The sequence below is a fragment of the Balaenoptera musculus genome, chromosome 19 (assembly GCF_009873245.2).
Source record: "Balaenoptera musculus isolate JJ_BM4_2016_0621 chromosome 19, mBalMus1.pri.v3, whole genome shotgun sequence".
NCBI lineage: Eukaryota > Metazoa > Chordata > Mammalia > Artiodactyla > Balaenopteridae > Balaenoptera > Balaenoptera musculus.
The window spans coordinates 28,690,233-28,834,411 of record NC_045803.1 but is presented as its reverse complement, the minus strand read 5'-3'; the positions used below and the strand labels follow the sequence as shown (position 1 = coordinate 28,834,411).

Below are 144,179 nucleotides of genomic sequence, written 5' to 3'. Positions count from 1 at the left end.
CTCTCTTGTTGTGGAGCACAGGCTCCAGACGCGCAGGCTCAGTAGTTGTGGCTCACGGGCCCAGTCGCTCCGCGGCATGTGGGATCCTCCCAGACCAGGGCTCGAACCCATGTCCCCTGCACTAGCAGGCAGACTCTCAACCACTGCGCCACCAGGGAAGCCCCCCCCCACCCTTTTTAATGGAGGAAACAGGGGCAGGGAAAGGAGAGATCCAAAAGTACCAAACACCAATCTTGCTCACTTTGCAAATTTGGAAACATCACTTTTGGATTCTGTCTCCTTTTCTCCCTTCCTTTCCTTCCTTTCTTTTTACTATGTGAACAAAAGAGTGATCTAATAGTATTTTAGATTTTCAAAATGCTACATGGACTTCTCAGTTATCCTTGTCAAAATCCATAAAAGGCAGAGTGGGATGATGAGATCTATTTCCCGAGCAGGATATTGAGTCAGCAATGGGATGAACAAGTCCAGGTTCACTCAGCAGCTTAGAGACGAGGCTGAGTGTAAACCCTGGGTCACTTGGGACTTTAGAGTGAGCCAAGCTAAGTCTCTCAGAAGAATTATTGCTTCGGTTTTGGGAGCATCTACAATGTGCCAGGTATGTGCTGGGTACTTTATAGACAAGAATCTCATAAATCCACAGGATGTTCCTAGGACAGCCTATGGCCATCTGCATTTCACCATTAAGGAAGCCGAGGAGGGCCAAAATGCCCAGAATGCTGCCCAAGGTCATCCCACAGTCCTGGGTCTGAGAGCTCACATTCCCTCCACGACATTGCTTTTTGCAATAGAAAAAAAAATTGTCCACAATTCTCTCCCCTCCACCAACAATCCTATGTCAGGGTCTTCCCTTAATCCCTGCATCCCCAGTGACCCATCCTGGGTGTTTGGGGGTGTCCTCCAGGTCCTCTGGGATTGCCTGAAGGTTAAGTAATGTTTGGGTCATTTTGCTACTAAAGAAGCTTCAACAATGTAAAAGGAAAAACAAAATCCTACATCATAGCTAATCGTGCACGGGTTCTCCATTCAGCTTAGGGTTGTCACTTTTAATGTCTCTTTGGAAAGGAGTAGGGCTCGTTTAAACTGAGTAACAAACATTTATTCAGGAAGCAGAAAGCCCATGCCACACCCTTGACGTGGTACTAGGAAAGAGGGACTAAACATTAACCAGAAAGCAAATACGGAAACATCAGAGGGTTGGTGCACGGAGCAAAAAGCAAGGGGCACTGGATAACAATAGAGAAGCTTGTGGCCTTGGAAATCAGCCAAAGCCTGGGTTCAAATCCCTCCTTTGATACTCACTAGCTGCATGATTCTGGGCAAATGACTGAACCCTTTTTAGCCTTCACTTTTTCGGTAAATCTGGGGTGATAATAATGTATTCCTCTGTGACTTGTGATATAGATTAAATGATATGATGTATAGAACATGTTTGGGAGACTACCCTGGCATTCTTATGGGCTCCATCAATGAGAGCTCTTGTTATAGACAATTAAACTGCAATTAACCTATTTTCAGGCTCTTTCCTCTCAAGTTTTTCGCTACGCTCATATTTCAAGAAAAGGTCACACACAGCGGGGTTTTTTATTATATTGTTCTTTTAAATTTTCTAGAGCATGTTTTGTGGCCCCGACAGATTCAGGCTAAATCGCCATTGTAGGATATCTATCAGCCCTCGCAATAAGAACGGCTCTCTTATGATGAGTAGGTAAGGTTATGCAAGCAGCAAAGAAAGAGAATGATGTGTCCACTACACTCTACTTATGGAGGAAAGATGGTAAACAGGAGAGCAACAGGTTTTTCGAAACCTATGCAGAACAGTCTTTGGAGAGATAATGCCAAGTGTTGATTAACCCAGGTCCCGGTCCTGGGTAAGGGCATCCGGGTCAACTGATGTCATGCAGAAATGGAAACTGGCAGAGATTGGAAAACAACAGTCACAAGACTTAGAGAAAATAAGCTCCTGGTTCGTAAGAGGCAGGACGAAAGCTGACACCAGCCATTCCTGAAAAGAGAAAATGAGGGTATTCGTTGGAACAGTGATGAATGCGGCGATTCTGGCTGTGTACAAAAGTCTACTGTGCCATTTTGGATACCTCCTGATGAAAAGGATATTGTGCCATTAGTGAGGCCCAGTGCAATACAGCTGAAGTGATCGGGGCCCACACAGAGCCGTGGATAGTTTAAAAGGGAAGTGAAATCAGGCTGGCATTCTCCAGGAAAAGGCAGATTGAGAGGAGGGCATCACGGAATGACACAGCATTCTGAAATGAGAACAGAGAATAAAAGCTACAAAGGCTATTGGAGTTCGTGGGCCTTTCTCCCTGCCTCCCTTCCACTTCCCCCTAATCTAAACAAGGCAGGGCAGTCTAAAAGAATTGTATATTAGCAAGGACATTTAATATACAGGCATTTAAAAAATACTAAACATTTACCTGGGAACCAAGCAGAGAAAAGAGAAAAAGGGAATGACGCATTATAGAATTAAGGCAAAGATTGCTTACAGCAACCACACGGAGGATTTTGCAATAGCATCAAATAACTGAAGAAAAGGAAAAAGGAAACCAAGAAATATTGAGCAATTGATATGTTCCAGAATGGGCTTTCAAGTCAAATACCTGGGTTCAACCCTCACCCATGAGCTGTGTGACTTTGGGTAAGTTCCTTAACTTCTCTGAGCCTCAGGAACAATGCAATCCCCTACCTCATCGCCCTTTTGTGAAGATTAAAAATAATAGTGTATGTAAATACCTAGAATAGGGCCAGCTGTGGAATGGGCCCTCATAGTGATAGTTATTATCATTGCAGTTTTCACCAGCATTGGTCCACATAGCATCCCTGGGAGAAGGTTCATGTTTTACATGTGAGGAAACTAAGGCTCAGAGAGGTTAAATATTTTGCCCAAGGTCACATAGGCAGTAAATGTTGGAGCTTGTATTTGATCCCAGGTTTGTCTGACACATTCACTTCCCATCCTGCCTCATGGCAGGTGATAGGCAGACAAAATCTTACATACTAGCTATGCTTAATCCATGCTTCCTTCATAGATATACATTTTTCTAGGAATCTAAATCATTAGCACATATTTATATGCTTTCTATACCTATGAGGGCTCTGTAGCCCTCAGTGAGAACCTGACATATTTGGAGATCCTAGGGAAATGAACATCCTCAGAAGTCAAAATAAGTGGGACACGCGACTGCATGCATTACAATAGGATAAAAATAGCATTCAAGACACAATGGGTTGGAGGGAGAGGGTTCAGTTACGTAGCAAGGGACTATGGAGCATCTCTGAAGATTCATAAAGCTTCTGTGTGCACGTACGTTCCTGCCCTCAGCAAGCTTACTGTCCCATGGGGCATCTGTGGATACAAGCTGCTCTTCTTATTTGCCATTCTCCCCTCTTTGTAGCTTTCAGTTCAGTCTGGATTTTGTTCAGGACTGTCTGGGCTGGGCTGGGGGTTCGGTGGTTGTTCAATGCCATTGCTAAGGGCTTGGTGCCTGACACTGAGCTAGTGGCTATAGACAGTGCAAGAGAAGTTTAAGACCCAGCCTGTACCACTGAAATTCTTCCAAAGCAATTGGGAAGATAAGGAATACTCGTGTGAAATCCTCAGGGACACAAAAAAGCCATATATATGTAATTAAACTTCCCTGGAGATGGCTTGGGGAGTAATAGCCTCAGGATGTCAGAGTCTGGAGAGAAGCATGTGGGGTAGAACAGAATCATGGAATTGTAGGATGTTAGAGGTGGAAAGCTACCAGCTGGTTCAGTGTCTCACTTCCTAAATGATACTGGAATTCCATTTATGATGTTCTCGGAAAATGGACCACTGGAATCTAACTTCATCTGGGACAAGGATTTTGCTAGATTACGTCTATCATTGGACAGTTTCAATGATCATTCAGTTTTTTATTACATTATACCAGAATCAATGTTCTTTAGCCCACTTAACTTAGTTTTGTCCTACTAGTCTGGGGTGGGATAAGTTGAATTACTGGTTTTACTACTTTGTAATACTAATACATCCAGTTCCCTTCCCATGGCCTCATTGTAATTTCTTGACCCTTGACTTTGGGCTGGCTTGATGTGGGCAATGGCAATATTGGTGGATGTGATTGCCCAGAGAGGCTTTGATTTTTGTCTGCCTTTTTGTGCTTCTTCCATCACTATGAGAAAAATATTCCCCAGGGCACCTACTGAGTCTCAAAGACAAAGAAACATGGAGAATAAAACTGAACCCAAACCATGAGCTGAAGCAGAGCCCAGCCAAGCCTACATCAGATCAGACAAACTCCAGCTCACCTGCAGATACCTATGAGGCAAATAGATGTGGTAATAAGCCACAGCATTAATGTGGCAATAGTGCACTAAAACATACAGCAACAAAGATTAGGTTTACTCCCTTTTACACCTGAATGCTCTTCAAATAGATGGAGGTCATTATTATTCCCCGAAAATATTATCGTTTTGTTCTCATTTGTCCTCAGTGCTGATAACCATTTCTGTGTGACGTGCATTCCAAATCCCTGCTGTATATAATCGCTCACTCTTTCACCCAGAACTGAGCAAATGATACTCCAGATGTAATATGCCCCTCACAGATTCCATTAGGATCATCATTGCCCTTCAACTGAAAATAATACTTTATTACTGCTTAAAATTGCATTAAATAAAAAAAGCAGTTCCGTTGTTGGAGCATATTGAGCTTTGGGTTAATTAAAACCCTCCAATTTTTTCTGAGTCAATTGCTGTCAATCCAGCTCTCTGACCCTGTATTTACATAGTTGACTTTTTTTGATGTTAAAGACAGATTCTATTACACTTAAATTGTGTATTGCTGATTTTGACCTAGCAACCTGAACTGTCAGTACAATTTAAATCCTTATTCTGCCATCAAACATACCAACTATTCCTCCCCTGTTTATGCCATCCATAAATTGGGTGAGTATGCCTGCTATGTCTTTATCCAAATTACCTAAGAAAGAATATTGAACATTAACAGATATAAAGACAATAACCTTATGGCATATCTCTAGAGACTTCTAGGTTGAATATAAGTATGATGGGTTGAAGTCAGCAACAAATCCCTTTTTATTTATTTATCTACTTATTATTTATTATTTTTTGGCCACAGTGCGTGGCTTGTGAGATCTTAGTTCCTGCGCTGGGGATTGAACCCGGGCCCTTGGCAGTGAAAGCATGCAGTCCTAACTATTGGACCGCCAGGGAATTCCCAACAAATCCCTTTTTAACTGTACAGTCATCCTGCCTGTGTTTCGGCATGTTATCCACAAGAGCATTATGAGTGACATGATCAAAAGCCTTGCTTAGATCCATGTTTATCAGTGGAGTAATTTTATCAAAAATGGAAATTGGTTGGTACAGTATGATCTGCTCTTGGAGAACCAATATTGGGTCTTAGTAATTACTTCTTTCTTTTCTATGTGCTTATCAACATTGTTTAATAACCTCTACCATATAACTGTCAGGAAGCAATGTTGAAATAATGTCTCTAGTCTTGAGAATCTACCTTTAAAATTTTTAAGGACATTTCTCATTCATGTAGTAGCATAATTTGGTACAATGCACTCCAAGACGATGCGTCTTAGGACACATCCTCTGCACTTGGTTCAGTCTCCCACATTGTCTCCTGGACCAGAGGCATTTGTGCGCCATCCCGAATCCATCCTGACCTCATGGGCAGTTAGGTGGCCCCAACATGGGAATGCATTGCTCCCATAGTTATGAAGCTGGATCGCACTACAGCTGGATCACCTGTTACAGGTGGAAGGGCTCACTGAGGTGCACTTCTCATGTCCTGCCCCAGGACTTGCCTACTGCCACTGAAGTGCAAAACACTATGACATCCACTAGGCACCTTCACGCCTACGACCCAGAAGTGCAGAGGAGCTGAAGTCCCTTGGACATCCTTCTTCCTTCCTCCTCACAGACAGATGGGTTGGAGATGAGGTGGTTTCCTATGGACTTCAAGAAGACATCCAGTAAAACTAAGCAATCAGCGTGTCATCAAGCAATGCACTTCCCTGTGTGGCTCTCTCTCCTTCCCTGCTTCCTAGGCACAAAAGCTCTTGCCACAAGCTTTGCCTCTGGGTAAGCCGATGCTCATGGTGCCCTGCCCCTATCCCCTTGGCACTCGCGTCCTCTGCTCGTGGATGACTTCCTACCACCAACACTTTCTCAGCCCGCACATGGGGTAGGCTGGACATGCTGGAGAATTGATGCCACCAGGAGCAGAAGATAAATACCTCATATTCCTTCTTCTTTGGGTGGGACAACTCAACAAGTTCTACCCTGTCTCTTGGAGGTCCCCAGGGGGACTGAGTCCCAGCTGCCCACAGCGCCAACCATTGACACACTCCTTATTGACCCTCTTGCCTTTCTTATTTCTCTTTCCCACTCCTGTTTTGGTGCTTCTTGGGATCACCTCCCAAATAAATTACTTGCACTAAAATCCTTGACTCTGGACCTGCTTCTTGGAAAACTGAACCGAAAGCACTAGAGAACTTGAGACCTCTCCCGTGATAAGAACTCCCCCCTCAATAGCATCTCCCATTCTGATGGAAAGAATGACAAGGGGATTTGTTGACCAGATAGATTTTTAATAATTTCCTCTATTTTTGTATACTATTTCTGAGCAAAATTTAGTCAAAGCCCTCAGTCATCAAGGTTAGTATCATAGCGTGTTACCGTAGTGTTGAAGCTTGTCATCTGCAACATTATGTTAGTAGAGCTCACTTTTTTGTTTGTTTTTGTCAAGATGTTATTTCTATAATTTGAATGGGTAATAAATGGAAACATGGTAAAAATATGTGCACAATGATGGATAATGAAAGTAAGCACCCCCGCCCCATCCTAAGTCTACCATCCTGTTACTAGTGCCTTTCCAGAAATAATCTATGCATTAATAGTCACACACACACACACATAAACACACAGCACACACATCTGCACACACAGGCCCACAGGCCTATGTCTCTGTAGTACTGGTAGAATCTTGCACTACACTCTCCAGACTCTTCTGAATTTTGCCTTCTCATATGAGAGTAAATCTTGGTGACCACTTCACACCAGTAAACCTAGACTTGCCTTCTCCTTTTAAAAGTTGTGAAGTTCTCCATTATAAGGATCAGTTTTGCGTTGATGGCTATTTAGGCAATCTCGCTTCTTTAACATAATCTAAGCTGTAACAATCTAAAACCTTAAAACACCAGCTGTTTTATTTGCTCACAGTTCTGCAATCTGAACGGGGCTTGGTTGGACAATTCTGCTGGTCTTGCCTGCGGTCATTCCTAGAGGTGCATTCAGCTGGCAGGTGGATTGGGGGCTGGCACACTGGGATGGCTGGGTCACTTGCTGTCACTCCGTTAAGTCTCAGGGCCACTATCTTTCCCCATGAGCCCTCCATTGCCTCTCTATGTGGTCTCCCCAGCAGAGTACCTGGACTGGTTATGCAGTGGCTCAGAGTTCTGGAAGCTTCCAAGCCTTCTTAGAGTTAGGCCAGAAACTGGCCTAACTTTACCTCTGCTGTCTTCTATTTGTTGAACCAGGTCATGGGCTCAGCCCAGATTCAAAGGGAAGGGACTTCACAGGGGTGTGGATCTAGGGAGATGGGGTTCATTGGAGGTCACCAATCTGATAGATCATTACAGGGGACTTCAGGGGAAACTAACTAGTTAGGGGATCAGGGCTCCCAACAGATGTATATCCCCTTTTATCGGATTTGTGATATTTTATTTGAAAAGATAATTATGCTTTTTAATAATGGCTGAAAATCACTAATTTACAGCATGGAGTTATAAGAGGATTTAGAGAGATCATCCAACCCTTCCCCTTCATTTGACCGATGAGAGATCTGAAAATCTCAGAGGATGATTAATGGTCAAAAGAATGACAACATTCCCCTGACTCATGGTCAGCACCCCAATTCTTTATCCCCCTTCTTATGCTTTCCTGTTTCCCACTGATTTTCCATTTATGGGCTTCAACCCATTCAGTTGGTGGTTTAACAAACATTTGTTGAGCACCTGTTATGTTCCAGGCGCTGTTCCAGAAGGTCAGTATTTCAGTAATTCTAGCCTCACATGCAGGAGTGGTGTGCTTGGGCCATTTTGGGAGCCCTGATGGTGCTCATGTTCAGATTCACATTGAGTGACATCATGTCGGTGGCTTGAAATTGGCCATGGTGGGAATATTCACAGCATTGAAAACTGGCAAATGTTACAAATCAGGACTCTTTTATTTCCCCCAAAGAGTTGGTTGTTAAACATTTACCAGCACACCCTGGACTTAGTCTTAAATCACATTCTCTTTCAGGCTGAGAGAGGTTCCTTTACCACAGGCCCTGCTGACCCATAGGTCTCTGTATTTTCATTCATTTATTCACTCATTCAGTAAACGTTTATTGATCAACTACCATGTGATAGGCCCTGTCTGAAGGAAACAGCCTCTACTCTTTTCCAGACAATTATTTTCAGGCAGGAATGTGTGCCTAGTTTTTGCTAGATCTGATTTTTTTTGCTAGATTTTTGTGTAGAATGACCCAATTTTTCAAGGCGAGCAACAAATTTTTAAAAGGTTTAAACTACTGCCTGGGCCAAACTAAACACATCTTTAAGTTATATTTGTCATGGAGGTCACCAGTTTGTAACCTTTGCTTTAACCCTAACAAAAGTGTATGACATCAAGGCCCTGGCCTCTCCAATCTTCCATTCCCACCAGTCTTGCTATGGTTAAATCACCTGGAAAGCCAGGCCCAGCTTCTACACTATGTCTCTCATGATAAGTTTGAGATGTATGTTCAAAATAATGTCCTTTGCTTAAAGACCCTTGGGGGCTCCCCAGTAATGCCCACTTCTCCAGCCTGACATTCCACTCGTCACTAAACTGCACTGGCCCTCTTTTGGTTTCTTGACCAGCCCATGCTTTCTGCCACAGGGCCTTTACAATTGCTATTCCTTCTCCCTGGCACACTGAACTTTCAACCTCATTTACTCAACACAAAGGTAATTTGCTCAGGGAATCTCCATCCTCCTAGACCAGATCAAGTTTCACTAATTTATCCTATGTTATTGCCATATTCTGCTCCTTTGTAGCTTTATGGTAGCCACGAAAATGCACTTCTTAGATCTCTCACTGAGCGGAGTGTAATTGACATCCCAAACTGCTGACTGTGAATCCACCACCACCACCTCTCTGCTGAGGCCACACTTCCCATGGGCCGCTCCCAGCCCGTGACTGAGCACAACAGGAATACAAAGGCAGGTTCATTCTTAAGACCTTAAGACTCTTTTGATGGGTAACTTTGGCCTTGCCAGGTCTTCCTTAGAACTACACTGCAGCCCAAGACTACCTATCTCTCTCCTTCCCAGAACTGCTTCACTGCCTGATGGCTCGCCCAGGCTTCTCCATCCCCCTCCCTAGTCTCACTCACAAATAAATCTCTTTCATGTTCATTCCTGTTTTAGCATCTGCTTCTCGGAGTCCATGAAATAACACAAGCATCTATTACAATGGTAAATTTATATTTATATATGCCATTATCTGATGAATGCTTACCTCCCAGACTAGACCATGAGGGCAGGATCAGTTCAGGGATATGTTTATCTTTGGCTTACATTAAATCCCAGCCTCTCCTACAGGGCCTGACGCACAGTGGGTACTCAGTAAACACCTGCTGATTTAACATATGAAGGAAACAATGGATAATACGTGGCGTTATGAAAATGAAGGTGTAGTTAAATGTAATGTAAGCTTGTCCTGGCTATAGGCTGTGCTAATTTCAACATGGGAAACTGAAATTGAGGAGCATCCCGTGGAGAAAAGGTACGTAAAGATAAGACAAATTCAGCCAGTCCAAGTAGCCCATGTGGTAATTTAGGCTTAGAATTGGATTACATTTCAGTGTACTTGGAGGTACCTCTGGTTTCTCCCCAAGTCACGATAGCTTAGTAACAGAGAACGCACTGAGCTAACAGGAAGAGTCTATTCAAATACCATCCGAGATAACCTCAGAAGGAGTAGGTAACGAAAGCACAGTTGACAAAGGAGTAGTGAGACTGGACTAGCTTGAAACCTGCAATGACCCAGCTCAGCATCTTGGGCAAGTCCTTTTTCCGCCTCAGATTTTGATGTTCTCGTCTGTACCACGAGAGGGATGGCCTGGGGACTAAGAGGCACTTCTAGCTTGGACAACCCTGGATTCTAAGTGTAGTGGACAGAGGTCAGGGGAGGAATGTGCTCTTTCTTGCTCCGTACTATATCCCAAGAATCTACCATGGTGCCTGGTACTTAGGAGGTGCTTCATAAATCTTGCTTGAATGAATTAACAAAAATATGAATGGAGGATACCTCTTCTTTCCCCTGGGTACACAATGTTCCGGGGCCCCAATCTGTGCTAGCAGGGAAGGCAGGAAGCAGCTATTTACCTTTGAGGGAGCGGCTGGGTGATGTGCTTGTGTAAACAGCCATTTACCCAGGTATCAAGAGGAGCCGCTGAGAGAGAACACACATTTATTCCTTTCCTCACGGTAATGACCCAGAAATCCCGGCTTGCCTCTCTGCATTTTTCCAGGCACTACTGGAGTGGAGACCTGGTGTGTTTTTCTGACCCAGCCTGAGCAAGACTCCCACCCTCACTCCCCAACTTTTACTCCAAGTCTCTCCTCTCTAGTGACCCTTCAGGGCAAATATCAACATCGGAAGTTATCTTATTATTGAACGTTTTTGTCCGCTGGCTCTCTGTATCCTTCCACTAGAATGGAAACGCCTTGAGATCCATCTGCCTTGTTCATTGCCCTATTCCCACACCTGGAGGAGTGTCTTATACTGGGTGGGGCTGCTCAATCAATAGGTACTGACCGACTGATAGATGAGTAAGATTTGCTTCAAGCCTGGTCTAGTGCAATCACTAGCCCGAAGTGGTGCTTGAAATTCCCACCACTAAACTCACCTCTTTGGGGTAAGTCAGCATTCTTCACTCAATCATGATACAGCACTTTCACAGTTTTGGTCATATCTCTTCCTCTAATTTACTTAATATATTTCTCTAATTCATCTCTCCTCTTTTAATAAATTTCAAACACACACTGCATGTCATGACTGTAAATGGAAACCAGTATCACTTTCCATACATAGAAAGTAACCATAAAAATAAATACAGTGATCCAAACCTTAGTGCCAAAGGGATGGTGGATAGAACTCTACTTCAGTATATTTTTTTCTTTGTGATACTAGGCATTTGGCTGTGGGCATTTACAAACGTTATTTTGATATGGTCCATAGGCTTCACCAGATTTCCAAAGGAGCCATGACATCTTTCCTAAGAACCCCAGAGAAGAGATACCTGGATATAGTCTGCGAGTGGTCCAAGCTTGAGGACTGTCCTTGCTTTGTTAAAAAGGAAAATCAAATAGTGTTAGGATAGTGTGTAAGACATGTTAGCATCAACCTGGAATATATTTTTTGGTGCACATATGTATTTGTTTATGTTGGGCATATATCTTTGAGTGGAATTCCTGGACCACAGGTTATGTGCATGTTCAATTTTACATATACTGCCAAAGAGTTTCTAAAGTGGTTTTTACCAGTTTATAATCCCCACCAGAAGTATGAGAATCCCGCTTACTCTACATCCTTACCTCATTTACTATTAACAGTCTTTTTCATTTCAGCTGTTCTAGTGGGTATGCAGTGGTAAATCCTTGTAGCTTTACTTTACATTTTCCCTGTGACTAATAAGGTTAAATACCTTTCCATGTGCTTATTGGCCATTTGCATACCCCTTTGAAAGATGACTGTTTAAATCTTTTGTCTACTATTTTTCTACATTTTTCTTATCTATTTGTAGGAATTTTTATATATTCTGGATATGTCTCTTTTAGTTTCAGTATGCCAATTTTTTTCTCACTCTATAATTGGCTTTTCTCACTCTATAATTCCACTCTCTTAATAATGCCTTTTACTGAAGAGAAATTCTTAATTTTAATGAAGCCCAAATTACTGATCTTTTCCTTTGTAGTGTTTATTATATTCTGTTAAGAAATCTTAGCTTATCCCAAGATCCTGAAGATATTCTTCTATATTGTTTTCTGGAAACTATATTGTTTCACCTTTCATATGTACAACTATAATCCACTTTGGGTATATGGGGTGAAGTATGAATGACGACTCTTGTTTTTTTTTTCATTTCATATGGATTTTTAAGAATTCAGAACCCATTTCTGAAAAGACCATCTTTTCTCACTGCTCTGCAGTGTCACCTTTTTCATAAAAAGAGTGTCCATATGTGTGTGGGTCTCCTTCTGGACCCTCAATTATCTTCTTTGGTCAATTTGTCTATCCTCACACCAATACCACACTGTCCTAATTACTATGGCTTTATAATAAATATTGTGATCTGGTAGTGTAACTCCTTCAACCTTTTCTTTTTCAAGATGGTCTTGTTATTCTTGGACATTTTTAAGTCAACTTATCAGTTTCCAAGAAGTATCTACTGAGATTTTGATTGGTACTGCATTTATTCTGCATAAATATTTGGGAAGAGCTGATATCTTTACATACTGTGCTTTTGTTTTTGAAGCTTTCTTTTTAAAATGTTAGGTTGGCAGTTATTTTCTTTCTGCACTTTGAATATATTATTCCACTGTCTTATGACATTTCATTTTGAAGTCACCTGTAAGTCTAATTGTTACTCCTTTAAAGGAAATACGTTTCTTTCTTTTAAGATTTTTCTGTTTGTCCTGGTTTTTAGTACTTTTATTATAATGTGCTAAGTATTCATTTCTTTATATTTATCTTATTTGAGGTCCAAAGTCCTTTAATCTGTAGATTGGCATCTTTTATTTGTTTTGAAAAAAATTTAGTCATTGTTTCTTCATGTGTTATTTCCGCTCCATTTGCTCTTCTCTCATCTTTTGAGACTATACTTAAATATCTTTTTAGAAAAACCACGTCCATGTGTCTGCTAGCTTCTCAACTGCATTCATCTTTTTTCTTTCCTTTCTCGGCTTTAGTTCAGCTATTTTAGTCTCACATAGCATCCAGTTCACTAATCTTCCCTTTCTCTGTGCCTAAACTACTGTTGAATCTATCTGATTTATTAATTTCAGTTATTTTATTTTTAAATTATAGTTTTTATTTCCTTTTTTATAATTTCCAGTTTTCTGCTGAAATTCTGATTCTTTAAATTATAATTCTTGAAAGTCTAATTTCATTTAGGTATTAATCATGATTATTTTAAGATTCATGTCTAATAACCCTAGTATCTGTACACTCTATCACCTGTTTATTCAGCCATGTGGCTTTGCCTCCTGAAATGACTGGTAGATTCAAATTAGATACCAGATGTTGTATTTTTTAATTTATTTTATTTTATTTAGTTATCTTTTTTTTGATGTGGACCATTTTAAAGTCTTTGTTGAGTTTGTTACAATATTTCTTCTGTTTTATGTTTTGGTTTTTTGGCCCCCAGGCATGTGGGATCTTAGCTCCCCGACCCCCTTCATTGGAAGGCAAAGTCTTAACCACTGGACTGCCAGGGAAGTCCCCAGGTGTTGTTTATTTTTTTAAAATTAAGATAATTTGAGACTCTGGGTAACTTTATTTTCTTACAAAGAAGATTTGCTTTTATTTCTAGCAAACTGAGTAGAAGCAAATCACCTAATCCAATCAGGAATTGAGTTTATTAAAACTGGAGTTCACTCTTTGTGAGGGCTGGTTTATTTCTGGTTCACCCCTAATTCTATGATATAGCCTTTTGTTGATGCCAACTGAAAACATGGGATGCTTTTCCTTATTTGGAAAAACTCCCATTTTCCTCCTCAGTATTGTAAGACTGCCAGAGGTATTGCTCAGCTTCTCTGCCCCAGCCACTGCTCGTGAATCAGATAAAGGCCTTGAGAGGGAAAGCAGACTGAATATTGTACTCACATCTTTGCTCTTGCCTTTTCTCAAGGATCTTAGCACCTCAAATCCTTGCAGGCTTGGTAGCTCTTTGACGCCTTCAACCCAAATCAATCAAATATTTTGTCTGGCTTTTCTAATTGTCCTTGGGTGATGGATTAGTGTACAGCAAACAAGACTACCATTACAGGCTTCAAGATATATTGTTACATGGGGAAAGGAAGTTATGAAAGAACATGTGTAGTATGAGCCTATACTCAATAAAATAAAAATATTAATAATTTGTTAGAATATTCACAGAAATATAATCTGGAAAAGGAGTCACCTAACCATTTACATTGGTTACCCATTATGCACTATTTCTCTTCTTCTTTTTTTCTTTCTTTCTTTTTTTTTTTTTGGTGGCTGTGTTGCACAGCATGCAGGATCTTAGTTCCCCAACTAGGAATCAAACCCGTGTCCCCTGCAGTGGAAGCACGGAGTCTTAACCACTGGACCGCCAGGGAAGTCCCTATTTCATTTTTTATGCTAGATATTTTTGTAATGTTTGGGCTTCGCTTTTCAATGAGGGTATATTCATATATAAGGGGAAATTATAAGGTCGTTTAAAAAATTAAAGAAACAAAAATGGCATAAAAGACAAAGCAGCTGGGAAGTGGGCTTGTCTTTATTTCTGTTTCTTAATTTAAGAAAGCCAAGATTACAGAATATCAAGTTGTATGTGGAGAGAGTGTATTACGGTTAGACTCATGCTGTATTACAGTAGCTTCTCCTTGCTAAGCTACATTAAGGAGGCACCTCTTAGTTCAGTGATTTTCTATGTTGGTGTGTTACCTGTGGGGACACAAACGTTCTTACTGCTTCTTGTTACCTACTTGGTAACAGGGGAAACCAAAATTTTAGGACTCTTCCAATTCTAGGAAAACATTGACTTTTCCAAACTAACTTTAGCGTGCAACTAAATGAAAAAGAACTTCCTTCTTAGAGAGAGACAGATACAGACCCATATAGGGTGCTACAATTTATATAAAGGCTCAATCTGAAAACTCCATTCCATTGCTTTTCAAGTGAATACTGAAATCCATATTTGGAAGTGAATACTCATCTGAGATAATTTTCATCTTATTCATTCTACCCAGGTTTCTAGTCCTTTATGATTATTTTGAGTCTGAATTTTGCCTCCAACTATATTAACTAACGTTTCCATCATTTTGTCAACTGAAAATTCAGTAGCCATGTGTTCTATGTCCTAATCTAAGTTATTTATGAAAATGTTGGAAAAAAATTTTTTTAAATCAGAATCAGGGACAGAATAAAGTGAGGCTTTACTAACAGGTTCTTCAGGTTGTCAATAATAAATCAACACCCTTTGTGTATGATCATTTGATCTACTTAAAATCCACCTGACTACAGTATAAACCTATCCACATTTCCTTTGTTCCACTAGAGCTACCAAATATTTTATTCCCATTCAAATCTTCTCCTTGGTGAACTAACTTAGTCACAGACCATAACACCCAACCCTCAAGTACCTGGCCACATTAGATTGGACTAAGGATGAACAAACTGGGCCAATCAGATTTTCTATCTCAAGAGTTTGGTAAAGAATTGATAAGACAGTAGATCTTAAAAGTTCTCATCAAAAGAAAAAAATTGTAACTACGTAAGGTGAAGGATGTTAAGTAAATATATTGTGGTAATTATTTCACAATGTATTTTCAGCTGACCCCTGAACAGCTTGGGTTTGAACTGCACAGGTCCACTTATACGCAGATTTTTTTCAACAAATATAGTACCTGTAATTCCATTTTACAGATTTTTAAGTTAACTAAGTGTGGGGAAAAGTTTGAGTTTGATTAGAGATCACAATATGTGGCTTCAAAAGAACTAGGGTTTGAGTCCTGATTCTATCCAAACTGTTTCAGCTTCCTGCCTTTCAGTGGGTGAGTCATTTATCAATTCCTTTGCTTTTGAGGCAGAGATAGCAGTGTGCAGATTTTTGACTGGGGGAGGGGTGCAGGAGAGTAGAGCCCTAGCACACACACTGTTCAAGAGTCAACTATATATATACATATATATGTACATATACACACACAGAGACACACACACACATATAGTCATTATGTTGTATACCTTAAACTTATACAATGCTATATGTCAATTGTATCTCGATAAAACTAAAAAAATTTCAAAAGAGTCATGGAGCCTGAGTCTGTTAGCTCTAAGGAGCCAAACAGGAGGGTCAAGTGACTTGGGGCCTGAGGCCACTCCTGTGGACCATCTATGATGGGCCAAGCAGAAGAGTGGGGGGCTGATGTTTAGGGAGAAAAAAAAAGAACCAAAGCATGCATGCTGAGAGAAATAGAAGTTTGAGAACAGAAAGCAGGAAAAAGATGAAAAGAATAACTGTCTGTTGGCTTCTCAGTTCCCATGAGGTCTAACTTTATAACCTGCACTTTGATTCTGTGAATTTTTCTATAGTTTGAAAATAAACTCCTGTTTGGCTTGAGCAAATCTTATAACTGTGCTTCCCCCCAAAGTTCATATGTTGAAACCCCAACTCTCAGTACCTCAGAATGTGATTGTATTTGGAGATAGGGCCTTTAAAGAGGTGACTAAGGTCAAATGAGGCCTTTAGGGTGGTCTGTAACACATCTGACTTTTGCCCTTGTAAGAAGAGATTAGGACATACAGGGAGATAGCAGAGATGCACTAGCACAGAGCGATGACCATGAGAAGAGGCAGCGTGAGGCTGGCCATCCGCAAGCCAAGGACAGAGGTCTCAGGAGAAACCAAACCTGCCAACACCTTGATCTGGTGCTTCCAGCCTCCAGAACTGTGAGAAAATACATTTCTGTTGTTTAAGCCACCCAGTTTTTGGTATTTTATATGGCAATCCTGACAAACTAATACAGCAAGTTAGGTGGGTGTCCCTGCTTTCAGTAACAGAAGACTTAGACTTAATTGGCTCAAAGGATAGAATATATATTATTTCACATGACTAGAAAGCAGGAGGAAAAAGAGCTCCAGGGTTGGTTAATTCAGTGACTCATGACATTGTCAAGAATCTATGTTCTTTGCATGTTTCTGCTTCACCATTCTTATCTCAGTATGTCAACTCTGACCTTAGGCTAGATCCCTTCACGTTGACAAGATGGTTGCAACATTTCCAGACATGACACAGTCCAGAAGAAGAAATTATTTTATCTTTTTGAGTGTTTCCTTTTAAAAGCAAAGAAACGCTTCTTAGAAGCCCTCCTGCACTCTTTTGCACATCTCATCAAACAGAAATGCGTACTAGCCAATGCCTAAACTAATCACTAGCAGTGAAAAATGGGGACATCGTGATAGGATCAACCTGAATGAATTTGGCTCCATGGAGGAGGAAAGGGCCTACATAAAATGGAGGCAGGGTTAAGCAAAAAGAAGGGGAAATGAATTTGGAGTAGGTAACTGACTGTCTTTCTGGTTCCTTTTACCAGTGTTCCCTAGATCACAACCGTATGTACAAGATTATTATAGAAAAATTTGACAGATATGTTGCTGAAATAGAAAAACTTCTTTAATATCTCTCCTCTAATCTATTAATCTTGTTAATGTGTAAAACAAAAACAAATAAAAATAAGTTTGGATGTTCGTATTTTCATAGTCTTGCATAATTTAACAATTTTGTATGCATTCTCTCATCTGCTACATTTTACAAGAATAAGAAACTGAGGCTCAGAGACTTCAAATAATTTGCTCAAGAACGTATTTACTCCTGGAACAATGGAAAAATGACTAGTGGGCACATGTCAGTGAGCAATGATAGACTAGATTAGAGATATAAAATCAGAGATGTAAAATCATAGAAATCTAGGTCACATTATGAGGACCTTGCATGTTGGGGAGAGGAGTTTAAAACTGATTAACTACATAGTAAGATCTTAATCTGAGGAGTGACAACATGCAATGGTATTTCAGGAAGACTGATCAACAGCTCGTTTCCAAAAGCAGTTCACAGGTGGCTTAAATAAATAGCATATAGGGACCATACTCAATTTTGGATTCATTCATTATCCTTCACCAGGGTTTATTGAGCACATACCATGTAGCAGGCAGGCCCTGTATTCAGCAGTAGGGATCAGGGAATAATCGAGACAGATACGGTGCCTTTCCTTTTGTCACTTAAAAGTCAGGGGGATCTGTATTGATCAGGATAGGCTAGGCTATGCTGCAGTAACAAACACTGATTTGGCTCAAAACCATAAAGATGTGTTTTTGTTCATGTAAGCTCTGAGGCGTGAATGGCCCTCCTCTAGCTTCCACCTACAACATTTGAAACACCTGGTCTCCAATGACAACACAGCAGGGCAAGAGAAATAGGGAGGATGCATGTCAGTTCTTAATTGTCTCAGCCTGGAAGTGACACATGTCTCCTCACAGTCCATTGGCCAGAACTGATCACATGACCCCTTGTTTCATGACAAAAAGGGTTGGGAAATATTTGGTTGGGGGAGGGGGCAGCACATGAACACTCTGAAAACGGTAACTGTCTCTGCCATAGAATTTTATAATAAACAAACTCAAGTAAAGATTTGTTTCTTCTTTAGTCACTTATAAAGTTGTCCTATGCAAGGAGTGGTTATATAAACAGCATTTTAATGACAGCTTCTGCTTGAGGAGAAAAAGTATCATGTTAACCTTGCTTTCAGACTGTGGGTATAAGGAGAAGATAAAGAATAACAAGTCAATACTAAAGAAAGGTGGCATTTTTATTTCTTTGCCCTGCAGTGATGCAGTAGAAAGAAAAGACCTCAATTTGCATCACGGCTCTCCTACATGCTCCTTCTGTGTCCTTAAGCAAGTCATTTAACCTCTGGGAGCTTACTTCTTCAACTTAAAAAAAAAAAAAAAAAGGAATAATACTATCTACTTCAGAGAGATGTCATGAGGATTAAAATTTTAAATATACATATGCAAGTGTCTACATCGCACCACAACTCGCACACAGGATAAACTCATTAAATGTTAAATGAGCCTGCTCTATATGAGTCAAAGCAAATTTTAGATCAGAGCACCCAGCCGTGTTTTCATGTCATTCTCCACGTAGACTCTGGCATGAAATCTAACTCAGCTGCCTGGGCTTCAAAACTCCATTACCTTCTCATCCTGCCCCTTCCCCCCTACAACTTCCCAGCGTCTTATCTCACCAAGTTCTTCAGTATTCACTCACTGCTCTGGCTAAACAATTTTACTTGCTGCCTGAGACATTTGATAAGTCTCTTTAAAACTCTTCCCTTGTCACTGATTGCATTTTTTCAAAATATTGGGGGCCCCTCCGTATCAGACCATTACCTATGGGAGTACCATACGTTCTGTCCCGTTGACATCAGGCTTGGCCGTCTGACTATCTGACTTGCTTTGACCAGTAAAAAGTGAGTGGAAGTGATGTGAGAAGAAGCTTCGAGAGGCATAGCATGCTTCCGCTACCTCTTTTTTCTCTTCCACAAGACCAGATACAAGCTTCTGTGTCAGCTTTGGCCCTGAAGTGAAAATGTGGCTGCTGGTAGACAAAAATGTGAGTGAGAAACAGTCCTTTGTAGTGGTTATCCACTAAGATATTAGGGGTTATTTGTTACTGGAGCATAATCTATCCAAGAGATGGCTGACACAACCCCATGTCCCCACCACACATATGAGCTCTTCTTTTTTTTTTTTTAAACATCTTTATTGAAGTATAATTGCTTTACAATGGTGTGTTAGTTTCTGCTTTATAACAAAGTGAATCAGTTATACATATACATATGTTCCCATATCTCTTCCCTCTTGCATCTCCCTCCCTCCCTCCCTCCCCATCCCACCCCTCTAGGTGGTCACAAAGCACCGAGCTGATCTCCCTGTGCTATGCGGCTGCTTCCCACTAGTTATCTATTTTACATTTGGTAGTGTATATATGTCCATGACACTCTCTCACCCTGTCACATCTCACCCCTCCCCCTCCCCATATCCTCAAGTCCATTCTCTAGTAGGTCTGTGTCTTTATTCCCGTCTTGCCACTAGGTTCTTCATGGCCTTTTTTTTTTTTTTCCTTAGATTCCATATATATGTGTTAGCATACTGTATTTGTTTTTCTCTTTCTGACTTACTTCACTCTGTATGACAGACTCTAACTCCATCCACCTCATTACAAATACCTCCATTTCATTTCTTTTTATGGCTGAGTAATATTCCATAGTATATATGTGCCACATCTTCTTTATCCATTCATCCGATGATGGACACTTAGGTTGCTTCCATGTCCTGGCTATTGTAAATAGATGAGCTCTTCTTTTTAATGACTGTGTGTTCAAAAGCTCCCTCCCCTAGGACACTTTTTCCTCCCTCTTGCCTCCCCCAAATGCTTCCTGCTTTCAAGTGTTTTCTCCATGAAGCTTCCCCTGATGATCCTGATCTCAAACAATCTCTCCCTTCTCTAAGCAACACCCCAACATGTTATCTGCAATCATATCTGTGAATAAATGTTTGTTGGCTACATTAGGGAGGGAATGCTTCTCCTATGACCCTGATGACAATATTTGATCACTGGGACTTCCCTGGCAGTCCAGTGGTTAAGACTCCATGCTTCCAATGCAAGGGGCACAGATTTGATCCCTGGTCGGGGAATTGAGATCCCACATGCCACTGCACAGCACGGCCAAAAAAAAGTAAGAAAAAAAATTTTTCATCATTATAATACTTTCCGTGTGTCTTATAATCTTCACTGTGTGAACAGGGATCACACTTGTTTCCATTTCTGGAAATTTAGCACCAGGTATGTAGAAAGGCATAGTAAAAATTTGAACAATAAATGATGTGAGTTTCAGTTCTGAGTAAGATGGAGTAATAACATTCTCCCCTATGTCTCCCACTAAGCACAGCTACTTGGTACTTCAAGCACACAGTGGGAACTCATTTGGTGGTGTTCCTAGATTAAGAGAGTCTTTCAGTAAAACAAGAGCTGACATGTGGCTCTGGACAGTGGAATGGGTTTCTTTAGACCAGTTAAATGCAAGAACTTCCTGAAGCTCCTTTCCCTGGAACTGAGCATTGGCTAGTCCCACAAATGTTAGCCAGAAAGTTGGACCATTTATGGCTATAATTTTGTTGTTGCTTTGTGGGTATGTGAGAGAACAAAAAGGGTTTGTAGGGCTCTCTCTGGATTTATGAAGGCAGCATCCCCAGTGAAAGGTGATTAACCACCCCTTGGGGTCAAAAAAGAAAAATGGGTAAGGAGGGATGGCCTATAATACTTGGGGTAGTGTCTGCATGGTGATCTGTGTAGCTTGTGAAACTGGCTTCATTTTTTTTTTTTTTTTTTTTCATCGGTTACATTTTATTGGTCATTTTCCAGGTAAGTTGATAACTCCAAAATTCAGATGTTGACTTTGAAAGGAAGTGAAGGAACATCTCGGAGTGTCTTGTCTCATGAAACCCGGGGTTATTTGGCACTTCTTAATATTTAGTATGGGTCTGTCTGGAAACTGGCTTCATTTTATAGTGAAAAAGATATTTGAGGAACAGTAGAGAATCCTTAAAAAAAACCAGCTATTTACTCCTGGGGAAAAATAAAACAGTTAAAGGCATAGTAGCAGTGGACAGATAGAGCAAAAAATAAGCAATATGAGGGGAAAAATTAAATTTGGATTTTGTGATTTAAGATCTAGAAGAATCCAAGACACTCATGGGATGTGTTGTAGGTGAACGAGGGAAGGAACCAAAAGCAGGAAGGAAGGCAGTAGGTGGTGGCAGAGGCCAGCCTTAGGACCAGCTACACGAGGTAGGAAGGTGTCGTTTATACTAGAGATTCTACTTCAAGATGTTTCAAGCAGGCGTCAGTTCTGAAGAGCCTTCATTTCCTGCCTGCCCTGGGTTTCTGGGGTGTGGGTTGAGGTAAGTGGAAGAAGGGAAAGGTGGTGCTATTTCACTGAACAACTCTAGGGGACACCATCCACACTGCATTTATGTAACAGAAGGAAGTTGCATTCTCCTTTCCCACTGATAGTCGTAAAAGGAGGAAACATGATGTTTTCCCTGAACCACTTGCCAAGCCCATCTTTCTATTTGATTTCTATTATATATGTAACCGTTCTTCAATTCTCAGAGTCCTGGTTCGAAATTTTTAATATTTTCCTTTTCTTTAAACATGTTGTTGACACAGGACACACTGAGTAGATAAAACAAAATGATTTTACCTGCTCACCTTAAACAGAAAAGCTCTTTTGCTAACTAGCCTCGCTTCTTTAAACATGTTTTAAAAAAAAGAAGAAAAAAAAAAACGCAAATCCTGTAAGCTAACTTGTAAAACATTTAATATTTTGGATATAAGGCTTTCATGACCATCCAAAAGTCAGGCTGGCTGGACAATGGGAGCTGCCGGACTATTGTTCATTGGCCACAAAGCCATGAGGTGGCTCTTTCTCCCAGGTCAAGAGGTCAAGCTCCAGGGCATTAATTTTGCTGAGTTTCTTTGTTATAAATAACAAACAAGGTCATTTATTTTCATTTTCTTGTTTCTAACTCCATGCATCTACTCCCCAGGATGAACTCCATAAACAGGTGGCTGGAATGCTGGGGAGAAAGCTTGAAACAGTTCCAGAAAAGAGGGCATGTCCCACTCTGGTGAAACAGTTTGATGAGTTAGAGATTTCGTTACTGCAGGATATGCACCTGCACTATTACTCGAAAAGTAAACACTCGTCTGTTTGGCACGCACAGATCTATGTAAATTAGGGGAGATTATTTTGTTGCTAGTCCTTGGCTGTTCTGTGATCAAAATGCAATGGTTTCCCAATTTGTAAGAAACAGAATCTTTATTAGACTCAGTTCTTTTCTCGGTTTTTTTGTTTTGTTTTTTTTTTTACAATTTTATTGCTCTATGGTTATTAAAAATAACATACCCTATAAATTAAACCTAGAAACATGGGTGCTTATCAAAGAAAGGATGTCATCAGAGGCTCCAACTCTGGGAGATATTTATGTACAATGGTATATAGATCTGTCATGGAAGGAGTTAATTAATATCTGTCTAATGATTTTCTCTCCGTAAGGCCCCAATAGCTGTCCTTTGGTGAAGAATTAAAAAATGTACTGACCCCCACCCATCGCTAAGAGAGTTCTGGGTCCTCAGCTTTCATTGTTCAGCCAGTGGGCTTTGTGGGCGACACTGCAGGGCCCCTCTTGCTGGAAATCCTCTGAGCTTCCTGATTTCCACTCCTGCATAAGCCTCCTCCCCCATCACTACCTTTGTCTCTTTGGGGGAAAAAAAACCTTTTTCACTCGAGCAAAATAAAAACTACCCAGTATTTGTTTCTGGAGTGTAATTATAAACTTCATTGTACATTCTTCCTGGCTTTGATGCTTATCTTGAAGAGTTCAGTGAAAATAAATTGTTTTTATGAAAGCAGAGAAACCATTCGATAAACACGCTGTCTCTGAAAATTGTTCCTGCAAAAGAGGTCATTCTTTCACTTTAAAAAAAATAGAATACATTTCAGAAAACAGGCAGGACAACAGTTTAGGATTTCTGTGAACACAGGATATATTTTTTTAAGGCAGGGTGTAAACACGCTGAAAATTGCACACCTCCTGATTGTGGGGAGTGTATTGGTTTTTAAAATAGCTTTATTGAAGAGCTACTTAGGTCACAAGCAAATACTTGCTACATTTCATATTTCCGGGAATGAATTCTCAGCTCAGTACTTTTTTTGCTACTAAGGTTTTGGGGGTTACCATTCTATAATTACTATGTATCTGTCAGAACCTATGGGTGTATCTATTCTTAGCTAAAGTCATACTCAGCTGGGAAAATGATTTGTTTTCTAGAGCTCTTCTTGTGCCTGGTAGCACAGAAACCAATATGGCCAAAATTGGTTGTAATACGAGAAACCACCTCATATACATAACAATATATTTATTACCATGAATGAAAAGTTTGCTTATTTTTTTTCCCCATTTGCTCATGTGTCTGTATTTCTTGACCTAAGTAAAACTATCAAAATAATTCACATTTCCAGACCAGAAAAGTTTGGATTCACTGAAAACTGAAACTAACAATGACAGTGCTTGGGGATTTTTTTCACACTATAATTCCTGTGTGAAACTCTCTCCTGGTGATTAGTTTTCAAGCCTGCGCTGGAGACGTGTAATGAGGGCCCCAAGGTCAGAATGCTTCCTCTATACCATGTGTACATTCACTATTGTGAGAGCCTTGGTAGGTCCTGACTTGATTTTATCTGCATGTGATTTAGACTATGAACGTGAAGTGTTGATTCTCGGCATGAAACTCTCTTAAATTTCATGGAGATGAGTTATACAGACACTAAGAATCCATGCTAGATAGAAATGCTATGCTTTATGACATGAAGCCAAATTCAGATATAAAACCAAGTATAAGACATTTTACGAATATAATACATTAGCTGTTACTATGGGAAAAGAAAAGAAACTTGAGTAGCTCTGGCCCTGTTAATTTCCATTTGGAGCTGCTGTTAATTTGGCTGCATTACATATTGCAAACAAGGATTATAATATTTGGATAGAACTTTTCATGACCAAAACTCAAGAAAATTAAACTGTATGTAATGTTTAATACAATGCTCATCTCAACTGAGGAAGCAGAACACAGGTTAAATTACTGTTCATAGATCCCTAAAAGTGGGAGTCTCAGATCTTTAGTTATAAAACTCAGCAAGTTTAATGCAGTCCTCATGGGGACTTTCTTGCTTAATTTGGAGCCACATAAAGTAGAGAAATAAAGTTTTTGAGTTCTGTCAAGATGTAAAAATGGTGTTCCTATTATGTAAAGTTTGTGTATTTTTCCCCCCCATATTTTAGAGATTCTTGGATGACACCCACTATCCAGTTACAAACATCAAGCTAATAAGACTGATGTTTTTGACCCAAATCATATAAAAACCCTACAGGAATTTTCTTATGCCCAGAAGTTGTATTTTGGGTTCAAAACTGATTCTCGTACTGCCCTCTTCTAAATCAATGACCGTTAGCACCGTGCAGCTTAAATTCAAAGCATATTTAAGATATGTTCTTGGAGGTTTCTTCAAATTCAAGGCTAACATAGTACAAAGGAAGCCTTTGTCTGTGGCATTTCAGAAACAAAACGCTGACAGCCTGAAAAAGGTGACACCCTTACGATGACAAATAGCATGACAGTTACAATTGCATTAAATTTTTAAAAGCATCATTCTAAAATTTTTAATGGATGGGCTTCAAATCCAGTGGCACCCTTATAATTGGGGGGCATTCTGAATGCAATGGTTAATCAGAACAGCTCTAAATGAAACAACATATAATTCTAGTTTTAATGTGTACAAAAGATCTAAAACAGCAGGGTGCAAAAGCCTCTCTTCTCCCAACCCTCAGGTAGTTTTTGTTCTTCTCCAGATCAGAAGTGTTGGGTTCACTCTTTTCAAATCTTACCTTGACCGGGTTCCCTGGGAGGGATATTCCACTACAAAAACATGTCTTTCTTCCCTCCCTCTCTCTCCCTCCCCCCCACCCCCTTTCTTCCTTCTCACTTTCCTTCCTTAAATGAATATTTATTTATTGCAAACCACCTAAGTACCAAGCGTGGTCCAAGGTTCTTGGGATACAGCAGAGATCCTGCTTGGGCTCTTGAGCAGCGTGTCTGGCCCCCTCCCTGGAGCTTTCTTTTACAAATACCATGATGCAAATTTGCTTGTCAGATTGTTTCTCCCCATAGCAGCAGTAGCCATGTCATGACGGAATCTCCAGGTACCTGGATGGGACAGGGCATGTGTACATGCATGCAGGTGAATGTGTGTGTGTGTGTGTGTGTGTGTGTGTGTGTGTGTGTGTAGGAGTGTGATGGGTCCAATTCTCCTTTGAGGGCTTCCATGTGTGTCACTTTGGGCTCCTCTTTCTCATTCACAGGTGCCTAAAACAGTGTCCAGCACAGAGGAAGCATGCAAAAAGTAGCTGTTGAGTGCACGGAGACCGACTGTGGGCAAAATCACGCGGTCGGTACGCAGCCTTCCCAAATGACTGTTTCTGTTCTAGTGATTTTTTTCATTCAAAGTGCCTCAACATATGTATCTTCGGACTCATCAGTTTCTTTTTTCCTCTCTCCTTAATCAAGATCTACACTCAGAACTTTCGCTTACATTACTTCCTAAATCATCATCATCTTAAAATATTGACTGACCGAATATTGTTTCCTTCCCCAAGACATTTGCATTGTGACAGGGAGGGGGATTTTAAGAGCAAGCCTTTCCCACAACAATGGCCGGGAGGTGGTATCCCTAGCACCGGGCATTCCAGCCTCCTGGGAGCCTCCTGGGAGAAGGTTGTCCCCTCAGTTTCCAGTCTCCACAGCTCAACGTTCAATGCCACGCAGGCGCCCACATGCAATTCCCCGTCTCGCAGCTAGTGGGGTTTCCAGTGCGAATATCTGTATTCCTGATCCTCGAGGTCTGATTACAACTTCAGGTTCAGTCTCTATGTAACTTTGATTATACTTTGCTTCATCCTCTGTAATCAAGCTCAGATTGCTGCAGAGGCACGACAGAATGAGAAGAAGGCGAGGAATGTGAGTGTGCAAAGAAAAACTCCGCTTCCCAGCCTTTTGGGGGCTCCTTTTAACAACTATCTGGAAAAAATGTATAATTTCTGTTTTGGTACCTCAGATCGGCAGGCTGCTCCTCGCCTGTGGCCAGATGCCGCACTCTACGCCATTGTTAAATACTAATAGTGAACCTTAAAAGATGTACTCTTGCGAGACAACAGGTGGCCACTGCAACCTCCAGCTCTGATTGGTGGAAAGGCCACAGGCGCCCAGTGGCCCGGAGAAAGGGCCTCCACTTCTGCGTTTCAAGAACCTGCTCAATGGGGTGTTGTCCTGATAATATCTCAGCTCACTGCCAATTTGTGCAACCCGCTGGGCCATTAGGGAGCGCCGCTGGGTTGTCAACGTTAAATGGAGACTCGGGAGAGGAGACCAAAGCTTTTTCAGGAGGGGGGGGGGGGATTGGAGTCAACCCAGCGACAACGTAAGCAGTTGTTCCTTTCCTGAATACACACCGCTCTCTCACGCAGTCTCCAAACACCCGACTCTGCTAAGAGAAGAGCAAATACACAAACTTTCGCCTAATTGAAGTTTATTTTTCCTACTTGGTTCCAGAACGATAATATTGGGCAAAGGTACATACGCAAGGTGTCACCAAGCCAGGGTGCCTATTTTGGAGAACAGACGAAATGAAGAGAAAGTCCTGTGATGCTTGTCTGAAAAACTTCAGGCCGTGGGCCAGCAAAGTGTGATCAGGGACGAAAGTGTGAGTGAGTGTCAGCTAAAATATTTGTAAATTTCTCCCTTCCTGTTAAAGTAGTTACCAGACAACCATATTGGGGAGGGGGGCAAATCTCACAGCCTCTCCTTAACGTTCTCATCTGGTAGCAAATCCCTTCCCTTCGCCAAGGCTGAGGGCCAAACTGTCAGACGAACCCAAAGCAAGGGTGGGGGTGGGGGGAAAGATGTAGCTTAAAGAAAGAGAAAGAAATCAAGAAGGGGGTGGGTGAGTGCACTGTGAAGAAGTTAATCACCCAGAACCTTTTAGGAAAATAGGGACATTTTCTCTCAGAGAGCGGTGAGTGATCCGCCTAGATCCAGTTACGCAAATGCCTTTCGAATACAAACAAGAGCAACGAAAATACGAAGAGAAGCGACATGAGGCTTAACCCGGGGAGCTTCAAGTCTGCCTACCTGTGAAAGGTCAGGCCCCCATACCCCTCCTGGAAAACACCACAGGTGTACACGGGGCTCCCAGCTCCCGGCTCTTCGGAGGCAATCGTGCAGATTACCTGCTGGGTTAGGTGCCTCCAAGAAGGGGACACTCGTGGGGGAAGGCGGAGTGGGGTAGAGGGATCGGGGGACCCACGAGGAAGGAATGGGGACGAGGAGTGGAACCCGAGGGAAAGAGGAGTGGTGGGAAGGGAGCGGACGGCGCGTGGATGCTGCTGGCAGGGGCTGGGGGCCCAGGGCAGCGGGGGTCCGAAAGGGGGCGGGGGTCCACACCGGGCATGGGACTGGCCGAAGCGGCCGAGGGAAGGAGGGGAGCGAGGAGCGCTCCGAGGCAGCGGGGACAAAGAGGACCGGAGAGGGAAGGGGGGCGCGGTGGGAAGAAGAGGGGCCCCGGAGAGGGGGAGGCCGCGGCGCGGGCGACGGGGCGGTCGAGGGCTGCGCGAGGCGCGGGGTGAGCCGCGAGGGGCCGCGCGGGGCAGGGGCCGGCGGGGCGGGGTCCGCGCGCCCGGAGGCGGTCCGGGCCGAGAGCGCACCGGCGGGGCGGGCGGCGCGCCAGCTGCCCGCGGTGGGAGGGGCGGAGCGGCGGCGGCGCGGGGAGGGGACCGGCGGCGGAGGGAGGCAGGAGGGGGAGAAGGAGGGGAGGGGCCGGGCCCCTTGTCTCCGCGGCTCCTCTCCTCAGTCCGCCCGGGGAGGAGGAGGAGGAGCGGGGCCAGCCGCCGCCGCCGCCGTCGTCGTCCCAGCCTCGCCCCGCGCACCTGAACTCGCCGCGCCGCCCCGGGCCCCCGCGCCGCGCCCCGCGCCCCGGGCGCCCGGCCGGTGCGCAGCGCTGCCTTGGTGCCCCGGCGGGGCGCGTCCCCCGGGCCGCCTCCCGCTCTCCCGCGGCTCGCGTGGCCGCGCCTTTGTGTGCGGCGGCCGCGGCTCCCGGGCTCCTCTGGCTCCCGGTCGCGGCGCCCCTCCGGCCCAAGTCCCGCGCGCCGCCTCCCGGACAACCCCGGCCGGGCGCCCCCGACGGTGGATCTAGCGGCTTCGAGGAGGCGGGCACCGGTCCCGGCGAGCACCAGTCCCGGCCCCCGGCCCCGGGCCCGGCTCCGGCATGGATGTGAGATTCTACCCCGCGGCGGCCGGGGACCCCGCCGGCCTGGACTTCGCGCAGTGCCTGGGGTACTACGGCTACAGCAAGGTGACCGGGCCGGGCCGGGGCCGGGGGGCGGCGGGTCGGGGGCCACCTCCCCATCCCGGGCGCGCCCCGCGCTCCAGATCTCCGCCTGCTGCACTTTTCTCTCCCCTCTCCGCTCCTTTCCCTTTGCGCCTTCGTTTCTGTCCAACTCTCCCGCTCTACTCTTTCTGCCCCCTTCCCACCCCCCTTTTTGTCCCTCAGCCGGCGCTCCCCTCTCCCCTCCGCCTCTCCTCCCACTGTCTCTCTCCCCCCCCCCCCCGGCCGACTCTCTTTGGCTGCCCCACAGAAGGGAAGAGCAGCCCAACAACTGCAAGGGGGAACTCGCTTGTGATTCTTTGTTGTTGTTATTAGTAAACACGATCGCAGTCCCCCTGAGTTTGGGGGGGAAGGGGGCAACGCAGGAGTCCCCCATCTCGTGGTCTGATGACTTCGCCGCCCCCCTCCCAGCCCATCTCACCTCCCCCACGCCCCCGAGAGCTGAACCCAGGGCCGCTTAGCGAAGGAAAGGAACTAACTTTTGAGCGTGCCCTGGATGGGGGAAGAGGGGAGCCGCGAAGTGGTGGGACCCCCGCAGGTGGCCTTTGCTGCCCTCTCGCTAGGGCGCTCTGGACCATGCAGTGGAGGTGCCCGCCCCTCCCTGGTTAGCACAAGTGGCTTCTTATCTTTCATTTTTGGGGGAGGGGTAAGTTTGGCATTTCGGGGAGATCAGGGTTGGAGACCTCCACACCACGCCCTGGGTCACCCCACCTCCTTCACCTCCCCCTGTTCCAACTTCGAGGACCCAGCGTTTCAGGTGGCCAAAGGTGGATCTCAGAAGGGCAGCTGGCCGCAGCTCGGAGCGGCGAGTCGGTGCGAGAACCGCGGCCCTTGGGCCAGCGCAGCGCGGACTCCTGTTCTCTATCCTTTCCTGAAGCCCCCAAGGCCAAGCTTTAGAGGAAACAGCACCCCGAGGGCGATATTCAGAGCAAGAGCTGTGCTCTGGATGGCCTGTGCCTTTTGAATGTGGTTTTTCTTTCTCCTTCCCCCCTGCTCCTCCCTCCTCCCCTCCTTTTTCTTTCAAATCGCAGTTTATGATTGCTTGGATAACAGAGGAGGAAATAAGGAGCCTGCAGAAAGAAAGGTGCTATACAAAACTAATGAATACATAGCAGGAAGAGGAGGATTTGTATCTAAGCGTGAGGAACAGTTTGCTGTGCCCCGTGGCTGATGGAGGCTCGTGTTCCTTTCTGTTTGTTTATACTCCGTTCCCAACTCCAGTGCTGAAGTTTGTGAAACACCATTAGGGTCTCTCTTTCTCACCCCTCTCCCCTGTGTCATCATCACCCGGCTCTGCGCCTGGCACGGAGGGGCCTCCCAACAAGTATAGAAGGAAGGGATATCATTCAGTGTGTTTTAACCCTTTGGTGATGGTGGGCGTTCACGCTCTCAAAATTCCTAGAGTGATACATTTAGCATTGAAAGAGAAGCAAGAAAAGGCCTATCCCTGTAGCCAGAGTTAAGGTTTAGTTTCGGCCCTCTGATTTTGGATTTACTCAAGTTATTAAATGCTTTAAAAAGTCTCCCATGTATGCTCAGTTAGGGACTTAGGCAGCCTAATTATGTATGTAGTGTTTCTGAGAATCCACCTAATTGTTCCAGTGGGGTATTATTTATCTCCTTACAACTTAGCCTTGTGTATTCAAGCCTTGTATAGCTGGGCATGCTCTTATTTTTGGAAGCCATTACCTTGCCTAATGTAACTACTTCTTTCTCTGATTTAAGATCAGCAACACTCGAATGACACCAAAATAGAAACCTTTTGTACTAATCCAGTCACTGCAATGCGTGGCAAATCTCTCTGTTCACTAGGATCCCAAGGGTACTTCAAGGGACCAGAGGAAATTGTGGGTGTTTTGTGTGTGTCTCTTTTTATTTTTTGAGAAAGGCTATTTCGAGTCAATTTAAACTCAGAACATTTACTTCTGAGAGCGTCTAGATGGCTTAAAAACAGACAATATTTATTGAGATGCTTGTTCAATTTCAGGAGTGAGGAGGCAAGTTGGATTGCTGTCATATTTTCCTAATGCAGCGATTCGCCTGAAATAACTCGGTTTCTTAGTTATTCAGCAATCTGTCGTCTTAAGTGCTCTGTGTACCCAACTTATGAAAGTTAGTGCTTAATATTGGTAGAAATCAGATTGTACTTATTTTAAGGGATGTTCGCATTTCATTCCTTGCAGATAAAAATACAATAATCTTTCAACTGAGCCACGATACTGTATTTTCCTACTCTTAATCTCAGAAGTGAAAAACCCAACCTTACTCCCCGTAATTTTTCCTTATGGGGAGAATGCAGTAGAAGAAGTAGTATTAACTTCACGGGTATAAAACAGCAAGTGCTAGTTAAAGGTTTATAGCATTTCATTTCATAGCTAACTTGTGTGTCTGAAGTGACGTTATTCAATATAGATTTATATTGAAAATGTAAAAACCAGCGTACGAAGACATGCATGTGTCTTATTTGAAAACACCTGTAATCATTAATCTTTTAAGACTTAACTTTTGATCATGTGCGTTATCTTTCCGGATGGGAAGTGATGGCTTTCAAAGAAAGTCTGTTTCTGCCCTTTCTTGTTTTAACGACCATCTGGGAAACTTTAGAAGAAATACAGAACCCTCCGCTCCAGGCTTAACAAGGGAAAAGTTAGCGCTTATCGTTAAATTTATTTACAAACCGTGAATAATAGGGTTTCATTCATTTCTCTCTTTAACAAATGACCCGAGTCCTTTGTATAACTTATATGCATGTGTATTATCTTCACATTCTGTGAGTATATGGATCCTTTTTAAATGTCAGCGCTCATGAAAGTGTGTACTCTGTCTATGGAGAATGGATGAAAGAGTTTTGAGGGTTCAAAAGTCATTGCAAGTAGGAGAATAACTTCAAATAAAATATAGCCAGGATCATTAAAATCAGTTAATAATTCATGAACCAGCCACTGATGTATAAACTTAAAGTCATCTCTATTTCCTCAGGGCTAATTTCCATTTTAATTTCAAGTGGAAAATCTACTGTTTGAACATTTCTTTTTCTGATGCAGCTAACAAATTAAACTAACACCTGTATCTTTTTTTAAAAAAAAGCCTTATGTTATTCAAGTGAATTAGTGACCCATTGTCTATATATCTGGAACTTTTCTTTCCCTGGGTTCAATTTGTCTTCACCAGTAAGAAGATAATATGCAACATATCAATCGGCATGTAGTGGTCAGAAGTCTGCCCTCCTCACCCGCCCGCCAAATACACTGTTACATTTAATGTAGGTGTAGTAAGCAAGGTAAAATCACGCATTGGGTTAATAATGAGTTTGGACTAAACTCTAGTTACTAGCTTTTCTGCATACTCTTAGGGCTTCCCCACCCCCTTTCAAAATATGGCTGTTGACTTCTTACCCTATGTAGAATAGTCCTATGCTGTTGTAACTCCATCTGTCCCAAACATTGCTTTCTAATTATTATATGTGTTATTGATCACTCTGCTTAATTAAGATGTTCTGATGTGAGCACTTTCCCTCCACCTCATGGGCCTCTACCTTGGCTAGCTTGAAGAATAAGAGGACCTGAAGGGTGGTTTGTCATTGGTCTGTCTTATTGGAGACCACGGTTCAAGTTGAGAACATATTGAGAGGGGAGGGGGATTTGATTGAAACTCTCCTTTAGTTGATATCTTGCACTAGCATGAGAACTCATGATTTTTTCTAGGGTCCGGAGTATGGGGGTGTTGAATTTTGAGAGCAGATTGAGAGATTTCCATGTCAGGTGTTTAACCAAGATGTGGAAACCACATTGTGAAAGAAATAAAAGGTTTTTCTAGGGACCTTAGAGCAAGGGTCATAAACTCTGTCTGTGGGGACAGCCAGTTAACCTTCATGAAGCTAGAGGTTGTGGTCAAGTGGAGAACGTGCCCCATTTAAAGGGGGAGCCTTGCTCAGCATTAGTAGATTGTTGCCATGCAAACATTTGACCCAGTATCTCTACATTCTGCAATTCTTTTTTTTCAAGAAAATGATAATCTGGGTTTTTATGGGAAATATCCTGAATTTTAAGTATTGGCTGCAAATTAACAAATACTTGAAATCGTTATGTGGGACCCTCAAAGCATGCCTGTGTACTGCTCCTTTGCAACTTTTGTCTTAACAAACTCATGCAGATGAGGATTCAAAAATCATTTTTAAATAAATCATTTCTAGTTTACGTTCAACTATGTGGGCAGTTCTACTACAGTGTTCGACTATGTGGCTAATTCAGTTGAGTGAGTGGAGGAGGTATAATTTAACCACTTTCAGTGTAGTTCTAATCTAATAATTTGGATTCTATCATTCATTAGTTTTATGGTCTCAAGCCAATGGAATAGTCATTCTAGGTCAGGAGTTGGCAAACTGCAGCCCACAGGTCATGGTCTGCAAGTTAAGGTTGGTTTTTAAACTGTTGAAAGAATTCGAAAGAAGAATAATATTTCGTGACTGTGAAAACTACATGAAATTGACTTTTGTGTCCATAAATAAACATTTATTGGAACACAGCCCCACTCATTTGTTTACATCTTGTCTGGGGCTACTTTCATGCCACAGTGGTGGAATTGAGTCATTGTGACAGAGACTGCATGGCTTGCAAAGCCTAAAACATTTATTATTTATAGAAAAAGGTTGCCAACCCCTGTTCTAGATAATCAGTCCACTGATGGTACCGTGATCTTCCTTTGTTCCAGGCCAAGGCAGTAGAAAGAAAATCAAGATGGCCTAACTGGAAAGATGACTATCTCAGAGAATGTTTCTGGAAATGCTTCTAGAACAGTGAGGTCTCAGCCCTGGCTTCAGCCATGGTTGGGTAGGAGGAGGCTTGTAGAAGATACTCAAGCTCAGCCTTACCCCAGACTTGTTCAGTAAGAATCTCTGGGGATGGGATCCAGGCAGCAGTGTGTTTAAAAGCTCCCCAGGTGATTCCAACATGCAGCTATGGTTGGAAACTTTGTTTTAGGCTGAGGATCCTGAAGTGAGCAACGTCCAGGGGCAGTAAAACTGGGTACAAAGTTTGTGATTGCTATAAAGAAGACAAGACCTAGGACAGAATGGTTGGTTCCTGGTTGGCACTCAGGGCCTTTTGAGGCCCTTGGCAATTCCTAAGCCCTATTGATCTGGGCTCCCCTCCACATCCTGCATTTAATATAATATGACATGGTACCATATCTGAGTTGATGTTGATTAGGTGGCTTATGTTTGTATTTTGTAGGCATTTAATTGAGCATCTATTAGTTTTAATTTTGTAGCGTGTGTGTGTGCGTGCACGCACGCTTCTGTGCTGTGTGGCCAATTACTTTTTTCTACATTTTAAACATTTCTGTAGGCTCCTGAGAAGCTTATAGCTCTAGGTGTCCCGTCTATGGTGACTAATGGATAAAGCAGTCCTGCTGACACAAACTTGAGGTCCAGAAACTCGCCATTTTGCCACGTCAGCCAGTGGAATATTGATGAGAACCCTGTGCTCAGTGAAGCCTAATATACAGTTAGCCAAAGAATGTTAATTTTAGTCATTTCAGGTGAAGTCAGTGGTTGTACGTGGCCACAGCATTCAAAGTATGTGTGGTTATTTCAAGAACTATCTACTCTAGGTCACAAACTGTCAGGGGGACACTGAATCTACTTGAGGACTTGTTTTGTTTACTTTGCACCAGTATTTAAAAAAATAAATTTGTTGTCTGTTTCTAAAAATCTTTGCATATAAATCTGGATTTCCAGTTTTTCTTTCATCATAAATACTGGACCTGTACCCTTGTGTGGCATCATCTGCCAGTTGCCCTGATTCAGATGGCTATGTCCTCCACGGTTCACCGTGGTCCTCTCCACTCCCTCTTCCTCATACTTAGCCCTCTGTATACCTCTCAGGTCCCAGGAGGCTTCGAGTTTGAAAACTTTGATTAGAAAGAGATGAAATTAAGGAAACATCAAATGATGCTCAGACCTAGTGAAATGAGGTCACTGTCATCGGAGAAATACAGACCCAGTGTTCCTTGCGGTATGTAGGATAGTGGATGAAATGGAAAAGAATAATTTGTGATCATATTATAGAGCCGTGCTCCTCAAACTTTAGCATACACGAGTAATACCCAGAGTGCTTTTTGTAACACAGACCATTGGACTTTACCTCTAGAGTTTCTGAATCATAGGTCTGGGGTGGGGCTCTCAGGTGAGGATGTCACGCTGTGAGTAGCATGGCACAGAGGGCCTTCAGTGGTAAGGGAAGTAGTTTGTTCTTTGTAAGTTTATCAGCTAGAATGCTTTGGGCTGCAGGTAACAGAAGGAACAACAAACAGTGCATAAACCCTAAGGACATTTGTTTACTAGTCAGTCTTTAGGTAGGCCATTTCAGGCTGTTTTGGATGGTTCAATCATGTCTTCAAGGACCCCCTTTACTTTTCTCTTTATTCTGCCATCCTTGGAATTTCAACATTCTCCTCATGGTCACAGGTTGGCTGCTGTAGCTCTAGGCGTCACATCCTCACACGATAGCATGCGAAATGAGAAGCAGGGTAGTGGTGTGGGTGGCAGTGGTAGTAAAGGAGCACTTTCTCTTTCTACACATCTCTTATTAAGAAAGAATAGCTTTCTTGGAAACAGTTCCACTAGACTCTTTCGTCTTACTGTTCAGAAATGGATCACATGCCCACCCTAGGCCAGTCATTGGCAAAGAAGAAGGGGATTGCTGTGATCAGCGTAGACCAATCCCATGTCATCCCCTGGGGCTGGACACTTGTCACCTGAGCATAATTGATGTTACGCTCTGTTAGCAAGGAAGGAGGCTGTTGGAAGGACACCCGTGTCTGCTGCTGAGCACGTTTGAAGAATTTTGAGTGGGCTAACATGTGGTAGGGGTTGAATTTTGTGAAGATGAATCTGACTTTTTGACTAGATTAGCGTGGGGCCCGACAGGAGGTGGCGGACGGGGGGGACCAGGGAGGACGCCACTAGCCAGTCGAGATAAAGGTGCGAGAAGGATTTGAACTAAGGAGATGTGAATATGGATGTGAAGGAGAGGAGGGCACTGAACAGAGCATCTCTGTAGCTTAAGAAGGAGAAAGAGGAGGTGGAGACGACTCAGGGTGTTTGAACTGGGGACCTGAATGAATGTTAGGACTTCGAACAGAAGCAGAGAGGCCAGAGGAGAAGCTGGGGTTGAAGGAAAGATAACGCTGATATGGGATATTTGGGTGGAACATTCCCACAGAGATGTCAAGTAGGTGCCCTGGAACCTACCCGTGCCTTGGAACTCAGAGAGAGAGCTCAGAGTTGGAGAACCAAAGTCGGAGGCTTCCTGTAAGTGATAAAGCGCTGGAAACAGAAGTGACTTCTCTAAGAGTAAGGAGACGGGGTGGCAAGGACGCATCCTTGGTCTTGAGGGTTGGCTGGTGCGGTGTTTGGTAATCCAACTTCCCAGTTAGGGAGGCAGTATTTTAGGACGTAACACGTGAAACTCAGAAAATTTGGAAATCTTACTGTACCATGACAAGGATGGTATAAAAAAGGAGTGTGTGTGTGTGTGTGTGTGTGTATGTGTGTGTGTGTGAGATGATATATCTTTTCTATCTTAACAGTTATTTGGAAAGAAACATTATTAAATGGCTATCATCAAGTGGGAATAATGCAAAATTTGCAATACCATACTTTACAACCACGTCAGCCATTTATGAATTAAAACATTTCATGTGTTTCTCTTTGTGTAAGAGATGCAACTTCAAACTGGATTTTGTGACATGTTCATGATGTCATAAGTATCTTGGGGAATCTGTTTTGAGTGTGGTTAATAAGGAAGGACAGGATTTCTGCTAAGTATGCTTATAAATTCAGTGTATTTTAAAGGTGGATTCAGCACTCTTTAAAAAAACCCTATTAAAATAAAAGGAGTAGAGGCTTTTATTCAAGGTCTACATGAGCTTCTAACAGGTTTTATCTTCTCTCTTTGTAGTAGGTCATTTTATTTTCTTTGTTTCCTAGGTTTGTATCCTAATCCCTTCCTTTGGGAGGCCATGTTCTTTTAGATATGTTCCACTTGTTCCACTCTGGTGTAAAACACATTAGCCATTGGAAAATGGCCCTTCTTGTATGACTAAGATTCTATCTTTAATCTTAATTTAATTTTACTTTGTTTATAAAAGAATACTTGTCATGTCTTGATAATCCGTAAGTTAAAGAAATTGGCCAATATCAAGAAGTGTTTGGATTTCACTCTAAATACATATTTGAATGATATAGATTCGTTCTTTTGGAGGAGATAGATTTTAAGGTGGGCCCTTCTATTCCATATCTTGCGAGTTTAATGTGGCCTTTTCTACGTTGACTATAAATTGTTTATATAGAAGAATTATATTAAATATTGTAATGGAAGTGAGTTTTCAACATATTTTAAATTGATGTAGTGTAACTACTATATTGTGAGATTTTTCCAGCAATTTCTACAGCTAATTTGTAATGAGCAGGGGATTTTGGTGTGCTGCAGAATAACAAAATTTTTCCACTTTCTTTTAAAAATCTTCTAGGTATAGGAAGGAGAAGTCTCAAATGCTGACCTGGCTAGAACACTTTTATGAAATATGTATGTTTGGTTGGAAGTTGGTTTTTCTCGAAAAAAGGATGAGTTAAATTTAGAACTATTGAGTACTCATAAAGCGTACTAGTAGATCTGTTTTGCTACTCCTTTATGCCTGTCTCCAGGGAGAAACTCAACTCATTATTTGGCTTACTCAAAAAATTCTAACAGTGTTTAATGGAGAAGTGGTTAAACTGTTGTATAAGTAAAAATTCTTTGGACTCCAAGGGGGGAAAAGTCCTCAAACTGAGTTAAATAGAAAAGGGGTTGTAAGTTTTGCTTCAGGCATAGCTGGATCCAGGTGTTACAAAGGGATGCCGTCAAGACTCCTTTATATTAGTTCTGTTTTCATCTGTTTGGCTTCTTTCTCAGTCAGGTTATCCTTGGGTGGTGGGAAGATGTTCAGTAGCAGCTCCAAGTCACACCTGCACGGCTCAGCTTCCCCAAGAAGGGGAGATTCTCTTCCCTGCTTGTTTCTGTACCTCCTCTGCACTGAGTCTCATTGGACAGACTTGGGTCACGTGCCCAGGCCCAACATCACATACCCATCTCAGGATCAGGGGCGCATACTGGCAGCCCCACGGAAACCACATAGGCCAAGAGTCGGGAGCAATGGATCCTCAGAGGGAGAACAAAACGCTGATGTCACAGCAAAGGAGAGTGGGCATGAGGTAGTAAAAAAAAAAAAAAAAGTCCATTTAGACTGCTAAATGAAGTGAAGCTTGACGATTTTGACGATTTTTGAGGATTTGAGTTGTCCATATTTCTTATTCTTTGTGGAAACCAGAAATAGCCTGTGCTGATTTAATGCACATGTCATCATTGTTATTTACCAAGCATTTATTAGGAATGCACTTCCTGTGAGGGGCTGAGATTAGATGTGGTCTGCCTTCAGGAGACCTCTAGTTTGGTAGGAGAGCAGGTGTGCATATGTGAGTGTTCATGAAGTTCGTGTGCGTGTGTGTGTGTGTGAATGTATGTACATAGGGAGATGTTCTAGGCAGAAGCCAATGGTTGGTTTGGTGAAAGTGTTCCAGAAATGGTCCAGGAAGGGGAAACTTCAATGCAGGCAAAGAAAGGGCTGTTAGTTAGGGTTCACCTGCAAGTAACAGAAAAAAAACTTGAGGGAATTCCCTGGTGGTCCAGTGGTTAGAGCTCCGCACTCTCACTGCCGAGGGCCCGGGTTCCATCCCTGGTTGGGGAACTAAAATCCCACAAGCTGTGCAGTGAGGCCAAATAAAAGCAAAACAAACCAAAAAAAACCCAAACAAACAGAAACACCCCCCCAAACCACTTGAGCAGCAGTGGCTTAAATGAGATAGATTTTCTCTTGTCCCTAATGAAGACCAGAGGTAAGTAGTACTGGGCTGTTAGGCGGGCTTCATAGACATCTGGGACCCAAGCTGTCTGTAACTTTCATGTGGCCCTTGTCCTTATGGTCCAAGGTAGAGTGCCGGTCATCATCATGGTCCAACCGGCAGGAAGGAAATGTGGTCAAGAGAAGTCTCCAGAGGCTGCCACAGGACACTTGCTTATTTCTCACTGGCCAGAACTGAGACACACGGCCACACCTGTGACTGCCAGGTTGTGGCTGGCCACGTGCCCAGGGAACACTCAGTTACTGCAGAAGCAGGGGTGAGTGCCTATGAGTGAGTGATGGGTGAGGTCCAAGGAACCCTTTCGGGTACCTCAAAGTTGGAGATTCTGTGTACAAACTGTAATATTGTATTTTCCTAAACTTCATTCAATATTTTAGGTTTTATTTGCTCCTTGGAGGGTCCTCTTTTGGTGAAAGAGATACACTGTTCTATCTTTTCAATCCTTCCTTCAGCTTTGGGGTTTTATTTTGGGCATGCTTAAAATACCCAACGTTTGATCTGCGTCTTTGTAGGAACTGCAAATCCGATGTCCTAATATTAATTGATTACCTATATTTTAGGCCCAAATTTCTCTTCTTTTCAAAATACCTCTTGAATTTTTACACCGCCATTTCTCAAGTCCTAACTCTGGGTAATAGAGTTTCGCACACGAGTCAATCTTCAGTTGCGTTTTTTAAAACTAGATTGTTTTTCAACTGATGCGTTTCCTTTTTGATCAAACCCAGCTTACCTGTGACTCATCGTATCCACACATTCACCAAATCTTCTTCCCCAGAAACCTGCAGTTCTTTACGCCTTTTCTCCTCACTTAACCCTCTGGCCCCTTTCTTTTACCCTTGACCATGCAACCTCGACTGCAAAGACACGGCAGCTTCCTCAGCCCCCTCTCCTTTTGCTGTGTAGGCTGTGTCAGCCTTTGGTCAGCCTCATTTCTCAACTTTAGGGTAACTGAACACTGTGTCCGTTTTCCTTACTAAAAACGAAAGCTCTCTGAGTGTACTTGGGTCCTTCTGTTTATCTGTTTATTCTCTTGGACGTTCTCCAAACGGAGAGTCCAAGTCCTCTCCACTCTTTTTAAGTCACAGTCGGACCAGCTCTCCCCTCACTCTTAGGAGGGAACTCTCATCTTCCACTTCATAAGGAACGTTGATATTATCTGCTAGGGATTGCTCATGTGTCATCCTCACTCGTGTAGGAACCGCTTCTCTCTTTTATCCAGACCCAGAGGAGAGCAGTTTCTACTCTTTGGGAGAAATTCCCCCAACAGCGTCGTTCCCTTTCTGATTGTTGAATATTGGCTCTGCGGACAGCTCCCACCTTTCCCGTCTTAGTCCTTTTTCTACTTTCAAATGTGCCCAGATGTCCTCTGACCTCCACTATAGATTTTCCAATCTTCAGTTTGTTGAGGGACACCTCACTTCTCAGAGCTTTGGCTGTCTCCTCATTCTATCCACATTATAGTACATGTCATGGTTCTGTTTAAGTCACTTTTTTCCCTTACATAAATTAATGTGAAATGAAGACCATCACAAATGGAAAACCCTATCACTTCCCAGACATAGAAGAAAATCCTAAAGATAAATACCAGGGGAGTAAACAGTATTCTGGAGAGCTCACTGGAGACCTTGCTGGCCTCAGGCTCTGCTCTCTGTTGAAAAGGGGGATTTGCAAGTGTTAGGGAGGTGTGGAAGATGTGTTAGCACCAGACTGAGACTCTGGCTTTGATTTTATCTGGGGGCTTGAAAGGAGTTCAAAACAGAATGACTTTCTCAAGATGTAATTAAACATTCTTTCTTCCTTGTCTCTGGACCTCGCAGAGCAGTGCTTCTCAAACTGGGATATGCATGCAGGTCAGCTGGGGGTCAGGATAAAATGCAGATGAGCGGGTCTGGGTGGGCCGGAGGGTTGGTATCGCTAACCCATTCCCAGGTGATGTTGTTGCTGCTGGTCTGTCTATGCTGGTAGCTGTGAGTCCTAGAGAAAGGGCCATCCACATCAACTCTTTTATCTGACTCCACGGACCCCCTTTTTAACATCTCTCTGAACAATGGCGCAAACAAGAAATCTCTCCCTGGGGTTCCATGTCTTTCCCACTCAGGCCCACCTCAACACCCTGCAGTCTGCTTCTGTTCCTTCTTGCATTACTGACACTATCTTTTTCCTCTTCTCCTGTGAGCTCTGCCTTGCCCGATCAAACTTCATTCATTCATGCAAGAATGTGGAGTGCCTACTTAAGCTAGATCCTGCTCTAAGCCCTGGGGCTGTGCTTTTCTGATGACTATCCTTCTGTCTCCTGTGATCTCCCATGTCTCTGGTTCCCAAATATTGTATTGACACATTTGGGTACTCCTGCTCTGTTGTCTTGTCTGCGGCTTTCCCTCCTCTTCCCAGGCAGTGGGAATGTCCTCCCAAAGCTTGGCTTCTTGCTCTTTTGCCCCTGTATTATTTTCACTTTGTATGTGGATCTTGCTTTCTGCCTTTAGCTGTTCCCTCTCTGACGTTGTTTGTATCGGCTATCCATTGCTGTGTAACAAAGTAGACCTTGTGGCTTAAAACAAAAAACATGTTTTGCTTGTGATTCTGCAAGTCAGTAATTTAGTCTGGGCCCAGTGGGGCAGTTATTCTCATCTTGGCTGGATTCTCTAATGTGTTTGTGGGCAGTAGCAGGTTGGCTATGAGGCTTTGTTTCTGGAGATTGGCTGACTGTCCACTGGGGCCCCTTGCTTCTCCTGCACATACGTGTAGTCTCTCCCCTCCAGCATGCCAAGATGTACACAAGTGCCTGCATGGTAGTAGCATTCTGAGAAGTGCAGAGAGCCCTTGAGCTCAGGCTCAGAAATTCTGTTCCTTCTACCACGTTCTACTGCCTAAAGCCAGATTCAGGGGGAGAGTAGGTAGATTCCATTTCTTGAAAGGAGCTGCTGCAAAATCACATGACAAAGGGGCATGGATACAGGGAGGTGGAAGAACTGGGGCCTTTTTTGCAGTCTACCCCAAGGCCTCAAATCTTCATCTCTGGCTTGATCTACATTTCTCATCCCCTATATGGCAGCTCTCTATAGGTTATCGCCACTTCCCTGCCTGCCATCCATTTAAATCAAACATAAGCCATATGGCAACCTGCATCCCTCTGCCCCAGAGCTCCCCTTCAAGTTTTCACCACTTCTCTCAATGCCCTCGTCATTTTCAGATACAAAAAATTAATTGTGATTACTTGGCCCCTTTCATTCCCTTAAGGCAATAACTCTTCATGCCGTCTTCATTTTTCTTCTCATGACCTCTTTTGCATCTGTCTTCTTTCTTTCCACTGCCAGTGTCCTAGCCAAGGCCTCTGCCATAGCCACAAGCTCCTCACTGACTCTGTATTTTCTAAATTTCTCCCACCTGCAATCAAATCTGCACTCCACTTCGGTTTGATCCTCAGAAGGATATTAGTCTGAGCATCATTCTCCTTCTAAAAGCACTTCCAATGGCTCGTCTTCGTTTATACCAATGCTTTCTCAGACTTGCCACCTCCTTTTGGCCGTATCTACATACCACCAGTATTATTTATTAAAAATTTTTTTACATTGACTCACTTTTTAACTTATACAACTATTGCATAAGGGAAGCTTGTATTGCTGGCAACGTGTAAAAATTACCCATACAATAAATGCAAAACTATTAAAATTAAAAAATTTATATATCAATTAAATTAATCCAGTATGCATAATAGATGTGGGAGTATTGGCCTACAAGATAAATTGCTTTGTCCTCAACTTGACATTGAAGACCCTCCATATCCAGTATCAAAGTTAACCACATTAAGCAAAAACAAAATTCCTTAGAAAAAGATTGTTGAATTTTATTAAACATTAGAGTTCTGCTCAGGGTCATTTCAGTGGTTGTAGATCAACACCACAAAGTAGGATTGCCTGTCTTAATATTTTCGTGCATTGCTTAGACATATCAGTTGTTTTGAAAATATTAATTTGAAATAGCTCTTTTTGCTGGCCCTCAAAGCCCAGTTGTTCACAGTAAATAACTTTCTTGGTGGCATAATAGCCTTGCTCTGTCTGCATTAATAATGTTTCAAATACTGTTTCCAATTCTGGCTTTGGCTTAACAGGTTTTTTAACTGCCGGTGGGCTAAATTTTATACTACACATTCCCTTTTTTATGGCTTGTCTTAATCCTAGAGTCCTAGGAAACACTGTAGTTGTGATATATACCATTTTGATCATCTGAACATCTCTTCATGGTTACACACTTTGAAAACACCGGCCCTCGAGCAGGTGCAAGATGGCGGGTTGTAGCTGGCATCCATCCCGCTTCCCTACGATTCTTGAGCCTGTGTGTTTATTAGGGTGAAACTTGTGGAAGTCCAGGGCAGAAACCAAGTGAAGGAAAACCGAGTCAGGTTAAAGGAATTCTGATAGACTAATACGAAAAGTAAGAAGAGTGACAACAGAAGACAAGAAGAGTGACAATAGTTGAGAGTGATCGAGAAGATTCTTATCTAGAAAGAGAGACAAAAAACAGTGTCCAGATGTGGAGAGGAAAAAGAAACGGATATTTGTTTTAAAAAAGAGGCCAGTTCAACCCTAAGTTAACAGATAACTTTTGGACCATAGACAACACCTCATTGCTTGACTACTAAAATCTCCCAGCGTAGCATAACCCATATATGAGAATTTAACTTTCTGGGAAATTTTTTTCTGATGATGTTTGGCCATCATACTCGATGGTTGATGCAGAATTCTTGTCCTTTAGTTTCTTATCAGAAATGATGGTCCTTTCTTTGAAAAAAATTATTTATTTATTTATTTATTTTTGGCTCTGTTGGGTCTTTGTTGCTGCACGCGGGCTTTTCTCTAGTTGCATCGAGTAGGGGCTACTCTTCGTTGTGGTGTGCAGGCTTCTCATTCCGGTGGCTTCTCTTGTTGGGGAGCATGGGCTCTGGTCACACAGGCTTCAGTAGTTATGGTGCACAGGCTCAGTAGTTGTGGCTCCCGAGCTCTAGAGCTCAGGCTCAGTAGTTGTGGCACACAGACTTAGTTGCTGCGTGGCCTGTGGGATCTTCCCGGGCCAGGGATCGAACGCATGTCCCCTGCATTGGCAGGCAGATTCTTAACCACTGCGCCACCAGGGAAGTCCCTTAAGTCTGGTGCTCAGTCCCTATTAAAAACTGTTTTAAGAAATAATATATTTATGGAGAATGGCCTGAAAAAGATGCAGTGCATCCATTCATCCAGATAACCTAACTTAATGTGAGGCTTCTGCCAGCCTGAGAGCTGAATGCTTAGGACGACACCCTGTTGTACACCCTACTCCACAGTTGCCTTCACTGGGTCTCTCTCAGGTATTAATTGCACACTCCTAGGACTTTGCATTGAGCGGAATTATGAATAATAGTTTCACGAACATCCTTTTTTTGGGGTTCTGTTTAATTATAGTCCATTACATATTCATAGTGTCTTTTTTTTAGGATGACTTACCAGAGGATCTTTTTAGGTTACTGTATCAGGAAGAGCTGGAAAAAAAAATCACTTAGTTTTATCTAATGGGTATTATTAATCTTGTTATTTTCATTTCTTTGCATTGGCTGTCAAGAAGCTTGGAGTCCAGCATGAAACTTATTTAGTAACTATCCAGAAGAGTAGGATATGCATTCCTGAGTGCTAGTAATCTTGGCTTTATTATTTTCTTAATTTTTTTTGCCTTGATTCTTAGAAATATTACCTCTCTCTTTAGAATCAATTGTACTTTTAAAAGTCACCCAATTCTTTTGTGGAGAAAAGCAGCTTATGAATAAATACTTAAATACTTCTAAGTACAATGAGCATGTTTGCATAGTGTCAAGAATACTTTGAGTATCTTTCTACAAGAGAAATTTCCACTTAGGAAATTAAAGTCTACTGGTTGTGTCAATATTGTAAAAATAAAAAACAAACGTATCCCTTCCCCTTTTGGTCTTTTTATAAGGACGAGTATAACTCTCAATTTATAGCGCTTGCCAGAGTTCATCTCCTTTAGGATATTTCCCCCAGAGTTAGGGAATCTATTGAAATGATGAAAACAGGGAAATTGGGATAGTCCCTGAGCCTTCAAATCAGTGTTTGAGCTCTCTTATCATTCAAAAAGTACTAATTCCTAAATGTTCACATCCTGCCATCATTAGCATCTATCTTAATTGAGTAGATGTAGTTTTAATTTTACCTGAAGACTGCTAAGATTACCCCAGCATTGGGAGTCCGTTGGACCAGTTGTCAAGTGGAGACTGGTCCACACATGCATCCTAGGATCCACGAATTGGCTTCCTAGGGGCTGGAAAGCGTTTCTGCGCACACCCAGGGCATTTGATCTTTGAGAAAACCCTGCTGTCTTGGCTCGGGGAAGCCTTCCTGATGCCACGTGAGCCCTGCCCAAATTAAGAGAAGCAGTTAACCTCTCATAAAACCAGCCACCCTCTTAGATTGCTTTAAAGTGACTCATGGCAATGCAGATGTACTTTACCATTGTCTTGGGGCCACTGTTTTGTTTAATCAGCTTCCTGAAAAGTGGAAAACTTTATTTTGGTAACTTTGGAAAGCAGCCTGACTCATTCGTCCTTAGGTTGTTTATCTAAGGTTGGCCCAAGAGGTCTAATGGATTTTAATGACTCCAAATATCGAGCAGTTGGCAGGCTGGCAGGGTGTGAGGGCAGAGGCCAGGTTTGAGCCACTTTTCACCACGGATGGGCTCTGTGATCTCCAGCTTGCTCCTGAGCCTTTCAGTGTCCACATCTCTAAAATGGTGATTCTACTCTGCTGGGTGGTGGATAGACATTGGTGAACAAAACAGAGAAAATCCTGCCCCGTAGCACTAACATTTTAGAGGCTTATAAACCCAGCTGCTATGTGGGATCATTGTGTGCAATAAATAAGCTTACTTTGTAGAGAATAATGGTAGCATCTATAACGTAGCGTTGTTGTAAATATTGACTGTAACTCTCTATATACTAAGCACTTCATTAATATTACATATTATCATCGTTATTATTCTAGGTTATTATTTTTAGCCAAAGATCAGGTAAATTTCTTAAGATACGGATAGATTGTGGAACATAGACAGTGGGAAAAGAATCTTGCCCCAGAATATCCCGACATGAACAGAACTATTTGGAGGACTTTACACCTTAAACATTTATATGTGGACCCTCTGTTCTTTGCTTAATATATAACTAGGTCAGGGTTTCTCAACCTCAGCACTATTGATGTTTGGGGTCAGATAATTCTTTGTTTTGGGGCTTTTTGTGCATTTTTGGATGTTTAGCAGCAACCCTGGCCTCTACCCACTAGATGCCTGTAGCACCTCCAGTAAAACAACCAAAACCATCTCTAGACATTGCCGAATATCCTTTGGGGGGCAAAATCGCCCCTGGTAGGGAACCACTGAGCTAGAGGAATATTTTGGAAAACTTTCTGGTTTTGTCATTTAGAAAGTGCTAACTGGGATGAATTACTCCTTCGTTACAAAGGGCATTTATCTAAATATAGGGCAGTTATTTCTCTAGGGCCTGATGGAGCTAAAAGGAGGCTCCCTCACTGTGTGTGCCTTGGAATAGCTAAGAAGGCCAGTGTCCATTTTGAGGGAGTCACCAGGGAAGGAAGTCCCTGGACCAGGTAAAAGAATCAACACTTGTCTTGACCTCTGGCAACTGTTTTCTTTCTTTTTCCTTCTCTCTCTTTTGTTTGGGGATCTCTCTGGGTTAATAGAAATAACTTTTGAATTTTCAAAGCTGTGTGATACAGCAGGTTGAGAAGAGAAGATCTGTGTTCACTAGAGGGAATAATTGGAATAATTGTTCATGAACTTGGGACTTGGCTCAATTAGGGTTCACCTGTGTCTCTAGATACTTGAAGTAAGTCAGTCACAAAGCTTTTTGGAGTGAATTGTTAAAACACCACCGATGACTGGTTCTGTGCAGTGATTGCATGAAATAACAGATAGGATCTGGATGTCAGGGTGATTTCTGTTTCTCATCCCATTTCTTCTAACTTGGGGGGCACATTCAGGTTGATTATTTCATATATTTGGTCATTCCCAGTCTACTTGCTAGTTGTTGTTATTATTTTTTAGTCTTGAGCCACATGAACCCCAAACTCAGAAGTCTTTTCTTCATTCGTCCCTCAAATATTTTGCAGTGGCTACTCTCTATGGTATGGCGTGCATAGAAGCTTAAGAAATAGTGTTGGCCTTCTAAACTGTGAGCTCCTGAGAGGAGTGACCATGTCTGTCTTATTGGATGCTCTGTCCTCAGAACCCAGCACTGTGTCTGGTGTACAGAAAAATCTCCAGTCACAACTAGTTGGAAGGTTTTATGCTAATTGTCGGTATCCCTTTGCTTAAAGATTTTATAGGCTGATTACTTTACACATTCCTTGAACAACTGGCAGGATGTCTTAAGGAACCCATAGCAATGTGTTTAAAAGAACAAATTCCAAGAACATGTACTGTGGTGGTCCAGCGTTTCGCAAGCAATAAATCGCAAAGCCTACTTGGCTGATCCTTCCCAGAGCAGTTGTCACCATGACCCTCCCCTCTCTACCACGCTTGGAATTCCCAAAGGAAAGGGGGAGTGCTGCAGACAACAATGTCCCCTCTCTTGCCCTGATCAGGAGGGTTTTATTGTCAGGAAATCCCCCTTTTCAGGGACTTCATTGTCCGCATCCTCGAACCAGCCCTCTCTCAACCGCAGCTCCACCCCCATCCCCTACCAGCCAACGAGTTCAAGGCTTTATGGAAATGAAAAGTTGCTCTTCTTCACAAAAAAAAGATCGGGGGAGATAAAGTGATTAACACTTATTTTGTTCGGGAATCCATCCGAGCTACCATCCTTGAACACTCGTTTGGCTTGTTGGAAGGGTAATCTCTTTCAGAAACATTGGACAGAATTGACCAATTCATTATGTATGTAAGTCTGCTTAAGAATGTTTAATTCAGTGAGTCCTCATCGCTTGGCTTTGTAATCTCCTGCCTTGGCTATTCTGTTCTCTTTGAGTTTCTGCAACTCATTTCTCCCCTGATTATTGAATCTTTCCCTGGACATTCCAGGCTTGGTGGAATCTCAATGAATAGATTTATGGGGGAAGAAAAACTCCACACTCTTTTAGTTAGCTGTCGATGACTGGATTGTTCTGGGGTAATTAAACTTGGGCAGCTACAAATTTGAGAAAAGTACGAGAATACTTAAGCCAATGGGAATGTGGGAGAATGTCTTAGAGGCAGCAGTAGCTTATAAAAAGTAGCTACTTTGGCCAATATGGGTAGTTCCTGGAGAGCCAATCCTGGAAGCTCTAAATAAAAACAAATGAACGTTTAGTTCTTTATGGGCAGACCAAAATTTTTGCTATTTAAAGAGAGGCACAAATAATTCAGTTGTGGGTATCTTTCAATGGGATGTATCGTACATTTTTTCATTTTCTTTTCCTTTTGGATTTACCTGGCAGGTTTGTGTTATAAATTAATATAGTATTAATACTTATAACAAGGAAGGGAGGGAGTGGGGAAAATACAAAAATTTTGGGAAATGTTGGAAGGGTGTGTGTGTGTCTGTGTGCGTCTGTATGTCTGTGTGTGTGTGTGTGTGTGCGTGCACACGCATGTGTACTACACTCCATGGGACTCGGATGGACTTCCTAGTGGTGGAAAGCAGCAGAGGCGTGAGAAGAGGCCCTCCCTTTAGTTACTGCCTTTGTAACCTACCCAGTCCACTGTCACTGATCACAAAGAAGCAATGAAATACATTCATACATGCTTGGCAATAGCCACTGATTTGAAATTAATGTTGCCCCTCTAGGTGTAGCTGGTAAAGTTGCTGATGGCAGGCTGCATGCTTCTTAGCAAGCGGCCAGATGCCTGAAGTAGAATTTGATTTATTATTTTATTTTGTATGTGTTCTACTGTCTTAGTAATTTAGGTAGGTGCTCTGGACTCCAGATAAGTTTTTTTTTTTTTTTCCCATTTCCTTTCCAGTAGGAGGGCTTCAGGGAAAAGGGCAGAAGTAAAAGAGAAAACAACCCCACATACTTCTTCAAGTGGATCATTACATTTTTAACAAATACATAGATAGCCCTCCTCCTCCAGCCATCAACCTTTGGGTTCATCAGAAAGATTCTCCAGTCATTTTATTTACTCTAGCTGATTAGGTGCAGTGAGTTCAGCACATACAGTGGCAGTCAGGTCCTGCATATTTCTTTTTCAAAAGCCAACCCCCCAGACCTTGTTTTTTTCTCAAATATAACGCCTTTTAGACATTTGAAACCAGAATAGAACAAAGTAAAATTTTTCTTTTATAATGATCATTCCAGGTAAGGAAACTGTTTTGGGAATTTTACCTTAACAGAACTTCAGGGTGGGTATCCGGGGGGAGGACGCAGCATCACGCAAAGTCATAGAGCCATGATGAGGCAGAGGACGGGGGTTCTCATGGACACCCGGAGGGGAAGACAGAGGCTGGATTTCGAAAGGTCTCTCCCTGCACACTTCAGAGTTTGAGCTTTATCTTTCAGGCACTTTGCTTCAAGGGTTGTGCTTAGATTTCTGTTTTGGAGGGTGGGTGGACCTAGCATGAGGGTTGGCCTGGGGAGGGGAGGGTAACAGGGCAGCGGGGCGGGGTGTGTGTGTGGCTGTGTTCTTGTCACAAGACTTGGGTCCCTTTTAGCCTCTGTTGGAAGAGGTGGACCTGGGGGTGTTCATTTCCTTTATGTCTTGTTCAGAAATGCTGAAGTCTTCTGAAATCTCATTAAGAGATTTTGTCATCGTGAACACGTACCCGTGGTGATCTGACATCATTTGCATTTTACTGCCCCCTACGTGTAAAGTATAGTCATTTTAGGAAGAAGGAATCACAAACATCTAAAAAATTCATTAGAATTCATTTCTCAGATTCCACCTCTAATGTATCCTTTTCTTTCAGGTGATCAAATGTCATATCATAATTATTTTTAAAAACTGAAATAGACTACTTTTAGGGCCTATTGGATTCAGCAAGTTATTAAATTTCACATCTTCCAGGGTGTATTTTTTCTGATGCCATAGTTCAAGATAATGTTTTTTTAATACTACATGCAGAATTCCAGAGATTCATAATAGCTTATGACATCTTCATGTCCACAGTGACATTCCACTGGTCATATCCAACTGTGATAAACAGCTCCGTACTCTATAAAGACGACAGTCACTAAGTAAAACGCAGGAAGATGCAAACACTCCCTTGGTCTTATGAATAATGTTACAGATCCTGAATGTTAATTTTGAAGAAAACACATGCTTAAATTTAAAGTTTATGCCTTCAATTTGTAGTCCTTTTATTCTTCCAGGGGAAAAAAAATATCAAGCAGCTATACTTTAAATGAATTTAATGAACTGCAAAGACTGACATTTTCACTATAAAAGTCACACTTCATTTAATGAGTAGTTAAATATTGATGCTATATTAAAATACAGGCAGAATAAAAATGGCACAATGGATTTCAAAATAGGAATTCTGGGTTCTTTTATGTTGAAAATTTCATGAACGGGAAAAAACGTATCATTCATCAGAATGTCTTCATAAACACAAATATTCCTGTGCAAAAGCATATTAGCCTGCAGTCCATAAATCTCAGTAGATGAACTGAGGTAAGTCTTTCTTTTCACTGTCTGGTTCTACATCAATCTTTGTTGCCTGAGGACCACATGATGTTAAACGGGGTTCCTGTCTTTAACAGGAAAGATGCTGAAATTACAGGAGTTTCCTTGAACTGACTTACTTGGATATGAAGAAAAAACAACTGTTATATATTGATGACTATTCTAGAAAAATAATTGAGCTAGGTCCTATTACTCCTATTACTCCCCTGCTCAGAGCTCTCCAGTGGCCCTCTGACTCACTCAGACTAAAAGCCAAGGTCCACATAAAGGCCTAAACAATCTTAACTGGGTGGCCGCCGTGATCTCCTTGACCTCATCTCCTAGGTGAGGCTCACTGTGGTCCTGCCACAGTCTTAAACTCCAGGCACACTCCCATCTCAGGGCCTTTCACCCTGCCCCGAACCCCTTTTCGACAGATATTTTCATGTCTCCCTTCCTCATCTTCTTAAGGTTTTTTCTCAAATGTCCTTTACTCAGGGAACCCTTCTATGAACCCCCTTCCCTTTCCATGATATTCTCCATCCCCCTTCCCCTCTTTATTTTTCTCCACGCATCTGGTCTTATAACATACACCACATTTCTTTTACTGATTGCCTGTCTCCCCTGTGCTAGGACATAACCTCGTAAGGGCAGAGATTTCTGCCTCTTTTCTTCATTGCTTTATCCCCATTGCCCAGAGCTGTGCCTGCTATAGAGGGAACGTTCAAGAAGTTATTTGTGGAATGCACAAATGAATGAAGAAAGTGTGTTTTCAGGTAAACGTGGAGTTTGCAGGGGAGATATTTTCCATGGTAGTGGGGAATGGGGACCAGAATATCAGGAAAGGCTCCTGGGATGTGGATTTGGGAGTGAGCGGCACGGATAGGGTGACCAACTCGTCGTGGGTTTCCTGGGACTCTCCCAGTTTTAGCATGAAAGACCCATGTCCTGGGAACCCCCTCAGTCTCAGGTAGATTGGGACGGTTGGTTACTCTGTGCACAGAGAACATACCAGAAGCTTCTGAAGTTTGCAGGAGGACAGGGCTCACAAACCCACCTGTCATAGACACCAGGAAGATGACACGTGACTGCAGCTGACTTGCCTGTGTGTGGCTGGGGACCCTGATGAGCAGAATACGGGCCCCTCTAAAGGGCGTGGGTGCAACTCCACTCAGGCCAACCACAGCTCTAGGGAGTTAGACGCCAGTGTTGTCTGAGCTCCAGAGTTTTCAAGGGGATCCAGAAATCTTGATTCTGTGATATTTTTCAATTTTTAAGTGTTGGCAACTAATTTGAAACCGTCTAAGGATTGTGTATGGCCTGTGGGCCGTCATTTGGCTACCTCTGCTGAAGTAGACTTGAGCTCCCAATTCTTTAGAAGACAAGGCCTGTGAACCTTAATTTTAAGCACGAGATGAAAACATAGTTATTAAATGTCTTTATTGGGGGCTTCCCTGGTGGTGCAGTGGTTGAGAATCTTCCTGCTAATGCAGGGGACACGGGTTCGAGCCCTGGTCTGGGAAGATCCCACATGCCACGGAGCAACTAGGCCCGTGAGCCACAACTACTGAGCCTGCGCGTCTGGAGCCTGTGCTCCGCAACAAGAGACGCCGCGATAGTGAGAGGCCCGCGCACTGCGATGAGGAGTGGCCCCCACTCGCCACAACTAGAGAAAGCCCTCGCACAGAAACGAAGACCCAACACAGCCAAAAATAAATAAATAAATAAATAAAAAGGTAACTTACCATTAAAAAAAAAAAAAAGAATACACCGATAGCACGCTTTCTTGTTAAAAAAAAAATGTCTTTATTGTTTGGAGAAAAGCAATATCATTGTTAGTTGTAAGTAAAGGTTTTATGTGGAAATTTGGAATATGAATATTTGTGGAATATTTCCAAAACCTATTCTGAGCACTTTACATCTATTAATAAATTAATTCTCAACTCATAAGGTAAGTACTATTAAGGTCCCAATTTACAGATGAGGAAATAGAGCATGGCTAGATTAGATAACCTATTCAAGGTCACAGGCTAGGAGAGGGTAGATCTGGGATTCAAACTCAGCAGGCTGGTTCAGTGCCTCTACTCCTTTCCCCCATGCTTCTCAAATTTTAATGAACATCAGAATCACCTAGAGGGCTTGTTAGAATCCAGATTGCTGGGTCTCACATCCAGAGTTCATGATTCAGTTGGTCTGGGCTGGGGCCAAAGAATTTGCATGTCTACCAAGTTCCCAGGTGATGCTAATGCCGCCGTCACAGGATCTCAGTCTGAGCAACCACTGCTCTGAACCATCCCGAGGCCTCTGAAGGGACCAGGGACCATTGAGGAGAATATACTCGCAGCCACCGGAGTTGTGTACACACAGTTGATCTCTCCAGTCATGCTTGCCTACTCTGGGAATTACAGTGTCTTCCACACAGGCAGCCATAGACAAAGGCAAAAAACACATCTAACAGGTATAAAGTGGGTTTCACGTAAAATGAAGCGCTTCCTGGACCCTTCTGGTCTTACACAACTTAAGTTTCTTTGCAGCTGCGTACTGAAGACCTCCGTGTGTTTCCAAACATCTGACAAGAGAAGGTAGGGCTGGCCGGGGACGGGAGCAAACACTGAGATGAGTTTGTGTTAAGACTAAAGCGAGGTAGGTGGTGGTGAGCCTCTACCATTGGTGGGACGTGATCTGATTCTTAGCTAAGAGGATGTGTCATTAAACCACACTGAATTACGTAGGAAGGGTTTCTTTTCCATTTCCCTTTCAGTCTTCCTTATTACATCAATGAGAAAAGTCTCAGTGTGGTGCCACTATGTTTTTAACACCTAATACTTACTACTCTCTCTTTCTTTTTTTTTTTAACAGATAGATTGAAAGAGGGAGAGGCAAAAGCAGAGAGAAGGAGGGATAAAGGAGGGAGAGATAGAGGCAGAGAGAAAGAGGAGGCAGGGAGGAAACACAGGACTTGGTCACAAACCTTCTGTAGCTAATGGCTTGCTAGAATGAAATTCATCATTGTTCTTTTATTGTATTACTTTTGGTGGTTATGTTCTATTTATGGCAAAGAACACTGGTTTTCCACTTATGATATAAATTTTCCTTTTGTTCACAAAAAAGCACAATTGTTCTTATTCAAATGGCTGAGTTAAAGAGAAATGAAGGCTCACAATGCCGTATCCATAATTCCCAAATTCTGAAAGCTCTGAAAAACAAAGTTTTTTGTAAAAAATTTATGGCAACACATTTGCAACAAATCTGAACCGAACTTAGGCGAGGCTGTTTTTATTCTCTATTCATCTCCCTTTGTGTGAATATTCAGACATTTTGCTGCAGAAATATTTGTCTATTTGATTATGGGATGCTGCCCCAGACCACTAGAGGTATTATGTCATAGATGGAATATGCATTGTATTACTTTTCTAAACCTTAAAAACATTCAACTGTAAAACCCATCTGGCCCCAAGATTTTGGAGAAGGAAGAATGTGGACCTGCTTTAAATGGAAAGATTCATAAAGGTGGTATACAAATAATTGAAATTTGACAGACACTGATCTAGGGTGAAGAACTGTAATTTGAGGTGAGTGTATTAGCACCAGCAGAACAAACATAAGATTTAATGGAGTTTCTCAGCTTTGGCTTGTTATTAACAGTTGGTAGTGTTGCATCTCTATTTGTTGTAACTATTTTGCGTAAGATAAGGTGTTAGTCCTGCTGCTAAGCCTGATCTTTTAAAATAAAAGCTCTTCAGGAAACTTGTAATAAATGACACCACTTTCATTGGCAAACTGAAGACGTTCATCCAAGAGCCAGTTTTTAAATGGATTTAGAGATACTATCTCAGGATTTTTTAATGTGCTAATTACTCCTATGGATTTGCTTTTTATGTTTGGATCTTATATACCAGTGCTTCATAAAACTGGGCATATCTGTCATGTGATATCTAGACCCATATTCCAGTTTCCATCGGCCATTAGGCCATGGTATTTGTAGGTCATTTTACCACTTCTTGTAAGAAGTGATATCTGGTGTTTAAGCTTGTCTTCTCAGTGTGAAAAATGTCTGATTGCCCAACCGTCACATCCTTTTATTTGGCTCAGCTAGGATTCACTTCTTTTCATGCAGCCCAATCCAGCAGAGAAGAGACAACAGTGGTAGAGAAGGAAGACTCAGGGGCTCACAGAGGATACAGTGAGAAGCGATTGGGGGCAGCCTGGCTCAGGAGCAGGCCACATTGCCTTGGTTACCTGATAACCACCTGTCCCATTGAAAGACCCAATCTTCTGGTACGGTTGGCTAATGGAGCTTGGTGGGCCAATCGACAGTGTTTTTCTCACTTTGACTGATGAGTGAACTGATCCTTGCATTTCTAGTTTAACTAAGATGAAAGTGTTTGGGAATAAGGAGGTGTAGATTTCAATATAACATGCATGAGCTGATGTAGATTTCATGGGCTTTAAACAATTTGTAGCCTCCAAACTGTTTGTAGATGACTCAAGACAGTTTAGCCCACCCATCTGCCAAGGACATTTAGTGCTAGAAAAGGTTGGTTTTACGTGCCTTGAGTGATACTGTTTCTCTTTGATCTTCTTGGCAATAGTTGTCTCCTAATCGTCCTCACTGAGAGGAAGGATTTCCTGATAACTGACATTTAGCCCTTCTCTAACTTCTTCCAGGTTCTAAACCCAGGCTCATTCGTCATTGTCCTTGGTGTTTACACTCAAGTGTAAATTTTGGTAGAACAAAGAATTGAAGTGATTTACTTAACCGCAGGATATTGATGATCATTGAAATATGATTCAAATCAGAAACATCCCATCCTACCATAGAAGAGAATGTTTGGAAAAGCAGTACATTGTTCATCATGCTTGAAATCTGTGAGAAATATATCAAGTAAAGCAGTTGTTCTTTTTATTTATATTCTTCAGATGGACATTAAATCCCCCGATTCTAAGTTACTATAAGGTACTTTCCATCTCTGTGCCACATAGTATTGTGTTTTATAAAAGTAAATGTAGATATTTAAGAAATACGTTGCTGGCAATTCTTGTAAATATTAGAATTCTGTACGGGAATATTGATATTAAAGCTGTATTAGAACTGATACCATTAGCAGCAATATAGAGAAGATGTTTTATTAAATACTAATTTCATATGTTATTTAACAAGTAGCCGGCTTTAAGCACATTAATCTCTCTTTTTAATTCAAGGTTGATGGTCTGGGTCTTACATATTGTATCCCTGAATAGGCCATTCAATAACTATGCAAAATATCTATTTCTCCCATGGGTATTTGTGCTTTGATATATTCTGATCCTTATTAAATTTAAACAGGATCAAATTTATACAGCTCTGGCAGAGATTTATTAAAATACACTGAATGGACAGCTTGTGGGAGCGTAGTGTACTGTAATAACATATGCCTTTTACCAGAGAATAGTAATTATTGAGAATCAAATAAATCTGTAGGAGGTTAAATATATATGGAAAAGATATCAATTGCAGTTCTTCAAAATGAGACTGAAATATTATTTGAAGATGCGTTACTGTGCAAAATAACGAACTTCATCCTTTTAGACTCTAAATATTTGGTAATATTTGACATGCAGGTTTTTAGGGATGTTTTAAATTCCAAAGGGAGGGTGGGATTCAACATTATCAGAGGTGTTACATGTGTTTAGCATACTACTCCATCTGTAAGCACCTGTTTTTTACTTTGCCCTACTTTTTATTAAATAAAATTGAAAGCATATGTATTATATGGTTTGCAAGAAATCATTTTTTGGAAGCAGAAATCTGTGTCTCCTTTGCTTGGGGGTTTGGGAGAAGGATCACAGATGGAATAAATAGAAACTTTTTTCATACTCTTCATAGTTTATATTTTTTAAATATCGTTTTTGTTCTTAATTGTATGTTTTCCTATATATTTTCAAAGCGGTCTTGGTGTGTTTAATCTGATGGAAAAGATTGGGTCGTTCCCAGTTTTTTTTTTTTTTTTTTTTTTGGTGTGATGGCAGAGGACAGTTAGGACTTAAATACTGAACTTGCAGATAAGATACATGTAGCCTATCTGTTCCTTCACAGCTCCCGTGGCTCCAATATTTTATCCTTCATAAATTATTTAATTATGTAACATTCATCATTATTAGTGCTTTTCTCTTCTCCTGCATATTTATAGACACTCTCGGGGGCTGGCTAGGGCACCGCCAAGGTGAAGGGAGCTCTCAGCGTGGCAAGAGGAGAAGATTTTGCCATAGCAAACCACCCTAGCTTGCCACTACATCCTTTTGCAGGATTTGAGTTTCTTTCTCTAATTCTTTCAGTATAGGGGCAGAGGCATAGCTGGAGGTGGGCCACTCTTCTTTCCTGGTCAAAATAATGATGACTGTCAATCAGACTAGACTGAAGTGTCCAAGGGAAGCTTTGAGTGGTGGTGTCTAGAGGAAGTGAGTTAAGACACTCCTGGAAGTTCCCCCAACTCTATCCTAAATTAGACTGAGCACTGGTAAGGGGTAGTTAGGGCAGGGGGTAGGAAATCCATTTTCTGCTCTGTATTAACAGTGTCTAACCTAATTTTTGTACTTACTATTCCTTAACATATAATCTGCGTGTGTGTATTTAATAGGAGAATCACTATTTACTTAATGCATTCTTGGTGGTATTATGTTGGGTCATAATTAATATTTGTCAGTACCTGGCAGGTACTCGATAGAAATTATTCTTTAGGCGTCATGGTACATTTAGGGTTTGGGGTCTTATTTTGTCAGATTTACTGAGATGTAATTTACATACAATAAAATCTGCTAATTTTAAGTGCACAGTTTAAATTTTGACGTATATATGCAGTTGTGAACAACCATCACCGTGATTGTAGAACATTTCCATCACCAGAAAGGTTTCTTCATGCCCTTTAGCACAACGTACCCCCAACCACTGGTCCGCCCTCTGTCTGCATGGTGTTTATGATATGCATTTATGTTTAAGAGAACTAGGTTAAATCAATAAGTATGTAAATGTTTAGCTATATCCATACTGGCAAACCTTTATGGTTAGCATAAATATTTTGTTTTTTCAATCTTTTGCTACATTTTGGTAATGTTGAGTCATTACCAGAAGGAGGAAGTGTCAGAAATTTGAGTAAAAATTTTATATCAATTATAGGAAAAAGGATTTTTAAAAGTCCCAAATTATTTGTTACTTAGAAAATAATATAATTGACTCTGTTGCCAACTTTTCTGCTTCATTGTTGCTGATGAATGAGACAGATTTTTCTAAAAACATGTAAGTGATGCATCCAGGTCCCTTTCTCCTGCAATTAAATCTTTTCACTTGTGTGTCTATTTCTACATGGGAAAAATATCGTAATTTTTCTTTGATAATGTTAGTTAGATCCACAGGGCTATATAGACCTCCTTCCTGAAATTTGAAAATTGATTAAAAATATTAAATGAGGTGATTTTTTAAATCTAAGTACATTAATGTTCATCTTTGGTTGATTTTCTTAGGTATCATATCCATGACCGTGTTGGATATCTGTGTGGAATTTGAAAGTTATTTGAGGTCATCTGCAGTACCAAGGCTTTAATCAGATGAGCTCAAATGACTTTTCAGTTCTGAAATATATAACTCTTTGAGTTTTTTTTTTTTTTACAAATATATGTGTGCATGTTTGATTTATGTTTGTGTGTATAGGTGTGTCTGTATAAGTGTGTGTATACAGATTCACACACACATGGATTATAAATGGAAAGAAAAGAGAAAAACCAAAGTGATTGAGCTATAACTATTTTAGAGCTATCATGTTCAGAAGATTGTAAAGATCATTAAAATAAACATTCTATATGTTGATTATACCAATGAGAACAGTGATGAAGTAAAGCTGAGTAACTTTTTTTTTATTGGAGTATAGTTGATTTGCAAGAGTAACATTTTGCTATAGGTACCCTTAATATCAAGAAAAAGGAAGTTAAAAGGACAAAAAGAAAAAAAAATCAGCTTATTCTGTTCTTCTGTTTCACCTCCTTCAAATTTAGAGTAACATGATCCCTAGCTTCATAAATGCCAAGCTCTCAAATCCTTTGCAGTAACAAGGGCATGTTTTAGTGTTGTCAGAACGTTTGTTTGCACCTGGTGTTACACTTGATCACTGAATAATGGAGTGATAATGACTGTTATTTTTAAACTAAAGTATAACATCAGAGAAGGATGAGAAACACATAATGCTTAACTTCCCAATGGGAGTAGGGAAAATATGTGTCAAACATGGTAGAACTGTTGAAAGTACACGCAGTCAGCTATGCCAACTCCGAACAGAAGTCATGAAATGATTTGTTCTGCAGCTCAAAAAATCAGACTATTTCTAAAATTTAATAAAGTTGAAAATTCAAACAAAGAAACATGAGTAGAATTTGGACACCAGTGAACTGGGTTCAGGATACTGTCATACCTAGCCAAACACAGTTATTCAGCACCAAGGACAGGGACACAGGCATGCCTCTTCCCTCTTAAAACTTTTTTTTTTTTTTGGTAAACTCTTCATAGCTGTGCTTTTAAGTATTTCCATTTGCTTCATTTACTCATTCAGCAATTACCTATTGAGTATCTACTATGTGACAAAACAAGACAGAGCAGAGCCCCACTCTCATGGAACTTGTATTCTCTTGGGTCCTTTTATAAAGTTAGCTCTTTTATAAAGTTTACATGCTCCTTTTCTTCTGGGGCTTAGCTCGTCCTCCAAGGTAATTCCTATCTTCCATATAAATACCCCCTCTTAGATTCTCAACTCACTGGTCTTCGTCCACTATACTCACCCTCCCCTGGTTTTCGCAAGCCTTCTATTTCTGGCGTAATTGAACTTGTGAGTACTGTTCTTATCTCAGCTTTTACAACCATATTGAGAAAACAGTACCTATTTTCCTTGTTTTTAAATGGCTTTTCTAAAGGTGAATGAAGGGTGCTCTGAGTAGTTTAGTGGTTAAGTACCAGTTGGGGTCTTGCTCAAAACCAGTCACGTGGAGTTAAATTTGTAAGCATTGGCTCTTGAATTATGGCTGAAATGATACCCAGAAACAGAAGAGAAGAAGTGCAATGTTTAATTAAAAAGGTATCTATTTAGGCCTCAATAATTTGGAATTTGCTAAACTTGTATTATATTTGAGAAACAGTCTGATATAGTGGAAAAACATAGATTTGGAGCCTAATAGCCCTCGGTTTGACTCCCATGATTACCATTTATTAGCTTGGTTCCTTTGTTTATGTTATTTATATCTCTGAACCGTGATTTCTTCAGAAATAAGGGGATAATAATACCTACTCAGGACCATTGTAAGTCTTAATGAATGTAAAACGTGTAGAAAAATATATGTAAATTCCCTGCCCTCCTTTTAAGTATTTTATGAGTAGTGAACTTCCCCTTATTGTAAAAGTTCTACATTTTAGATTTTTCAATTTTAGATTGGCCTTTCCATCCCAATTCTAGGTCACTCTGCTTTTACTCAGTAGAATTTTAGTTTTAGAACTAGAAGAGAAGCAACACAGAAAAATCATGTCACTTTTATTTTGGAGAGGAAACCAACATTTACTGAGCCCTTATAGGACCCTAGGTACTCTGCTAGGATCTTGGCATTCATTATCCCATTTTAATGATGAAAGGAATAGTTTTCGGTATGTTTCCAATTTCTCTCTCATCTAGGCTTCTGTAATTTTAACTCATGCCTTTACCCTTGTAACAGTTCTAATTATGTGAATGTTTGTGAAGTATGGGCCTGGTCCTAGCTATTTCTGTACATTGAATATACAAAGAGGAAATGGTTATTTATCATCTTTGTGATAAATATATTATACATCACCAGGTGTCATAACACAAAGTGTTTCTGGAACACAGGTAACATTGTATTTCCAGTTGTTTGGAAGATGGTGCTACCGGTAGTGATGGCTCTCAGTGGGCAGGAATGAAAATGGAGATCCAGTTGCCTTTTCTACAGCATACAGCCTTAATATTGTGCTTTGGGAAAAGCTGTGATTGACTCAGCCTTTTGTGTTGGTGTGTCCACTTCTTTTTTCTTAAGCCCCCCAAAGAATCAGTTGCTGTCTGTTTGCATTATAGCTCTTCTTTCCTTGTGATCCACTGCTATGGTGCACAATATGGCGTTATGTACTTGTATAGTTTTCGAAATTGCAGAAAGAGAATTGATCTACTATTGACTGTTACGAGGGGTGCTATTTATTCTTTTTGCTTACCTTGCTCACATCATTTTCTACAGTCCTTTCCATCCTGTCCAAGCTCATGTCATAATCCTCCCTGGCACTCCCTTTGCTTAAGCCATCTTACCTTTCTTTTTTTCTTATCTCTTTTTCTCTTTCTTTTCTTCCTTTTTCTCTTCTCTTCTCTCCTTCCTTCCAGCCTCATGCCAGGCACATTCCTAATTCAAGGATTTCTGCTTGTTCTTTCTTCTGTAAGGGATCTTACTCCAGCTCTTGGCAAGGCTGGCTCCTTCTCATTGTTGATGTCTTAGCACAAAATGTCACCTCCTCCCAGAAGCCTTTCCTCTTCCCCCTCTCAAAAGTATCCTTCCCACAAGGCCTTTTTAGTAACATAATCTTATTTTATTTTCTTCATCTGAAATTCTTATTTATTGTCACCTATCTTTGTCTGTCGCCCCTCATCAGGGGCAGGGACCTTGGTCTCTTTCATTGCTAGCCGCATCTTAAGCACATAGAGTAGTGATAATAAATATGGCCTTTGATGCATAAATAGATGTACTGAGCAGTAACTATGCTCTGGGTAAATAGGAAACAGAGGCTCATGTTGGTTGGAATATCCCTGGAGTAAAGTTCTGGGTTATAGAGCATTTGGGGTTGGGATCATTTTTGAGAGGGTTGAACACAATCCATCAGCTGTGTAGTTTTTCCTTCAAAAACCTTCATGGTGTTTTGGCAACTATTTCTAAGGCAAATTTTTATTCCCTTGACTCAGTTGAAAGAAAATCAATTGGAGCCCATATTTCTGTGTCTTTTCCAGAATGTGTCCTGATTTCTGGGATATAGTAATAAAAAATATCTTACTCTTTTCATAGTTAAACTGTCTTAAGGATGAACCACTAAATACAGATGGTTCTGTATATATGAACAAACAAATACAAGATACAGGGATGGTCACTTTGCATATATTATCTTGCATTTGATCCTCATATTTACCCTGGAGGGAGGTCTGACAGGTATTAACATTTGAAAACAATGGAAAATAAGCGAAGTGGTACTTGAACCTGGACTCTCCGATTCCAAGTTCACTTCTCTGTGTGTTCTGCTGCCTTCCTCAAGAGTCCTGAATGTATCCAGTTAGGCCTTAACTATCTTGCTTGGTTTTGAGCATTCTTTGAAATTATACAGTCAAACACAGTTTTACACTGAAGAGTTTTTTTTCAAGTACACTCAATTTTTGAGTCATTGGAGTATGGGCTAATAGTTCTCAAACTTCTTGAGACCTTAAGACTCACTCTCCCAACTGTTGCTGGGATTCTTCATGTTTCCTTGGAATAGTTCGTACTTTTCTAGGACTATTTGTGTTACTCAGAGTTCCCGTATTCATTCTTTCCTACAAACACACATAATGAAAAATGCAGACCCGTACTTTATAAGGAAGCACATGCCTAATAGGAGAAACAGAACATCCAAATCTGCGAACACTTCACCACCTATTACAATTGATTTTAAGATATCTTCACATACTCTTCTTTTGTATTACAAATATCTTTCTTTTGGGTATACTTTACATTAACTTTTCTATTCTAGCATCCTGAACTCAGAGCTTTTTATAGGCTGTCCTTGTTCTAATTAATTATGATGCGTATTCTCAGGTTGATGCTCAGATGGTCGCAGCATGAACTGTGGGAGTCTTCTTAAGCTTCCTTCTTGGTCCTCTCAACATCACCCCAGGCATTCCTGAAAGCACTTTTATTTTCTGAGAACCACGAGTTCCAGTTGACCTTGATTTTTTTTCCTATCCCAACACATGGAATCAGCTATTCTCCAAGGAGCTCTGAATTCTTTTAGTAGAGAATAGTATTAGAGTCTAAAATTTGGATGCCGTGCCATTCAAGTGCCTCTGGAAAGAAGAAATGACTCCCCTGTTAGGTCATTGTAGGGTGAGCGCTGAAAAGGTCAAGGTCAGGAGTTCAAATAGCTATTTCCAGTTTAAATCCAGCATTACGAAATCCATCTTTATTTTGTTCTAATATACAATTTTTGTATATATTTCTGCTCAGCAGACCTAGTCTAGATTTTTAAGGCCCTTGTCCTCCAAGTATTATGTAATTTTATTCCTTTCTCTTCTTTAATCTTTACTGTCTTGCCATCACTTTATTGTAATAAGTTTATTGACACAAATATTTTGAGATTATCCATGCTTGTCATAAGAGAAAAGGGAAAGACGTGAAAAAGAGCCTTGCATTTTATCTTGTAAGTGGCATCATTTTTACCAAGGCTTATGTCTTTGTTGTTTCTCTTGGAAATGCAACAGATATTTTTTTGAGTATGAGGGGGGGATGGATTTCGAGGGATTGGAGGAATATAGCTGACTTTGTACTTAGATGATCCCTCCTCACCATTATCAGCAGGAAATAGCTCTGGTTTCTGGGGGTGGAGGTGGGACTGGGGATCCTTTTAGATGCATCTCGCAAATATCATGACCGTGCTGTTATAGCACCAGCTTGAGAAATACTGCTATGGATCTTAGACTTTGGACTTGCCAATTCCTGTTTAAAAGTTAATTATATTAGTAGAACTGCTAACATCAACCATTATGTTCAATATATATAATAAGATGATATGCTAAAATCTGTTTTAACCAATACCTAGCAGTTAATGTGTTTATACGTATTAAAGCATTGTGTGTTTGTGTGTGCACACATACACACACACACACGTTAGGCCCCATTGCATCATCTAGAGGAATTGTGAGTAGGTGTGTGTGATTGGCAAGTGTGAAATTGAATTTAATATGAGATTCTCTGTCTTAAGTAAAATATTTGAAAGAACGTTGATAGCGAAAAGCTGTCTAGCTTCGGAAAAAAATGGCTTATGTGTTTTGGGAGCAAGAAGTCTGAATGGTAAAATTTCATTTAAATGGCAAGACACTTTTAGAACTACACTGAAGAATTTGGCTTTAGTGGGAAAACATTAATTTGCCTATAACGTGAGGTACAAGTTATTAATTGCACCAAAGATAACATACTAATTAAAAGGTTCATGTATAGTTGTCAGAGGTTAACAGTGCACACTGACAGACTTGGAATAGAAACTAATTATGTTATGTTCTCTAAAAGGAGTATTTTTACCCACGAATGTACGATACCTTATTATAGTACTGTTTTTTTCTTAGCTTGGAAAGAAGTCTATTAGATGTTCTTTATAATAAAACTGCAGTGATAAGCATTCAGACCAATGATGAGGCTATATAAATAGCTTTACTTGCAACATTAGCTTCAAGCATAGTTATAGAGATAATTCCAAGTAAACATTTATTCATATTTTCAGCTTATAAGAAAGATACACGAAGTGGAACTTCCCTAAACTTTATTATCTTGGGTTGAAAGAACATCACAAGAACCAGTATTTATGGAAATAGTCTAATGCTTCCTTTTGAATTACTTCCTCAATAACAATCATCTTTTTTCTTTTTTTTAAATTTTATTTATTTATTTATTTATCTATGGCTGTGTTGGGTCTTCGTTTCTGTGCGAGGGCTTTCTCCAGTTGCGGCAAGCGGGGGCCACTCTTCATCGCGGTGCGCGGGCCTCTCACTATCGCGGCCTCTCTTGTTGCGAAGCACAGGCTCCAGACGCGCAGGCTCAGTAGTTGTGGCTCACGGGCCCAGCTGCTCCGCGGCATATGGGACCTTCCCAGACCATGGCTCGAACCCGTGTCCCCTGCATTGGCAGGCAGATTCTCAACCCCTGAGCCACCAGGGAAGCCCAACAATCATCTTTTGATTGTCAGCGTGCAAGAGATTTGGACTTACTCACTCTTTTAGTGCATTTTAAGCCTCTTAATTGTTTTATATATATATATATGATATATGTGTGTGTATATGACTATATGTGTGAATTTAAGTTAATATATTTCACATACAAGAGTATAATTAATGAGTATGTTTCAAGAATAATAATAAAGCCATCACCTATCTGCCCAACACTCAACTTAATTGAAAGTTATCAATAACATTGAAGCCTCCTCCATGTCATTCTCAATTGCAACTCCCTCCATCCCCACCCCCAGAGGCAGTCACTTTCCTGAATTTTACATTTATCATTCCCTTGTTTTTTCTTTATAGTTTTACCATACATCTAGTTCTCTCTCAACGACATATTGTTTAATTTTGCATATTTCTAATCTTTTAAATAAATGGAATTATACTGTGCATTATACTCTGCATCATCTAAGTTGATGCATGTGGCTGTACTTTTTTGGTATTCACTGCTGTACACTATTCCATTGTATGGATATACCATTTCTGTCAGTGGACACTTGACTTTATTACCAACATTTTGCTATTACGAACAGTATCCCTGCACACATCTTGTATCTGTACCGAAGTGCAGCATACAAGAGTTTCTCTCATGTGTTTGCTTAGAAGTGGAACTCATGGATTTTAGGGTAGGGTTTGTGCTTGCCTAGATGATGTTGAACTGTTTTCCGGAGTGATTGTACTAATTTACACTCCCACCCAAGATGTTAGACGTCTCCTCCAAAACAGCCTTTGTATTAATGTCTCCAGATACTTGTATGATTAATTAATTATCTAATTAAATCAAAGGGAAACTTTTCCTATATAATGGAAACTTATAGGAGTTCTGCTATGTTAGCATAATTCTTTGATTACAGTGCTTAGTCAAAAGTGCTCAGTATTTTTGATCAAATATTAAATACGTTCAGAAACAAGCCTGAAACTCATTCATAATATTGTTATAGTTATGCAAATTCCATAGCTTAGTTTTGATAAGAGTTGAGTCCTCTGATTTACTTTCACTCCTTCCTGGGCTTTCTTCTACCACCTAACATGATTGAAAGTCACTATTTTCAAGTAATATAATCTAGATACCAAAAAGAAAGGAAAAAAGATAGTATTAGCCCTAGTAAAATGTAATTAAGATCGTAGATAAACTGTAAAAATGATCTAATGTATAAATCAAATCCTCAGTATGTAACTTCTGGACCTTAGTACCAGTTCTGGATGAACTGATACTTTGGGTCACCTATGGCATTTCTTTGCTCTCTTAATACGGAAATAATTGTATACATCATTTTCTATTTTTGACATAATGTTTTCCTAAATATTTCTTTTCTTGTTTGTGGCTTATTTTGCTTACTGAAATGTGTGCAAACAATTAAGCATAAATGTTGAAATGAAGACTTCATGACTCCTTTAAGGTTCACCTTCCTAACACTTTATCACAGAAGCCCCCCGATGGCAAAGAAGGCAGAGAACTCACGTTCTTCAAGGTCACTTAGCTGCCAGCAATTCTTTAAAGTCTCTTGTTTTATTTTTAACACAGTTTTTGCAATTTTTTAACGTAATTTCTCCACGTTTGCTATAATGCAAAAGTCATGACTCCCCCCTCCACCACATTCTTTGAGTAAAATTGATTATCTGGAAAACTGTCAACTTCATTCTGTAACTCTGAAAACACTATTATGTATATCCTACATGTCTGCTGTGTACCCCAGTTAAATAGTGGGGTGTCACACATTTTAGCATTAAATATGAACTACGTGAATCTCATCATCTTGAGAGCCAATGACCACTTTGTTGGAAGCCTTTGAACAGTGTGAGGAGAATTCAGATCTCTGTGGAGGACTCTAATCACAGGTTCCAACCACTTAAATCCATTAGTCTCCATGATGACCTCTTTGAGAACTCGACACAAACAATTCTACATTATAAATGGTAGCACTTCTTAGATGAAGTAGATTTAGAAGGACATCCTAAGGGAAGTCAGAGTTCTAAGGAGGAGAATATTAACGTGTGATTTAATCATGTTTTTGAATCTTTTAAATGGTTATAAGTGGTATCTCATCGTTGGAGACCTCCACAATAACTCCATCCCCCTTACCCCCCATGAAAGTTCTCTTACCTGCACCTTGCCTTCAGTCTCTGATTACTTTATGAACCTGACTGATATGTTTGTGATAAACAACTTATGGTAGGGGGCTGGCTACCATGACCCTGTGAGCTTCAAAAGAAAGGCCAAGAATCCACGAGACTCGAGTCATGCACTGTAGCCCTTTCATAATGCCTCTAATCTGTCTACCATTCAGTCTGATGCATCACTTGGTGAGTTGGGTTGAGATGAAGTCTCTGATGACTATGTGTTTCGAATTCTTACCTATGGGAGGTTGTTTACCTTCTTGTTCTTTCCTCTTTTCTCACCTTGGACCTGGCTTCTAGCAGTTGGAGAAAATGCTCCTCTTTATCTGTTGTATTTGTTCATGTCTTTCGGTAGTTAGACCTTTGGGCACATGGGTAATGAAGCTTGAGCAGTTTGTGTGTTTCAGGCATGTGCCTGCTAAGACTTGAAACCAAGAGGCACTTTGTGCATTGTTTTTAGCATGAGAAGAGTTTTAATTGCACTGCTCCCATAATTCTTGGATGTAGATAAAACAGACTTGGAATTTAATATTGAGACCCTTCTCTGGTGATTGTAATTCTGACTGGGAGTGTCAATTCAGGGCTAAGTTAATAAAATTCATCATTGAGGTCTCAAATAGATTTAGATAAAAATTGAGATTCTCCTAGAGATTCTTAATTCTTCTTGTGATATAAAATTATTAGCTAGTTGATTGTGATTCTGACTGTTTTGCATTCTCCAGAAGGAACTTGGGGCTTATCCATGAGGCCGTTCTCTGGACGCCAAAGCAGTTGGTGATTTCTGTGGCAAAATCCAGTCATCAGCTTTATGAAAACTCAATTTAGTTACATTGTCTAGCATAATCTGTAATTATTCCTGTGCTTCCAAATTGTCAATCAGTTTGTTTAATGTTTAGTTTGGAGACCCTGGCATTCAGAATTTATTATAGCTAAAGATACAAGCAAACAAGTAATCCCTCTGAAAAAAATGGATTAGCCAGTTATTATTGTTATTTGGGAAGTTAATAAATCAGAACTATTGGTGGCATAAATTAATCATTACATCTTAACTGCATTGATGACTGAAATGAGAGTAGCAAAAAGGTAAGATTCAAGGATTCCTAGCCAGGCTTTTTCTTTCCCATGTATTGGGCTCCTTACCTGATCTTCATTATCTTGCTTCTTTAAAAGTTTCTCTCCTTTTAATATATCACTGCTGTTCTGTCGGACTTCTTTCATCTCCACTCTCCATTTCCCTAGATCGAGTCCCTTGCCTTGCCTTTCTGTCTCTCATGCTCGATCCTTTACTTGTCCATCCCAATAGGTCTTTAAGAGGCTCCTTTATCCCAACAGTGTAACAAACAACATCCCTTCCATCCTTTGAATCTCACCTGTGCTTTGCAGTGTTGGCATGTGAGCGGGAAAGAATGTAGCCATGACTATGCTCTCCAACCAGTGTGTGTGTGTGTGTGTGTGTGTGTGTGTGCGCGCCTGCGTGTGTGTGTAGCCCTGTGTACACACAGACATTTCTCATTCTCTTCATTTTAGAACATGAGCATCTTAAGGGAATACGTCGGGCCTTTTCATCCTTTCTCAACCACAAAAATTGTTGCACAACTAGGAATCGTTGGCATATGCTGCCCTGATGTTCAATTTTACTAAAAGAAACTACTTAATCCCTGGACTTTCAAGACCTATTATTTATTAAATATCTCATCTCCTGCTGTAGTGAATATGAAAGTAGTGATTCTGTTAGAGAACGAATACCAGAATATGACTACTTGATTTCAAAAGCAGCAATAAATCAGGCTTTGGAGTGGTGTGCAATTATCTCACACTTTTGTCCTTGGAGTATTGTTTTGTAGTGTTGAAACTGGTTAATTTACAATATGTGTGTTGTTCCCATACATGCATCCCTTGGTTCAAGTAATGTTGTAAAATAACAGCTCTTTTCATTTACTTTTTGTTTCTTATTCTTTGAAAGTTGGAGAGAAACAAATTATATAGAATTTGCTCTGGAAAATCTATCAATACAGTTGAAATATTAACTATTATTATCTGTTGCCTTTCTCTCTTGTAAAACATTAGAAGATCCAGGTTATACTTTGATTTGGAAACTAAGGTAACATTTTGCCATTTCCTTCCCTTTCATTTGTTTCCTTTGCTCATGCATTCAATATGAGTAACTAGGTATGTTGTGCTGGGTTTTTAATATCATTAGAGATAAGCTGGAAGAAAGTTGATAGCAACAGTTGTGATAGGGTGGGTAGAAGGAATATGCTTTACGTATATTCATTGTCTGGTCATCACAAGGAATGACAGTATGAGGTCAAGACTGTCATCATCTCCATTTTACAGGTGAGGAAACTGACACCTTGCTATGGTAGGTCACTTGCCCAGAGTCACACAGCTGTCCTGGAACCCAGCCCTGTTTGACGTCATAGCCCAAGGCTCTTTCTTCATTCTGCATTTTTATACTTTCTAAATTTCTTTAATGAGCAAACATAATTTTTATGGTGGAATGATCCCAATAAACATCAAGCTTAAAAAAATTAAGTAGATACAAGTAATAATTTAAACCAGAGGTTGGCGAACTATGGCCCATGGGCTGGTCACCTGTTTTTGTAAATAAAGTTTTATTGGAACACAGCCACACTCATTCATTTATGTAAAAGTCTGTCTTCTGTGGCTGCTTTCATGCTCCATCAGGCAGAGCTGAGTAGTTGCAATACAGGCCAGATGGCTCATAGAGCCTAAAATATTTACTATCTGGTCCTTTAAGAAAAAGTTTGCTGATCTCTGTAACATGTAAAAATGCATTGTTATTGTTATTATTCATATCTTAATATTATACCAGCAAACCAATGTTATACTTAAAGCAAGAAGCAGTACTGTTTGATAATATTTTGAAATTCCTAGAAACTGAGTTACCAAGGTTCAGTCTTCATTAGGATATTATGGAATTCTTATCTTAGTCTCTCAAGAAAATTTTGTAATAGTTGTAAAATACTTCCTCTGCTTTTAGTTTTATTAAGAGTGATATTTAAGAGCTCATTCTGGAATTCTTTATTTTGACTACAGCATAATCAATTTATGTGGTTGAACTTCACTACTAAAGATTACCCTTAAAAACCTTAGTGTGTTCGTTAGACGTGGCAGCCAGGATCAATAGTAATTTTCCTTCTTTGCTACTGAAATAGTTTCTCAATCTGTCCTTTTTGTTGAGAATAGCCTTCTACATTTTAACTGAAAATTATTTTCTTTTCTTGAAGACCCATTCTTGTAGGTTTGATCTGCATAATATTTACTACTGCTTATCCTGTGGGAAACTGGCCTTCTGGCCAATATACAAGAAAAGACATTTTAGAAGTAAGAGTTAAACTTGAAGCATGAAAGAGTGTAGCTTTTTCTAGACATGTTAGATTTTCTTCCTGTTTTTTATGGCTGCAGCCTGTGTGTGTGTGTGTGTGTGTGTGTGTGTGTGTGTGTGTGTGTGTTTGTGTGTTCCTGGTACTGCACACGGGCTGGCAAACAGTAGGCGCTCAGGAAATGCTTGACTATTTGTCTTATTGTTGGGTTAGAAGGAACTTTCAGGAAAAAGTGGAGTTGCAGTGTCCCAGAAAACCATGCATTGATAAGCCACTTGGGAAGATGTGGCCACTTTACTGACAGGACTCACTGACATACCCACGTTTTGTTTGGTGGGTATTCAAATTACAGGAAACTGATATCTTCCTTCCCTTTTCTGTTGCTTCCTTCCCTCAAGTAATTGCAGGATGGTGAGACAAGTCTGTGCCACCCCAGGAAGGAAGGCAGAGGGAGCCTTAGTTGGTGGTGTGGTTGTCTCTTATAGATCATTCTAGATAAGGAGGGTTGTCAAAAGGAATTTGTTTAGCAGGAGTTTCCCCAGTATGGTCTCACGTAGCTCAGGGAGTGACTTTAGGATTGGAGAAGAAAATATTAGTAATTCTGTGTTTCTCATCCTTTTTAATTACAATTTTTGATATGTTTTTAAATATGCATAATATGTCAGAATGGTGGTAATTAGGTGTATACATTATAACTAAATAAACCTGCTTATGTTGGCAGTGGATGCCAGTGGTTTCAGGAAGACAGTTCAGTGACTCAAGAGTGTGGAGCCCGCTTTCTGCATCACCAGGTTGCCTTGGTCAAGGTCCTCAGTTCGTAGGATGGGTATAGTCATGGTACCTTTCTCAGAGGTTGTTGTGAGGAAGTAATGAATTAATGTATGGAAAGGGCTTTGAGCTGTGCCTGGTAACTTGGTAAGTAATATGAAAGTGTTAGCTATTATTATTTATGAAAATATTTTTAGTAGAGGTGTGTAATAAAAAATAATTGGAGACTACTTAATTAGAATTTAAGGTTTCAGAATCAGACTGTTCTTAGTTTGAGTCCAGTTTTTCTTGCTGTGCAATTGTGGACAAGTTACTTAACCTCTCTGAGCTTTGTCTCCTTAGCTATAAATGGGGATAGTAAAAATAAAAATACCATATTTCATTGACTAAGGCACACATTTATTCACATTTTAACATGTCTGTAGTTGGATTGTATTTTACAATCAGTGGTGTCCTAGAGTTCATAAAATATGATCTTTTTTTTACCTCGTAAAGATGTTGTGAAGGATGAATTAGATAATCAATGGGAAATGATTAGCAGAATGCCTAACATACAGAAGGTGCTCAATAAATATTAACTGTTGTTATTAAGACACATTGGCATATGGATTATTCTAAAAGGGAGGTGAGAAAGCAAAATGCAGTGACAGTCGTTGGAAGGTTTTTGGAGATCAGCTCTTGATACCTAGTGGGAGTATAGATTTCAGCCTTCACACACTTGGAAATGCTTCTATGGTACCCAGCTTGAGAAATGTGGCAGCATTTTAATGTTCTCCAGAAATCTTTGTGAAACATCCTGTGTGATACTATTGGTTCATATGATCAAATGCTGATGAGGTAGTACCAGTACTGGTCAGTTAGCTGGGTATTTGTTGAATATAAGGCTATGTCAGGAGTTACGGCCTATGCTGAGGAGTTGATATGCACGGGATGTACACGTTTTAGATACATACTCTTTGGTGTTTGTTCCTGTCATATTGCCACCTCCTCCAATAACTGAGATGTTTAAACACGAGAAGGACATGTGCAGATACAGGGTACAATTTGACACAATGTGACTTTCTAGGCCAACTAGTGAGTTACTTCTTTTAAATCTCTTAAATATAGCATACTCTCTTTTATTTGGAGAGGAAAACCATGGTCAGCAAACCCTTTTCCAGTTCTAGAATGCCCTGTCTTTGCAAAGATGGAAAACTTCTGGCCTACATTATAGTATCCATTCTTGCATGGAGCCAGAGCAGAAATTCATAGTTACCACTTTGAGGCCAGTGACTTTTATGTTTAAACCAAAGATTGATGATTCCCATGGTTTTCTGTTTGTCCCAGACATCTTATACACTCTCAGAAACTGACAGAGAACTGACTTGGAAAAAGCTTTTGTGAAGGGCCACGCATCCTTCCCTCATACTTAGGGTGATGCTGGAGTTGCTCTTCAGTGCTTCTCTGCTCACCCTCTACCTGTCTGGGCAGGTATATATTTGAGACCATAGGGAAAGCACATTTTCAGCTCGCTAGAACCACTAATCCAGGTGTGCGCTCTGCCATATACCAAGAGTATCCTGAAGTGGGTCTTCAATCCTTCCAGACTGCTACAGAGGAGATTGGTTTAGAAATAAATAATCCAGCGAAGTTTACATCCTTTTTATTTGGGCTGGGGGACAGGGAGAAAAGAGGGCCTTTGACCAAAAGCCTTCAGGCAGTTTTACTTCATCATTTTGTTTATCATGGGTTTTTAGAATCACCCTCGTCTTAAACAATCTGATTCCAGAAGTGATGGATTCTTCATCCTTTGTTTAGAATCCTCTCGTTTATGGTTTTTAATTATTTTTTTAATTTTAAAAAATTTTATTGAAGTATAGTCAATTTGCCATATCGTGTTAGTTATAGCGCAGTGATTCAGTTATACATATATACGTCTATTCTTTTTCAGCTTCTTTTCCCTTATAGGTTATTACAAAATATTGAGTATAGTTCTTGTGCTGTACAGTAGGTCCCTTGTTGGTTATCTTATGGTTTTTGGGTTTTTTTTTTTTTTGAATCAGAAACCTTACATCAATAGTATAGGCGAACACAGCTTTAGTTAACATCATGAGCATTTGGAACACACGCCATGAAGAAAAACGAAGGAATACCTTTCAAATAATTCACAAGGATGGGGTGTTACGTGTCGTTCCCAAGTAAATGCCGCCTGGCTTCCTTTGAGCAGCTCTCTGCATCGCTAAGACTGGTGTGGGAGCACCTAATTCCCTTCTTGCCTACTGGCTTTCTAATTTTTCCCCTGTGATCATAGTTATAAAACCTAATTTCCAGGGGGTCTTGTGAATCATATTAGTAGCTTCGTGTTATAATAACAATTTTATATTGCATTGGTATTCATTTTCACTATTACGGAATAATCAAATCAGCACCTCTCTTATTATGCTGTTGAAATAGAAAATAATGGACTGTAATGTAAAACTGCTAATGTGATGAAACTCGCTCATTGTGTTAGGGTGAGAATGTCCTCCTTTCTTGTTCCAGCTCACTTGAAACTGTGATTGAGGAAGGAAATGGAAAGCATTTCTACATCTGTGATAAGGTCCCGCATATATTCTTCATTTGAATACATAATTGTCCCTTTATGGCTCAGGGAGGGCTGGTCTGCACACTCGGAGGCCTTCCTGCCACCAGGGTGATGCTCCGGCTGGCAAGCCGGAGGCTGCATGACCAGTTTTATACCGCGGCTTCCCTTTTAATCATGAGTAACATTTGATGTCTCTTTGCTTCCAGAGGAATTGTTTGCGCCCTCTTTCATGCTCATCCAGGCCTTCCTCTGGCTTAAAAAAAAAAAAAGCCAACTTGAAGAACACTTTTAGGCTACATTGTTAGAAAGTACAACAAGCCCCCCAAAGGTTCTGATTTGACAGGGATGTTGGGAGGCAGGTCAAGTGACTGCCTAATGAAGATGAATGAAGAAAATTGCCGGTACCAGGATCACGTGGGGGCTCCCGGCCCAGGTTGTTGAAAGTGTGATGGAATCTCATCGCTTCATTTATCAGTGTCATATTTGGGCTAAAAGTGAGCAGTATTGTTCTCATTTCTCCCAGATGGATGGGTCAACGTTAATATTTATTGCTCTTGTAGAACATTTGTTTGATGTATTTCCATTAGCTAGGCAATAATAGAAAAGCAGTGAAGAGAATCATAAAACAGTTCCCTTCCTATTCAGTTGAAATACAGCGTACACTAATGTATAACTACGGCTTGAAGTGCCATTGATTTCCCCCCTTTTGGTTGATGACATGATTGTATATATTAGAGATTCCCATGAAAATAATGAGGAAGCGGCATGAATATAATATATATTGAGAGCAGCTGGTGGGGTATAAATTGTGTTGTCTTTTGATTTTCCTGATTTGGTCATATAATTGGTGAATTTCTCTTGGCTATATATTAAATTCTTAGCCCAATATCATATTTTAGAATTGGGAATAATGTGCAATAGATCGCATCATCCTCTGGGTTCTACGGCGAATCTCAATAAAGCTAGAATTTTCGTCACATTATAGAGCAAATTGTTTTCAGTCACTGAATAATGTTGATTTTTTTCTTTCTATCTTTGTGGGAGAAAAATACCTTGTTACACAAATTATTTTCTCCTATGCTTTGAATATATTAAAGATAAAACCCTAAACATTCGAAAAGATTGGCTCTGCAGGGACATCCCGATTTATTAGCTGATACGTTTTGCAGGAATCTGAACATTGGGATATTATTTTATACTGTGGAACAAACCTAGCTCTTTGTGAGGTAGGTGTTGTCTTAAGTGCAAAGCAAACATCCTAGCCATATGTTTCTATAATTTAAATTAATTTGGTACAGTCATACTGTTAATCTTTAGTGACTTGTTGATTGGCATTTTGCAGACATATTTCTGGAAGGCTCCCAATACCATTTTCTGCAGCCTTTCTGGCAGTAGCAAAGAGCACATTTCCACAAATTGGAATCTTGTACAGCACTGGGAAGCGAGCCAAGATTTAAATTAGACAATAACCTCTGCTCTGTATATAGCTTCTATTCTTCAGCTGTAGGCAGAGTGATTTGTTTAAAACAGTCAGCCCTGTAGCATATAATAGACTGATATATGAGTCACTCCTTGGCAATGTGTGTTTCTTAAATTTATATAGATTGAACAACTGGTTGGTAATGTACTTAGTTACAGTTGTACAAACAATAACTATTAGCAGGGCTGAAACAGGCCTGGAAAAGCTACTCTGGGCGGGTGTTTGTGAGGATCCTGAAGTATTGCCGAATTTCAGAATAATTCCCCTTTGGAGGCTGAGGGAGACTCTATTTCATAAACATGAGTGTGCTTTTTTAGCAAAGTAGCCATAAAAGTTTTATGTTATAGTTTTCTGTTTCTCATTTTCTATTTGTTTAAAATTGAATTGGGGAACCTAATTGGTTTCAAAAATTAAACTTAACATCAGTCTACATTTGGGGCAGGATAATTTGGTTGCAGGGTTTTTGTGTGTGTGTTTTTAAACGTTTGCTATTTCTTTTAAAAGAACAGGGGTATAAATACGTGTTTTCCGTTTTTTTTCCCAGGTTAGATTGTCACTGGCATTAACCGTTCATAGGTTGAAAGAGATCTTTCTGGACAACAAACATCTTTTCTTAAGAGAAAAGCTTGTGCTCCAAGTTCAGTTCATGTTTATTTAAAAGATTAAGATCATTAGACCAGATCTCATTTTGTCCAAAAGAAAATTGATTTTGCTTCCCATAAAAGTGGGATCTGAAAGAGGATATTCAGGAATACGCAAATAGAGGCGATAGAGAAATCTGTTTGTGCAGCTGAACAAAGCAATTCTGTTTTTACTGCTGAACATTTACTTAGCCTTGGTGTGAAAATTTCTGAACAGAATTGTCACCTGTCTTTAGAAAGTACTTCTTTTGTAAGGCGAAGGGGATCATTTTGATCTGAAATGTTTTAATGCCTTTTTTTTTTTTTTTTTGCTTATGCCAACTCGAGCATTTATAAAATAATGCACCCTGTAAATATTGAACAATACAAGGACATCTTTCATAACAGTTTATAGTATGTTGCATGTGCTCCGTGGAAACCAAGCAGTAGTTAGTGGCAAATGATATGCCAATCAAAAATTATTATTGCGAGAATATAACCTGGTATAATGCAGTATCTTATCTGGAATTGTCAACTTGATATAAGCCAAGTCTTTGTCTTTTAAAGTTAAGCTCTTGTTTGCCCTCAGTTAATTCTGTCTCCCAAAGGCTCATTTGAATTGCATAAAGGATAATCTACTTGACAGTTTTGTACATTTAAACAATCTTGATTATATGGTATTTTACAGGTTTTTTTTTTTTTAAAAGCTCCCAGTTACTATTTTGTGTAGGCTTTTTAGTCTTTAGTTAGAAAAGAATGCAAGAATCTCACGGGTAGAATTCCATACTCTTCTGTGAACAGCATTTAGTAAAACTGGATATAGCACCTCTTTCTACGGCCTGCGGTTCGTGGTGATAAGGTTTGATTGTTGTGGTGGAGGTCGTTTTCAAAGTTTCTCAGACCAAACTTCTAGTGAGAATAACTGGAAGAAAATGTAATACTCGGGTATCACTCTACTGAAATAGTCATTTATAGATCCTCTTTTACCCTCCCTCCATGGTCAGTTCAAGCATTTCTAGATGAATTTGGGGTGGGGGATTTCAGGATCAAGTGCCTTGCTGCAAGAATTTGGAGATTATCAACGGGCCAGCTGTGTAGTGGAAGGACAGGGGTGTGTATAAACACTGTGGTGGTCGCTGAGAGCACGCCATCTGGCAGGATCCAGCCTGGCTTCAAATCTTGTGTCCACCACACGTGCACGCACCGTGTGACTTTTGAACAAGATGCTAAACTCCTCTGAGCGTCAGCTTCTGCATCTGCAAGCAGAGGAGACAGTAGTACTTCCCTCATTTAGGGTTATGACCCATGTGAAATGTGCTGCAATGCCAATAAATGTTACTATTAGTGTGGTCTGTCTGTGAGATGTTTTAGAACTAGTGAGATTTGGGAAAGTGGGTCCAGAGTGGTTAGTACTTACTTTCATTTCACCAGGCAAGTATTTGATAATTATTTGATCATTATTAGGGAGGTCACATGGCGATTCTTCGTATCTTCTGAAGAAGTGTGTTTGGAAGACAAAAATTAGGTATCAGGGAATTGCATTTTGAGGAGATAGGAAGATCTCTGTTTCCAAAAGTACTTTCTGAACTCCTGACTTCTTTGAAGGTAACGTAAAGGTAAAGATGTCTTAAAGGAAAATAGATAACTAATAACCTGCTGTATAGCACAGGGAACTCTACTCAATACTTCTGTAATGGCCTATATGGGAAAAGAATCTTAAAAAAAAAAAAGTGGATATATGTATATGTATAACTGATTCACTTCGCTGTACACCTGAAACTAACACAACATTGTAAAACAACTCTATACTCCAATAAAAATTTTTTTAAATCACAATATATATTAAAAAAAGTCTTAAAGGTAAAAGGGGTTTCTTCACGTCTCTTATCAGCAGATGGTCGACAGTCCTGCAAGGTCTGGGTCAGTGTTATCTCTGTCCTCTGGATGAGGAAACAGGAGCTTAGAGGATTTAAGGAACTTATAAGGAGCTTATATAACCCCAGCTGGTGGGTCGGATTTGAACCCAAGTGCTGCAGGCTGCAAACCCATGCCCTCTTCAACTACAGCAGGCAGTCATCCTATTGTTAGGAGAAAAACTTCTTTATGGAAGATCTGTTAACCAGCCCTCCCTGTATGGTGCTGAGGAGGGTGCTGTCGTCAACGAGCTAATGACACCCTGTTGGCCATTTGACACAAACTCTTGAATCCGCTGGTGTATGACACAGGTAAACGGTTTGTCTCAGGAAAGCGAACAAACTAAAAAAAACTTCCTCTCTCCTCCAGTATGATATCATCAGGTTGACAGATAACTTTGCCTCTGACCTAAGAGTACTAAATAAATATTTATTGATGGAGGGACTGAAAGAGTCATTTGACCAGATGCAAGTGAGTGTAATACAAACAATATACAAGTGTTGAGAGGGTGGTCTTTGGTGGAACTTTTTATTAGACAGATGGATTTGATCAGAGCTTTGAAGGTGAAGATGGACACCGGATGAGTCATGTAGGACCATTGAGATGGCCTCAAAGGTTACGAGATTAGAAATGAGCAAATAGGAGGTGGTGATACAGTCAGAATAGCCTAACAGCTATAACAAATAGCCCCAAATGTGTAACGAGGTACACATAATAGAGGTGTAGTTCTTGTTCACCCATGCAGTTCAAGTTTGGTCCCGTTGGCAGGGAAGCTAGGCTGGTGGAGATTCTGTCATCTTCTTTTAAGTGCCAGCAACCAGCTGGGATAGAAAGGAAAGTAGAAGGTGGAGAAGCCACACTTCTCAACTGTTTTCTCCCAGAAGTGACACACATTCTTTCTGCAGTGGTGAGAGCTAGTTGCACGGCCCGGCCAAAAGGGGTTTAGAAAGAACCAGTAATTCTATACCATGGAGAGAGGAGCCTGACTTTTAGAAAATAATTAGCTGGAGCTGCCACACATGACAAGCAGATTTGTTTGCTAGTATTAGAGGATTCTTTGGGGAGTTGGAAGAAGAGATTATAAAATTATTCTTAAAATTGTGGGTGGAAGGGTTGTAGGGGAGTTTTGGATTATCAGTCAGAAAATATCTGTTCTCCCAAGGTATAAAATTCAAGGCTTTCAATATTGGTGAAGATAAATGTTTAAAGAGCATTTAAACACAGGGAAAGTTATAAACACTGAAAAAGCATCTGAAGTACTGACATTGAATATAGGGAGTGTGGCAATGACAGAAGAGCTGTCTGGATGATTGTGGGCTTAAATGGCTAGGACTTTGGGAAATAATTACCATCTTTCTTCCATATGAAGGGGGACACTTTGTAGGAAAGGTGGGGTTTCAAGAGATAGAAGCAAAGGTGCTGAGTATTTGGATGAAAAGGCATCTTCTCTAAACAAGACACAGTTTTTAAGAAGATTCTGAAATGGACTGGGGTGAAAATAAAGAAATTGAGGAAATTTTCTTGTGAGGAAAAGAGAGGTTGGGAAGGACAAAAGAGACTCTTCAGGGTGGTCAAATATTTATAACCGATTGCCTCTCTTCTTGCCAGTAAGTAATTCTCTTGAGATGATATTTGGTATAAAATGGGCTTTATGGCTTCTCATCACCCTGCAGTTTATTTGTGCATTTATTTTTTAACCTCTCCTGGGAACTCACCGTTACTACTTTTATGTTATGGCCCAATTTATGAATATGCGGAACCTGAATAAAGACTGTAGCTCTCACTTTTCCAGAGAGCTAATTTCTGAGAAAAAGAGGGTGGATGTGCATGTGGGCGTATAAGTGTGTGTTTTTTTGGGGGTGGGGGTGGGAGGGGACTGTGTGTCCAAGTTTAAATATTTCTTAACATTACCTCACATTTATTTCTCCCCTGTACATTATTCTTCACATGTTGTCTGGAATACTGCACTGAGATCCTGTTTCCTTTGCCCCAATTTTAAGTCACTAGTTTCACATGCCTCTGCCTTTTGCAGGAAAGGAGTCCTTTGCAGGTGTGAGTATTAACGAAGCAGAGGGAAGCTTGCTTCTGTCCACTTGTTCTGTGTTCAGTGAAAGTACAAAGTACATGTTTGTTTCACTTGTAAGTATAAAGGGGAAAAATCCACCTGTTTTGCCTTTAGAAAAATTCTTTTCATCTGACTGTTCTCAGAAAGAAAGCTGGGGTGAACTTTTTTTTTTAGTTGGGTTGTCTGATCTACCTTGTGCCTCTCATGAAAACAAAATTGGGAGTTGAAAGAGTCTACTCTTGAGGAAAAAAAATAAAGACGCTTTTCATCATTCTGCAAATCAGAAGCAAAGATATGGCCTTTCATTTTTCCCGTCATATCCGATAACACCTGGTAACGTTTGGAGCCCTGACTCAATAGGGAAGGGGAAGAGTGACTTTATTTTGATTGGCCATCTGTCTTAGGTCCCAGATACAGTGTGTGAAAATTCAGTTGCTCATGAATGTTCTACATAAAAGGAAAATTAAGGAATTTTTGTGTAGCTTTAAAAGTGACTGACAACAGCAGCGCCATTAAAAAGTTTTAAAAATATTGCCAAAGTAATTTGATACCAAGATTCATTATACAGATCCATTTTGAGAAAGAGATGTAATTTATAAAGCCTGCAACAACTGAGGGAATAATATTTCAAAGTCAGCCTTTGTCGTGTCAAGGGGGCCCAGCAGAACTGTTCAGATTGGAGCCCTTCAAAAGCCAAACTTCCTCTTGCTCCCAGCAACGTGGCATGTAGCCCTGAAAGCAGCTTGGCACATGGCTGAAAGTGCCTTCTTTCACAAGAAACAAGAAACCTTCCGAAAAATTATTATGGGACATTGAAGCATACTGATGTGTCATCTTCTGATTTTTGATATGAAACCTCAATTAAAGTGTCTGTACTTCAGTTTCCACTCTCTAAGGATGGCGATCACACTGTCAGTGACCTCATGGAGTCATTTATTCATTTTTTCAGGAAATATTTATTTAGCAGCTGTCTAGTCCCACACAGTGTATCCAGTACTCAAAACAAAATAGCAAAAAGGGATGCAATTCCTTTGTGACATTTACGGTCAATGGGCGGGTGAAGCACATCCATCAAATAATTATCCAAATACATATACAACTGCAACTCTGAAGCTCAAACAACAGCTGACATGGCACATACTTAGCATTCAGTAAATTGAGCTCTTATTATAAATATTACATACTAAGTCCTACACTGGTAACGTAGCCCCATGAAAAGCCTTTGTCCCCACGTATTTAACACAAATTTGAGGGGCTGCTATAAGTCTTTAGCTATGCAATAAGATGATATGTCTTCTGGAGGGGTTTAAAGCCTAATTAGGGAGAAGGATGAAGGAAGTAGTCATACTTAGTATGAAAGACAGCCTGGGCATGGATGGGACAGTTGGATGGTAAGAGGAAAGGGCACTTCTAAGAGAGAGACTGGCAGAACCAAAGAAGTGAAAGATCATAGAAATAAAGGGGGTGAGGTTGCCAGCAGGGAAGAGGAGCAGAAGGGAATGAGGCTGTATAGATAAGGTGGTGTGGACTTGTGAATGGCCTCTTTTCCCTACTGATGAAAGTTTGTAATCAGTAAGCTGTGGGCAGCCTTGAAGGATTTTAAGCCCCACAGGGGCATGTGCGATCAGAGTTCCATTTTGGAAGGCTAACCCCACTGAGAATTGATAAAGTAAATGATACTGAAGCCATGACTTGGCATCCAGCATGGCTGTGCAGAATCACCTCCTAGATGGTAACAGTGAGGAAAACGGTTGTGGAATATCTTTAAGTTTAAAAAGTGTATTAAATATACACCTTGATCCTGATCTTGTTTTAAAGATTATATATATTGTGGAAAGGCAAACCAGAAAAGATTGGGAAAGTATTACACCAAAAGATTGAATGATCGTGTTGTTATGAGAAAGGCTTTTTCTGTTTGTCATGCTTTTCAGTATCTTCCATTTTTTTAATAATGTAATAAAAATGCTGTTTAGAAGATAAATTGAGAGAAAGGTAACTCTAGATGTCATGTGGGGGATGGATTAGAAAGAGAGAAACTGGAGTCTGAGGGTTGGTTAGGATTAGCAGTGCCATTAGAAGAAGCGATGTGAAAGATGTTGGCAGAGCTGCAGACCTTATGTGGAAGATAAGAGAGGAGATCAAAGGTGTTGTTTGGGATGGTTACTTGAGAGAAATATGGCTGAGATTGGTAAAGATTAGTTCTGCACTGCATGTGTTGAATTTGAGTTGATAAGACATCCATTGCAATATTCAGTAGGAATTGGAAAATTGCAACTCAGTACAATGACAGATATTTAGCCTGGAGAGTGTTGGTGGTGGTTGATGCATTGGACATGATGAATTATCAGAGCATGTGTTAAGAAGAAACTGAGAAATCTTCAGGGGGATAAGAAAACTGGCGGAGAGTCACAGTTTCCAAATGAAAAATACTCTTTCATAAAGGGAATGGTTGAAAGTGTCAGAGGAGGGAAAGTGATTATTTGAGACAGAGATACTACAGGGAAGTGTCCCTGGGATTTGGTAATTAGGAGTCCATGGTAGACTCAACAACAGCAGTTCATTAAATAGAAGAAGACAGATTGAAGCCTTAGGAGTGAATGAAAGATCAAGGTGTGGAGGTGGAATCTGGGTTGGTGGGGATGGCGGGGAGGGGAGGAGATTAATTTGAGAGGGGCTCAGTGGTCTCAGTGGTCTTTGGTTCCCCTTCCCCCCAAGGATTTGAATATTTTTATAAGTCTAGGGAGGAAGCAGTGAAGTGGGAAAAGTTAAGAATCAAACGAGAGGTAAATTGATAGAGTCAGTCTAGATGGGAATGGGACGTAGAGTAGAGGCAGAAGAACACGTTCTCCTTGGCAAAGGAAGGAAAAGGGTGATTTGTGGTGCTGGTTTGGGGTAGACAGTTGAAGAATTCAGTTGATAGCCTCTGCTTTCTTTGGTAAGGGACAAAGTCCTCTAGTGGAGGAGGAGGTGAGGATTGGCTGAGAGCTGGAGGGGAGGGGAGAGGTTCAGCAGAAATGCTCTGGGAAATGGATCAACAGTTACAAGGGACTGCTGAGTGTTTGCAGGGGCTCTGCTGAGATCAGAAACCTAATAATATAGAGATCATTCCTACTGGGAGATACATATTTTTGGTGCTCGTGTTTCCATAGTCCTTTGTGTGTGTGTGTGTGTGTGTGTGTGTGTGTGTGTGTGTGTGTGTGTGTGTGTATTCTGTAATGAAGGCTCTGTACACATTTGTTGAATAAATGAGTCAGTCGTTGTAGATCTGCAGACAATTTGGGGGAGTCTCTTTCTTGGGACCCAAGTCATATGTCAAGATTTGAATCCCTTTTCCTTGTTATGCTTTACTTTTGTGACCCTGGTTTTCTTTCTCTTCAGTTGATATTTTCTCTTCCACTAAAAAAAAAAAAAAAAAAAAAAAGTTCATGTCAGAGTGAAAAAGTAAATCCAAATACTTATTGTGTCTCTTCTATGGATAACGCATTGTAGATAGCTTGTCTTGCAAAAGAGTCAGAGGGGACAAGATCGTCCTTGCCCTTAAGGACCTTCCAGTGTGGTAGGAGATGTGGGCGGTGGGATAAAGCATAGGAAGAATTCGTCATTATCAGCACATGCTGAGCATCATAAAAGAGATGGGAAGGAAGGGCTTTGAAGATTCCAAAGAAAGAGACAGCAACTCTGGTAGCCTGAGCTGAGAAGAGTCCTGCAGGAGAGGAAGTGTTTGCACTGCATCTTGATGAAAGCATGGAATTTCAACAGGAGGCCAATAGCTGGGGGCAGGAGTATGTTGGGATGGGGGTGGAGAGAAGCAGCGTTTCAGATGGAGGAGGTGGCCTGAAGCTGGGAAAGAGTGGGATGTATTCAAGAAAGAAAATATATACCAGGAGGCTACAGATGGAGAAAGTACAGTTAGTTACTCATTTTCAAGTTCGGGGACCTGGAAATTTATCTTTTGCTTACTTAATAGAGCTCACAGGACCTCAGATGAAAGGCAGAAGATTCAAGGTGGATGAATTTCATTCTTTATTTTTTTATTATTGGAGTATAGTGTTAGTTTCAGGTGTATAGCAAAGTGATTCAGTTACACACACACGTATATATCTACATTTTTTTCGATTCTTTTCCATTATAGTTTATTACAAGATATTGAATATAGTTCCCTGTGCTTTATAGTAAACGCTTATCGTTTATCTGTTTTATATATGGTAGTGTGCATCTGTTAATACCATACTCCCAATTTATCCCTCCCCCGCTCCTTCCCCTTTGGTGGCCATAAGTTTGTTTTCTATGTCTGTGAGGCTGTTTCTGGTTCGTAAATAAGTTCATTTGTACTATTTTTTAGATTCCACATATAAGTGATATCATATAATATTTGTCTTCCTCTGTCTGACTTACTTCACTTGATACGATAATCTCTAGGTCCATCCATGTTGCTGCAAATGGCATTATTTCTGAATTCCACTCTTTATACATATCAGAATCTGGGGGAAATTTTACTTTTCTCTATTAGTCACTAAATTTTTGATTCCAAAAATTACAGACTTGTAAGAATTCATATTGATGGCTTCATAGACAAACTGTGAGTTGTAATGGGCCCCAACATCAACATTTATCACAACCAAATTGCTTTGTAAGAAGTGGTTTCAAATTTATTAGAAATTTCCTCCAATTTCCAGTTAATATTTCATGCATTAACTTTAACTACAAAATCTAGTCTGATTCTCTTGTTTTTAAAACAATATTGAGGAGATAATGTGACAGTGGCAGTTTCAGGCTTCCAAATTTGTTGTCCTAGAGATAGAAGCAATCCTTTTAACCCTGTGTCTTCTAGATGTCATTTCCTTCTGAACACATCTGGATAATTCCTCATATTTAAAGAGTGTGGGTGAATAAAATTGGAGAGGAGAAGTATTTCTTGCTCCATTACATGTATGTTTAATTTTGAGCTACCCCTATTTTAGAATTAAGTACTGTGGTGAAATCAATCTACAATACCTTTTAACATATGACATTTCCTAGCTGTGAAAGGGTATTGGGAAAGCTCATTTTTCTCCCTTTTGCCACCACTCGTGATGAAGCGGATGTCTTCCTTTTTCCTTTTCTTTCATCTATGACTCAGCTGCTCCGGTGGGGAGGGATGTGAGGTAGAGGGGTAAGCATGGCACTGCCGTGTGCTTATCATGGCCCAAAACCAACAGTTCCTGGGCCATACAGCTCTTCCAGCTCATTGGCAAACAAGGCTTTTTCACTAATCCCAGAAAATGCATCTTCTGCTTTATTATAAGAAAATCTGTTTTGTCCCTTTGTTGTAAGGGTTTTTCCTTTAAAGATGTTTTTGGACTCTGTTTATCTATTGAGGGATAATTTATATGCTAAGAGCATAATGCTTATTATTTTTTCTCCCAAAATAAATCAAGATTGCAGGATAGGCATTCATCACATTTATTTACTTACTTTGTTTGTTCGTTTATTTATTACAACATTGATTTAAAACATTAAATAAGTTTCATCATATTTTCTTTATATAAGTAAAATCTTCTGTAGCCACAACCTTCCCTCTCGCTTCTCCACTTTTCTCTTCTCCCACCAAAACTGGAGTTGAGTATTAGAGTTTCTTTTGGACGTGGTTCCATGTCATTGCCTGTGTGTCTATATTGTCTTCACAACTCCCTGAGGGCAGCTGGTACTACCCCTCCCTTATCTTTCTGCTGAGTGCCTTTTGTGAACAGCAAAGTGTCTTGGTGTCACTAAATCCAACAGACGTTGAAATACTTCATCGTACTTTAAGTTTTCGCAGTATTTAACAGGGCCAATTCCTCTCTTCTTACTGTAGTTTCTCTTGACGTTGGGAATGCCACTCTCTCTAGGCCGCACTTCTACAACCCTCGCCATGCTTTCACAGGCTCCTTTGCTGAGTCAACATCCTGGACTTTAAATATTGGAGTTGCTCAAGGTTCTGTTCTAGGCCTCTTCTCTTCCCAGTGCCATTCATGTTCATGGCTTCACTGAACATCTGCACCCATGAGTCTTACAAAGATTCTCACAAAAAAATTGTCTCTATTCCAGACCTTTCCCATAAACTACAGATGTTTCTTGGTCCCTCAGTCCCAGTTGTTACCAAACACAAGTTCGTGTGCCCAATGCACAGTGAGGCCAAACAATACCTAAACATCGGAGTTTAGAGCAGGTAAGGGTTTAATGCAGGGCCATGCAAGGAGATGGGTGGCTTGTGCCCATAAAACCTTGAACTCCTCTAAGGGTTTCAGCAAAGCACTTTTCAAGGCAAGGTGAGGGAGAGGTGTGATTTGTTGTTGCAGACTTCTTGGTTTCGGAATCCTTTGTTCTTGTAGCTGTCCGTACAGGTCAGGTCACATGTTCCTGTAAACCTCCAACAGAACAAATGCTATTCTCTGTTCTGCGACTTTTTATCTCTATATGAATGGACTCTTAAATGTCAGAGCCCTGAGACTAGGCTACCCTGTATATTGCAGGCTGTAGGCAACACTTTTTTTTTTTTACAAAAGGTGCAGAGCCAGCATGACTAAGCCCAGGCAGTAGAACAGATCTAATATGGAGTCGCTTGTTCTTGCCTATTATAAAACTACAGATGTTTCTTGGTCCCTCAATCTCAACACATTTAAAATGCACCCATGATTCAGCCCCTCCCCCAACCCAAAGTCTGATTCTGTTCCGCTTCCTCTGTTTGGATGAATGGCACTGCCACCCTCCAGTTACACGAGCCCCAAACCTAGCCATCTTCCTTGATAGCAGCCCCTTCTCCCTCACCCCTCTCAACTCATTATGGAGTCCCGGGGAAATCACTGGATTCCATCCACTCCTCAACTTTCCCCATCTTCACTTCCCTACCCCCACCATTCCCACCTTAGTTAATGCTACTATCACCTCTCATCTCGTCTGTTGCAATATCTTCCTTCTGGTCTACCAGCATCTATTCTAATCCATTCTGTACTCTCTGTCCTTCTTCAAGGCATGCTTCCCAGGTGAAGTCTCACCAAATATTTCTATAATCATTTAATTGCTATCTTATCTCTCTTCTCTGGACTATATGTTCCATGGAGTCAGGGACCATCTTTTTTGGCTCATGTCGTATTCTCAGTATTTAAGCAAACTCCCTGGCACATAGATGTTATCAGAATATATTTGTTGCAAGAATGAGTAAATGAATGAACAGTAAAAATTGATTATTGCTGTTTCTTTTTTTCAATATTTTTATTTATTATGTGCTTTGTGCTGATAGAGATTAAAGAAATCCTTCTTGGGAGCAGTTCCACTGAAAATATTTAGTTTTTCTGATTACAGAACTAGTAGGTGCTAACTTTAGAAAGCATAAAAAAAAGAAAAAATGATTTCACACTGTATATGGTTTTGAATCATGGTTTTCTATTAAACCATGACCATTTTCCTACGACATTAAAACCACTTTAGAATTGTTTAAAATAAAATCCACGACACACAGCCTTTCTAGAATGTTTATATTTGACGCAGTGTCATTCTTGGGAAGACCTTGTTTAGCTAATGGAGTTATGAACTGTTGGAGTTCCTAAGGTTTGATGACTTTTAGGCATCATTTAAAATATGTGACGTTTTGCTTATTGTCAAAGATATGTTTTCTACTTCAGTACAACTGCTACTTTGTAAAACTCCATGTTGTTATCTGGACCTTCCATCATTCGGATTTCTCAAGACCAGGGTGAGCATTCCCTGGTTAATATCTGTCCCAAATCAACACTTGATACAGTTCCAGATGGCCATCTACAGCATCCACTTCAGGTTCTGCCATTAGAAATTAAATCTTGTCTCTTTGGTCAAGTTACTTTCCTTGTGTTAAAAACTGCCCTGACTAGTAGGGGAAGCAACTTTAAAAACTTTTGCCCAACAGTGGAGAGAAAGCAGGTGAGGCTTTCCTTGTAGCTCTTGTTTTCGAAAGGCACGTGCAGGGAGTTGATAGTTGTTCAATGCCAGAATGAGATGAACACTTGGTGTTTTGTCAGCCCTTCTTTTCTGGTCAGTGCAAGGGTCAAGAACTTTGACTTAATAGAATACATTTCCTGTTATCTCTGGGGGGTTTATTTTCCCATGTAGAAGTCTGATCTTTTATGTTGAGAGTTTCCCTTTTATATGTACCTTTTCCCCCCTAGTTGTGCATTAGGATATGCAGCTTCACCTCTTTATAATCTGATGAAAGTCATTAAAACATGATGAAAGTGAAACAGTTTGGGCGGTAGGTGTAGTTTTTGAGGGCATGGTCTTTCTGTGGGCACTTATTTTGGGTATGGAGTGTTTAGACAGCACAGTGAAGGGAACAGCTCGTGGCCAGTGCCAGATGGACATCCCTCATGGAATCTGTTCCTTATCCCAGGGGCCCTATTATACAGGGTTTATTTTCAATATTAATCTTGATATGAAGACAGCTGCAGTTCTTTAAAAACTCATACCCTACATTATTTTTATCATGGCCAAAGAAATTTATAGATAGGCATTATAGATGGATCTTACTTTTTACCTCTGTTATTAACCAGCACTGTAGAATGTGTAGTAATTTTTCCTTTGTGCCATATGTATTCTTCCTAGTAGCAATGAGAAAAAAAAATCTCTTCCTAGGAATAAATGGAGTCAGTATAGGTTGATAAATATGTACATTTTTATAAGAGTCACTGTAAATAAGGTGCTAACATTTTACTTTGAAGCCAAGTAGTTTGTCTTCTTTAAGAAGTTTCTGAGCAAAAATTTCCTCCCCTAATAGGTTGCATTTTAACTGTGGCTAGCAGGAGAATGAGTACATTTTTAGATAGGATGCACATACTGTTTTTAGTTTAACATGCAGCCTAGCTAATATCCCTTTGTGATTGTTTTAAGATTTTTACATGTCTTACCTCCATTGGGGTAACTTTTGCATTTACAACTTGATATAATTTGCCTTCATATAGTTGAGTCACTCTTCTGGAATAGAATTTGGATTTTGCTGAAGTGAGTAAAATTTGATATATGATTTAAGAATCGCTGCTTATAAATTGCTGTATAATCACATCTTTTTAAATTCATGCAAAGAAATGTTAAGGTAATCTTGAATGTACTGGTATACAACGACTGTTTGGGATTCCAAGAATAAAATGCTTCCCTTATTTAGGGATACTTAAATTCATGGTTATTTTATGTAAAATGCTAAAATAAGTTTGAGCTATATACCAGATTAACACTGACATCTTGACTGAATTCCATTATTTGTCTTCAAGATGAAAGCCAACAGTTCCTACTTTGAAGGGATTTTATTTTATGATTATGTTTAAAAAACCATTAGCCTCATACTCAAACTAGTTGAAATATAGGCCTAGAAGTGGTGGGGGAACCTCCTTTAAAAATAAATATAAGATATAAAATCTTAAGTTACGGATTTCGGGATAGCTGTTTGGGAGGAATGTAATTTCCCTCCCTCCTGCCCCGAGACCTTATCAGAAGTGGGATTGAGTCTCGTGTGAGCCCTTTCCTAGTAAAAGGTTTTAGATAAATAAGCAAACATAACTGGTAAGATTCAGAGAACTAATGAAAGCTATACGATCGCCCATCTGGTAAAAAGTTGTCCCTGCAGAATTCAAGCAATCATAAAATCACAGAAAAATGTATGTAATCAAGATATTCTTGCAGTGTGAGCAAAAACTCCCAGCCCTACACTGTAAAACACTAGCCTTGACATGTTTCCGTAGCCAGAACAGAACCAGGGTTCTCGTACACTCTTACAATTTCTTATCAAGTATCTGAGACTTGTTCTTAAGCTTTTGGAAATGATAGATGTGAATTAATAGACATCATATGTAATCCTGTTTGATTTAAATGATTATGTATTATATGTGCTGGCCAACTCTTCTCATTGATGATTTTTGAGTTAAGTGGGCTTCCAGTATTTGGTGTAACAAATATGACTGAGACTGGAAAATAAACACATTAAGTCACTTATCATTCTTCGGGAAGAATTTATAGGTTTATTGCTCTTTTTAAAATGTTAGCCTTAGAATAACGTCTTAAACTATTTCTACTTCTTGACTTATTCAAAACAGGGAAAAAACATGCAACCGAGTATTTATATAAATGGAAAGCTTCGGAGCTGACAACCAACTAGTTGATACATATTTGAAACACATTTAAGATAATCCTTAATTGCAGTCAATAATCTTATAAGTAGATATATCCAAAATCAGCATAATGCCCACTTGAAGAAAGAACACTGATTGTGTTTGGATAGTGTAGAAGCAATAATCCTGTAATATGTATTTTAAAATACTTTAAATAGCTTTTGTTTATGCTTAATGTATGAATTGATCTATATCAGGATTTCTCAGTCTTGGCACTATTAGCATTTTGGATGGGATAATTTTTTGAGGCGGGAGCTGCTCAGTGCATTGCAGGATGTTTAGCAACATCCCTGGCTTTTACCCACTAAATGCCAGAACCTCTCTGGTCATGACAATAAAAACTCTCTCCAGTCAGGATCAAATATCCCCTGGGGGGCAAAATTGTCCCTGGTTGGGAACCACTGATCTGTATACCTGTGTATTTGTATCTGTATATCTATAGCTTTATCTGCATCTCTATGTGAGCATATTTGTTTTAGGCACCCAAACATGACATGACACAGTTTAGGAGCATTAAATTTTATACTTTAGCGATCAAAGAGTGGAAGACAATGTAGAAAATCATTGATGTTTTGACGGAATTCATACTAACTCATAATTAGAGGGATTGATTGAAATTAGAGAATACGTTGTTTTACCTTTGGTTGGTAGAGTTTGGTTACTGAACTAGAGAAATGCTGTAATTAGTTGAAATGTTTTCATTTAAAAATACTGAGGAACATTTTGCTTAATGTGTGGTTCCGTTTTTACATTTGAAATTTCATAGGGTTGTGTGAGAAGCAAGGCCCAGGAGACTGATTGAAGGTATTCAGTATAAATATGTCATGTCATTAGAGACCTGAAAGTTTGCTTTCAGTGGAAAGTCTCTGAGGTCCTTAGTCTTTTGATTGCAGCATGAACTACAAAGTCTGGCAGTACAAGGAAAATAACTCAGATTTTATCTTAGATGACTTTCCATTTCTATTTTGTTTTAAGACTTGGCAGTGCTTTAGCAAACCCTCACAGTGGTTCACCTGAATTTGAAGTGGACTGAGTCATGTGCCCAAAAAAATAAGTGGCTTAGCTACACACCGAAGCTGCCAATTGCAAGGACCCCTGAGTTGATACTGAGGCCGTAACAGTTGAGTATTTCCTGTGGGCCAGGCCATGGTGCTGCAATGGCCAGTGGGTCACATACAGCCTCTGCCCTCGAGGGAGACATGAAAATGGATCATTTTAGCACAGTGTAGAGTGATGTACAGGTTGCCTCAGAGCTTGGAAGAAGAGAATCCAGTGTAGCCAGGGGTGGGCAACGTGGTGCCAAGGAAGGCTTTTCCAAGGTGGTGTTTTCTTTTTTTTTCTTTCAGTTTTATTGAGATATAATTGACATACAGCACGGTATAAGTTTAAGGTGTGCAGTATAATGATTTGACTTACATTATGAAATGATTATCACAATAAGTTTCGGGAACATTTATCATCTCATTCAGATACAAAATTAAAGAAATAGAAAACAATTTTTTTCCAAGCGATGAGAACTCTTAAGATTTATTCTCTTAACGAGTTTCATATATAACATGCAGCAGTGTTAATTATATTTATCATGTTGTATGCTACATCCCTAGTACTTATTTATCTTATACTGGAATTTTGTACCTTTTGACCACCTTTATTCAATTCCTTCTCCCTCTCCCCACCCCCCGTAACCACAAATCTGATCTCTTTCTCTATGAATTTGTTTGTTTTTGAAGTATAATTGACCTACAACACTATGTTAGTTCCTGTTACACAGCATAGTGATTCGACATTTCTATGCATTTCAAAATGATCACTACAATATGTCACCATACAAAGATGCTACATAGTTATTGACTATATTCCCCACACTGTACATTTCATACCTGTGACTCATTTACTTTGTTTTGCAACTGGAAGTTTGTACCTTTTACTCTCAGAAACCTATTTCTATCCTCCCCCCACCACCTCCCCTCTAGCAGCCATCTGTTCTCTGTATCTGTGAGTCTGTTTCTGTTTTGTTATGTTTGTTCTTTTTTGTTGTTTGTTTTTTAGATTCACATATAAATGAAATCATATGGTATTTGTCTTCCCCTGTTTGACTTACTGCACTTATCACAGTACCCTCTAGGTCCATCCATGTTGTCGCAAAAGGCAAGATTTCTTTCTTTTTTATGGCTGAGTAGTATTCCATTGTATACTACTACATACGCATCTTCTTTATCCATTCATCTATTGATGGACACTTAGCTTGTTTCCATATCTTGGCTATTGTGAATAATGCTGCAGTGAACATCAGGGTGCATATATTTTTTCAAATTAGTGTTTTTGTTTTCTTCAGATAAATATCCGGGAGTGGAATTACTGGATCTTAGGGTAGTTCTATTTTTAATTTTTTGAGGAATCTCCATACTGTTTTCCATAGTGGCTGCACCAACTTACATTCCCACCAACAGTGCAGAAGGGTTCCCTTCCTTTTCTCCGCATTCCAAGGTGTTGTTTCCTGAGCATCCTTGTAGATGATACCTACTGTGTGCATCAGTGGATCTACTTATTATAAACGAATCCACACTAAAGTGCCCATGACAGATGAGAACTAAGTTTTTCTTCCTCCCAGGGATATTAGAATTTATTACGAGACACAGCCCTTTCTAAACCCAAGTGATGTACTACCAGTAACAGAAATTTGCATGTGAATGTCAGATCTTTTGGGGACAGGTTCTTACAGTGACATCAAAGAAAGTAGCCACTTTTTCTATGCAGATTAATGGCTACTCTTAGCTCCCATTTCAGTACTTTTCAAGAAACCAAAACAGACCAAGCACGTCTAATTTACAAGTTGCTATCATTATATAAAAGATGCCCACAGTTTGCCAAATACAATGGAAGACACACAGAGAAAACATTATTCTTACCTTCTGGAAGTTATACTCTGAATCTTTTCTTCTGCTGATTGTCGGCTGATATTCCTTCTCCTCTGTCTTTAGTCTTTCCTCTACTTGCAAACATCTGCAAGTGTCCTTTTATCCATACAGCATGTCTGAGCTAAACCTCTCCAAAGAGCAGTCTGTACTTACTGGTTCCCATATCTACTCTCCCTCTGTCCTCTCTGCCAAGAATGCACGCATCCCCGTTTCTTTGTCTGCCAGGCCAACTTTATGACAAGTAGTTTTCTCTACCTGAGTGCTCTTGTCTCATAGGCAAGTTCCTACACATCCTTCAAGACCCCCATTTAAATGGCTCCTCTTATTTGAAAACTTCTGCTGACTTTCCAGGGGGAGTGCTTTGCTTATATCTCTAGTGCAGCACCTGTCATGTGGCGTCCTACTTATCTTTTCCATTAGAGCTCTTCTCGGGTAGAAACTGAGTCTTATTCACATATTTTTTACCCAATACCTACGGTCTTTTATATTGTAGGCACTTAATAAATATTGCATGAAATGTGTCAATGATCCATTTATTTTTCCCACATTACCAAATTCCTACCTTTCCAGGCTCCTCACTCTTAACTTTTTTTTTTTTTTTTTTTTTTTAAATCTCGTGCCTCTTCCATATAAGACCCTTTGCTGGGGGCTTTGCCTTATGTTACTTCTCCTTACATAGCGCAGTCCCACAAAGTTCTATCCTTTCCTCCTTAGAAATGAGGAAACAGAAGCTCAGAGAGGTAACATGAAGCAACATACCTGATGATACCCAGCATGTAAGTGGTAAAGCTGGGATTTGAACTTGGATCTTTCTGGCTCATTCATTCACTCGTGCATTCCACTGGTAATACTGATACATGCTTACTGCGGGCAGCCATACTTACACTGGGACCAGAGGAAACCACATTGAACCAGACGAATTCCTTGTCACCACGGACTGCGTTCTAGTAAGATGAGAGACAGACAACTAAATGGGGAGAAGTCAGGCAGTGACAAGTCCTGTGAAGGGACATAAAGCAAGGGAATAGACAAAAGACCGAGGATGGGGTGTATATGCCATTGTAGCTAAACTGACCTGGGGAGGGGCATTAAGCAGAAACCTACATAAAATAATGACAGAGGGGAGGGCAGTCCAGGCAGGAAGGGCAGCAGGGTGCTGGCCTGGAGAAGGGAGTGAGCAACAGCCTGGGCAGAGCGCCTGGAGCTGAGCGGGCGAGAGTGACTCTCTTAGGCGGGAGTTTGGAGAAGGAACCAGCAGCCTGTGGGAACTTGTAGCCCATGGCCACTGTGAAGCCACTGGAGTTCTTTAGGTAGTAACACCCTCCTGTGCTGTCACATAAGCCACAGCAGTTTGTAAAACAGCTATGCTTGGTCTGTTTTGGTTTCTGCAAGACTCTTTGAAATGTCACCTTAGCCATGAGTACAGATAGAAAAGGTGGCTTTTTGTGCTTTAACCCATTTAGTTCTCAAAACCCCCAGGATGAGGCAAATGGTATTCTTATCCCAGCATTAGAGATGGAAAAACTGAAGGCCACAGAGGCTAAGTAGCTTGTGCACAATTACATGGCTAGCAAGTAGCCCAGCTGGGGTTTGAACTTGTCCTTAAGATGAGTTCGGTAACTTGCCTACCATCCCGTAACTAGCTCGGCGGGATTGGAGCACAAAGCCACTTAGTCTGACTCGTGATCTCGAAGTGCTGTCTGTGTTTCATTCTTGCTCCTATTGCCTCCGCCCAGTCTTGGCATCTGCAACTTTGCGCCAGGCTTGCCGTGTTAACTGGTCTCCCAGCTTCTGTCTTTCCTGATACCAATCTTGCATACCTCCCGCTAGCTATGTGCTCAGGGGCGGGCTTTACATCTCTCTCGCTACCTCTTCCCTCCAACAAAATCCTTCCCGGACCTTCCTATTCAGTGCATTTCAACATACTTAGACTGGCCTTCAGGGGCCTTCAGGGCCCTCCAGAGCCTGGCTGCCGACCATCTCTCCCAGCTGACCTCACCTTCCCTCCATACCTGCCCCTCCCCTGCAGCCAGGTAGGTCTCTGTTTGTTCCTGGAAAGAAGCCAGTACACGCTGAGCTCTGCAGCTTCGCTCACCCCATCCTCTCTGCCTGGGACACCCCCTCCTTCTGCCTTCTTCCTTGGTTCAAGACGTGTTCCTCGGAAAGGCCATTCCCTTTTGATTCCGTCTCCTAAACTTGCAGACCATTTGTCAGTGTCACTCACTGACCTGGCCCTTCGGTTGTTAACTATTTTTGTCCTATCACCCTAACTGAATTGTCATCCCTTAAAACCAACAATCATGCCTTCTACTTCTACTTCTTGACGTCTTCAGAAAGGTAGATATAGCCCCAACCATATCCTTTTAATTCGCATCTAATAGGTACTCACTGAAGTGTTGGTAAGGCTTTCGGGAGGAAGTGAGATGAACTATAATTACACAAAAGGCACTGTCACTCCACAGCATATTTGGCCCCTGTTGGTGTGTATTTAAGGAAAATCAGGCCTTTTCCTATTTTCTGAACGTTGGTGTTGCTCGGTTGCTGGGCCAGTCCCAAGGATTGGTCCATTTTTGCTAAAAAGAAAACTTGATTTGAGAAGCTTAGTACCCTCTCCTCTACTTGTATTTGTTTTTCTGATATTAAACAAGTGCAGTTGGGTTTCAGAAGTTGTTGGGACTTTCTTTTCTTTTTTTTTTTTTTCTTGCTACTTCTAACTAGTCCAGATGGCTATGCAATTCACAGACTCAAATGTGTCCAGATCATGAAAATCCAAAGGCCTCCCTGTTTGGGTAGAGTCCATATGTTTAGGCATTGTTGTTTCTTGTGTGGGTCCACAGAACGTGGTGAAAAATCTAACAGTGGAACTTGCATTTCCTACTTGGTCCAAGTTAGGATGTTTCTGTCCTTCCTCCTGGTCATGAGGGGAGGGGAGAGAGGTCACCTCACAAGTGATTACTTTTTCCTCTAAGCAAGAAATGTAATAAGAGATTGTAAATAATTGAACGAAGCCTTTATTACTGTAAACACTACAGCCTGTGCTATATCAGCATTTCGGGAAGATCAGCATCCGATATATGGAAAGGTTTTTTTAAAAACGATAATATGTTCCAGAAAATTAAAAGTTAAGGTCTCTTAGAAACAATACAAACGTTATCAGTAGAAGTGAAGTATACCAAATTTATATATTCAGGAGAATGTGAAACTTATACCATTGATTGTTAAAGGGTTTTAAAAGCTTTTTATTACATTTGGTAACAAAATTCTAGGCTTAGTTGTAAGATCCTGGGTTAACTATCATTTGGAAATTTAAATATACATTACAGTAAATATTTAGAAAATGTTTTTCTAAAATGTTCCATTTAGGTCAATAAACTTGTCTGTAGAAGTCTTTTATAAGGATTAAAAAAAAAAAAAAAAGAAATTTCTACCCATTAGCCTAAGATTAATCAGGCTCATCATTTTCAAATATGAGTGTATTTTAGAGTTCCTGAGAAGCCGGTAAAAAAAAATACAGATTTTTAGTTTCCTGCTGCCTAGAGGTTCTGATATAGTAAATCCACGGTGGGGTATCAGGTCATCGGCACCATTACCAGACATCTGCTTATTCCGTGGTCCCTAGCACCACACTTTGAGAAACTCTGACCTAGACTACAAAGCAAAAATTTCAAAAAACAGGATTTCTTTCAATGAGAAGAAAATTAACTATCAAATTTAATGCTCAAATTCTTGCCCCAGTGATGTTAGATTGTTGGCTTTCTCTTTTCTTTTTGCCTCTTTTTTCACTGCAGCTTGTCTTTGGCCACTGAAGACATCCATGCTTAACACTCCAACCCCACCCACCTAGGCCTCTTTATCTTTTCTAGAAAAGGGTAAGTGCATTTGCTAGAATAAAGCATTTTTTTCAAGCTAAGTATCTCTAGTGTTTCAAATATTCATTTTATTAGAAAGTATAATTCTTCCTATTACCACTTTTTCCCCATAGGCGTGGTTTTTGGAGGGACCTGTGGTGACAGATGCTTGGTTTCTCCTCTTCATTTGAATTTCAAGTGCTTATTCTGTGCCCTGCTTGGCTTGGAGGACAATTCTACATACCATCATTTCACATCTAGAAATTAATTCATCTGTTTGTTCATTCAATTGAGATTTATTGAACACCTACTATTTATCAAACACTCTTCCTGGCACTGGGACATCAGTGTAAACAACAGATAACACATCCTTATTAAGTTTACAATCTAGTGGGGGAGAAAGACAAGAAATATGTTGAAAAGTGTTATGGAAAAAATCGAGTAGGGAAAGAAGGGTAGAGTTCTAGAGGTGGAGGAGGGCTGCAAAGAAATTTTATACAGTGGTCAGAGAGAAGGTGACATTTGAGAAAAGACTCAAAAGGAGGGAAGTGAGTAAGCCATGGGGACACTTGGAGGGACAACAGTCTGGGCACAGGAAACAGCCAGTGCAAAGGCCCTGAGACAGGAATGTGTCCAGGGTCTTGAAGCAACAGCAAGGAGGCCGGCAGGGCTAGGGTAGGATAAGCAAGTGGGGGAGAACATTGGCAAAGGTCAGAGAAGAAGTGGGGCCATTGTACAGACTTGGGCTTCTTCCCTTGGGTGAATGGGCAGCCATTGCAAAGTTTTGAGCAGAGGAGCGATGTGATCTGCCTTGGATTTTCAAAGGATTCCTTTGGCTCTGTGCTGAGAATAGACTGTGGTGGGAGCATGGCAGAGCCAGCGGGACCTGCCAGGAGGCTGCAGCAGGGATGCAGGAGGGAACGGACGGCTGGGGCCTGCCTGAATCCTGTGGAGGGGTGGCAAGCGGTCAGCTTTGGATATAATTGGAAAGATGAGCCAACAGAGTCCTTTGATGATTTGATGAGGGAAGGGAGAGAGAAAGACTGGATTCAAGGATGATTTTTGGCCTGAGTCACCGGAACTGAGTCACTTCCCCATCAAAGGAGACGAGGAAAGGCTGCGGGTGGAGTGGTTTGGGGAGAGGAGGAGGAATTCAGTTTTGCTCGCATGATTGAGATGCCTATTGACAACCAAGGGGAAGTGCTGTGGGCAATTGAATATATGAGTTTGGTGCTCAGGAGATAATTATCTAGGAGTTTTTAGCGTATGCAAAGGTAAATAATATTTTTGAAAGTTTATTTCCTTAAAAAAAAAATCTTGCTTTGTACTTGAACCTGTTAATGTATGTGTGCATATGTATATATGTATGTGTATAATTGTATATATGTGTGTGCATAATTCTCTCAATACATAATTGTATAATTAGCAGAATTATGTGTGTATATGTATGTATGTTCTTCTGCTAATTATACCTCATACTCCATTGTTTGCAGTTTTTTGTTTCTAGCCTATTGTTGACCCCCTAACCTTTGGTACAGACTGACTTTATTGACCAAGTCATTCTCTGTTTCCTGGTATAGCACTCCAGATTTACCCCTGATTATCATCAGTATTACTGTCATTCGCCATATTGGGCTTGTGTTCACTCTTTTGGGCTGTCTATCTTGAAACAGATTACCACTGCTGAAAATGGTTAAAACTTGATTATCTCTGGTAAGTTCTTTTCCGCGGGGCAGTTAACAGAGCCTTCGAGAGTGTGTGAACTTAGCAGTGCAGCCTTCTCTATCATGTGACCATGCTTGGCACACTTGATCCACGATGGCACAGTTCATTTGTGTAAGCAACTTGACAGATGTCCTTACTGAGGCATCAAATTGGATGGTGTCTGCTAACAAATCTAATGGGAAAAAAGAAAAAGAGAATTCAAAGGATTATCTTTTTTTTTTTTTTTTAGGATTAAATTTGTGCCGTTTAGCTGTTTGATACCCTGTAGTTAATGCTGCTTTATTAGAAGCCCATACAGTTCTTCACATGGGTGTCAAAATAATTTCAGTGAAAATGATGTTGTGTGGACTCATCAGGCTGAAGTCTTCGTCTTGTGATTACAGATGGGTTATTGTCTGCTGTTTCACTGTCTTCCAAGCCTTTTGCTGGATGAGCTAGACTTAACAATCTCCATTAATTTACTTTGGCATTTCACATGGCTCGTCAGGCCACAAACACCATGGTCTTTAATAATTTTTTTTTAAATCCTGCAATGCTCCTTTTTAATTGATGTCCTTCATAAATTGTATTTGCCAAAGCTGTAATTACTCATCAAGCAGTGAAAGCAAACCTACCTCCAAGTACAATGAAGATGTTCTTTTGTGAAATTATTAAGATACAGAAGTTCGACATGCAGAGTAATTTTTTTAGCTCTGCTTTATAATTATATCTTTTGGGAATGTATCTTTGGGGATCACACCTATTAGAGCCTATCAAATTGGAAAGGACCGATCATCACCAGTGCACCTCATAAATGCCCTTGCCTCACAGTGACCATTTCCCAATATATATGAAGTCTTTAAAACAGTTGGAATTGGCCTGTTTCTTTCATAATGTTTTTAAATGCTCTTTAGAGTGGTTAACTCTGTTTCACCTGAGTTTCATTTAATTTATTTGAAATATTTTGTTTTGACTCTTGAAATCGCATAGAAGAACCTTATATCATTGGGTAGGGGATCCTGGAAGGAACATCAGTGGAGAGTTACCATCGAAAAAGTTTGGAAATAGGCCAAATTAAGGTGACTTAGAATCTCATAATTTAGAAATTCGCATTTAGTTGATTCGCAAAATGCATAAACTTTACCATGGTGCAAAATTACGATATCAGCTTTTATAAGAAGGCTCCAGGGAGAGTAAGAAAGTACTGTCAATAAAGGATTTGGAACAAGGTTTCCCAGAGTGTGTTCCCACAGGGTGTCGTGAGGGAAACGAAAAGGAAGCGCTCCACAGCGAACCTGGGAGGGAAGTTTACCGTCTCCCACTTAAAGAAGAGTCAGGTGTGTCCAAGTAGGAACCTTGCCATCTTTTGCGTCATTTTGCCTCCAGTGTCTTGCATGTTGTAGGCATAGAAATATTTGCTGAAGAGTGAACTGCAGGACTTCTCAGAGCCTTTAACTTTACAGCAAGCACTGTGATTGATCCAAGAGAGCGCGGTGATCCGCAGCCTTTCCCAGACTTACTGGACTTTGGAACCCTTTTCTTGAGGAACGTTTTACTAGACTTAGTAAACGAGATACTCTCTGGGAAATTCAAGCTTTGAGTAAGATCATTAAAAATAAAGTTTTGAAATTGATCACTGAGTGAAATATTCAAGTTTTTTGCTGCGATTGGAACCTAAGTGATACAGATTATGCGGCAGGAGGGATGTCAGGCTTCATTGCTTGTATCTGTGATTTTGGGCAAGTTGCCTGACCCCGAAAAGCCTCAGTGTGTTCATCTGTAAAATAGGGATAGTAATTATATTTCTCTAACTGGTTCTTGGGAAAATAAATTACATTTGGTCCCACTCTGGAAAGTCAAATGAAATTATGTAGAGGACTTCACTGGGTAAACCCTTATTATCATTATCATTGTAAAAAAGTGAGGGATAAAATTACTCCATTTAGGATGGTTGATTATGATACACTGAAGTTAAAATGCGATCGACCTTTCTCCCTCTCTCCCTTCCTTCAACAAATAGTGGAGGGCTTCTCACAGGCCAGGCGTTGTTTTTATTTCTAGGGGAGACAGCAGTGAACATAGTTAAGGCCCCTTCCCTCGTGGACCTAGGGTTTTTGTAATATAATGTGTTTACCCATGTCATGGTCTCTTAGAACATAAATTTAATTGTACACAATTCAGTTAAAGTTAACTGTTCTGAGGTCATTATATTAGAGATCCGCCCCAAAGGATCACTTTTTCTCTCAGAATTGAACCTGTTCTTACATGAAACAAGCAACACAAGATTCAGAGGTCATGTTTTAAAAGAAAATAAATAAAATTAAGCTAGCATTACTCGATAAGGTAAAGCCAGGAAAACGTGGGATCCCTTTCTTCCTGATCAGGTCCACCATGGCAGTCGGGTGGCCAGATTTAGCAAATAAAAACATACAACATGCAGTTAAATTTGAATCCCCCATAAATAAAGAATAATTTTTTTTCTATAAGTATATCCCAAATACTGCAAGGGACATACTTATACTAAAATAAAAAGTGGTATATTTAAAAATGAAATTTAACTGGGCATCCTGTATTTTTTTTTTTTTTTTCCTGACGACCCTTCCTCTCTAAACCAGGGGCCCAGCCCCCTGCACAGAAAAAAGATGATTGCAACAAGTCAACGTTTGGATCCATCTGTGCAGAGGAGATATTTTACCCCAAACAGAATAGGAACCTTTGCTTCCATTTGAAATGATTTATAGCTGTTCCCGCCTGATCGCCGAGTGTTTCCAAATTAAAAGCCATTAATTAAGGCCTTCTATAGATACAAAAGATATGCGAGGAGTGCTTTGTAATTCCAGCTCAGTACTTCAGGTGAGAGCTTTTCAAATTACGTGGACCACTGGAGCCACCTGCTTGAGGAACCACGATGGGAGCCGTCTCGTGGCTCACCAGCACGCCACCGTGCCAGCGTTGTTACTGAATTTTCTCATTTCTCCAGGGCAAATACTAATTAATGGATACAATTCACAGCTGATTAGCTGTGGTTTCTTCAGTAATTACATTCGCATACTAACTGTTCAGAAGAGGATTTCTAACCCAGTTCTTATTTCACTCTAAGCTTAATTTGTTTTTTGAATTGTTTAGGCCCTTCGTTTAATAGCCATTTTATTTTTCTTTGTAGTTTTAGGTGCTATTAGATAATAAGTGAGTTTAATCTTTAAAAAAATGCTCTCTGATAATGAGCTGTTTGCCTTAAATGGATTTCTAATTCCCCAACAAAACCTACATTTAAATAACAGTAAAGTTGTGATACAGGCTTTCGGGAGGTTTGAGTCAGGAATTGGTACGTGGAATATACATCGTGGCCCAAGTTCTCATAAATCTCCAAAAAGAACGTTCTAAATGGAGGCCCGAGATCTTAATTCTAAAATCATTCATTCATCAAAAATTCCAAGGTAGAAACCTATCCCTTTTCTTGCATATATTTAACGTTGTAAAAAAAAAAATGGGGGAAAACTGTGTGTGTGTGTTCATGCTCTCCTGCTCACGTGTTTATTTTTTAAATGATTTTTAAAACACTTTATTGAGGTATCATGGACCTACAAAAAAACTGTACATATTTCATGTATACAACTTGATGAGTTTGGAGATAAGTATACATTGGTGAAGCCATCACCATGTGTTTTTGATATCACATGCCTTCAGAGAAACTAGATAAAGGGCTTTCTTAAGTGCTAACAAATACATCTTTCATAAATCCTTATAAAGATACTTATCCAAAAGAATCTGAGGGCTCATTGTGTGAGGATGTATTTAGGTGTGATTTTACAGGGTGGGATTTTGCTTCTGTAGACCATAACAGCGTTCTGGAACCCTTAGAGCCTTCCGTATAAATCCTGCTTGGTTCTTGGATCCCTGACATGAGAAAGGGCAGCGTGTCAGTCCGCTTCTGTGCAGGAATCCTACAGGTTCAGAGTCGGAGGATGAGAGCCCCCCAGAAATAAGTGCTTGTGGGTTTATTGGGAGGAGGATTATGTGGGTCTTTCATATCTATGTGTCTGTATCTGTATTGATTCTCTGTATTTATCTGTGTGTTTGTATCTATCTGTGTACCTATCTCTTTGGGAAAATTGTGCCTTTTACTTTAAATAATTACTAGCTCTATTTATAATAGAGAATGGATATACATTTCACCCTGTGGAGACCAAACCTATGTGTTATTTGATGCATGAAAGGAAGGAAATAATACACTTTATAAAAAGAAGGGCATTCTTTTACCATTTAAAAATCATGAAAATAATATAGCTCTGGATAATTATGCTCACAGAGCCTTTCCACATTGCCAGACTGATAAGAGAATGTTTAAAGCAACAAAACGTTCCTACTTAGACCATCTGAACCTGAAAATACGTTTCTGCCAAAATCCAAGTTTTACATTTTGATAACAGGTCTCTAGAAGGAAAGAGCTTATGTCTGAAATGCTGATACAGTCTTATTTGTGATGGCCTGAATGGGCTATTGTGTTAGGGAATTAAATAAAAATTGCTGTGTTCATAGGATCCCGCTTATTTTTTAAACCTCTTTGCACTTAATGTTACATTGAGAGATTAAATACCACTGTTTTCAACAGCTCTGATGGATACAGATATCGTTTTAAACTCTGGAGATTTAAAAAATATTCTTTAGTCTTATTATTTATTTATATTCATGCCACACCCCATTCACGGGAAAATAGAATTTGAGTCCTGGGAATTGAATTCTATTCACTTTAATTCACATTTTAACCTACCCACACTTGTGACATCTGTTCTTGAAAAGTAAGCTATGAAATCCCAACATGCTTTAAAAATGTGTCAGGGTGATTTTCTTGGAAACTCTTTTCCTGCTAACCTCTGACAAATGCTAGTTCGATAAACAACACCCACTAGTGACCAGTTGGCCAAATGTTTACAATTGTCTCCCTTTGCTATTAGTCTCGATGAGAAACAACACTATTTTCTAGAATTATCGCGTTAGCTTAAGTCGGTGCTTTATTTTCTGAGGGAACCAGCCGACAGCATATAGTATAGTGCAATCTGTCACAGTTCACATTTGGTCCGAGTGAAACCACCCTTTTATCTCATAACACCAACATTCTTTCCAGATCCCATCTGAGCAGTAAGTAAACCCCCAGAATTCTTTATGATCCTGCATATTAACATAAAACAATCTGTTTTCTTTCAGTTTGGAAATAACAATAACTACATGAATATGGCTGAAGCAAACAACGCTTTCTTTGCAGCCAGCGAGGTAGGTGTCTGCCTTAATGTATCTGTTCATGTTTTGTGTGTTATTTAGATCATTTAACAGGCTTGAAGGGAAAAGCCAAGTATTGAATTTATCTTGTTATTACGTGGCACGAGGTAACGACTTTGGAGGAAAAATGAGAAAAACCTATTGGAAGAGAAAATAACCTGACAAGTCTTTATCACTCGTCCATAGGCTGTTAGGAACGTTAGTAATTCACATACACATCTCTTGATGAAAAGAATATAGATGCAAGCAAAAGTAAATATATAAGAAAGAATAGAATATCTATCCAAACTATATTTGGAAACTAGGATGGAAGGGACTCCTAATAGAAAATATTTAAACTTCACACAGCTCTGGGGATAATTTCATTAAGTTGACATGGTTTGGGAACAGTGTGGCAGAACAGTATTACAATTTCTGGGGTCTTCAGTGAGAGTGGTGTAAAATGAGTGTTTTTGTTAGATTCCCACACCCGAGTACGGTGCCTGGCACATAGTAGATGCTCAATAAATATGTATTGAATGAATGAATGAATGAATGGGCATGCTCCAAGACTCGGCTATAGCTAGGAAAATTAAGTCGATGGATTTGAAATGCAACACCATGGTGGCTCTGAGTTTGTCTGCAGTTTACCAGTGCCCATGGAACAAACATATTTTTGTTGCTGTTTTCACTGCCTTCCCTACTTAGTGACTTAAGGCTGCTGTCTTGGTCTCATTGGCCTGCCCTCCAGAACAACCTCCATCTTGATTAGATCAAGAAAGAGTGGATATATGTACATGTATAACTGCCTCACTTTGCTGTACAGCAGAAAGTAACACAACATTGTGAATCAGCTATACTCCAATACAAATTTTTTAAAAAAGAAATGGTTTCCTAAATATGGTAGACCGTGTGAGATTTAAGATTTTAAAACAAGAACAAGCAGAAGTGAAATTTGTCCAAATGGAACATTTCCTCTTGTGATTCCTGTAATAAAAAGTCTTCATTTTCCAAATACATTCAAATATAGGAAACTGGACCAGCTTGACCCCAGAGAATGAAAATCATAATGGCTTCGTAAATGATCTCAGTTACAGGGAAGCAAGTGGTATGGAAGAAATTAACTTGGAGAAATTAGTAGAAAAAGTTGGGGAATCGAGAACTTAGAGTATCTGTAGGTTAATCATTTTTGCCGTGACCATCATCTCTCTAACCAAGGAGACCGCCTAGATAAGGGAATATTGTTTGGCACTGGCTGCTGTGTTGTTTGTGATAATGAGCACAAACCCCATCTGTAAGGACAACATGATGTTTCATTCTGTAGGATTTTTTTCCCTACATTTGAATCAAACATTGATGAAAGCTCTACTGCCAGCAGCTGTTCAGAGACAATTTAATTCCAGCTGTGATAATTCACCGTGTCAGACATTGGCTGTTATATGTTGATACAACAGTTCTCCAGATTTGCATTTTTATCAAAAGGAACAAATGTTTTGAACATCTCAGTACAGATGGTATTTAATCATGTACATACTACTTTAACATGTACAAGGTAAACACTGGAAAGTCAATATCTGTAAAAAGTAATCATATAAACTCTAACTGATTAATCTGATATTGGTCATATGGCATAGTTGCAAAAGTCAATGTCTTTTTCTTTGGTTGCTGCCATACTTGGTTATTTTTATTATCTCAGATAACCAGTGTTGTGATTACTCTTTTCTCTAAGGAATGTTTAGCTTTATATTTAATGGATTACCCCTCTTTAAAAGTCATTTAAGATTTTAGCATTTTCTTAGTTATATAATATAATATTATGGTATTATTTTATTAGGTTATGAAATAGTAATATATTAAATTCTAGCTCAAAATTAATTTGTCTTTAAAAAAATATACTGGAGGAACACATAATATGTAAGATCTCTCTTTATTCCTTAACAAAAATAAAAATGACAACCTCCTTAATTTTAACTACCTCACTTAAGACATGTTAGAATTTAAGAAGTAATCTTATATAATTATTTCACTGTACATCTTTTCTTGAACAAAAAATAAAGCCCAAGTAAATGTTAATGCACTATGTTATAGTATGTGCCTAATTTCCCAATCACTGCATTAAAAGTAAATTTATTTGTTTTTTTAACATTTTAATGAGTACAGACTAATTCAGGAAGACTTTAGGTTTGATGCTGTAAAGTCGAAATTGTGCCTGAAACTGATTCCCTTCCCATAGGTATCGCCCTGTAGATAACACTGCGGGGACCAGGATGCTCTGAGTTTGAAATTCACACATTTGCTTTATGTTTTCTGTCTGTGTCATGATTACCCTGACCATTTTTAAAGTACTTTAAATATTTATTGAAATAATATTTCAAGTGTTAATTACAGTGGTAATGAAAACAGCCAAATGCCACATATCAAGAATGAGTGTTTATCCGTATTGTTAATGTGATATGTTAGATTTCATTAAGCAGTAATGGGGTAGCAAATGAGTCACAAATTACAGTTGCATCTGTTACTAGACCACATTAGTGCCAAAATAACGGCAAATGCAGCCATAGGGTTACATTCATTAGCCAACCACGCTTGTGGCCAATTCACCCCTTTGTGTTTGAGAACTCGGGGTACCACAGTCAGAAATTGACATCCTTTGGGGGGTCATTATTAGAATAAATATGTCAGAAAATCTAATATTTCATTCTAGCTTTCAAATGTGTTATTATGCTCTAATGTTTTGCGTCTATTGAATCTGCTAAGAACCTCAAGATGTTCAATTGTCCTGCCATAGACTCCCATAGCTTGTGACCTCTTTATTTCTGGTGAGATACAAATAGTAGTTGACAGGTTCTATAGGCAAGAAATGTTTTTTTTTTTTTTTTTCCCCTTGCATTTGTTTCTATTTTCTCTCAAATGGTTCTTAAGTTACATCATCATTGATAGCTTGAAGAAGGATGATTTTCAGCTCTTAATTAGTTCTTTTAACCAGTTACAACAGATTCAAATTATCTGGCACCAATTCATTCTTCAAAAAATACTATTAATAATAAATGAACTATAATGTTGACCCTCTGAGCTAGGAATAAAAAGTATCTGAGCTGTCCCCGAACCCCTTCACCCTACCAAAAAAATATTCTAGACCTTGACCCTTCTCCCCACAAAATCCAAGTTCTATTTTAAGAAAGATAATTCATGGGGTTCAGCAAGGCAGCCCTGATTTGCATCCCAAGGCCCTATGTGAAAACACTATCTTTAAGAATCTAAGTAGCCATGAAGAAAACAATGCATTATTTACTTAGGTCTTGAGAAATAACACTTGTCTAGGTAACTGAGCAACATCCATGGAATTAGAACATTTCTATCAATATATCTCTATGCTCGTTCTATGGTCTTTAAAAGCTGAAGACTGGAAGAAAAGTGTTCTGATAAATACATATCGAAATCTTCCTATAAAAGAAAATAACTCTCCTTACAATTTAAATAAAAGCCCTAGATATATATACTCTGATAATCCTTATATGAAATGCTTTATTACAGACAGTAACAATTTCCATGGAAGCATTCATTGCACTTGAGAATATACCAATAAGGAAATTTAAAAAGCAAACCATACATTCAATATCACTTGTTTTATATGTTGTGGCAGAAAGTAAATATGTGTAATGTTCACTTCTGGATTAATGTTGTGTGTGTGCTTCACAAAATCGTCAGCATTTGATGAAGCATGTGGGTAATGTAAGCGTTTGAGCCGTTTCACTAACATATCAATAAAGTGGCAATTTGTTATATAGCCAAATCTAATGTCGCTGGTGCTGCAACTAACAACAAAGACAGATGTTGCTAATTAAGTACGCATTAAAAAACTGTTAATACTGATACTCCATTAAAATCATATGATAATGAGACTCAAAATCTTTAATCAGAATGATCAGCAAAACTTTATATATGGAAATCTGTGTTTAAGATATTTTCATTTGAGAAATAAATGTTTGGCCTAGCTATGTAGTATTTTCATGCGAAATTTTTCTTTTTCCCTCCAAGGAGAAATAAGATACAGGAAGAGAATATGAAGATATCTGTATTTTGTTTCCTTTAGCAGACGTTCCATACACCAAGCCTCGGGGATGAGGAGTTTGAAATACCCCCGATCACGCCGCCTCCAGAGTCGGACCCCGCTCTGGGCATGCCTGATGTACTTCTACCTTTTCAAGGCCTCAGCGATCCGTTGCCTTCCCAGGGAAGTGAATTCACGCCCCAGTTTCCCCCTCAAAGCCTGGATCTTCCTTCCATTACAATCTCAAGAAATCTCGTGGAACAAGATGGCGTGCTTCATAGCAGTGGGTTGCATATGGTAGGCAGCAAATTTACTGCTTGAAAGTGTTTTAGTTATTGTTTGTACTTCTCAGGGTAAAGATCTGAGAGCCCATGTTCTAAAACATGCTCGTGCCTATGCACCGGTGGACCTGTGGATTGTTCCTCCCAATGCCATTTAAATGCAGGTAGTGGATTAATCCCTGGTGTGGGACAAGAGCTTGCAGGGTTGGTTGACTTGAAAGAGGAGGACCCAACAAGATCCTTCTGGTTTGAAATGAGTTTCTGAGGAGTCTGATTCATTGGTTTGAAAGCAGCCCATCTTCCCTTGCCTTTGGTTTGACAAAGAGGTGTACTTGAGTTGAAAGTTTGGCCAGGAGAGTTTTTAGAAATGGAAGCCCTTATCAAGTGCCCGGGTCTTTCGCATTTGTTGGATTAAAGCATCACGTTTATGATACATGATTTGCTCCTACCTGAGATGAAATATCAAACTGTGGTACAGAGAAAGGGAGAAAGAATAATTGCTTATAACCAGCAGAGAAAAATATAGAGCGGGTTATTGTGTGAAATATACCTAATTGTGGTATTTATTGTCGTAAACATCAAGTAAGGCCCTCCAGAGAGCCAAGGTTACTAATGCAATAATTCTGGTTCTGTTTTTCTTAGTGTGCAATTATAGTTAGCAATCACCAGAGTAAATCTGCTTAAGTATTTTAAACTCTTCTGCTGGGATTTTTTTTTTTTTCTACCATAGTATATAATGCATTTGTGTCTATCTAGGTGAGGTACTAGGCAGACATTTTAAAACAAGATTAATAGTTCATAGGGCTTTTTTTTTTAACCCTGATAAAATGAAACAGATGTGTTGGTATAACAAAAAACAATTCCTATTGCTTGTTTACATATTTCTGTGCACATTATGACCATGCCAGCGATGTTTATTGGTTTCATTGTTAATTCCCCAGATAACAACAGATGATTGCCAAATATGTAGTGGATTAGCAGTGCAAAGATTCAGTGTGCTCTCTGAAATATAAGATTACTTTCCCAAATAGGATTGCGGCAACATAATTTTCTTTGCCTGTGATCTTTTGTGTTTGAGCTGAACATCAGGGTTTTTATTTTTACTTTTTTGTCAGAAAAGAATGCAGCGAACAGTCGGGAAATGGTCATTAAGTATTCATAAACGTTCCTCGCCATCACAAATAATTGTTTCCTGTGGACTTTCTTACATTTTTGTCCCTTTGACACTGGAAGGGAGGGTTCTGTCCTCTGTTCCTCTATAATCAGCCTTGCAGTGTTGTGCCTGGAAAATAATAAAAATAAAAAGGGTGTTTAGTCACCAAGAGAGTTTGCCCAGGGTTCACCATTATTCATAGATGCTCAGCGAGGCTCATTTAAGTTAGGGAAATAGTTAAAAGACCATATAATGCATGCTAAAATGTGTGCTTTATTAAATTGGTAAATATTTATTAATAATATAAGAATCTGCCTTTAAATTAAACATCTGATGAATTACCTTGCCTTAAAGCTATAAAACTGTTATTGCTGCTATAAAAAAAGTGTAAAGGAGGCATTTTGACTATGAAATTTCATTTCATGGTCAATTGAATTTACTATATTGGAAAGAACTAAAGATGGAATCATAAAATAATTATGATATTCACATACACTTAAAGAACAATGCTTTCACGGACTGGCATTGGAAGAGAGGACTCAATTTTTAATGCTTCTTGTGTAATGTATTGCTAATCACTCAAGCCATTGAATTTATTTCATTGATTTTTAAAAGTATGAGTACTTTAGCCAAGTGCAAGCTGGTGTCATGGTATTTACATGGACCTCATCACATTTATGGGTGCCTTTCTGAAGTTTTGCTGAACCCGAGTGATATTTATTTTGGCTGGAAACAAACTAATCTTGTTGAAAATTCTAGTAGAATTTCATCTTGAAGAAATGTCATGGGATTTTAAATCACAAATGTTGGAAAAAATAAAATGTACCAGGACAGAATTATGATGAATACAATGTGTCGTTGGCTTTGTTCTATGTACTACCTGACATGTTCACCTATAAACTTGAATTCAGAATCGCCAGAGGCATGGTTAAAAATAGGTTATGTCAAGGTTCTTCTATATTTCCCTCCGGGTACCGAGGTGGCTGGCGACATCATAATGCTCCACAGCAACTCCTCGGAGATTTCCCTTAGGAAGGTCACCAGAAAAATAATAAATAATACTTTATACATCATGCACTCGGCTTCCCAGTGTGCACCGGCTATCATACCTTATGCAAGTAAGAAGTTTTATTATCCAAATGAATATGGCTGTCTGTTAAGGATTGCTATGGTGAATTAAGACTTTCATATAAGAAGAAAAGCCAGCTTGTTTATGGGGTATTGAACCAGCTTTTCTTCAGAGCTTCATTGGTTTTCCTTTAGAAAGAGTGACAGTTTGTCACATTACTGATTAGCTGCATTTTTGTTGGCAACCAGCACAACATGTTTATCTTCCTTAAGTTCCTGCCATTATATTTAAAAAACAGAAAGCAGGAACAAAAAAGAAAAGGGAGGGATTAAAAAGAGTCTAATAATTAGCATTCCCATTTCAAAATATGCAAATAATGCCCTGGTATTCAAAAGCGAATTGTTGAAAAAATTGAAAGTCGTTGCATTTGTGACTTCAAAGAACAACCTTGATTTGCTTGTTGTGGATATGTGTATTTTCACACAGGATGTCGCTGGCAAGTTGAAATCAACAGTCATAGTTTGGTTAAAAATTCTTTACCTCTAAGCATTATTGTCAGTTCAGATGATCATCTGGAAATTATTTTAATCTACAAAAGATTGCAATCCTAAAAATCTACAACGTGCGCTCCAAAGGGTTTCTTTCTTTCTTTTTTTTTTTTTAACACCTCTCTGTAATCTGCCCAGTCTGCTGAGTAGCATTGACATCAGTAGTACATCAATTTCAGAAAGTGGATTATTTTTACTAGACAGCTATTGTGACATATTGGGTCAGTCATAAATGAAAGATATTCATGCAAGCATGCAATACTTGTAATGAAGTCTCACTCTGACCTTCTGTATGATTGATTCTGTAATTTAGTTTTCTCAGGCAGTGCCTGAAATGAAATGAAATCATGTTGAACAAGTTTTGAATACCCACAGTGCACCAGGAGAAGAAAAATCTGCAGCCCTAGAGGCTTGAGAGAGAGCAGCTGAACGATTTATCTCTATGCTATTATAGCCTTTGCCAGCATTCAACATTTCTTTTTTTTTTTTTTTTCTTATTTGGCTTAAGTACTTAATTCTGCAGGTAGCAGTAAATGGGAAAATAAAATGCTGTTCAGATTTAAAATGACAGGACAGGAGTATGTGCAGGGGACTGATAAAATATCTTGAATAGAACTGACCTTTCATGTAGCTGAAAGTTACTGGGGGATTCATCCTCATAATTACCATATAGATTATTTTTATTTCTTTCCTGCAATGAAACATTTCAGAGAGCAGTAGTGCTGATTGAATGAAAATTGAACTTGTTAACATTCTTTTCAGCTTAGCCTGTTGTACATAACAGAAGGTTAGCTTTGATGAATTTCAAAATTCTCTTTGATATCCAAGAAACAGACAGTAAAATAATTGTCTCTAGTCTGATATTTTGTATGCCCCCCAAAAGAGAATTTATAAAACACACTGATAATTCACATACTTTTTCTTCGTGCATTATGTTTCGTGTTTGGAAGAGCGACGTTTCCTGTTTGATATTGCTTTGGACTTAATTGGGATAGCACATATTTATAGAAAACACTACTGGTGCTCTGATAATATCAAACATAGTACTAGAAAATTGACAAAGATGGAAGTAAGGGAGCTAAATTTGGGTATGGCAGTCTCTGTAACCGTTAAGGAAAGAGAATAAGAGAGAAAAAAGTCCTACAGGAGGTATGCACACAGAGAAGAAAAGTACCAGCTTTTAAAATATTCACAAAGCTCTTATGTCATAATCCAGACAGACATCATTTTTGATCAGAAAAATAAGAATGTATCAAAATAATACTCCTAAAATTACCAGGCTTATTTTAGAAGTTTTGATTTTTCGTACAGTCATTTAGTAGGGGTCTAATTCTGAATTATTTTTATTTTCACAAAATAACTTTCATGCCAAAGCTTTTGTACTATCCAAAATCTTACGTTAAGAGAAATCCCAGACTTTTCAATTAATACATCGTTTTAGCAATGTAGCTTAATGTGTTACAGATAAAACAGTTATTTCATGGGTCATTAATGTGTTTAATGCATGGAACATTCTATTAAAACAAGCCCTTATTATTGTTATGGACAGGTTCATTGCCATTGTCAATAGAGGCTGCAGAGCTAAATTCCACAGGACGATTACCATTTAGCCATTGGGGGGACCAACAAGTTCTCATACAAATTGAACGATTAACTCAGTAATGTTTATTTTTGGTCAGGTCATGGTCGAAATGTATTCTTATTGTAAATTAACAATAGAAAAGGCACATCTTATATAAGCAAAATAACTCACTTTGAGTGGAATGGGACCTATCTGTTCCAAGGCCAAAGTATATAATTAAAACCATATTAACTCTAGCAGACATTTGCTGAGCACCTACTAGGTGCTATATATTGTTCTTAATCATTAGAGACTGATCATTTATCAAACTGAGTTCTTGGTCAGCAGTGTCTCTTCCATGTAACAGAAAAATTCGGAGTCTGATGACTGCTTCAAAGAGGCATGTTGTCCAAAGTCGACTTTACTTAACTGTTGCTACACCTGGACAATCGTCTGCCCAAAATACCCAAGCCACAGACATTTTATGAGCTGCCTTTCTCGGTAGAGCAAATAGCCTTGTACCATACACAGCTTAAAAGAAATATTCTTTATTCTCGGCCTGGAAATGCCTACTGACCCGGAACATATGAACGTTGTCTTTAAGGTTGAGTTAACTTTAGGATCATGTATTAAAGGAGGGCGTGTTCCAAACTTCTACAAAACTCAATTAGCTCTTGTGAAGGGCAACACGTGATTACTTGGTTGATTTATCCCATTCAAGGAAACGTGTTATTAAAAAGTTAGGCTATGGTTTATTTCCCTGTATCTTGTTTTTAACATATGTACTCTACAGTTACAATCTTCGATAGAATTGGCAGTATTTCCCTGTGGGTTAGGGACAGAAGACACACCATTCTACATCACTCAGATTCCCAAATAAAACTGGCTTGATGGCTCAAACAGTTTTTAGAGGGATGAGAGTTACTCCTGTACTGTGGCCTCACTTGTCACCCTTAGAAACGGTCTCCTTTGCTTGTTTACAGCCTGTCCTGTCCCCTCATCTGTCTTGTTTGCTACTGTCATCCTCAGGCCTGGAACAGTGTCTGGGCTGGAATACACGAGGCTCCCAATAAATATTATATTTGTGGAATATATGAATGAATGAAAGGATAATGAAAGAATATTTATTTGTTATTAAGAGCGTACCTTAATACTAAATAAAAATGGAGGTGGGGAGGAGGTTTAAAGTATCAACAGCTGGGGCTTCCCTGGTGGCGCAGTGGTTGAGAGTCTGCCTGCCAATGCAGGGGACACGGGTTCGAGCCCTGGTCTGGGAAGATCCCACATGCCGCGGAGCAGCTAGGCCCGTGAGCCACAATAACTGAGCCTGCGCGTCTTGGAGCTTGTGCTCCGCAACAAGAGAGGCCGCGATAGTGAGAGGCCTGCGCACCGTGATGAAGAGTGGCCCCCACTTGCAGCAACTAGAGAAAGCCCTCGCACAGAAACGAAGACCCAACACAGCCAAAAATAAATAAATAAATAAATTTTTTAAAAAAATTTATCCTTCTATTGAAGTTTAAAAATAAATAAATAAATAAATAAATAAATATTTTAAAAAAATGTTTTAAAAAAGTATCAACAGCTGTAAAAATGGAATTCCTCTTTAAAATTTTAATTTAGGATTGAATAAAATCAACACAGAGCTGACTCCTTGGTAAAACAAAGGAGTTAGAGGGTACATAAGAAAATACCATTGTTTTATGATAAACTCTTGAAATTTTTATTTTGCTAAGAAACTATTCATTAACTTTGGGGAAGACTGGTTGTCACAAAACTTTCATGTGTAGGTATGTTTGATTATAACCCTGAGAGTAGTTATTAAGTAAAAAGTATCTATTTCGGTGCAGATATTTTGATAAATATAACGTTTAGGGTATGCAGGTCTGTAATTATCATTGGTGTATTTGGCACGACTGTGTTTGTTTCAGTTTCTATTTGGGTTAGGAATGCACTCGCTACACGTAAATGTTGATTGATTGTTTATTCGGAAATAAAATTTTAACCCCGCTATAGGACATAACTAAATAATTGAGCATAAAATTACTGGATTTCCTATTTGTAGTTCTCTGATATTTATTAATACAAAGCAATTTTTATTACTGATAATTAATTACTCCATTTCTCAAGAAATATTGATTAAAAAAGCTCATAGTGAAAATGTATTTCGTCGCACTTTCTAATATATTTGGGTTATCTGCTTCTTAATTAGATGTTACCCTTTATTATGAAAACCTGATGTTGCAGTGTTACAGAGAATATTTACTTGTAAATGTCGATGGAAGGTGCATTAAATACATTTGCATGTTAGATTTTTAAAAATCCTTTGTGATAAAATCAATTCAGATGGAAGTAAGCATCATTGAACTGAGTAAAAATATCAGTAGATAAAATAGAATAAGGTGTGATACTTAAAATTGAAAAATCTATTCGAAAGCTTATATCTTACATTTGTAAAAGAAACAAATACGCAAAACAGGAGGATGTGTGATTATGTATCACCAAGTATGCATCACAAAGATAAATTCCAGGCATGGGAAGGAAAGGGAAATTCACTCTGAGAGGACTTCGTGGAGGGACAGGTCCTTGCTCCCAGGCCGAAAGTAGGAGTGAAAAAGATTTGAATATGTAGAGGAGGGAGAGTTTTCTTGGCTAAAGAAATAAGAGCAACCCATTCCCATCCCCCCAAACCCCACATATCTTATATGAAGTATGGACATGGTAATATAACACAGTGATTTACACAGTAGGGATGTTTTTTCAACTTTCCGTTCTCTTTCAATCTTAAGTCAAGAAGGAAGTTTCAGTTTGGGGCTAATGAGTCTTTCACATCTCTCTTTCATCCTTTTTAAAAAAGAGAAAGCAGAACTCTGGCTCAGAACCTTAGGCAGATCTGCATATTTAGATGGACTGTAATGGAATTATTCAATACTTCCTTTACTTAGTATTTATCTGGCATTCCATTGATTATGGTGATTCCAGTTTTTAATTTATGCTAGTGATGTAAAGTTTCCTTTTTAATATAAAATTATTCAGATATTTAACCATTCACTCAAATAATTAACGTTCAATAGTAGACTGGATTTCAGGCAATTTAAGAAAACGGGGGACCTCTACCCCAAATCCCCCATTCCTTGGTTTCCTGTTTTAAAAAAATAAAAGACAAAGAGGCTCTTTCATCAGGTAGAGAGAGAGGCAAGCCTCAGCTGAGCACTCCCCCTACCAAGACATACACAAACCATCAAGGCACTGTTGCGCAAAGGCTTCGTTGAATTGTACTTATAGATAGAAGGCAATGTGCTTCCTGTTAGAAGTCCATGGCCTGCCCATTCTGAATGACCTTTCTGATTGCAAAAATTAATCTTTGAGTACTCTTCAAAACATAAGTTGAGGTGTTAGGCTATATATTTATACTATTTATAATTAAATCCAAGTTGTCCACAATTGATGGATGCCCATGAAGTATGATCAGTTAATACTTTCTTTTTTGAATTTTATTTTATTTATTTTTTATACAACAGGTTCTCATTAGTTATCTATTTTATACATATTAGTGTTTACATGTCAATCCCAATCTCCCAATTCATCCCACCACCACCCCACCCCTCCCGCCGCATTCCCCCCTTGGTGTCCATACATTTGTTCTCTACATCTGTGTCTCTATTTCTGCCCTGCAAACCGGTTCATCTGTACCATTTTTCTAGGTTCCACATATATGCGTTAATATACGATATCTGTTTTTCTCTTTCTGACTTACTTCACTCTGTATGACAGTCTCTAGGTCCATCCACGTCTCTACAAATGTCCCAATTTCGTTCCTTTTTATGGCTGAGTAATATTCCATTGTATATATGTACCACATCTTCTTTATCCATTCATCTGTTGATGGGCATTTAGGTTGCTTCCATGACCTGGCTATTGTAAATAGTGCTGCAGTGAACACTGGGGTGCATGTGTCTTTTTGAATTATGGTTTTTCCTGGGTATATGCCCAGTAGTGGGATTACTGCATCATATGGTAATTCTATTTTTAGTTTTTTAAGGAACCTCCATACTGTTCTCCATAGTGGCTGTATCAATTTACATTCCCACCAACAGTGCAATAGGTTCCCTTTTCTCCACACCCTCTCCAGCATTTGTTGTTTGTAGATTTTCTGATGATTCCCATTCTAACTGGTGTGAGGTGATACCTCATTGTAGCTTTGATTTGCATTTCTCTGGTCATTAGTGATGTTGAGCAGCCTTTCATGTGCTTCTTGGCCATCGGTATGTCTTCTTTGGAGAAATATCTATTTAGGTCTTCTGCCCATTTTTGGATTGGGTTGTTTGTTTTTTTAATATTGAGCTGCATGAGCTGTTTATATATTTTGGAGATTAGTCCTTTGTCCGTTGATAATATTTTTTTTAAGATTTTTTTTTTTTATGTGGACCATTTTTAAAGTCTTAATTGAATTTGTTACAGTATTGCTTCTGTTTTATGTTTTGGTGTTTTGGCTGCAAGGCATCTGGGATCTTAGCTCCCTGACCAGGGATGGAACCCCCACCCCCTGCACTGGAAGGCGGGGTTGTAACCACTGGACCACCAGGGAAGTCCCCTGATCAGTTAATACTTATTGGAATGAGTAATATCCCTGGATAGGTACCAAGCCTTTAAACTTTGAGTGGCATCCTTCTACATCGTGAATAAAATCTAGGATGGATTACAAGGCCTGCTACTTTGGCCATTACTTGCCTCTCCAGCTTCACAGCGAGCCTCGCTTTTCCTGGCCAGTAATGCTGACCTCTCCTTTACTTATCCGTGATGTGCTTCCTTATGCCACGTGACTTTGTACAAGTTCTTCTTCTCTGCATACGATGCTCTTCCCTCTTTTCTAGCTCAGTTAGCTTCTTCTCTTCCTTTACACCTCAGCCCAGTGGGTCACCTCTGCAGGGAAGCATCCCCTGATTTCCCCACCTTGCATGATCTGGCCCATTCCCATCTCTCCAATCCCATTGCATTTCGCTGTTCACCTTGCCTACCTGGCTCCCACCTCTACGGGTCTCCTTTCCATTTCTCAAGAGTGCCAAGCCCTCTCCCACCTCAGACTTTGCATATGCTCTTCCCTCTGCTGGGAACATACTTTCTCCTCATTTCCTGATTGGCTTCTCCTCATTCTTTAGATATCGGCTCAAAAGTCATCTTGGAGAGGCCTTTCTTGCTGACTTAATCAAATGTAGCTACCCTCCCCAGAATAATTTTTTTTTTTTTTGTATAACTTATTTTTTTCACAGTATCACAGTTTGAATCTTGTTTATGCATATGTGTTCTGTTTTCACAGACAGAACCTAATCTTTGGACACTCCCTCCTCCTCCCCCTCAAGAAGATGATTTCCATTATATTTGTCTAATAAAGTCATTCTCAAACCGGGAAGGGGGGGGGATTTTGCCCAGCAGGGGACATTTGCCAATGTCTGGAGACATATGGTTGTCACAACCTGTGGGGGAGGGGAGGCTATTGGCACCTAGTGGGTAGAGACCAGAGATGCTGTTAAGCATTTACAATGCTCAAGGTGCATTGTAAGCAAAGAATATGATGCATTCTCCCAACAAAGAATTACCCAGACCAAAATGTCATTACTGCAGAAGTTGAGAAACTCTTATCTAATATCATCAATTAGAAGACAGAGTGAGATAAGAAGAGAGAATGAGTTGTTTCCAAATGATGAACAGTTTAGGAAGTGATACAAGTAAACTCTCCATATGAAACATAATTGTGAAAGGAGTTGAAGAAGCTACCAGCATTCAGTCCTTATTGTTGGATGCGCTAATAGCAATCTCTTATAACCCACTAGTTGCTTTGCCTTTCAGTGATCATTGGTAAATCTTTTAAGGCTTAATTTTAATAAGTGAAACGTAATGATTTACAAAAATGCATTAAATTTCTTTTTTTTTAATGTACAGTGTGGGAAATACAGTCTATATCTATGTAATATCTTTTTTTTAAATTAATTTATTCATTTTTGGCTGCGTTGGGTCTTGTTGCCGCACGGGCTTTCTCTAGTTGCAGCGAGCGGGGGCTACTCTTCTTTGGGGTGCACGGGCTTCTCATTGCAGTGGCTTCTCCTGTTGTGGAGCACGGACTCTAGGCGCACGGGCTTCAGTAGTTGTGGCACGTGGGCTCAGTAGTTGTGGCTCGTGGGCTCTAGAGTGCAGGCTCAGTAGTTGTGGCGCACGGGCTTAGTTGCTTTGCAGCATGTGAGATCTTCCCAGACCAGGGCTTGAACCCGTGTCCCCTGCATTGGCAGGCGGATTCTTAACCACTGCGCCACCAGGGAAGTCTCAAAAACGCATTAAATTTCTTAGGGCTATATCCATGGTTATACATTTTCTTCTCATGTCAGTACTAGTAGGAAAAATGGTGAGCTATTTTGGAGGAGTATATATGAATTATTCTTGCTTACACTTTGTTATAGTAAATTCATCAGTCCCTTCTAAATTAGAGTCATGTTTAAAAGAATCGTATGGTAATTTTCTAGTTTTCAAAGATATCTGGCCTGGCACATAGTAAGTGCTCAGTAAACACTTTTCAACTGAGCTGACATCTTTCTCTTTTTAGGTAGAAATCCTAAGATCCAAGGAAGTGTCTTTTAAAGGTTACCTTTTTTTTTAATAATAGAAAATGATTGTAGCTTTTCAGGATCTCCAGGTTCCCTAAGGAAGTTGTTAATAATTGGTGGCCCTAAAGGTACTTGACTCTCTAAAGAGATACTTTCACCATTAATCTTATACTGTAATCCTTACACATAGGAAGTTATTATTGGAGAGCTGTGTACCGTGGTAAATGCTAGCACAATTTGATGCGTTGATTACGTGGTTCAGAGGTTACTTGACAATATTTTAACGGTCCTTGGTGTATTGTCCTGTGGGAGATTAGAAAAGGTGGGCCAGCAGTTTTTGGATCTGAAGACCATGTAGATGGCTCTAAGTTTGGCAAGACCTTAGCCCCACCACCAGTATGCTTCAGGAGTGGTTTTCACACTGTCCCCGCTTCAGGAAAACCCATTTGTTCTTGGTGAAATGTTGTGAGGAATCTCAATTTATAAAACAAATGAAAACTGAGTTGCTTTTGTTAAAGGGGGATGGATGGTGGCAGTGCAGAGCTCAGAGCCCCATTCATCTCTCTCTCCGTCAGTACGTGCTTCCACTGTGGTGGCACCATGGCTCCCTAGAGCATAGTTTCTCCATCAAGCAGTCACCAGCCAGCTTGGTAGCCTAGGGAATCACTCTTAGCTAAGAATAGGTATAATAGTATCTAATTCAGAAAGTCAGAGGATTGAATTGGAAAATGCATATTAAGCTTAGCACAAATCCTGGCCCCGAGTAAACATACAGTCAATGTTCCTTGTTTGTGAACCTTGGCTGTTTGTCAACAGGAACTCTCAGGCAACCAGGTCCATCATAAAGGCATAAATTGCAGGTGGAATTCAGGAAGAGCTGATAAAGCCAAGAAAACTAACTCCTTCGCCTTCTGTGTGACCATGAGATTCCTCTGAAATACTGTAGGTCTGGGATGCATCAGTCAAGTACCTATACGTGCTGATGTTCATGGGCATAGAAGTAAAGAAAACAAAGTGACTCCTCAGTTAATGAGAAAACTGTGTAAATCGTATCCTCATATTTCATGGCCATGCCAGTTAACTAATTTATTATTATTCAGTCAGAATTAAAATACTCTAGAGTGGCCTGTAGATATTTTAAACTACTTAGATTTAAAGAAGTCTGAAAGGACTTTTAAAAAGTCTTCTGAAAGATGTATTTGGAGACTAAAATTAAGAATAAGATAGCTTAAGCTCATGCAGCTCAATATAAAAAAAAAAACAAAAACCCAATCCAAAAATGGGCAGAAGACCTAAATAGACATTTCTCCAAAGAAGATATACAGATTGCCAACAAACACATGAAAGGATGCTCAACATCACTAATCATTAGAGAAATGCAAATCAAAACTACAGTGAGGTATCACCTTACACCAATCAGAATGGCCATCATCAAAAAAATCTACAAACAATAAATGCTGGAGAGGGTGTGGAGAAAAGGGAACCCTCTTGTACTGTTGGTGGGAATGTAAATTGATACAGCCACTATGGAGAACAGTATGGAGGTTCCTTAAAAAACTAAAGATAGAACTACCATATGACCCAGCAATCCCACTACTGGGCATATACCCTGAGAAAACCATAATTCAAAATGACACATGCACCCCAATGTTCATTGCAGCTCTGTTTACAATAGCCAGGACATGGAAGCAACCTAAGTGTCCATCGACAGATGAATGGATAAAGAAGATGTGGCACATATATACAATGGAATATTACTCAGCCATAAAAAGAAATGAAATTGAGTTATTTGTAGTGAGGTGGATGGACCTAGAGTCTGTCATACAGAGTGAAGTAAGTCAGAAAGAGAAAAACAAATACCATATGCTAACACATATACATGGAATCTAAAAAAAGGAAAAAAAAAATGGTTCTGAAGAACCTAAGGGCAGGACAGGAGTAAAGACGCAGACGTAGAGAATGGACTTGAGGACACGGGGAGGGGGAAGGGTAAGCTGGGAAGAAGTGAGAGAGTGGCATGGACATATATACACTACCAAATGTAAAACAGATAGCTAGTGGGAAGCAGCCGCATAGCACAGGGAGATCAGCTAGGTGCTTTGTGACCACCTAGAGGGGTGGGATAGGGAGGGTGGGAGGGAGGTGCAAGAGGGAGGGGATATGGGGATATATGTATACAATAGCTGATTCACTTAGTTATACAGCAGAAACTAACACACCATTGTAAAGCAATTATAATCCAATAAAGATGTTTAAAAAAAAAAAAAAGAAAAGAATAAGATAGCTTAAATCCCAGGAGTGGAGGGCTGGAAGTGACGTAAGCAAGAAATGGTGGAACTTTAAAAGAATGCAGAAGAGTGGACAGTCAGCTCAGATTTTTGAAGAGAAATAGCTAAATGTGTGAAGAATGCTAATAAAAAGAAATTAGGACAAACTGATAGCGTAAAATCCACTTTTGTCATACCAGTCTGCAGAAGGATGCCTGCCAGGAGAATGTAATATTTTAGGAGTAGTGGAAAAGGATATTGTCAGTGAGACAAAGAACAGTTGGGGTTGTTCTGATATGAGTGACACATTTCTCCAGGATTCCACAGGAATTTGGTAACTCAGAAATCATTAAGAAGTGGAAAATTTGTATGTTTAATATTAAACCCTAACAATTAGCTACAGACTATTTTAACTACTTGTCTCTCTTTTTAGTTTTTTTTTTTTAATTTATTTATTTATTTATTTATTTATGGCTGTGTTGGGTCTTCGTTTCTGTGCCAGAGCTTTCTCTAGTTGCGGCGAGCAGGGGCCACTCTTCATCACAGTGCGCGGGCCTCTCACTATCGCGGCCTCTCTTGTTGTGGAGCACAGGCTCCAGACGCGCAGGCTCAGTAGTTGTGGCTCACGGGCCCAGTTGCTCCGCGGCATGTGGGATCCTCCCAGACCAGGGCTCGAACCCGTGTCCCCTGCATCGGGAGGCAGACTCGCAACCACTGCGCCACCAGGGAAGCCCCCTTTTTAGTTTTTCCTAACTAGAGTGTTTTAGTTTTTGTTTCTTTTGTTTTGTGTTTTTGTAAATGGAAAAAGTTAAGATGCTCCCCTCCTTACCCCTCCAATCCAATCCAATATAATGCAACCATTGTTTATACACTTTTTTTTTTAAACAAAAAGGGGCTGTACTCTATTTTGCAACTTGCTTTTTCACTTGCTATATCTTGCATATCACTCTAGATTAGTGGTTCTCTAGAACTGGGAGCAGTTTTGCCCTCCAGGGGGCAATGTCTGGAGACATTTTTGATTGTCATGACTGGTGAGGGGAGGGAGGTTGCTACTGGCATCTAGTAGGTGGAGGCCAAGGTTACTGTTAACATCCTGCAATGCAAAGGACAGCTCCCACAGCAAAGAATTATCTGGTCCAAAATGTCATTAAAGCCAAAATTGAGAATCATTTCTCTAGGTCAATACACATAAATCTAATTCATTATTTTAAAAAGCTTCATAATACTTTGTAGTATGGTCGATCATGATTTATTCAACTAGTTTCCTACTGATAGCTCTGGCTTCTTATTTAGTGGCATTATAATATTTAAGATTAAGAAACCTAATGCTCCAAGTTAAAATTCATTTGTTTCTTTAAAGAGCAAAATAAGCCTTATCAGAAAGATTCAAAAGAGGAATTCATAGGCTTGTGTATAAAATTAGATTCTGGGTCACTGTGAGTCAGGAGAATTTGGTTTCAAGAAAATCACAGACTCACTCTAAATGACAAGTCTTAAAGTAAGTCATTTGAAAAGCATGTCTTCATTTTTTGATTCTTTGGAATTAAAAGAAGAAGAAGCAACTCTAAAGCCTTTTATATGACTGCCCAAAAACAGAGAAGGCTATGTTTGAAGTGACGGCAGTAACTTTCAGAGAAGCTAATTCTGATTGTCTTTACCTCCTCCTTATACATATTTTAAAAAATTCATTAGTACATTAAATCAGATGGGTTGAACAGAAGAAAACAAAGCAGGTTTAAGATGAAAAAAGTGATATCCAATCCTGAGGACATGGAATGACTTCCAAATGCCCTTGACAATGTAATTCAGAATTGGACTGACCCTCTGGTTAACCACAGAGAGTTTTACAGAGAGGGTGCCCTGAAGCAAACAGATGCTTGCTCTGTGCTTCTCTAGTCCATCCTCTCTATATGGCACAGGTGTGCCTGGGAGGATGAAATAGAGAACTGATTCTCCCCTTTTGCAGAGCTGGGGAAAGGGTAATAGAACCAGAACTGTGCCGGAGAAGGATGGCAAACCAACTGGTGAGCCTGAAAGGGTTAGACCTCTGTTTCCACCCTTTCCTTGTCATCAGTTTCCTCAGTACGAAGCAAGAGGCGGCTGTTTCTCTTCCCTTTGCTAGTAGTGTTTTGTTATCACTTAGTTAAGTCATCCAGTGATAGTTCTCTGGTGCAATAGACTAGGCTGGATGATTTGGGCTTTGTGCTTTTGACCTTTCAGCTTTCTGGCATGAGTCCTTCTCATTAATAAATTAATAACTAGATAATAACTAGATAATCCATAGCTATCCTGAGATAAGTCAGATCTATCAAAATTACAAGTCAAACCTATCTAAGGAACTGCTGACATATAAGTTCATTGTTTTTTTTTAATTGAGGTATAATTGACATCTAATATTATATTAGTTTCAGGTGTACAGTGTAATGATCAGATATTTGTATATATTGCGAAATTATCGCCACAGTAAGTCTAGTTAACATTTGTCATCATACAGTTACAAAAAAGGTTTTTTTTTTTTATTGTGAAGAGGACTTTTATGATCTACTCTCTTAGCAACTTTCCAATATGCAGTACGGTCCCGTTACCTACAGCCATCATGCTGTGTATTACATCCTTATGATGTACTTATTTTGTAACTGGCAGTTGGTACCTTTTGATCCCCTTTCCCCGTTTCGTTCCCAACCCCTGTAAGCTCATTGATGTTTGGGAAAACTAAGAATTCCCCCCCTTGCTGTTGCCCCTTTAGGATCAGAGCCACACACAAGTTTCACAATACCGTCAGGATCCCTCCCTGATCATGAGGTCCATCGTCCACATGACCGATGCTGCTCGCTCTGGAATCATGCCTCCTGCCCAGCTCACCACCATCAACCAGTCTCAGCTCAGCGCCCAGTTGGGGTTGAATTTGGGAGGTGCCAGTGTGCCCCACACGTCTCCTTCACCTCCAGCGAGCAAATCGGCGACTCCCTCCCCTTCTAGCTCCATCAACGAAGAGGATGCTGATGAATCCAACAGAGTGAGTTAACTGCCTTTAGTATATAACCTACCAGAGAATTGGGAATCACCCCATGCGCATGTGTTTGAATTTCATTCACAGTAGTACCTTCTTTTGCTTCATGGATTTGGAGTAGCGTTTGAATTTATGGTGGTTTAATTTTTTTCTTCACTCTCTTATATTTACTTATTTTCTGTGGAAAGTGTATTCAACTGAAAATCGGAAGATCTGGCTTCTCCTAGTAGTTGTAAGGCATTGAGTAAGTCACTTAACTCTTGTAGGCTTAATTTTCCTAAATCAGCAAAAGGGAAGGCTTGCACTAGACTTTCCAGAAATTCTGAACTGCTCTGGTTCTAAGTTAACGTCCGGGTAGGCAAGTTGCATCTGGTTAGTTGGCTGAACTGCTGCCCCATTGGACAGTCTTGCACCTTTGACGAGGTTTATCACGTAGTAAGTTCCGGTCGTTTTACATCTTTGCTTTTGTCAGGGAAATGACACATGATTCAAATATGCACAAGGTGAAGTAAAAACTTAGTTGCAGGTATGACTTTTCTGAATGCCTAGAAAAGTATTCTGTTTCACTGAACTTACTTGTAGGTACACAATTACTCATTCCTCATTTATTAATTATGTGTGGTACACTTACTCTGTGCTTGACGTTTTACTTCGTTCTGGTGATACAAAGATTTCTAAGAGAATTATTGCCCCTGGGACTTCCCACTGGGAACAAATAGCAATGTTTAAAACTAGCTCCAGATGTGATTAGAGGTATAATTGATGTATCTGGTGTGCTGAGATGGTCATCGATTCTGCTTAGGAGAGTGATTTGAGGAAGTCTTTATTGAGAAGGTGATGTTTGAATTAGGTCTAAGAGGATACATAAAAGTTTGTGAGGCAGAAGAGAGAGGCCAGCATTCTGGTAGAAAGAGCAATGAAATTACATGTCCATTTATGGGTATCGTGAGCAGTGTGACATGGGGGAAGAAAGAAATGAGTTGAAGAAAGAAATGGCTGAAATGTGGTAGCCTTTCTCCTGTTGGTAGTTGAGAGCTGATTATTTATTTGCATAGAGGAATGGCATAAGCAAATTTATGCTTTAGAAAGATAACTTGGGCTGTATATAGAATGTGTTATAAAGAGAGGGACCAGAGAGAAGGAACTCAATTAAAACGTCCTTTTGTTATGAAGTGTTTGCTTTTATTTTAGCAAAGGAAGGCATGGACAGGAGGTGCCAGATTAGTGAGACATTCAAGAGAAAGAATCATCTATTAAGGTTTGGTGATCCCCTGGAATTTGAAGGAATAAAAGATACACTGGGTTTTAGTTTGAGAGCCAGCGGGGATATCAGTAAATGGAGAGGCTCAACCTAGGAAGAGAGGAGTGTTGTTTTTTTTCCCCATGGGGAAGATGAGAGTTTGACATGGTAGGGGGTTGAATTTGAGTTGCTTCCATGTGAGTCTAGAACTCAGTCTGTTGGAGATGGAGCTACAGATTTGGGGACCATCTGCACATAGATGTGAGCACATAGAAGTAATCAGGATTTCTCAGCGTGCATAAGGAGCAAGACAAGACCAGAACCTTGAGCATCATTTATTTTTACCTTGAGCATCATTTATGTTTAAATAGAAATGGAAGAAGAGGAGCTGGAAAAGATTGCGGGTGATGAAAAGAGGAGGGAGGTTAGCTGAAAAGAGGAGAAATGTTGCAGGGATTTTAAGAAAGAGGGCTTGGTCTATCCCATTATGTTAACTCCCCACTGGACACAAGGTGGGGAAATGCACTTAGCAGTCTCTGCTCACACTCACAAGGACTTCAGTGAGATGAAGTGGGAAGTAATAAAGAAACTCGAGGGATGTGTATAAGATACAGCTGAGTTACAACTGGCTATTACACAGTTCAAATGGAGTCCTTTCATTTGGTTCACATTCCAACTGATCTTAATACTTACCTCTGTATCAATCTGAAATTGTCACCTCTAAAGAGAACCTTTTATGTGACTCTTAGCTTGTTCCATTTTAAGCCAGGGTCTAGGTTTTGTGTAAAGACAAGGAATCCAATATATCTCTTAAGCAACTTAGCTGAAAAAGGAAGATTAACATTATTGTTGATTATGTCTTTTGGGTAAAGCTATTTCTCCATTTTTTCACAGCCCTTTGAGTCAACTATGCAGAAGTTTCTTTAGGAGAATTAATTCTGAGCTTTTATTTACACTGTGAGATTCTTCATTTCGGGTTTATTCTTAAAAGCTAATGATGATTAGGGGAAGTCATGGTTGTCCAAGAAAGACATCAAAGGTTGTCAACACTTGAATGTTGTTTTACAAAGAGTGAAATAGAACTCTTCTTATTTGGAAAAAGCTTTAACTGGAAATAACTTTCATCTTGCCATTGGACAGGGTATTGTTGGTGCAAACAGTGCCAAATTCTCTTCCAAGAAAAGAATAGAGTTGTTTGACTCAGTTAGAAAACTCTGTGTATATATATTTTTTTCATGTGGCTTACGTAATATTTTTTCATTGAAGGATAACTTGGCTCCAGTTGAAGCTCTAATTGAAAAGACATCTGACTCCCTTGCAAGTTCAGATTCATTAACTAGATTAAACAAGTTGCACTTATTCTGAGGATTTAGAAAAAAGACTATGAGGTCTACAGAATTTTATTGAATTAATCGTGTGAGTTATGAAAGATGGCATTTTGGAGGAGAGGTGAGATCTAGCTTAACACCTACTGAAGTGCATAAACTACTTGTATAAAGTATGGGTGTGGTTATCACTCAGTACAAACAACAGGCCCACCAACAAGTAGGCTCTTGGTTTCCTAACACCTTGAGGGTTCAGAGCTCTCAAAGAAAAGTTACTTATCAGTTTCCTCCCTAAGAATGCTAGTAATTGGATTAAGTTCCCAATGACCCTCTTTCAGAAAGTAATGATACTCTTGGAAAATTTGAATTAAGATTCAAGACTCAAGGCCATTAAAAGCCAATCTGTTACTACTTGAATCTATCTCTGTTGATCTTGCCCAAGGCTGGCTTTTAAAACAGATTTTGTCAAACACTTCAGCATTCTTGATGAAGTTAACTGCAAAATGATCTCCAATATAGTCATATCATAATCTAGGGGGAGATAAAACAAGGTTGATAAATCATTTCCCCTGCTTCTCTGATGAGTATTTTATATGATTGTTGAAATTAGATGATGGTAGCAGGTGAGTATTGGAGCTCAGTGGTATATAAATTTGGGGAACTGTACCCATATCATCTCTATGGTTTCAGTTTCAGAGTTCATTGTGAATATGTGTGAGCGTCTCTAGGCCAGAATTCTTGTGGGCAGGGTTACTTACTATATGTAATAATAAACATCGTCTTATTAGTCTTCTTTTTAGCCTTGGCGATTTTAAGTATCTACTGTTGCTGCTCTTTTACAGGTTTTTAATTTTATGAAGAGTATCAATTTCCTTTCTAGCTCTACTTAGAGTTTTGACATTTTTACATTTCTTGTTATCCTATTCTTTAGGAAGTTTTTTATTGTTTTAGAAAATAAAAGTGACCTTTCCCTTATTGTGCAAGCTTAGGGATTAGAACTAATTTCCATTTGAGTTTCCGGAGACCATTAGCAAAGTCATATTCTGGTAAAATAAAAGACCAAGCCTCAAAAAAATCAATTCAGACTGATCATACATATGGTATGCCTCTATGGCTAAGGGACCTTATATAAAATATCTGAATATGATCAACATCCTGAATAGTATTTAGGTTTACTTCTAAAACCTTTGAAAATGTAAAATATTTTGTTTATGGGTACATGTGTAGCCCATATATATATGGCATTACTTGGTACAGAGCGTTCTGTTTTTCATTATTCATAATTGCTATTTAGAGCATATGTTGCGAATGTATTGAAGATACTTCTGGATCTCATTAATCAATGTTCTAAATGCTAATCTCTGCTGTCCAGTTAACTCTAAGCAAATTTACCCCTCCCCCACATTTGGTGGTGATTCATCTGTTGATGATGTTTAACAAAACCTTAAAAGAACGACTGGGGACCTGAGTAAGTCTTTCTGCATTCTCTGCAAGTACATTCTAGGCAGTGAATTTTCTTCCTGCTTTGCAGGCCATTGGAGAGAAAAGAGCTGCTCCAGATTCTGGCAAGAAGCCCAAGACTCCAAAGAAAAAGAAAAAGAAAGATCCCAATGAGCCACAGAAGCCAGTGTCAGCATATGCCCTGTTTTTCAGAGACACACAGGCTGCAATTAAAGGTCAAAACCCTAACGCAACCTTTGGAGAGGTCTCAAAAATCGTAGCATCTATGTGGGACAGCCTTGGAGAAGAACAAAAGCAGGTGAGGCAAAGATCCACCATGGTCATTGCAAGATTATTCTTTACACCTTTTCTGAGTGAATACATCCACTTAATATGATTGCTTCTCATGAAAGCCTTTCTAAGCTATGGAATTAAAAAACACAAACATATAAACCCAAACCACTCTGCAGTTATATGGATTTCTCAGTTCCCTTAAGGATGTGTGTTCAGAACCCATTCAGAAGAGAGTTGGAGGAGATCCAGGTAGTATCCTGCAAGCATAAACTTTTGATGATAATCTTTTCATTTTAAATAATGCGGAATTTTTCCCCCCTTTGTTCAAAAAAGGCACTACAAAGGGATTAGGTCCATCCTGCTTGCCTTTTTTTTTGATCATCTTTCTGAACTCTTGTGCTCTCCTGGGGGGTTTCCAAACTTTGAAGCTGACTCTGCGTGTCTCATTATTGTCATCGGGCATTTGAAATTTTATTCCAAGTTCATTTGAAAGCGTGGCTGTATGAGAGGCATTGAGAGATTAGCCATGCTGGTGGGAGACACTTCCTTAGGGTCCAGCTTCCCATCTTTCCCCATGCAAGTCCTCCACACAAATGGAGAGAAGAATGGTTTCCTTGGGGCTCAGTCCTCCCCTGGCTCCTTGCATGAAGCTCCAGTGACCATTCATAGGCGTTGATTTTCCATATCCTCACAAGAATAGACCCCTATTAGTAATAAACCAGAAAATTGTTTCAGGAATAAGGAGTGTAAAACCCTTGATTTTCTTTCTCTTTCTTCCTTCCTTCCTTCCTTCCTTCCTTCCTTCCTTTCTCCCTCCCTCCCTCTCTCTCTCTCTCTTTCTTTCTTTCTTCCTTTCTTTCTTCCTTCTCATTCCTACCAACTGGTTACCTTGGGATGGTGCAACTGTAGAATCTGCCTGTTTGTTGGCACTGAGCTTCATGCTCTATGCGGCAGACTGATTTTCTACCCTAGAAATGTAATCCTAAGGGGGCTGGCAAACTGCTGCATCTAACTTTTAAATTCTGGAGAAAAAGATAGTTGCACTTTGGTATAACAGCCAGCCATCAGACACCACGGTTTAAGAAAAGGAAGCCCAAATGAGGTTTAATATACTGGAATATATTTATGGAACTCACTGGTCTCACTAATGGAAATCTTTCATCTTTCACTATCTCTGATTTTTCTTTTTTTTTCTCCAAAAGAAAACCCAGGTTGAAAGGCCTCCATCTTTTCTCTTCTGTCTTCACACACTTTCCCTATTATTGTTGGTTTTTCATCCTCTGGTTTGTTTCAGCTTAGAGATGGGTGTGAGGGAAAGAAGACATGGATGGAGAAGCTCGTTAACTTTCTATAATTTAAACCATTTGCCACAAATTTCATCCTTGTTACCTTATTTACTGCCCGAACAGGAGGCCCTTAGCTGTTACTCTCATGAATTCCATGCTGCAACCTGAAATCTTTTTCTGTTTGCCATAGTAAACGTCAGAGTTGGGCCCCAGTGAGGGTGGCAGGGTTTCATTTTGTTTTAATATCTGTGTGTGTGTTTCTACATTTAAAAATCAAAGCCAGGGAGACCAACTTTTTATGTGAGTTCTGTTGCGACGTAATTTGCCCAGCAGTTATTTTATGGCTGAGAATGTGTGTGCTAAAGGTGGTGCTAATTGTGGTCTTTTAATAGGTCTATAAAAGGAAAACGGAAGCCGCCAAAAAAGAATACCTGAAAGCCCTGGCTGCATATAGGGCCAGCCTCGTTTCTAAGGTAAACCCGGACAGGGGCGGCCAGTGTCTGAGAGAGTTAGGAGCCCTGGAGCATTGAAATCATAAATGCAACTCCTCTTCGAGTTGATTAAAAAAAAAAAAGCATCTCGAACAACTCATAAACTTATTTGTTCCCATTAGAGATCACCCCAAGGATGGCATGGAAAATAAGTGTTCATTCAAGCTGATGAATCCAAATTGTTTCCAAGAGTCACTGATCTCTATATATGTATGTTGAAGCTATCTAGACAGATTTCAAACAGCCCCTTTCTTCCCGTCGGGGACTGAGATCTGTGTTAATGTCCTCTATTTAAACTGAGAAGTATTTTTGTCAGGCATTTTTGGACATCAGGTCATAAATTCTCCAATGGTTGCATGATAGAGGATATAATATAATAGAGAATGTTGCGTTTTTGACCAAACTCTTACACATCATATAAATAAATAAGCCTCACGATTATTTAAAATAAAATTATGTTCCAAGTACTTTTAAAAAGACATGTATGCATGTATTATACACAGAGTATACAATGGGCCCTGATGTATTATAAAATGCAACAGTAGTCCAAAGCAAATGTCACTCTGGATTATTATTACCTTGATCCAAAAGGAGCATGAGCTGTTACCTTATATTTTTAACATTTAATTAACTTTGTCCTTAGCCTTCCTAGAATTTAGAGAGGCTTTGGGGTGGATAATGTGAACTAATGTTTTTGCTCGTGATGTATTTCCCCTGGCAAGCAGAGATCCCATTTCCTTGTCATTGTTGTTGCCTCAGAGTATAACATAGGGCCTCAGGGCATGGTCAGTGCTGCCGGCAGAGCCATTTAGAAAGGGTTTAGCCCTCTTTTCTCGTCTTCACCGGAATTGTAAGATCTACCCTCGGCAGCTGCTCAGAACCAGATCAAGAGAGGTACTCCTATACCTCGTAGGTATAGCTCTTAGGACCCTTCCCACTTCATTAGAAAGAGAAAACATTCATCAGGTCCATAGCAAAAGCTTTTTCTGAGACTCTGGAAGGTGCACATTGAGAGATATACCTATTCTGGATGGGGATTTGCACATTGGTAGAAAACCTATTCTGGATGCAGATTTGCACATTGGTAGAATGTGTGGGCCACAGATGTTAAGAACTGAGGTGTACTTGATGGCTAATTAGACGGAGTGACATGAATAGAGTAACAATGTGCATGTATTTCTTACGTGGATCGTTTATTCATTCATTTACCTAGAAGCAGGTATAGGTGATCTTTGTGCATTAGAGCATGAATAATTGATCATACATGGATTTAAGCCAAGAGCCAGTAACTCAAAAGGCATTCTGGAAATAGCATCCATGATTGGGCTGATCAGGTCTGTGACTGACTTAGAAGGGATAACTTAAACGTTTTACATTGGATACTAAAATCCAATTCGGAAATGTTTCCAAATGGATTGATTGATTCCACTGATTCTAAAAAGCTATTCAATAGGATGGAATTTAAAAAGAATAAATCCAAATTGTTTGGGGGGGGGGGCTGTTTTTGTTTTGTTTTTTTCATTAGGTAAGTGCAGTTGAGAGCACCCTAAATTTATAGCCAGAGGCACGACAGGCAACTAAAATAGTCCTTGAGGTATAAATCTAGAATAATTTCAACCTGAACCCAAAGTGTGAAATACTTGCTAACATGGGATCTCACAGGAAGCAGCATCTGACTGTACAGCTTGCTGATTAGATCACATCTAAAGAATTGGTTCCCAATGGTTGACCAATTGAAGGCCCTCCAGCAGGTTGCCTCCATGATGGTAAGGACCGAAAATCCAATAATACTTAAATAATTGAAAGAATCATGGAAGCAAAGATTTGGAGGCATATGATTTTGGTCCTCAAATATGAGATCCATCATGGAAGGGAAGCCTAAGCTTGATCTCTGTGCCCTGGATGGAAGAACTCATCCAAGGAGTGAGGTTACAAGGGAGCGAGATTTCAGCCTCAACATTAGAAATAATAAACACCACATGTGCATTTAACTTAAGTCTCTACAATCAGAGCCCGGGACTTTCCCTTAAGATGTGACTCTACTATCACTTTTAATCTTCACAACAACCAACAAAATTAATAGAAGCTTAATATTCAACCGTGAGGGAGTAGACCCGGCAGGTGAGCAGGAGCTCTTCACAGCCATCCACCCTTTTCCATTCTCCACTAGGGGAGCATCTCATAGGCATAATGGTGTGATTGCCCAGGTGTTTAAATATAGACTTTCCTTGTGGTTTCTTCCTTAAGACTGGCTTGGCAATTTTTAAATATTAGAGTATATAAAAATAATGCTCATGTTTATATGTAGAAGACTGTGTGTATTCTACTTTGTGGGTGATTTAATGGTTTTTTTAAAAGATAATTATGAGTATTTGCAGGTTTCTTCTTACCCAAAGGCTTCAGAACACGACCCTCCAGTAACATGCAGCGCCCCCTGAGCTTTTGTACAAAACCAGAGAACTGTCCACCGATGGACGGAGCTTTACACTGATCAGGTGTTCGAACAGAAGCCATCGGCCATGGCTTTTCCTACCTTGAATGATTCTCCATGTAAAGTCACTCCTCAGGTTTCTTCTAATAGTAGATTTTATAAATGTGAGTAGTAAAGATCTAGAAATAAACATTCAGAATCATTAAAGAGAGTGGATGGCAGCTTGATGCCGCCAAGGTCCCCCCCGTACACACCCCCCTACAAAAACCCCAAATTTTATGAAGAATAAGAGGGAAAAAATAGTCTTTAAGAGGAATTATTCCTAATCCCAGTTGCATTTAAAATAATTTATTTTTGTGGAGGTAATTATGTGTTTTTAGTACAAAATATATTAGGCAGTTTCTCTCCATGTTGAGCCCCAGGTCATTTGTTTATCTTATAACAGGTTATGCAGTCACATGAGTGCTGAACTTTCTCACTTTGTGTATGACTCCTTTGATGAATTTTGGAAATCTTTGAAAATATTTGGTAAACTAAAAATATTTCTAAAGTTGTAAAGTACTTCAATTTAGTGTCTCTAAAGAATTCAGTTATGTTTTTCTTATACTCAAGTGAGCACTGTTATAAATAATCATGGCTTTGATTATTATATACAGGACTTTGAAGTTTTCTGGTAACAGTTGTTTTCTGGTAGTAGTAATTGTTAATTAATGAAAATAGCTAACATTTACGAAGTGCTTTCTGTAGGCCAGGCACTGTTCTAAATGCTTAATAAATATGAGTTGGTTTAATTCTCACAACCTCTATACAAGGTGAATACCATATAACGCTATTTTATATATGAGGAAACTGAGGAACAGATGAGTGAATTAACTTGCCCCAAGCCACAGAGTTGTTGAGTAGTTGAGCTAGATTTGAACTCAGGCAGTCTATACTCTGTTGTCTTTCAAAATGGTTCTTGGTGGTGACATTAGTTCAGACTTAAATGCTAAAGAATTGTTACTCTTAAATATATGTATCAGTCATCTTTTACTACAATAGTGCTGTGTAACAACCAGCCCCCAGCCCAATGACTTAAAAAGATAAGCATTTATCCCAGAAAGTGCCAGTTAACTAGCTGGGTCTTTAAATCTAGGCCAAGACTCGGCAGGATCAGCTAGTCCTGCTCGTCTGTGTGCAGTCAGCATCAGGGGGTTGGTGCTGGACTCATACACCTACGTGGCAGTTGGCTGGCAGTGAGCTGGCTCTTGAACGGGTAACTGGGCCACATGGCTGTCATCACGAGGTGGTAGGTTCTGAGAGACACAGACAGACAGACTTTGAAGCCTCACTTCCATCACATTCTGTTGACCAGAGCAAAGGTGCCAGGCCAGCCCAGATTCAAAGGGTGGGGAGTTCCACTCCACCTCTGGAAGGAGCTATAAAGCCACGTGACAAAGTGCTTGGGTTCAGGGAAGCATGAATAATGGTGGCCATTTTTTTCATCAATTTACAATACTAAAAATACCCACAACCTTCTCCCCCAAAATGCAGGCTGCTGCCGAATCAGCAGAAGCCCAGACCATTCGTTCTGTTCAGCAGACCCTGGCGTCCACCAATTTGACCTCCTCCCTCCTTCTCAACCCTCCACTGTCTCAGCACGGAACAGTGTCGGCCTCCCCTCAGACTCTCCAACAATCGCTCCCTAGGTCAATCGCTCCCAAACCCTTAACCATGAGACTCCCCATGAACCAGATCGTCACTTCAGTCACCATCGCGGCCAACATGCCATCGAACATTGGGGCTCCGCTGATCAGCTCCATGGTGGGCTCGGCGTCCTCCACCCAAGTGAGCCCTTCAGTGCAGACCCAGCAGCATCAGATGCAGCTGCAGCAGCAGCAGCAGCAACAACAACAACAGATGCAACAGATGCAGCAGCAGCAGCTCCAGCAGCACCAGATGCATCAGCAGATCCAGCAGCAGATGCAGCAGCAGCATTTTCAGCACCACATGCAGCAGCACCTCCAGCAGCAGCAGCACCTCCAGCAGCAAATCAACCAACAGCAGCTGCAGCAGCAGCTGCAGCAGCATCTCCAGCTGCAGCAGCTGCAGCACATGCAGCATCAATCCCAGCCTTCTCCTCGGCAGCACTCCCCTGTCACCTCCCAGATTACATCCCCCATCCCCACCATCGGGAGCCCCCAGCCAGCCTCTCAGCAGCACCAGTCACAGATACAGTCTCAGACACAGACTCAAGTATTATCGCAGGTCAGTATTTTCTGAAGACGCACGTGGCAGGCGGATTTGCGCATCTGGAGGAGAGTGGCGTCCGAGAGTAAACCATGTGTGGCTGCAACTTGTGAGTCGGTGTTGGTTATGCAGAAATGTGTAAAAGATCACGCGGTCCTCTCAAGTGTCTATTAGATAGGCAATAAGAACTACAGTGTAGCTGAAAATCATCTTCTAGCTGACTCTAAACCACTTTGTTTTTAAACAAGAAAAGCTGTGCTCTTTTATGTGATGCCTTTTTTTATTTATTCAGGCTCTACCTACAATATGTGAATCAAACCGTTTAATGAATCCTGGGACATACTGATGATTATAATAAACTGGCCTCTCTGAGTCATAGCAAATGGCCTTATTTCTCCCGAAGTGAAGAAACCACACTTCAAGGCGATTGGAACTTCCGAAGCCCTAAAAATAAAAAGCACAGTCGTAACTACCTGAAATATGAAAATTCAGTTTCATACAAACATTTGTATGACGTCAATCGTTGATGGCATTTTTTTGTCATGAAAAAAATAATGTAAATCACAGACTTTTGCCAAAGCTCTTATTTTTTTCCTTAAATCTCTCCAGAAAAAAAAAAAATGCAAGTGATTAGTTTCAATTATTGACTCCTTTTCACTTTTTACCCATGACCTCTCCAAATCAAGCCACAGTATATGTTGTAACAATATCTATGACCACTGTTAGCCCATTATACTCATTCCAATTAGAAGAAAAGAATGTGAATATTATATTCTGTGTTTTGAGTGACAAGTTTCGAAAATGAAAAACACTGTATTTTTAAAAGGGAAATGCACTTAAATGGAGACAGTTATTACAAAAGTTAAGATTTAAAAAAAAAAAAGAGCAAGAGTTTTTATTATGATGTAATACCGGTAGAATATTTAAAAGGCGCACCGCATCTGAATAATCAATGTAAATATTTTCTTTCAAAGTTGTAAGTTTTCATATCATGTGTTGTAAAGTTTTCATAAACGAGGCTTTAACGTAAACACTGGTGACATAAACCATTCATTGCTACGTTGCTTATTGTGTTTTTATGCTGTTTTATACTTTTTTATGAGTTATGATAGCAGCAATTAAGTTGTTTGTATTTTGCTTAACTAAAACAAAAATGCTTTTATCTTGCTATAGAATAAACACATTTCAGTAAAAACTGCAGACTGTATTTTGATGCAACAACCAGGCAACTACTGTTCACTTTTCAAAATAAAATATGTCAAATTTCACTTTTGGTTCCTTGAGTATGTAGAAGATGGGGGAAATAGGTCCCAATACCAACCTGTGTTTGAGCCCAAGCATCTTCTTCCATTTTCAACTGGAAATAAGAGATTCATAGCCAAGAATGTGGATTGCATGGCCCCTAACCAGAGCCTGTAAAAAAACAAATAAACCATTAGAAATAGAACCATTAGTGGAATTCCCTGGCGGCCCAGTGGTTAGGACTCCTTGCTTTCACTGCCGAGGGCGCAGGTTCGATCCCTGGTCGGGGAACTAAGATCCCGCAAGCTGAGCAGTGCGGCCAAAAAAGAAAAAAAAAGGAAAAGAAATAGAACCATTAGAAATTTTTTATGATTATCATTTTGTTAAGATGCAAGGACAAGGTAAGTATAGAGGAAAAAGCACTTGTCTTCTATTTGGGGCTCGGACTAGCTGGCACTGTTTTTATTGCTGTTAAAATAGATGGTGAATGCTAATTCTTAAGCCAAAATAATTATTTCGGTGCCCATTTCTTCCCCCCTTTTCCTGCTCTGTAGTGACTCCTCTTTGAGAACAGTGTGACCACTATCCCCAGTTGTCCTGCATGATTAATTACAGCATCTGTCCTGTCAGAAGCTATAATGAAGAGGTCTTGATAAAAATTGCAAATTACCACTGGCAACAGTCTTCAACTGCTTATGATAAAATGAAAATTAAAAACAGCAAGTGTCAACCCTGACCAGAATCCTAATCTGGAAAAAAATGAGGGTGTGAGTAGTGGTATCCATGGCTACTGTGTGCAAGACATTCAAAAAATAATGGAATATGGATTCCTCAAAGTTGTTGTTGTATTTCAAAGAATATTTACTGTATGTTGTGGGCTATGAATAATGAATTCAGCTTTCAATATTTCATAATCTTCTCGTCCCCTGCATTATGTACAAATATTGAACAGCAAGAGATTCTAATTATAAATTTATAGATTTCTGGCTGTAGGAAAATTTATGTCTAAATTGAAGCTTTTCATAAGATGTATTAGTTGACAGGTACCAGTGTTCAAACAGTCTAAGAATGATGCCTAATCGCATCTACAAGGGAGCAATTGTATTCCACAAAGAAATGAGCTGCTTGCATCAAACCCATCAGAAGCAGAGCTGATGGTAAAAGATTTTCTGTGAATTGAAACTAACATTACATAACAATAAGAACCATTTTATATTCTGTTGTGAAACCTTTAGACAAATGTCTTCAAAATTAATTGCTAAACTACATGTGACAGTAATTGTGTATTAGTTCTGTAATTGTCATTTTGAAAACCCATGAAGTATTGCTCGGAAAAAAAATGTCACTAGTGATAAGACTGAATTGCAAATGAAGTCTGTTTTCAACTGTTTGCAGTTAGAAGCAGGTGTTGTATCATCTATTAAATGATTTTTATAAATCTTGGGTTTTATCACATCTGATTAAACACTGCTAAGCCACTGATGGTCAATTTCAAGAAAAAAAAATAGCTTAATTACTACAGTTTAAAGAATTAATCACCAGGCAAAACTATGTCTTGAAAATGTCAAAAAGCTTGAATCATGAAAAGAATTCCCCAACCTTGTTACCATATTATTCTCAGGATCCGATAAAGCACATTATGAGTCAACTTGTATTTCACTTTGTACACAGGATTGGTTCCTATTTCTGAGACATAAGTTAAGTACGTGGTGTACTTTTACAGGTCAGAAATGAATCAGGGTAATGAAAAATAGGCATGAGTAATGTGGTATCTGATTAGCGGGACACCTAAACGGCCTAACTGCTTTCCCTCTTAAGTGGTCCACAGACATTAACGAGGCTCCCCCCCTCACCCCGTCCTCCACCGCACACCTTTTCTCTCCCCTGCCATGTGCACACTATTTTATTACTCTGGCTAAACAGACTCTCTTTTTTGCATTAACCTGTCCTGCCTTATGATGAAAGAAGATAAGGAGTTTTCGTTTTTAGCTGACACGGGGTCATTAGCTCCCGACTCAAAGAACAGAAGCTTAAATGCCTTCGTGCAGCATAATTTCTGCAATATATTACCACCCGACGGAGGGTTGAAAGCGTTCTAGACAGATGGATTAATATCTCAAGTTTAAGTAGCAGTCCTCTGCTGTGTCCATTCAGACATCTGAATGGTTTCTTTCCCATTTCTCACTTCATGGAGCATTTTTCAGCACTGGACTTCCATCTAACCTTTCCTTCGCCCCCGTCCCCACCCCCTTTGTCTGGCTTTTGTTTTGCAACAGCTGTTATTATCGTTCTTGGTCAGCTGTGATTGCTAAAGGCAAAATAGGACCAGATGGTGTTTTGCTATGCATGAATGCGCGGTACAGGACTCGGGATTGAATAGGCCAAGCTTGAGTGGTGTCCCCGCACCACCTGCCTGCCTGAGCTGTAGCACACACATCGCAGGAGCGTGATCCGCCTCAGACCTACTCGCATCGGATGGGGAAGTGGGGAGCTGGGCTGGAGTTTCCCCGTATTTATTGATCTTCCACGCACTCACAGAAGAACAAAGTGTACAGTCAATTTGAGTTAACTGGAGATGACACAGCATGGGCATGTAAGCTATCACTCTAGAATTCTGGTTTGCTTGGAGGATTTCATTGCTCCCCAAAACACACACACGCACAGTAATAGCAAAAATTAATGGGCTAAGTAGGCACAAAATTTCTTTAAAAGTCTGTCTAAAATAGTAGAATTAAGGGTCTGAGGTGAGGGTTTGGAAAAAGGGAGGATTCTTCAAGATGATATTTTGTGCCAGTTAATAATGCAAGGTAAAGAAAGGCTAAGACTGATATGTGGAGAGAGCCCTAACACTTGTAGGTTATCTGTCAAATATTTCACATTTACAAGAAATGTGCCTCACCTGGAAAATCACACAGGTACACAACCAGATTAGAATTCTCTTAGAAAATATTCTTAACCGTAGAAGTGTTTCTCCTCATCCTCTCAGACACAGTTCGCTTTGCTGACTCTCTGACGTAACCCTGAGAATAAGCACTTTCCCTGAATTTTGAAAGTTGGTGAATGGGTTTAACCCATATTGACTGTGATCCTACAGGTGTGTGGGGTGTATGTGCTGGTGTGTTACCGAGGAAAAGCTTAACCAGCCAGCAAACATGGAGTCAGATATGCAAACCGACAGCTCTCTTTGCCTAAGGCCCTAATTACTTAAATTTACTTCTGCTACATGCAAAACACTATGATAGGTCCCGAAAGAGATGCAAAAATAAACAGGGCCTTCTGTTGACTTTGTATATGTTTGAAATTTTCCATAATACATGTTAAAAAAAATAAAATAAAAGCCATCCTTAACTTTAGGAGCTTTTATTTTTTCATTGTGGTGAGGGAAAGCACCCAGTAGTCGATGATCAGTGTGCCAGTATAGAACGCATGTGGGTTTTTTGTTTTTTTTGTCTTCTTTTTTTTGGTAATCTGAGAAAATCACAATTTATTTAGAAAGGGAAGAGACTGCAATTGGTTAGGGGTATTAGGAAAAGCTGCATGGGATTACTGGCATTTAAGATGTGCCTTAAAGGTTAGGTAGAATTTCACCAGGCCGAGATGGAAGTCCTATCCTGGTAGAAGAAGGAGGCATCTCCAGACAAGGGGCAACAGGAGAAGAGCCACCTGGGTTGAAAGCACAGGCACCATCAAAACAGCAGTAGAGAAGATAGCAAATAGGGACTTCCCTGGCGGTCCAGCGGTTAGGACTCTGCGCTTCCACTGCAGGGGCTCGTTGGGAAACTAAGGTCCCGCAAGCCACACGGTGAGGCCAAAAGTACAAAAGAGAGAGAGAATACAGCAAATTGGACACTCAGTGCTTTGGGGGTAGGTGAGCAGGAGAAAGTGCTAGAAAGGAGATTTGGGATTACATTTGTAGAAGTTCTTATACGCCCGGCCGGGGACTTGTGCTTAATTCAAAAAGCACTGAAGGTGTCTGAGTAAGGAACGTAGGATCAGAGTTGACTGAATGCACGAAGGATTTTATCTTAACTCACTTTTGAGAAGGAGGTATCCGGTTGGCACTAAAAGCCAAATGAAAAATGGAACAAGATACCCACTTGAAAATGTATCTCAATATTTTAATTTTTCACATAAATAAATAAAGTGATGGCTTCACGCGCGCTCTCACACCACTCCCAACTTCCTGGTGCAGGAACACACCATCGACAAGTCCGAATCAAGGCGTCTTTGGTGACAACTGCAGAATAAACCTCATCCTTATATTAACATCCAGAGGGAGATCCTTTTCTGTGTTTCTGCTGTGAAAAGAAAGCTATTTTCACCACTGGTAAAAAGTACCTCTCGGTGCTTGAACTCAAATGCGATGAATGATAAAAAGAAGGCCTTGCTTTTTCGCTTGAGTAAAACCTCAGGCAGCACTGGGAGGGATGTTGGTTCTGGTCCCAATTTAATTTCAAAGAAGAACGTTCACAGATAGAAAACGTGAATGTGGATGTACACTTCTTAGCAGAGGAATAATACTCTTTTGTAAAACATCTCATTATATCCCCAGCATTTATATAGCACTCTGTACTTTTCAAAGCAGTTTTCTGTGTATTCTCTCATTTAGTTCCCTCTCTAGATAGGACAGGAGTGAACCCCATGTCACAAAAGGAAACTGAGGCACAGAGAGGGTTGTGACTTGTTCCAGTATCTCTTTGCTTATAAGAGACACAGTCAGAACTGAAATGGAAATCTTCTCCTTCTAGACCTGTTATTTCATTTACCTTCTAATATTTGTATAGGTATGGTGTATATATTTGACATGTATTTATAACTGTCATATATTTGTATGTAGGATGTGTAAATAAATATGTGTGTGTGAATAGATGGGTGATAGATAAATATAAATAGATAATAGATAGATAGATGGCAGAAATCCATCACAGTACCAAAGAGAATAATTAATCCATGTTTTCCTCATGGCTAGTCAGGCAGTAAACCAAAGTGAATGCCCCCTAGCCCGTGTTCTCAATGGGGCATAATGCCACATGGCACTTTTTTCAGTGTGAATACCTTCCAGTCTGATTGTTTTCCCTACCAAGATCTCTCTGTAATTATTTTGTATTCGGGCAAACAGCTTTGACTTGTGGGCTTCGAATGTTGGGGCTGGAGGTGCCACAAAAGTGCCGAAGCATAATATTTCTCTATGTGTTTATAAAGGGAGAAAAAGCAGGTTTCAGGGAAGATTGAGATGGGTAAACACCAGGTAGGTGTGCATTGTTACGCATTATTTAAGGAATCTGGTGAATCAGTATTGAACACGGGAAATCAATGACAGGATAGGGAACGCGTCTCCCTAGGGATTATGGGTAGTGACCTTGTGCCCTGCTTCATAAGTTACCTCTTCATTTCCAAGGCCCCTTGCTAAGTAGGGTGTGTTTTACTACAGGCCGCCACTTGTCAAAGGAAATATGGGAGTAAGGACTTCCAATCCTATGTCCCCTGTCCACAAGATTTTATTACTGTCTTAACTTTAGATGAACAGAGTTCTAAAGATACCTTGAAAACAATCACTTGCTAAGGTTAAATAAAAATGAATAATGTTCTAACATATTCAACCATAATACCAGGCGCCAGCATTCTGGTGAACGAATATTTTGAGGCTTTCATTCACAAGGTGTTTGAGTGACTTATACAGAGTCAACAGGATCATGGTTATTTTGAGATCCAGGTCTTATGTTTATTTTCAGATTTTTGGCCTACCTTTTCTTTCTGGTCAGTCTGCCTTGCCTCCAAGGATCTATTGTTACCAAGTAAGAGTCTTTTGATAACATTCCTTGTTAAATGTCATCCCTCTGACATGCAGAGGGAACCTTAATTTCCAGTTTGTCACAATGAGTAAAAATGATGTCATGCTGTAAACCTGTCCTCATTGGTAATTTGCAAATCTGATACAAGATCTTTGCCCAAATCATTCAGGCCTGCTGTTCCACCCTCACCCTTTCTGCCCACTCTTAATCCTCTCCTCTGCAATTCATATTGAGTATGTGGAATCCCCGGGGGACAAAGAATAGCATCTGAGGAAATTACCTACATACAGTCTGACCTCTTGTGTGCTTTTTTGGATGCCAAATTAAGATATCCATCTTTGGCCATTTGGACAGTTACCTGGAAAGACTTGCACCATTTTCATAAATTGTGTCCGAAGGCTGGCATACCTAGCATGGAACTTTTTAATGATATTCAGAATATTTTGGTCAAGGAATGTGAGTACAACTACAGTTCTCTCCAAAGCAGAACCTAATTCCATGGGGGAAATGCACTATCCTTTTGCATGTAGAAAATAAAATCATCGTTGTTTATGCTAATTGGAGAAAACTTCTTACCAAAAAATTATTACATTTTCTTGCAGCATAAATTCTAAAATCTTAGCAAGAAGATCAGGACTTTCTATCAGGGAAAATTTGCAAGACGTTAGTATGTTAAAAAGGTGGCAATAATATTTGCTTCTAGATCTTCAAGAGCCCAGAAATGTGCATCTGGGGCTGATTTAACTGCTGGACACAAATTACCAGTCAAAGCAGAATGACTTTTTAGAGTGGGAACAAATGATCTTTTTGGGATTGGGCTTAATTACTGTGAAGAAATTTCTGTTTATTTGTTGGTCATGTCTGAAGTTTGTTTATTGCCAAATAACAACTTATTTGTCTGTTGGGGACAAAATATATACATTGTTCATATTTTGGACAAAATATGAAAGTCAGATTCTTGAAGTGGTTAAGTAATTGTCAATAGAGGTTTAAATTCTTTTTTTTCTTTAATTTTTTTATTGAAGTATACTTGATTTACAAGAGGTTTAAAATTTTTTAATTTTTATTTTATACTGGAGTATAGTTGATTTACAATGTTGTGTTAGTTTCAGGTGTACAGCAAAGTGATTCAGTTATATATATACATATATCCATTATTTTTCAGGTTCTTTTCCCATATAGGTTATTACAGAATATTGACTAGTGCTCCCTGTGCTATACAGTAGGTCCTTGTTGATTATCTATTTTATATATAGTAGTGTGTATATGTTAATCCCAAACTCCTAATTTATCCCTCCCTCCACCCCACAGTTCCCCTTTGGTAACCATAAGTTTGTTTTTGAAGTCTGTGAGTCTGTTTCTGTTTTGCAAATAAGTTCATTTGTATCACTTTTTTTTAGATTCCACATATAAGTGATATATGATATTTGTCCTTCTCTGTCTGACTTAGCTTACTTAGTATGATAATCTCTAGGTCGATCCATGTTGCTGCAAATGGCATTATTTCATTCTTTTTTTACAGCTGAGTAATATTCCATTGTATATATATACCACAACTCCTTTATCCATTCCTCTGTCAATGGACATTTAAGTTACTTCCATGTCTTGGCTATTGTGAACATTGCTGCAATGAACACTGGGGTGCACATTATCTTTTCTCTTTTTTTTAATTTAGTATTTTATTTTATTTTTATTCATTTTTTAAAATTGGAATACAGTTGATTTACAATGTTGTGTTAGTTTCAGGTATACAGAAAAGTGAATCAATTATACTTATATCCACTTTCTTTTTTAGTTTCTTTTCCCATAGAGGTCATTATAGAGTATTGAGTAGAGTTCCCTGTGCTATACAGTAGTTCCTTATTAGTTATCTATTTTATATATAGCAGTGTGTATATGTTAGTCCCAATCTCCCAATTTATCCCTCCCCCTCCTTCCACCTCTGGCAACCATAGGTTTGTTTTCTACATCTGTGACTCTATTTCTGTTTTGTAAATAAGTTCATTTGTACCATTTTTTTAGATTCCACATATAAGTGATATCTTATGATATTTGTCTTTCTCTGTCTGACTTACTTCACTCAGTATGACACTCTCTACGTCCAACCATGTTGCTTCAAATGGCATTATTTCATTCTTTTTTATGGCTGAGTAATATTCCATTGAATATATATACCTCATCTTGTTTATCCATTCATCTGTCGATGGACATTTAGGTTGTTTCCATGTCTTGGCTTGTAAACAGTGCTGCAATGAACATTGGCGTACATGTATCTTTTTGAATTATAATTTTTTCCAGATATATGCCCACGAGTGAGATTGCTGGATCTTATGGTTTAAATTCTTGAACCAAAAACTGTTCAGAGCCCAGAGTCATGTTTTTTCAAGTTGCTCTTCCCTTTCATTGTTAAAAACTTTTTACATAGTGAGGAGCATCTTCAGGGGAAAGCTTCATTTGGAGATTTCTGGAGGAACAGTCTGGCACCCAAAGACCTCGATACCACTTGACCAAGAGAAATTCAGGAAGCACTGCTCTTGACCCACTTCAAGTGCTTAGATCACCACTGCATATACAGAAAAC

General features: G+C 39.9%; 1 protein-coding gene across 2 annotated transcripts; it reads left to right on the top strand.

Annotated features, from left to right (window-relative positions):
- Positions 1-28,587: 28,587 nt before the first annotated feature.
- TOX3 (TOX high mobility group box family member 3) lies at positions 28,588-135,833 on the top strand. 2 transcript variants are annotated; one of them, XM_036832173.1, is made up of 7 exons: positions 28,588-28,901; positions 103,246-103,311; positions 107,393-107,644; positions 123,566-123,835; positions 127,926-128,153; positions 129,807-129,887; positions 133,870-135,833. In XM_036832173.1, the coding sequence occupies exons 1-7, from the start codon at positions 28,815-28,817 to the stop codon at positions 134,596-134,598; spliced, it is 1,713 nt and encodes a 570-aa protein (XP_036688068.1). In that variant the 5' UTR covers positions 28,588-28,814; the 3' UTR covers positions 134,599-135,833. The 2 variants fall into 2 exon arrangements, with proteins under 2 accessions (XP_036688068.1, XP_036688067.1); XM_036832172.1 differs by having other exon boundaries at positions 107,390-107,644.
- Positions 135,834-144,179: the final 8,346 nt, after the last annotated feature.

Coding starts and splice junctions, on each gene's coding strand:
- TOX3 (XM_036832172.1), top strand. CDS start 28,815: ATGGATGTGAGATTCTACCCCGCGGCGGCCGGGGACCCCGCCGGCCTG. Junction 28,902..103,245: donor GGTACTACGGCTACAGCAAG/GTGACCGGGCCG, acceptor GTTTTCTTTCAG/TTTGGAAATAACAATAACTA. Junction 123,836..127,925: donor ATGCTGATGAATCCAACAGA/GTGAGTTAACTG, acceptor CCTGCTTTGCAG/GCCATTGGAGAGAAAAGAGC.